The sequence below is a fragment of the Odocoileus virginianus genome, chromosome 3, assembly GCF_023699985.2.
Source record: "Odocoileus virginianus isolate 20LAN1187 ecotype Illinois chromosome 3, Ovbor_1.2, whole genome shotgun sequence".
NCBI lineage: Eukaryota > Metazoa > Chordata > Mammalia > Artiodactyla > Cervidae > Odocoileus > Odocoileus virginianus.
This window is the reverse complement of record NC_069676.1, coordinates 8,986,138-9,129,323: the sequence shown is the minus strand read 5'-3', so window position 1 is coordinate 9,129,323 and position 143,186 is coordinate 8,986,138. Positions and strand designations below refer to the sequence as shown.

Here is a 143,186-nt window from a genome sequence, read left to right as displayed (position 1 = left end):
TTTGCATGTTCTTGACTATTAAAGACAAAGAAAAAAGGAACTGAGAAAAGCCCCAGACACCTGAGCTGGGGACACAAGGAGTGGAAGCCGGCAGGCTCTGCCCACCCCTCCTCAGGCTCCTGGAGTTAACTGCACCCATGTGCGCCCTGTATACCAACACTGGGTGCCGGGACCTGCCGGGTACTGCCCTGGCCAGGCGTGGGCTGGGGGCCAGGGGTGGTCGGGACCCAGGTTGCCGTGTTCCCACCTTGGGGCTGGAGACCAGGGTGTGAGGGACAGAGGAGAGGGTGGGCTGGGCGCTCACTTGCCTTCCCTCTAGAAGGGTCCAGGGAAGAGGATGATGATGACGACTATGAGAACATGACGCCACCCTACAAGGACCTTCCTCCCAAGCCAGGTAAGAGGACCTCTCTGAGGCCAGGTGAAGAGATGTGCAGCCTGAGGGATGAAGGCTGGGGAGCAGGTTCTCCAGGGGGGATTAGCTGGGCCTAGCAGACACACACGGTCAGCCTGCTCATGCTGGGCACCAGAATGGTGGGAGCGCCCATGCCTCCCTCTTGAGGGTCTCTCAGTCTGATGGGGGAGGCAGTTCTGTGCACAGCGGCTTCCCTGGTGGCTCAGAGGGTAAAGAATCTCCCTGCAATGTGGGAGACCTGGGTTCTATCCCTGGGCCAGGAAGATCCCCTGAAGAAGGGAATGGCAGCCCACTCCAGTATTCTTGCCTGGAGAATTCCATGGACAGAGGAGACTGGTGGTCTACAGTCCATGGGGTCGCTGAGAGTCAGACATGCCTGAGCAACCTACACACACACACACACACACTCAGTTCTGTGTAGTCTTGGGTGAGCAAGTCAGAGAGGGGAGGGAGTAGGAAATGGGGGAAATTCTGAGGGTAATTGAGGGCTCTGCCTGCGTTAGTGGGAGAATTGGGGGTGAGACGAGGGTCATTGGAGTGAGACTTGAGGAGTGAATAGGAGTTTGTTAAGGAAAGGAGCTCCCAAAAGAACTGGTGGATGCAAAGTCCTGAGACATGAGTGCCAGGCTTTTAGAAGCTGTTCAGGGACCAGTATTTCCTCAATCTCTTTGCATTCACACCCAGGACCCAAATTAGACTTGAATGATCCACGCCTGGCTGGGGACTCAATAAGAGTCTGATAAGTGTATATAAACGTGGAGGCTTTAGGAATTCCCTGGTGGTCTGGTGGTTAGGACTTGGTGCTTTCACTGCCACGGCCTGGATTCAGTTCCTGGTTGAGAAACTAAGATCCTGAAAGCTATGTGTATGTGTGGTCAGTCATGTCTGACTCTGTAACCCCACAGTCTGTAGCCTGCCAGGCTCCTCTGTCCATGTATTTTCCCAGGCACGAATACTGAAGAGGGTTGCCATTTCCTTCTCTAAGGTATCTTCCCAACTTAGGGATTGAACCTGCATCTCCTGCATTGGCAGTTGGATTCTTTACCACTGAACCACCAGGAAAGCCCTGAAGGCTATGTGATGCAGCCAAAAAAAAAAAAAAAGTGGAGGCTTTGAGGTTTCCCTGAACCAACTCCCACCAGGGCCCCTGAATGTCCTTGGACAGGGTCGGGGCGGGGCTGGCATTCCAGGTGGATCTACATCCCCCACTTGTGAGTCTAGAGTGGAGTCAGCCTGGGAGGCCCCAGAGCACCATGGGGCTCAGTGGGAGCTAGGAGGTGCCCTGGGCTTGGCTCTTTTACTGTCCATCTTCAACTGCAACCTGGTCCCAACACGATCCCCAAGCCCAACTCCATGCTCCCCACCCCATCCCTGTCTTTTTTTTTTAAATAAAAAAAAATCACATTTATTTGTTTTGGCTGTGCCATGTGGCATAGGAGGTCTTAGTTCCCTGACCAGGGATCGAACCCTCACCCCCTGCAGTGGAAGTGCAGAATCTCAGTCAATGGACTGCCAGGGAAGTCCCTCATCCCTGTCTTCAAGGTCACCTCTTTCCCAGATTTAGACCCCATCATCTCCAAATTCAGGCCTGGCTCCATCCCATCTCTATGTCCAGATCCAAAGCCATCACCAAGCCCCACACAACTACAAACCAGCCTCAGCTTCTCCCCCGTCCCCAAATGCAGCTACAACCACATTCTTCCCCCCGACCGCATCCTGAATCATCACCCCCCCAACCACATCCTGAATCATCACCCCCCTAACCACATCCTGAATCATCACCTTACTCCCATGATCCTTCTTTCAGCCCCATCCTCACTGCAGTCCAAACACTTATATCAACCCTAACCTTTTTTAAAAAAATTAATTTATTTGGCCAAGTCGGGTCTTAGTTGAGGCACGGGGGTCTCTTCCTTGTGGGTCTCGGGCTGTAGAGTTTGTTGGCTTAGCTGCCCCATGTGTGATCTCAGTTCCCCGACCAGGAATCTAACCTGTATCCCCTGCATTGGAAGGGGGATTCTCAACCACTGGACCTCCAGGGAAGTCCCCTAACCTTAAAAAAAATTATTTATTTATTTGGCTGCAACAGACCTTAGTTTTAGCACATGGAATCTTAACAGTTTCATTTAGCTGTGGCCTGAAGAATCTAGTTCCCAGACCAGGGATTGAACCTAGACCCCCTGCAATGGGCACATGGAGTCTTAGCTGTTGGACCACTAAGGAAGTCCCCCAACCTTAACCTCACTCTATTCCCATATTCAACCTCGCTTGTGTCTTTAACTTAGAGTAGGCAACCGTCCCAGTTTATCCAGGGATGAAAGATTTCCTGGAATCTGGAGCTTCCAGCTTTAAAATTGGGAAAGTCCTGGTAATTCAGGAGGCTGGTCTTTGTTTATTTTTCTCTTTTTTTGGCTGCACCAGGTCTCAATGGTGGCACAGGGGATCTTTCTTTAATTTCAGCAAGCCGAATCTTTGTGGGCTTCCCTGGTGCCTCAGACAGAAAAGAATTCGCCCTCAAAATGTAGGAGACTCGAGTTCAATCCCTTGGTCGGGAAGATCCCCTGGAGAAGGGAATGGCTACCCACTCCGGTATTCCTGCCTGGAGAATTCCATGGACAGAGGAGCCTGGCGGGCTAGCGTCCATGGGGTCTCAGAGTCGGACACGACTGATCTACTAACACTTTCACTTTTTTCTTTCTTTTATGGGATCTAGTTCCCTGACCAGGAATTGAACCCGGGCCCCCTGCATTGGGAGGACCACTAGGACCACTGGTCACTGGATCTTAACCCTGTCCCCACCCCTAAGTCCAGTTCCATTCTCATGCACAACCCCATCCCTAAGCCTCCCCTGCAATCTCAACCCTGTTTCCGTCACTGGCTTCCACCCCAGTCCCACCCTTGGACCAGCCCTGACTCTGAGCTTCTCTTCCCCAGGTTGGATGGCTCCACCAAGACCTCCCAGGGCAGGTGAGCTGGGGCTGGGGGTATCAGAGACCCAGCGCTGGCTTGGTCCTGCTCTGAGCCTGAGCAACCGTTCCTCCCTCCTCAGGAAAGAAATCGGAGAGGCCCCCACTTCCCTGTAAGCTCCCGAAGAACACGGGTGAGGATCCAGGGCCGGGAGCATCCTGTTCCCTTGGCTGAGGTCCTGCTGTGCCTGACTTCTCTCTTTCTGATCCCTTCCAGGCCTGAATGTCACTCCGGTCACTAGCTTGACGCCTCAGATGGGTGAGCCGTAGGGATACCCATTACGACATCCTAGAGGGGCACTTGGAAGTCCTTATTCCAGTCCCCAATTCTGACCAGAGAATAGATCAGAGGGCTTGGGGGGAGGCTGTTGATCCTGGAAGACAAAGTCTTTCAGTGACTTCTGAATAAACTTCTCTTGCCTTTCTCCCAGGCACTGATCTGACGCATCTTCCATCCCAGTCACCTGTAGCCAGTAAGTCCTTTGGGTGTGCTTCTGTCTCCCTTCCCACGGTGACCAGTGTGTGTAAGCTCTGGAGTTAGACCCTGGGAAAGAAACACTTCCTTTCCAAGCTCCTCCTTTTTGAGTCTAGACCAGACCCCTAGGGACCCAGGATGTCTACTCCTCAAGCCCTACCTCCTGTTTGCATATAAGTTAGGGGATGCAAGTGTCCATAGTTTGGGTCCCTGGGGAGCAACTTGGGTGGGGGGCTGCTGAAGCATAAAAGATGATACATCCTAAATGTTAAAGAGAAGAGCTGGGTACTATTTATGATAGCCAGGGCATGGAAGCAACCTAAATATCCATTGACAGGTGAATGGATAATGCAAGTGTGGTACATATATATCATGGAATATTACTCAGACATAAAAAGGAATGAAATTGGATCATCTGTAGTGATGTGGATGGAGCTAGGGTCTGTCATACAGAGTGAAAGAAGTCAGAAAGAGAAGAACAAATACTGCATATTAATACATATACATGGAATCTAGAAAAATGGTACAGATATTTGCAGGGCAGGAATAAAGACGCAGGCATAGAAAATGGACATGTGGACACAGTGGAGGAAGGAGAGGGTGGGATGAATTAAGAGAATGGCATTGGCATATATACACTACCCTGTGTAAAAATAGATAGCTAGTGGGAAGCGGCTATATAGCAGAGGAAGCTCAGCCCTCTGAGGGGTGGGGATGGGGGGTGAGGGGGAGGCTCAAGAGAGGGGATATATATATACTCTCTCTGTATAGTATATATACGTATACACTGTATATATACTGATATATGTATATAGCTCATTTACTTCATTGTACAGCAAAAACTAACACAATATTGTAAAACATACCCAATTAAAAAAAAAAAGGATAAAAAAGAGAAGAACTGGGTCCAGGTCAGGCGTAAACCTCTCTACGCCTGCAGTTTACTTATTTGCAAAATGGGAACAATTAAACCTATGTCATAAGGGTGAGGATTCAAGAAGATAATAAGGGTGTGACAGGATGCTGGGCACATAGGATGTATTCCACAAACGTTCTGGGCTTCTTCAGGGTTTGCTCTGTTTGGCATTCTCTTGCTGACCCCACCTGATGATCCAGTCACGACCTTAATCCTTTGCGCCCCTCCACTCCATCCCCACTCTTGGAGAAAAGCTCAAGAGTCCTTTCCTCCCTGTCTGAAGCACCAGTGTCAGCGTCTCTGTCCCCATCTCCACCCCCCAGCAACTCCAGTGCCCTGGGTCAGTCAGAAGTTCGGAGGTCTTATATGTTACCAGGAGAGACTGTTGGTGTACCTGTGTCTGCTGGTGGTGGTGTCACTGCTCATGGGCTGCACCGGTCTGGTTGTGACTCTGATCAAGTGTGAGTAAAGGGAGAAAGGGGCATGCAGACAAATTGGGCAAGGGGAATGGGAGGCCTTGGGGGCCACAGTCCATGGGGTCGCAGAAGAGTCGGACACGACTTTGTGATTAAACAAGAGCAACAACAACAAATGGGAGGGCTTGGGCTCACGTTGGACTCTTTCTCATAGACCAGGAGGTGGTGGAAGAACTGAGGATGTTGACCTTCCAGCAGATGGCATGGCGAGCGAATGGTGAGTGGTGTCAATCATCCCTTCCAGTCATATTGAGCACCAACATGATTGGCAAATCCAGCTTCATCACCAACCCCAACCCCAACCGTGTTTGCCAGGCACTGTGCTAGGTGCCAGGGTGGGGGCTGGGTGCTTAGGAGGGTGAGCACAACAGAGTCCCTGTCCCTATGGAGTGTGTGTGCGTGCACGCATACATGCGTGTATCTAGCCCTCCACCGTTTTCCAATATGGTGGCCAAGAGTCACTGTGGTTGTCGAACGCTGGAAATGTGGTCGTTTTTCTGGGGGGTGATTGTGAAGAAACATGGCTTTTATTTCCTCCCAGCGTTGTCACTTATTGTCCCAGCAAATCTACAAGGCAGGAATTCAGAACAGCTCAGCATGGTACATCCACTCTTTGTGGGGTGAGCTGGGGTCATTGGGTAGCTGGGCTGGGCTGGAAGGTTCCAGAAAGCTTCACTCACGTGGCTGGTGCCTGGGTGCTCCTCTCTCCACATGCATAACTTGAGCTTCCTCACAGCATGGTGGTGTTAGGGCTCAGCTTCAGAAATTACACAGCCACAAGTCCACGGCACTCTGTTGGTCAAAACTAGTCACAGGACCAGCCTAGATTCAGAAGGAGGGTAGGTAATCCTGCCATTCCTTGGGGGAAGGACAAAGAATTTGCAGCCCTCTTTAACTTACCATAGAGAGGGCAGCCTTTCCACGCCTCCAGTTGAGGCTCAGACCCTGTTACGGTCTCTCCTTGCCTCTTGAATTTCTGTTTCATGACACTTATCATAAGTTAGTTATGTGATGAACTGTCTGCTTCATCAGGAACCTTATGGCCAATGAGGGCAGGGAATGCAGTGAATATGTTAGACTCAGGAAATGTGGAATTAACTAGGTAAGGAGTTGAGAATCTCAGGCATGTGCAGAGGCCCTGAGGTAGGAGGCAACATTTAAGTACAAGGGAGGAGGATGGGTAGTTGAGAGAGGATGGTTGCTTCACTGAGGGTTGTGGCTCTGGGGTTGAAGAGAAGTAGGTAGAGTAGAAAGGTTTAGGAGGTAAAATTGACTGACCCTGGGGATGGGTGAGTGGGAATGGTGATGGGTGAGAGGAAAGAGTGTCAAGGATAACATATATGTTATCTGTCTATCTATCTACTATTACCTATTTGTCAATCATCTATCATCTAACTATCTAGTTATCTATCTTCAATTATCTGTTTCTTCATCAATAATCTATTATCTATTTATCAATCATCTATATATCATCTATCTACCTACTTATCTATTGAGTTATTTATCTAATATTTCTATTTTGTCTAATTGAAGTGTCATCTGTTGATGACCCTGGGGAGTATTGGAAAGTGAAAGTGAAGTCGCTCAGTCTTGTCCAACACTTTGCAACCCCATGGACTGTAGCCTACCACACTCCTCTGTTCATGGGATTTTCCAGGCAAGAGTGCTGGAGTGGGTTGCCGTTTCCTTCTCCAGAGGATCTTCCTGACCCAGGGATTAAACCCAGGTCTCCTGCATTGTAGGCAGATGCTTTTCCATCTGAGCCACCCAAGAGGGCAGATTTGTGTGAGAGTAGTGGGAACACATTAGTTGTAGAAGAGGCCTTCACTATGATTGGTGATATCTGAATATTGCCCCATTCCACACTCCCTCTCCCCACACTTCAGACCAACCCACTCTTACACTCAAAAACCATCAGCTTCTCACTGCCCAGAGTCCAATACAAAACTTTTGGCTTGGCATTCAAGGACCCAAACGCCAGACCTCATCCCACTTGGAGCTCAAGCTCCTGTGAGATTCTCCTTGACTTTTACTGCACTAGCCTTTCCCAACATGCTTGCCTCTGGATCTTTGCTTCCAAGGTGGCCCCTGACTATTGAGCCTCCTCACTAATACAGAACCACCATTTCCCTTTAAAACCTGCCTCCTCCAGGAAGCTCACCATCTCTACTCTCCCTCAAGCCTCAGGGATTAATCTCTCCTCTGAGTAACTCTAGGACTCCTCTTGGGCCCTGACCATGTTGCTTTCTGAGTTTCAGTATCACCCACTAGAACATGGTATGGTGGGGAACACAGCTCCTGCCTCTGCCTGGTGTGTCTGCAGTCAGTGATTGGTAGGTGGGTACATGGGGGTTTGGGTCTCTAACTGTTCAGCCCATTCCTGCTGACAGTGACTGGCATGGTGGGGTTAGCTGGCCTGAAGAAGGACATTGAGCGCATAAGAGCTGACACCAACCAGTCCCTGCTGGAACTTCGGGGCTTATTAGGTAAGTGGGACTTGGGAAACTACCCTGACCTGGGGGGGCATGGTGGAGCCAGTACAGAGCACAAATCCTTGGGAGTGATTCTCAGTGCAATCTATGTGATTGGTTCCCTCCCAACCCCCGCTAGAGTTGAGCAGTGCACAGCCTGAACACCTGTACATGGCATACCATGTACATTACTCTGGTTCTGGGGCCACTCTGACAGAATCCTATCCTGTCCCCAGACTGTACCAGGGTCACCTGCCCTGAAGGCTGGCTCCCTTTTCAGGGTAAGTGTTACTACTTCTCTCCAAGCACCAAGACATGGGATGAAGCCCGGACGTTCTGCCAGGAGAATTACTCTCACTTGGTCATCATCAGTAACTCTGATGAACAGGTGAGCTGTCCCTTCCACACCCTTGAGAACCAGCAGGGCCAGCCTGCCTCTCTCCTAGGATTTACACATCCTTCCCTGGCCTGAATGTAGAGAAACTGGAATTGTTTTTGAGTCACTAGAACTTTTAATATTGAGGTTACTGCTTGAGTTCAAATCCTGATTGTGTTGACTTATTCAATCTGAGTCTCAGTTTCCTAACATGGAGGTATAATAATGGCTATCTCTTTGGTAGCACTTTCCATTCTCTAGGCTGTATTCCAGATATCTTATGCATTAATGTAATTTTGACAACAGCCCTATAAATTAGGTGAGAGTCAGGAGAGGTTATGTTATGTTAAAATAACAGCCAGTCCCTGTAGCTCAATGGTGGAAGTGTTTGAGGCAAAATTTCTACCTGCATGCACTCACAAAGAAATCACATGGGCACTGTTATGTTTTAAGGTGATAGAAAAAGACAGTTTCATCTGTGTGTATGTACTAGGAGAATTGAAATGAGTGTAGGTTACTTTAATGACTTAATACTACCAAAGCTAGGTGAAAAGACCATTTGGACACAGTGCATATCATTACATATCGGCACTTTACAGAGGACAAAGCTGAGGCTTATTTCACTCAAGCAGCTTGCTTGTTACAACTGGTGAACGTCAGAGCTGGGGTTTGAGCCCAGGAAGCTAGTTTTGTTCTTAACCATAAAACTCATAGCACTATTTGATTATTATTGTTTGCCGGGTTTATTTTTCCCCATGCTTTTAATTTGAACCTATGTCATTATTTTAAGATTTCTTGTTGACAGCATATAGTGGGTCTTATTTTTTTTAATTCAATCTGAGAATCTCTGGCTTTTAATTGGTATTATAAGATCATTTACAGATTTAAAAAATTTGTTAATTAGAAGATAATTACAATGTTGTGTTGGTTCTGTAGGGATCGAACCCAGGTCTCCTGCATTGCAGGTGTATTCTTTACCAACTGAGCTATCAGGGAAGCCCAATCAGTCATAGCTATATGTATATATCCCTCCCTTTTGAGCCTCGCTCCCCGTTTGCATCCTACCCCTCTTGGTTGTCACAGAGCTCTAGATTGGGCTCCCTGTGTTACACAACAACTTCTAACTATCTTACATGTGATAGTGTATATATGTCAATGCTACTTTCTCAATCTGTCCTACCCTTTGCTTCCCCAACTGTGTCCACAGTCCCTTCTCTACATTTAAGTCTCCATTCCTTCCTTGCAGATATGTTCATCAGTACCATTTTTCTAGAGTCCATATATATGCCTTAATATATGATATTTGTTTTTCTCTTTCTGACTTACTTCACTCTTCATCCAGCTCACTGCAACTGATTCAAATTCATTCTTTTATGGCTGAGTAATATTCTATTGTACACATGTACCAGATCGTCTTTATCCACTTATCTACAATGTTGATGCGAGTGTAAGCTGATACAACCACTATGGAGAATAGCATGGCAATTCCTAGGTGGCTCGGTGGTTAAAAAAAAAAATCCGCCTGCCAATGCAGGAGGCATAGGAGACGTGGGTTTGATCCCTGGGTCAGGAAGATCCTCTGGAGTAGGAAATGGCAACCTGCTCCAATATTCTTGCCTGGGAAATCCCACGGACAGAGGAGCCTGGCAGGCTACAGTCCATGGGGTCGCAAAGAGTCAGACACGCCTGAGCATTCACACACACGTGGCAATTCCTTAAAACACTAGGAATAAAACTATCATATGGGAACTTCTACCCACTGCAGTATTCTTGGGCTTCCCTGGTGGGTCAGTGGTAAAGAATCTGACTGCAATGAGGGAGACCTGGGTTCGATCCCTGGGTTGGGAAGATCCCCTGCAGAAGGGAAAGGCTACCCACTCCAGTATTCTGGCCTGGAGAATTCCACGGACTGTATAGTCCATGGACTATACAAAGAGTCAGACATGACTGAGCGACTTTCACTTTCCTGGTGGTACAGTGGCCAAGACTGCATGCTATCAATGCAGCAGGCCTGGGTTCAAGCCCTGGTCCGGGAACTGAATCCTGCATGCTGCAACTGGAGATTCCCACATGCCACAACTGTGATCCGGCACAGCGAAATAAATAAATAAAAATAGCAAATATTGAAAAAAAAGAGAAAAAAAGGAAAAACTGCCATATGACCCAGCAAAAGATCATTTACATTTAATGTAATTATTGATTTGGTTGGATTTAGGCTACCATCTTATTTTTTCCCTCTGTATCTTCTCTGTTTTAAAAAAGTCCTTCTGTTTCATAGCATCATTTGTATTGAGTAGTTAATACAGGGTGTTTTTTTTTTGAGATCAGATTAGATGATGTGAATGGGTCAGGTGTAAGTCATATTCCAACTAAACAACAACTAAACTCAGGTAATTAAGAAATATAACTTTGCTTTAAATAACTCATTTCCTTCCTCTTTTGAGCTCCTGTTATACCAAGGTGGTGGAGATTTCATCTCAATCAGTTGGGATCATCTGTTTTTCTTATGAGTAGGGATGGCTTGGAGGGGAGTGCATATCTGGTCCTCAATATCTTTGTTCCAAGCTGGTATCCACTGGGACATCCACTGGGTGAATGATCCTGGACAAATTACCTAACTGCTCTGTGCCTCAAGTTTCCCATCTATAAAATGGGGTTAATAATCCTTGCTTCAGTGAGTCATCATGAAGATCAAATGAGATAACCAGTGCAAAGTGTGTAGCTCACTTTTCTAGTCATTAAGTCCTGTCCGACTCTTTTGTGACCCCATGGATTGTAGCCCACCAGGTTCCTTTGTCTGTGAGATTTTCCAGACAAGAATACTAGAGAGAGTTGCCATTTCCTTTACCAGGGGATCTTCTTGACCTAGGGATTGAATCCATGTTTCCTGCATTTGCAGGTGGATTCTTTACTGCTGAGCCACCTGGGAAGCCTGTGTAGCTCACTTATTATTTCAATCAACATTTCTTGAACACCTACTGTGTGCTAGTTGTTGTTGTTATCCAGTCACTAAGTCATGTCCGACTCTTTGTGACCTCATGGACTGCAGCACGCCAGGCTCCTCTGTCCTCCACTATCTCCCGGAGTTTACTCAGACTCATGTCCATTGAGTTAGTGATGCCATCCAACCATCTCATCCTCTGCCGTCCCCTTCTCCCCCTGCCCTCAGTCCTTCCCAGCATCAGGGGCTTTTTCAACGAGCTGGCTCTTCACATCAGGTGGTCAAAGTATTGGAGTTTCAGCTTCAGGGCACTATGCTAATTTGATGGGCTGAGCAGCACTTTGCTCTTTCTGATTTCCTGATACTTCTCTGGGGTTTTACCCAAGAAACAAGGTCCAGAGTCCCTCTACTTTTTAGAGTTTTCATATCCATCTGGGGTCTTGGCCATCAATTCAGGCTCTACCAGAGAACGAAATGCAGAGGCCTCTTCCCGGCACCCACCGCGTCTGCATCTCCGTGGCGTCTTTCCCATTGCCGTCTCTCATCTTTACCTTTTAAGGAATCTTGGTCTTGAATAAGATTGAGTGAGTGAGATATGATTTGCGAAGAGTAAAATGCACAGATCTTAACTGCACATTCACTGAGTTTTGGCATATGTAGGCATCTGTGTAACTGTCAACCCAGTCAAGATTTAGAATGTTTCCACAGCCCAGGGAGTTCTCTCATGCCGTCTTTCCAGTCACCCCCACCCACCCCAGGAAACTACGTCTGGTTTCCTTTCCATAGATCAGTTTGCCTGGAGAGGAGTTGCTTTATTTTTAAATTTTTACGTATTTATTTTTGGCTATGCTGGTTTTCTTCAAAAAAAATTTATTGATTTATTTCAAACTTTAAAGTTTTTATTTTGTATTGGGGTATAACCGATTAGCAATGTCATGGTAGTTTCAGGTGAAAGGAACAGTGAAAGGACTCAGCCATACATATACATGTATCCATTCTCCCCCAAACCCCTCTTCCATCCAGGCTGGCACATGACATTGAATAGAGTTCCATGTGCTATACAGTAGGTCCTTGTTGATTATCCATTTTAAATATAGCAGTGTGTGCATGACCTTCCCAAACTCCTGAACTATCACTTCCCTTTGGCAAGCATGTTTGTTTTGTAAGTCTGTGAGTCTCTTGTCTTGTAAGTTCATTTGTATCATTTCTTTCTAGAGTCCATGTATAAGAGATATCATATGATATTTCTCCTTTGCTGTCTGACTTCACTCAGTATGACACTCTCTCGGCCCATCCATGGTGCTACAAATGGCAGCATGTGGGGTTTCTCTGGTTTAATTGAGCAGGGGCCACTCTTCATTGTGATGTTTGGGCTTCGCATTGCAGTAGCTTCTCTTGTTGTGGAGCACGGGTTCTAGGTGCGTGGTTTTCTGCAGTTGCAGCATGCAGACTCTGTAGTTGTGGCACATGGACTTTAGCTGCTCTGCGGCAAGTGGGATCTTCCTGGACCAGGGACTGAACTGTGTCCTTTATGTTGGCAGGCAGGTTCTTACCCACTGTACCATTAGGGAACTCCAGTAGTTGCTTCAAATCATGATACTTTCTTCTCATCTTTGATCCAAGTCCTTTCTTTCCTCCCAAAGGCCTGGGCGTTGGAAATACAAAAGCTGGGAATCTCCTATTTCTCCCCTCCCCCGCGTTCTTTTTCTGAAGCAATGAATTCCTTTTTTGCCTGGATGTTGCTTAGGACTGCAGGGGTTGGGAGTGTGAAAGTACCAGGAAATCCAAGGTATCAGTTGTTATTATTAGAATGTTCCTTAAATTATCCGTTAAATGTTAAGATGTTGCAGTACTGTATGGAATACAGAAAAATAGTAGTGACAAACCTATTTGCAGGGCAAGAATAGAGATGCAGATATAGAGAATGGACATGGGGAGAGTGGTCCTGGGGTGGGGAGGAGAGGGTGCACTGAATTGAGAAAGTAGCACTGACATATACACACCGCCATGTGTAAAATAGATGACTGGTGGGAAACTGCTGTATAGTGCAGGGGACTCAGCTCATTGCTCTGTGATGACCTAGAGGGGTGGGATGGAGGTGGTGGGAGGGAGGCTCCAGAGGGAAGAGATTTTTTTTTTTAATTAACTTATTTATTTTAATTGGAGGCTAATTAAGAGGAAAGGGATATATGCACAGACGTAGTTGATTCACTTTGTTGTATAGGAGAAACTAACACAACGTTGGAAATCTCAGTTCAGTTCAGTTCAGTCACTCAGTCGTGTCTGACTCTTTGCGACCCCATGAACTGCAGCACCTCCCTGTCCATCACCAACTCCCGGGTTTACTCAAACTCATCTCCATTGAGTTGGTGATGCCATCCAACCATCCCATCCTCTGTCGTCCCCTTTTCCTCCTGCCCCCATCCCTCTGAGCATCAGGGTCTGTTCCAATGAGTCAACTCTTTGCATGAGGCGGCCAAAGGATTGGAGTTTTAGCTTCAGCATCAGTCCTTCCAATGAACACCCAGGACTGATTTCCTTTAGGATGGACTGGTTGGATTTCCTTGCAGTCTATGGGACTCTCAAGAGTCTTCTCCAACATCACAGTTCAAAAGCATCAATTCTTCAGCGCTTAGCTTTCTTTACAGTCCAACTCTCACATCCATATATGACCACTGGAAAAACCATAGCCTTGACTAGATGGACCTTTGTCGGCAAAGTAATGTCTCTGCTTTTTAATATGCTGTCTAGGTTGGTCATAACTTTCCTTCCAAGGAGTAAGCGTCTTTTAATTTCATGGCTGCAATCACCATCTGCAGTGATTTTGGAGCCCAGAAAAATAAAGTCAGCCACTGTTTGCCCATCTATTTGTCATGAAGTGATGGGACCAGATGCCATGATCTTAGTTTTCTGAATGTTGAGCTTTAAGCCAACTTTTTCACTGTCTTTCACTTTTATCAAGAGGCTTTTTAGTTCTTCTTCACTTTCTGCCATAAGGGTGGTGTCATCTGCATATCTGAGGTTATTGATATTTCTCCCAGCAATCTTGATTCCAGCTTGTGCTTCATCCAGCCCAGTGTTTCTCATGGAGCCAAAGCAAAAACAATACCCAGTTGTGGATGTGACTGGTGATGGAAGCAAGGTCTGATGCTATAAAGAGCAATAGTGCATAGGAACCTGGAATAGAAGGAGTGCTCGGGAAGTTGGGGGCAGTCCAGACAAGGGGAAGGTTGCTGGGGGACTCTGGCGGGTGGGGAAGAGATGTAAATAAAGAGAGTTTGGACAAAAAGAAAAAAAAGGAACCTGGAATGTTAGGTCCATGAATCAAGGCAAATTGGAAATCTACTATACTCCCATAAAATAAGATGTCACAGTACTTGCAGCATGTCAGACACTGTTTTGAATTCTTTATGCATATTAATTCATTCGATCCTCTCAATAACTCTATGAGGAGGTAGTTACAATTATCCCATTTTACAGAGGTGGAAACTGAGGCACAGAGTAGTTCATAGGTTTTTCGAGAAAGCAGCATGACTATTCCCGCTGCATGTGCTCAAGTGGGAGGAAGGTTTTGATCTTGTTCTGTATGCCATGGGGATTTGGGATGGGTACTGGGGTGGCGTTCACAAGCCCTGAATATATGTGAGACAAGCAGGGTGTGTGTAGAAGAACTGATGGCTGAATGAAGTTTGTACTTGCAGGACTTTGTGGCCAAAGCTCATGGATCTCCACGGGTGTACTGGCTGGGGCTGAATGACATAAATATTGAAGGGGACTGGAGGTGGCTGGATGGGTCACCCGTCACTTTGAGGCAAGTATCCAGGGCTTATTGGGTCTCTCCTCCTCGTAGGTCTTTGTGAAGTCCAAACAAGCAGATTCTTTAGAATCCCAGGTTGAATAAAAAGGAACGAAATTGGGTCATTTGTAGAGATGTGGATGGACCTAGTGACTGTCATACAGAGTGAAGTAAGCCAGAGAGGGAAAAACAAATACCATATGTTAATGCATTTAAGTGGAATCTGAAAAAATTAATATGGACGATCTTATTTACAGAGCAGAAATAGAGACACAAATATAGAGAACAAATGTACAGATACCAAGGGGGAAAGGGGTTGTGGGATGAACTGGGAGATTGGGACTGACATACATATACTGTTGATATTATGTATAACATAGATAACTAATTAGAACCTCCTGCCTAGTACAGGGAACTCAGTGCTCTGGGGTGACCTAAATGGGAAAGAAATCAGAAAAAGGAGGATATATGTATATGTACAGCTGATTCACTTTGAAGACTGTGGTACATATACACAATGGAATATTACTCAGCCATGAAAAAGAACACCTCTGAGTCAGTCCTAAGGAGGTGGATGAACCCAGGGTCTGTTATACCGAGTGAAGTAAGTCAGAAAGAGGAAACCAAACATCATGTACTAATGCATATATATGGAACCTAGAGAGATGGAACTGATGAACCTATTTGCAGGGCAGCAGTGGAGATGCAGACATAGGGAACAGACTTGAGGACACAGTGGGGGATGGAGAGGGTGGGATGAATTGAGAGAGTAGCTTGGAAACATATACATTACCGTATGTAAAATGGATAGCCAGTGGGAGTTTGCTGTATCACGCAGGGAACTCAGACCTGGTGCCCTGTGACAGCCTAGAGGGGTGGGATGGGGCGGGAGGTGGGAGGGAGGTTCAAGAGGGAAGGGCCATATGTATGCCTGTGGCTTACTCATGCTGATGTATGGCAGAGACCAACACAATATTGTAAAGCAATTATCCTCCAATTAAAAAATAAATTAAACATTAAAACAATAAACAAAACATATCAACCAATCACACACACACATACACAAAAAACCCCAGGCAGAGCTGGACAAGGGAAGCACAAGGGTACTTTTTTTCTGATAGGGTTTCTGGTGCCTGCACTTTTTTTTCCCCCTCCTTACAACATCTCAGCCTTTTAGCACAACTGCTCAAACATATCAAGTCCTCAGACCAATGGTTGAGGGGAAAAAAAGAGAGAAAAGATGCCATGGCTATTGGGTAAGAGGACGAGGAAGATTTTTTTTTTAAGATGCATGCTTTTTAAAGATCTTTTATTTATTTATTTTTGTGCCACATGGCATTTGGAGTCTTAGTTCCCTGACCAGGGACCAAACCTGTGCTCCCTGCAGTGGAAGCTCAGAGTCTTAACCACTGGAGAAGTCCCAAGAGGATGATTTTGATTTGCCAAAAGAATGAGCAGGATCTCATTTGGGGAGGCATTCTTTGTATCAACTCATTTATTTAATTTTCCTAGTAGTTCTGTAAGGAAAGTAGTGTTATCCTCTCCATTTAAAGACATGGAAAGAGAGGCACAGACGGGTTAAGCGATCGTCCAAGGTCAGGCAGTTGGCAGGTGGTAGGGCCACGCACCCTGGCTTCCAAGTCCATGCTGCCAGCCATCATGCTCTATCTTCTTAAGGAGAATGTGTATTTGTACTTAATTTTATTTATTAAAATAATTTAACCAATTAGCAAATTAATTTTTGGCTGTGCTGGGTCTTTGTTGCTGCCTGCGGGGTTTCTCTAGTTGTGGCAAGTGGGGGCTATTCTCTAGTTGCAGTCTGCCGGCTTCTTACTGTGCTGGCTTCTTTTGTTTGGGAGCACAGGCTGTAGGGGGTGAGGGCTTCAGTAGTTGTGGGTCCTGGGCTCTGGAACACAGGCTCAGCTGTCGCTGCACGGGCTTAGCTGCTCCCCAACATGTGGGCTCTTCCTAGACCAGGGATCGAACCCATGTGTCCTTCCCTGGCAGGCAGATTATTTACCACTGAGCCACCAGGGAAAATTTGTATTTATTTATATTGTATGTATTAAATTTGTATTTATTTAAAATATAAATATAGCCATGTCTGTATTTGTATTTTGAGTAAATATTAACAAATTGTCCCTCATATGATTATACCAATTTATTCTCTCACCAGCTTGACTTACATTTGTTTTTTTTTTTCCCCACACACTCATCAAACTTTTGGAATTTTGTTGTTTTAATTGTAGGTGAAAAATGGAATACTAATATAGTATTTTTTAAAATTAATTTTTATTGGAGTATAGTTGATTTACAATATTGTGTTATTTCTGCTGTACAGTGAAGTGAATCAGTTATACATTTACATATATCCACTCTTTTTAAGATTCTTTTCCCACATAGGTCATTACAGGGCAATGAGAGGCCAATGTAGTATTAATCTGCATTTCTGTTATGCTTGAGGTTGAGTGTCTTTTTGTATATTTGATAGCCATATGTATTAACTTCTCTGTGAATTATCTAGTCATATCTTCTGTGTATTTTTAAGAAATATTTATTTATTTGTCTGTGTTGAGTCTTAGTTGTGGCGCATGAGATCTTTCCTTGTGGCACATGGAAAGATTTTTGTGTGTTTTTTATATTGGAGTTTTGGTGTTTTTCTTATTGACTTCTAGGAACTCTTTATATATTAGAGATATTAGTGTTTTTTCTGGGGATTTTATTTTTTTATTAAAGATTCCTGGAGGGAGGTAGAATTCTGTAAATAGAGATGGCATGGGATGATGTGTCCCTGCAGGTCCTCAGCTCAGATCCCTTTTGGGGGCTGGTGCAGGCACCCCCCAGCAGGGGGCATTGACTGCTAAAGGCTCACAGTTATGCTTTTTCAGAGAGGTGACCTCAGCTGAATAGAAGCCTGTTCAGCTAGGAGGTTACACCACTCCCATTGAAGTCATGCCACAGACAATGACAGGTTAAGAACTGCCTGGACCCCTTGTTTCAAGTTGGAAAAACTCTGTTGCGCTATTCAAATTCCAGAGCTCCCTGTGGTGAACCCACAGGCTGAGTCTAGACCAGGCTAAACTCACATCCTTGCTCAATTCTATCCCCTGCCTCATCCTTCTTCTCTCAGTCCCCCTCTCCTGAGAACACCCTTTAATAAATCCCATGCACCTGAATTGCCAGATTTGGCTCTGTGGACACGGTGGTGGTTGAGGTGGGGGTGGAAAAAATTGTGAGATAAAAGCAGAACAAAATGAATAAACCAAACAAATGACATGTATACACTACCATGTGTGAAACAGATAGCTAGTGGGAACTTGCTATAACGCACAGGAAGCTCTATGCTCTGTGATGACCTGAGTGAGTGGGATGGGGGGTGGGGTGGGAGGAAGCTCCAAGAGGGAGGGGATATATGTATACTTATAACCGACTGACTTCATTGTACAGCAGAAACAACACAACATGGCAAAGCAATTATACTTCGATTAAAAAAAAAAGGAACATGACCTAAAACACTACGTTACTTGGAAGGTTGAGGGGGATGTGGTTTAACAAAAATGTTCTTTGGAAGAGAACAGAAACTGACCAGATGCAGGAAGCTGATTCAGGAACCTGCAGAATTTCTGCTGAACAGGGTGATGGCGCTGAGTTAGCACAGACAAGCTGCTGGGGTGGCAGGGACAACATGACATTTTCATGTAAGTCTGAAAGGCTGTAGGAATGATTTGGGTGGAAAAAAGAGCCCTGAACCATGAAGGCTTTTCTTGTTCTTTTTTCTAGTATTCTTTTTTTTTTAAATTAATAGACTTTATTTTTCCTTTTATCACTATTTTTAAGTGGAAGTATAGTTGATAAACAGTATTATATGTCACAGGTGTACAGCATAGTGATTTGCAATGATTAAAGTTATAAAATATTGGATATATTCCCTATGTTTTACAATATATCCTTATAGCTTATTTTAAAATTTTATTATTTTAAAAATTGTTTACCTTTAAAAAGTAATTTTTATTTAATTTTAAAGATTTTTTTGGTATGGATCATTTTTAAAGTCTTTATTGAACTTGTTACAATATTGCCTCTGTTTTGTGTTTTGGCCTCTGAGGTATGTGGATTCTTAGCTTCCTGACCAGGGATCAAACCCACACTCCCTGAATTGGAAGGTGAAATCTTACCCACTGGACTGCCAGGGAAGTCCCCAATAGCTTTTATTTTATATCAGAGTACAGTTGCTTTACATTTGCTTTCCAGGTGTATCACAAAGTGATTCAGTTACACATATATGTATACCTATTATTTTTCAAATTCTTTTCTCATTTAGATTATTACAGACTATTGAGGAGAGGTCCCTGTGCTACCAACAAAGACCTTGCTTTTATACCTAACACTTTGCACCACTTTCTCCCCTAACCCTATATCCCCCTCTCTCCTCTCCTCTCCCCACTGCTAACCTCTAGTTTGTTCTCTACCTCTGTGAGTCTGCTTCTTTGTTGTTGTATTCACTATTTTGTTGTATTTTTCAGATTCCACATGTAAGTGATATCGTATAGTATTTGTCTTTCTCTGACTTACTTCACTTAGCGTAATATCCTCCAAGTCTATCCATGTTGTTGCAAATGGCAAAATTTCATTCTTTGTGTGGCTGAGTAGTATGTTATTTTTTAGAAAAATTGAGCAGAAGGTACGGAGCACTGTTTCCCACATCCCTTCTGTCCTGCACACATTTTCCCCCAGTATTAACATCTTGCATTAGTATAGTGCGTGTGTTACGATCGATGAACCAATATAGACATATTACTATGAACTAAGTCCACAGGTCAGATTAAGGTTCACTCTTAGTGCTGTAAAAATCTATGCTTGCTTAGTAGTGTCCGACTCTTTTGGATCCCTTTGGACTGAAGCCCATCAGTCTCCTCTGTCCATGGCATTTTTCAGGCAAGGAGTGGGTTGCCCATTCCTCTTCTAGGGGATTTTCCTGACCCAAGGATCGAACCCACATCTCCTGCAGCTCCTGGATTCTTTACTTGCTGAGCCATTGGAACTTCCCAAAATTCTATGGGTCTTGACAAACTCATGATGTCATGCATCTACCATCACAGTATTGTATAGAATTGCAGTTTCACTGCCTTGAAAAATCGGCTGTGCTCCATTTATTCACCTCACCCTATATCCACTTTCTCCTTTATCCAGCTTTTGGGACCCACAGGAACCCAACAACCTCTATAATAATGAGAACTGTGCCAGCATGAACAAAGGTGGCACCTGGAATGACCTCTCCTGTGACAAAACTACGTATTGGATTTGTGAGCGGAAATGTTCCTGTTGAACCCCAGAGTTGAGGCTGGGTGGAGGTCCATCTGTACCCCATGCCCCTTGGCTCTTGGAGGTGAAAACCTCCTGCCCTTCTGGAACTGACATGAACAGAGGGAACTGGCAGCACCCAGGATGGAACCTGCAGCCCGGACGTAGCAAGTTCCCTGGGGTGCAAGTCAGATCACTTCTGGGGTGAGGACTTGGGGCTTGTTCTGTTGCATGGTGTGTTAGTCTGTTCAGGCTACTGTTACCAAATATTGTACCCTGGATGGCTTATACATAACAGACATTTTTTTTTCCTCAAAGTCTTGGAAGCTGAGAAGCTCAGGATCAGGGCTCAAAGAGATATAGTGTTTAGTGATGACCTGCTTCCTGGTTCATGGATGTCATCTTCTCACTGTGTCCTCACATTCTGGGAGGAATGAGAACTCTCTGGGGTCCATTTTTATTTTTTAAAGACTTTTTATTTTGTATTGGGGTATAGCCAACTAACAATGTTGTGATAGTTTCAGGTGAGCAGCGAAGGGACTCAGCCATACATACACATGTATCCATTCTTCCCCAAACTCCCCCCATCCAGGCTGCCACATAACACTGAGCAGAATTCCCTGTGCTCTACAGTAGGTCCCTGTTGGTTATCCATTTTAGACATAGCAGAGTGTACATGTCCATCCCCAACTCCCTAACTATCCCTTCCCTGCATCCTTCCCCTGGGCAGCCTCAAGTTCATTCTCTTAAGTCAGTGAGTCTCTTCCTGTTCTGTAAGTAAGTTCATTTGCATCATTTCTTCTTAGATTCCACATACAAGGGCTATCATATTATATTGGGGTCCCTTTTATAAAGACACTAATCCCTTTCATGAAGGCTCCACCCCAAGACCTAATCACCACTAAGGCCCTGCCTCCTAAGAGCATCACATTGGGGTTTGGGATTTTTTTTTTTTTAACTCTTTTTTTAAAAAAAATTTTTATTTTATTTTATTTTATTTTTTTTGGAGGCTAATTACATGAAAGTTTTTTTGGGGTGCGGGGTTGGTGGGACACAACTCAGTCCAAAGTAGATGAGCGGGAGGGATATCAGGTTTAGTAATGGTCTCCCAGTTCTGGGTCTGGAGGGAACTCACCAGGTCCCTGATCATGGCTCTTAGGAAACCATAAGGACTCCAGGAGCTCCAAGTCTGACATTAGTTGAGCTGGAACTGAAAATCCTATGGCTCCTTTGGACCATGATCATGATGTGATGGGACTTGGACACTTTACTGCCTACCTGATGTGAACCAACTTCTGGGAAGCCGTGCCATGCTCACTGCTCAGTCGTGTCTGACTCTGCGACCCCGTGGACTGTAGTCCACCCGAATCCCCTGTCCATGGGATTCTCCAGGCAAGAGTACTGGACTGGTTTACCATTTCCTTCTGGGAAGCAGGTGGGGCAATAATTCCTGACATGCAGCTGTTTCCATGTCTTGGGTGAGGTTTGCTCAACCTAGGTGGTGGAATCAGACCTCTGCCAAGACTTGAGCTGTGGAACTTCTAGAAAGGGAGACCAGCTGAAAGTCAAAATTCCTCACCTAGGCCAGGCCATGACTTTGTGAGATCCTCAGGACAATAATGGAGACATCTTCCTACCTGCTTGTGCCTTTAGGTGGCTTGTGAAGCTCTTTGATGAAGTAATTCATTTTACTATGGATGGATTTTCTTGGACTATTAGCTCTTTTTTTAAAAAAAATTATTTATTTTTAATTGAAGGATAATTGCTGTACAATATTGTGTTGGTTTCTGCCGTACATCAACATGCATCAGTCATAAGTATATATATGTCCCCTCCCTCATGGCCCTCCCTCCCACCTCCTACCTCATCCCACCCCTCTGTCGTCGCGGAGTACTGGGTTTGCGTTTCCAGCATCATACAGCAAATTCCCGCTGGTGTATTTTACGTACAGTAATATATATGTTTCCATGCTACTCTCTTCATTAGCTCTTGCAATGTTGTTGTTGTTTAGTTGCTGAGTCATCTCTGACTCTTTGTGACCCCATGGACTGTAGCCTGCCAGGCTCCTCTGCCCATGGGATTCTCCAGGCAAGAATACTGGAGTGGGTTGCCATTTCCTTCTCCAGGGGATCTTCCCAATCCAGGGATTGAACCCAAGACTTCTGCATTGGCAGGTGGATTCTTTCCCACTGAGTCACCAGGGAAGCTCTCTTGCAACATTAGATCTTTTCAAAATAGTCAGTTCACTGTGTGGTCCTTGCCTACTGTGTCAGTTTGCTGAGACTGTCATAATAAAGTGTCATAAACTGACTTAAACAACAGAAATGTATTTTTATTTTTAAAAATCTTTGGCTGCACTAGGCCTTCGTTGCTGAAAGTGGGTATCTCTCCTGTTGCAATGTACCAGCTCTAGAGTGTGCAGGCTCAGTAGTTGCAGTCAGACTTAGTAACCCAGAAGCATGTGGGATCTTGGTTCCCTGACCAGGGATTGAACCCGAGTCTCCTGCATTGGAAGGTGGATTCTTAACCACTGGACCACCAGGGAGGTTCCACAGTTCCGGAGGCTGGAAGTCTGAGATCAAGGTGTCGGCATGGTTGATTTCTGGTGAGCCCTCTCTCCATGGCTGGACTGTGGCTGTCTTCTGTGTCTTCAGGAGGTTTTCCCTTTATAATTTCTCTTCTCCTTTTAACGACCCCAGTCATACTGGATTAGAACACATCCTGATGACTTCTTTTAATTTGATTATCTCTTTGAACACTATCTCCAATGTCTTAACATTCTGAGATGTCAGTGGGACTTTAACAAGTGAATTTGGGGTGACCCAGTTCAGCCTGTGACGCCCGTTAAATTCCAGAGGTGCGCCTCCTAGTCACTGTGCCAATCAACCCCCCTCCCCCAGAGAGCTGGTACTACCCCAAGCTGGGCACAGCTCAATACATCAGTCTCTTCAGATAGTCCCTGCAACAGGGTGGGTCTAAGCTAATCAGGTTATTGATCAACAAGTGCCCTGAGTTATTAGCACAGTCATTCCTGTTATGACTCAGAGCAAGTGATTAAGGCAAGCAGAATCTCAGCAGGGCAAGTAGTGGGAGGAGGGGATTGGCATTCACTTCACTTCCTGTTTCCTCTGTACTTGTCTCCTCCCATTTCCACACCTGCCCCTAGCTCATCCGTATCGAAATTAACCCTCTATACAGCCCTTAGAGTTGGACCATTAAAAAGCTGAGCGCCAAAGAATTGATACTTTCCAACTGTGGTGCTGGAGAAGACTCTTGAGAGTCCCTTGGACTGCAAGGGGATCAAACCAGTCAATCCTAAAGGAAATTAACCCTGAATATTCATTGGAAGGACTGATGCTGAAGTTGAAGCTCCAATACTTTGGCCATCTGACATGAAAAGTGACTGATTGGAAAAGACCCCAATGTGGGGAAAGACTGAAGATGAAAGAAGAGGGCGGCAAAGGATGACATGGTTAGCTAGCATCACCGACTCAGTGGATGTGAATTTGAACTCCAGGAGATAGTGGAGGACAGGGAAGCCTGGTGTGCTTCAGTCCATGGGTTATAAAGAGTCGGACACACCTTAGTGACTGAACAGCAACAGCAACAGCCCATAGACTTCAGATTGGGTGGGCATCCTGTTCTAAGCTCTCCACCTAGGGGACCATTGGCCCAAGCAACTGTTTATCTGGGGTCAGGGGAAGTTCGCCCATCTCAGAAGAGGAAGCTCCGGTTTCTTCCAATACGTGTGCTGAGAAATGGGGAAGCAAGGGAGCTGTGGTCACATTTCTGAGTTACACTGTAGGGGAGTGGTCCACAGTGGAACTATCTCCCTTCTGCATCTCTCACCATTGTCCAATTTCCGGTAGTGAGGAAAACATGAAGGAGGTCTTCTTTAACACTTTGGGTCCAGGGGACCAAGGGTTGGGTGTTCTTGGTTAAAAAAAAGCCACAATTAAAAAAATTATTATTGAAGGATAATTGCTTTACAGAATTTTGTTGTTTTCTGTCAAACATCAACATGAATAAGTCATAGGTTTTAATTGGAGGAAAATTGCTTCATAGTACAAGTGTTGGTTTCTGCCACACAAAAATGCAAACCAGCCATAAAAAAGCTATGATCTAGCAAGCATATATTGTGCACTAGATAGATGGAGTAGCTTTCATTTAATCTTCATGATGATCTTTGAGTTTGGAATAATTACCAACCCTATTTTGTAGCTGGGAAAACCGAGGCTCAGAGGGGGCTCATGGCTTGTCACTTGTCATCTAGCAGATAAGGGGCGGAGCTGGTGTTTGGACTCCGTGTTTCTTGCTGTTGTTCAGTCACTCAATCATGTCTGACTCTTTACAACCCCATATACTGCAGCATGCAAAGCTTCCTGTCCTTCAACTACCTCCAAGAGTTTGATCAAATTCATGTCCATTGAGTCTGTGATGCCATCTAACCATCTCATCCTCTGTTGTCCTCTTCTCCTCCTGCCTTCCAGTCTTTCCCAGCATCAGGGTCTTTTCCAATGAGTCAGATCTTCACATCAGGTGGCCAAAGTATTGGAGTTTCAGCTTCAGCATCAGCCCTTCCAATGAATATCCAGGGTTGACTTCTTTTAGGATTGACTGATTTGATCTCTGTGTAGTCAAAGAGACTCTCAAGAGTCTTCTCCAGCACCGTAGTTCAAAAGCATCGATTTTTCAGCACTCAGCTTCCTTTATGGTCCAACTCTCACACCCATACATGACTACTGGAAACACCATAGCTTTGACTATATGGACCTTTGTTGGCAAAGCAATGTGCCTTGCATGGTTGATTTTTTTCTATAGCACCTGCTGCCTTTCAAGGGGCTATCTACAAACCTGAATTTTACCTGAAAACTCTAACCTTGTAGTTCTTGCCTCAGACTGCAGTTCTAGGAAAGGAGCAATGTGATGTGGTAGAACAGACATCCTGGGTTGAGGTGGGAGAGCAGGAGCTGGGCTCTGGCTCTGCTGATGGTCCTCTGTGGCTCTCCTGGGGCTGTTACAATAATGTGGGTGAGGGATGATGGGGACCTGGGAGCTAATGGCAAAGTCAGAAAGAATTCTACATCTGAAGATACAGCTAGTGGGACTGGCTGATGAACTGGATGCTTGGTGTGAGAGAAGAGCAGGCTGAAGAATGACTCCAAGGTTTTCAGCTCAAATCATGGGAAAGAAGGAATTATTGTTGCTAGAGATGGGGAAGAAAAAATGCTCATGCAAACAACACATTTGCATTTAGGTGGTTCATGAACTCCTGTCAGATTCTAGGAACTTCTCTTGGGTCAAGGGTAGAATCTTTACAAAATTTTTTAATTTGGATATTTATTTATTTGGCTGTGCTGGGTTGTTGTTGCTGTGAGTGTTCTTCTCTAGTTGCAGAGAGCGGGGGTTACTCTCTAACTGTTGTCTGCTTTTCTCGTGTTGGTTTTTCTTGTGGAGCATGGACTTTAGGGGGCTCAGGCTTCAGTAGTTGTGACACATGGGCTCATGAGTTTCGGCTCCCTGGATCTAGAGCTTGTGGGATCTTCAAGGACCAGGGATGGAGCCTGCATCTCCTGCATTGGTGGGCGGATTCTTTACCACTGAGCCACCAGGGAAACAAACCCCAAGGATAGAATCCTGTGTGTAGCAGATGTGGTCATGCCCAGCTTGGTCCTTGGTCCTCACATTTTCAGTGACTTCCAATGGCCAGCAGCTGCCCCTGGAGTCCTCCTTATCTGGCAGATGGCAGGTGAGAAGTGTCAGGGGGAAAATGCTTCCTAGAACAACCCTCAACCAAAACCTTGAACTTGGTGTACACAGCTCCCTTACCTCTCAGGTGAGATGACTCTGAGATGCTTGTCCTAGTTATTGCCCAGTGGCCCCTGTTGGGATTAAGCTCCCACCTTGTACCAGCTGTCTTTTCCTCCCTGATTCACTTATTTGCACCCCTGCTGGCATTTACCAGGATCACCTTCAAAATAAACTGCTGCTGCTGCTAAGTCGCTTCAGTCGTGTCCAACTCTGTGCGACCCCATAGACAGCAGCCCACTAGGCTCCCCCGTCCCTGGGATTCTCCAGGCAAGAACACTGGAGTTGGTTGCCATTTCCTTCTCCAATGCGTGAAAGTGAAAAGTGAAAGTGAAGTCACTCAGTCGTGTCCAACTCCTAGCGACCTCATGGACTGCAGCCTACCAGGCTCCTCCATCCATGGGATTTTCCAGGCAAGTGTACTGGAGTGGGTTGCCATTGCCTTCTCCCCAAAATAAACTACTTGCACTCAAATCCTTGTCTCAGAGTTTTCTCTTGGGGGAGCCCAAACTAAGACACCATGGGAAAGGAGAAAGGTGAGTTTACAACATGATTCTGGTTTTCCTGGAACTGAGTGCTTCCTGGGATGCAGGACTTTCTGTGCCAGATGTGGGAAAGTCCTGGACAAGCTTGGACAGGTTGACCACCATTATAGGAAGATAGTGTCATGTCCAGGAAGCCCAGAAAAGAGAGTGCTTCAAGGAGGAAAGGGGGGACTTCCCTGGTGGTCCAGTGGTCGGGAATCTGCCTGCCAATGCAGGGGACATGGGTTTGATTCCTGGTCTGAAAACTAGGATCCCACAAGCAGGGGCAACTAAATTGGTGTGTCACAACTACAGAGCCCAAGCTCTAGAGCCCAAGAGGCACAGTTACTGAAGCCCGTGCACCTACAGCCTCTGCTCTGCAACAAGAGAAGCCACTGAAATGAGAAGCCCATGCACCGCAATGAGAGAGTAGCCCACACTTGTCACAACTAGAGAAAGCCTATGGGCAGCAATGACGATCCGGCACAGCCAAAAACAAAGCAAAAACAAAAAAAAAGAAGGAAAGAGGATATGCATATATAGATAAATCATCATATTGTACATCTTAAACACATACAAATTTTATTTGTTAATTAAATCTCAATAAAGCTGGGGAAAAAAACCCCCCAAATATTTGATTGTCAAAAAAAAAAAAAAAAAAAAGAAGAAGAAATGAGGGTCAACAGAGTGAAATGTGACCCAAAGGTCAAGTTAGAAAAAATTGAGAAGCAGTCAGTGGACCCAGTGCTGAGGGAACGTTTGGGACACTGAGTCGCTCTTGGATGTGCTGGAAACAGAAGTCTGACTGCAGTGGGCTGAGCAGTGAGAGGGTAGGAGGAAGTGGGGACAGCAGTGTATAAACAGTTTTTCTAGAATTTTGGCTACGAAGAGAACTAGAATGGTTATTGAGGCAGGGAGAACTTCTGGGATAGAAGAGACCTGAACATGGGTGCCCCATACTCTTCCAACTCCTACTCCCAATTATTCCCATGGCAGATCTCCTGGGTCTTCAAGGCTGATTTTTTCCCTTCATGATTTTCATCTTTTGGTGTTTTGCTCTGTTTTTTTTTTTGAGATGCTTCTTTCACATGGTCTTTTAACTCATTAATTTGTCCCTTAACAGGGATCATCTTCTTTAATTCATCCAGTAAAATTACTCTTTTTATTTAGTTCCATAGAACATTTGGTGCTGAACTTGAATCTCCTTGCATTCTTCTTTTTCATCATTCTTTTTTAAAAGAAAATAATTTTATTTGTTTACATATTTTATTTTTCGCCTGTGCTGGTTCTTTGTCGCTGCTCAGACTTTTCTCTAGTTGTGGGGAGCGGGGGCTGCTCTCTAGTTGTGGTGCACGGGCTTCTCATTGCAGAGGCGTCTCCTGCTGTGGAGTATGGGCCTGGGCTCTAGGCCACAGACTCAGGAGTTGTGGTGCTCGGGCCTCGTTGCTCTGCGGGATGTGGGCCTCCTGGGTCAGGGATCAAACCTGTGTCTCCCTAATTGGCAGGCAGATTCTTTACCACTGAACTACCAGGGAAGCCCTATCATTCTTTTTTAAAGTTGTTGTCTGTCTACTCCAGCAGCTCAGCTTTGCTGGGTGACAATTATGTTGACCATACTCTTTTCACCTGTTGAATCTTTTCAAGGGCTATCATTTTTCTTAGGGACTCAGATTTGGGAATTGAGAACTCTGAGTGGTGACAGTTTCCCAAGTGATGAAAGAAGATGGATTCTTCACCCATGGGGGTCCATGTGTGTACTAGGCAGGTGTGTAGAGGTGCCTCCATGCTCCCCAATCTCCTTGCTTTCTTCTAGATTCAGGAGCAAAGCTCCTCTTGAAGTTCTTGGGATCCAGATGGATCAAAGATGCACACACATGGAATGATCACACACACACACACACACAAACACGAATGATGCTGACCTTATCCAGGAGGTTCATGGACCCTGAGGAGTCAAACTCTTCATAGGATGAACTGTGTCTAATTTTCACCCAGAGTTCTCTTCAGTTTCCACCTGGTGGAAACTTTCCACCTGGTGCATGGGGGAGACATTTGAACCTCAGATTTCCCTTTGGGGCTTCCCCTCAGAGATATCTCTCTCATGCCCACCCATCTGCTATGGGTACCAGCAGATTTTGGGTTCAAAGAGGCAGATATATTAAGGTAGAGAGTGAAGGGGAACTGAGACAAGTGCAGGTGGCCATTTTCCTACAATTTGCCATCTTTCTTTCTTTATCATGGGGTCCAGCAAGCTATAGCCTGGGAAAGTGTGAAAGTGAAAACATAAGTCACTCAACCATATCTGATTCTTTGTGACCCCCTCAACTGTAGCCTCTGTCCATGGGATTCTCCAGGCAAGAATACTGGAGTTGGTTGCCATTCTCTTCTCTAGGGATCCTTCCGACTCTGGGATTGAACCCAGGTCTCCTGCATTTCAGGGAGATTCTTTACCATCTGAGCCACCAGGGGAGCCCATAGCTTGGGATGGGGCTTTCAAATCCTTCCTGCAACCTGTCTTTATATGGCTAGTGAGCTAGAGGAAGTTTTTGCATCTCTAAAGTGATATACACATATAGCACTTTATACATATACCACACAAATGTATTTATGTCCGTCTGTTCTATCATCTGGGCTTCCCCAGTGGCTCAGTGGTAAAGAATCCACCTGCAATGCAGGAGACGCAAGAGACACAGGTCTCTTCCTTGGGTCGAGAAGATAACCTGGAGGAGGGCATGGCAACCCACTCCGGTATTCTTGCCTAGAAAATCCCATGGACAGAGGAGCCTGGCGGGCTTCAGTCCATTGGGTTGCAAAGAGTCAGACATGACTGAAGCAACAGAGTGCAAGCATGATTCTGTCATCTATCTGTCACTGTATCTAGCCTGAAAAATCTAGAAAAAGTTTGCTCATCCATCTTTAGCATGAGCAAAGAGCATCTTTCCTCACCTTAGGAAGGTGAGGATGTGAGAAAGGTGAAAGACGCAGGAGAGAGGGGAGATAATTGGTGGAGAAAGGTCCCCAAAGAGGCATGAGGGGGACAAGGTCCAAAGCACAGAGGGGGAGGTTAGTTTTAAACAAGAAGAGGGACTCCTCTGCCATTGTGGAAGAGGAGAGGAGGCGATGAGCATCAATGGGGGAAGGAATCAAAGATGAGTATGGATGTAGGTATATCTGTAAGAGGTGTCAGAAGGCTGAGGGAGTTTCCATCAGCTGGTGCTTATTTTCTCTGAGAAGTAGGGAACGAGGTGTTCTACCTTATATAGAGAAAGGGGATGCAGATTGAAGAAAGAACTGAAAAACTGGAACTCCGCACATGGGGAAGTTGACTAGGGATAGGAGGACTGAGTTCCAGGTAGCCTGGGAGGTCTTGTTTAGACCAGAAAGCACACATTTGTAATGGCTCCTAGATGAATGATTCTGGGATCTCACTGCTTTGATGGAGAGTGGAGAAGAAACATGGTTGGTTCATAAGGAAAAATGCTTTAGGCTACAAGTAACAGATAACCTGACCCCAAGTGACTTAACAAAAGGAGTTCATTTGTCTTATGTATGGAAAATTTCAAGGGTTGGTTACAGTCATAAGCTGACAACATCATAAAGCCCAGCTTAATTCTGACTTTTCACTCTTCCATCCTTAGTATTTCCATGCTACCTCCTTTGTAAGCATCATATTATTATATGATAGCAGCTAAAACTAAGGAGTAATTGGCAAGCTCTTCTTGAATTTGTCTTTGTTTTTTATCGAGGAGAAAAAGTATGTTCCAGTAGGTGTCTCTTACATTTCAGTGGCTAGAACTGGTCCAAATGTCTATCCTAAACCAATTTCTAGCAAATAGGAAGGAAATCACTATGGCTAGTTTATACCAGGGTTTCTCAACCTCATCACTACTGATATTTAGGGATGGATAACTCTGCTGTGTATGTTAGGGCTGTCTAGCAGCTGTTTAGCAGCATCCTTGACATCTACTGCTTAGATGCCAGTAGCATCCCCTTGCCCAAGTTACTGCAATCAAGAATGTCTCCAGACATTGCCATATGTTGCTAATGGTGGGGATAAATCATCTCCAGTTGAGAATCACTGGGCTGAGATCAATCTCTACTGACCCCTGGGACCAGGTATGTTGCTGTCCTAAATATTAAAACAATCAAGGTTATATTAAAAGGAACATGTAATGGTGGCAATGACTGCTGAGTAGACAATCCACAGTGCCTCCTATGATTGGATCAGTCCTGGATGCAGATGACACCATCGTTATGGCAGAAAGTGAAGAGAAAATAGTCTCTTAATGACAGTGAAAGAGGAGAGTGAAAAAGATGACTTGAAACTCAACATTTAAAAAATGAAGATCATAGCATCTGGTCCTATTACTTCATGGCAAATAGAAGGGGAAAAAGTGGCAGTAGTGATAGATTTTATTTTCTTAGACTCCAAAATCATTGCAGATGGTGACTGCACCCATGAAATTAAAAGATGCTTACTCCTTGGAAGGAAAGCTATGACAAAACTAGTTGTTGTTTAGTTGCCAAGTCATATCCAACTCTGTGACCCCATGGACTGCAGTACACCAGGCCTCCCTGTCCCTCACTATCTCCCAGAGTTTGCCCAAGTTCGTGTCCACTGAATCGGTGATACCATCCAACCATCTCATCCTCTGTTGCTCTCTTCACCTTCTGCATTCCATCTTTCCCAGCACCAGGGTCTTTTACAACAAGTTGACTGCTTACATCAGGTGGCCAAAATATTGGAGCTTCAGCTTCAGCAACAGTACTTCCAACAAGTATTCAGGGTTGATTTCCTTTTAGATTGATAGGTTTGATCTTGCTGTCCAAGGAACTCTCAATAGCTTTCTCCAGCAACACAGTTTGAAAATCTCAATTCTTCAGTTCTCTGCCTTCTTTATGGTCCAACTCTCACATCTGTACATGACTACTGGAAAGACCATAACCTTGACTATGTGGACCTTTGTCAGTAAAGTGAAGTCTTTGCTCTTTAGCACAGTTTAGGTTTGTCATAGCTTTCCTTCCAAGAAGCAATTGTCTTCTAATTTCATGGCTGCAGTCATTATCTGCAGTGATTTTAGAGCCCCAAAAGAGGAAATCTGTCACTGCTTCCACATTTTCCCCTTCTATTTGCCATGAAGTGATGGGACAGGATGCCATGATCTAAGTTTTTAATATTGAGTTTTAAGTTGGCTTTCTCACTCTCCTTTTTCATCCTCATCAAGAGGCTCTTCAGTTCCTCTTTGCTTTCTGCCATTAGTGTGGTATCATCTGCATATCTAAGGTTGTTGATATTTCTCCTGGCAATCTTTATTCCAGCTTGTAGCTCATCCAGCCCAGCATTTTGCATGATGTGTTCCTTATATAAGTTTAAATAAATAAGATGACAGTGTACAGCTTTATCATACTCCTTTCTCAATTTTGAACCAGTCAGTTGTCCCATATAAGATTCTAACTGTTGCTTCTTGACCAGCGTACAGGTTTCTCAGGAGACAGGTAAGATGGTCTGGTATTCCCATCTCTTTAAGAGTTTTCCACAGTTTCTTATGATCCACACAGTCAAAGGCTTTTGTGTAGCCAAGGACACAGAGGTAGATGTTTTTCTGGAGTTCCCTTGCTTTCTCTATGATCCAGTAAATGTTGGTAATTTGGTTACTCTGCCTTTTCTAAACCCAGCTTGTATATCTGGAAGTTCTTGGTTCATCTACTGCTGAGGCCTAGCTTGAAGGATTTTGACCATAACTTTACTGTCATGGGAAGTGAGTGCAATTGTCTGGTAGTTTGAACATTCTTTAGACAGTGTGTTAAAGAGCAGAGACATCACTTTACCGACAAAGGTCCATATAGTCAAAGCTATGGTTTTTCCAGTAGTCATGTATGGATGTGAGTGTTGGACAATAAGGAAAGCTGAGCTCTGAAAAATTGATGCTTTCAAACTATGGTGCTAGAGCCCCAAAGAGCCCTTGAGAGTCTCTTCAACTACATGGAGATCAAACCAGTCAATCCTAAAAGAAATCAACCCTGGATATTCATTAGAAGGACTGATGCTGAAGCTCCAATACTTTGGCCACTTGATGTGAAGAGCTGACCCATTGGAAAAGACCCTGGTGCTGGGAAAGATTGAAGGCAGATGGAGAAGGGGGTGACAGAGAATGAGATGGTTCAATAGCATCACCAACTCAATGGACATGAATTTGAGCAAATTCCAGGAGACAGTGGAGGACAGAGGAGCCTGGACTGCTGCAGTCATGGGGTTGCAAAGAGTCAGACACGACTTGGGGAACTGAACAACAAAACTAAGTATGGAATCAGAATGAGGAAGCAAAGGTGTTGAAAGTATGAGGGAGAATCATTTGACTCGGGTGATCATGAGATTTAGCCTGGATAAGGAAGGAGGTAAAAGTGATGGTTTGGAAGAAGCTGATGGTTTGAGTTTAAAAAGCATGTTTAGGATGAGAGAAAAAACTTGAGAAAAAGGCCTTGACAAGGGCTCCCTCACTCACAAAAAGTCTGTGGAATATTTGCAATGGTCATGATTTGGGTATCCAGGAATAAGCATTGATTGAAAACGTAATAGTGAAGAGAAATCCAATTGAATGCACATTTATTCAGATCCCATTATGCAGAACAAACACTTCAGGAAGTGAAGGTTAAACTTTTCCTCTCCAGGAATGATGTGTATAATGATTCTCCTTGTCTGCACCTTCATTCTTCATGATGCCAACCAACAGATCCACATGCATGACATGAAGAGCTGAATGTTCTAGTTTTAGTATTTTCTTTTCACTTGACCTAGAAAACATCCCACCCCAAAGATGTTTAGATTAAAGCTAGATGTCAGGATAAAAAAAAAACCAAAGAAATGAGCAACAAAACAGACAGGAAGAGTTGGAGTGAGTTAAAGCCAGAAAGCTCCATTCAGCAGGTAAGGATGGCTTGAAATCCTAGCATTTTGGGCTTCTTTAGATTATAGTGGGAGGACTTTAGCTTATAGAGGGAGGACTTCTCAAAAATCCAGGATGAAGAATTCTTTTTTTAAATCTTTTACCCAGATTCACTTACTGTTTTTTTTTTTTATTTTAACTTTTCATCTTGTATTGGGGTATAGCCGATGTTGTGATAGTTTCCAGAGAACAGTGAAGAGACTCAGCCACACCTATGCATGTATCCATTCTCCCCCAAATTCCCCTTCTACAGGATGAAGAATTCTTTTTTGGAAAAAAGTGTGGATATAGTATCCTACTCTAGAATTTCAGCCCCTGGGATGTTGGTTTTTTGGTTCATAAAGAAAGGCTAAACTCTAAGTTCCTTGAAGGCAGCTACAGTGTTGGTATTGTTGCATTTTGTATGTTCCCTGCTTACCATAATGTTGTACGTATTATAGAACTCAATAAGCATTCTCTTTGTCCCCTACAAGTTGTAGCTTGGTTTAGAAGCTTCAGGCTCCACAGGGGAGCAAATATCTCCCTACAGCTGCCCACGAGGATAGGAGTTCCTGACTCAGTTATTACAGGAAGTCCAAAGCTATGCCTTCCCTCCTGGTATTTATTGTTCATTTGAAGAATTTCTTGTCCTCAAGCAGGACTTTTCCCATAAGCAGCATTCCTTGGTTATACAACCGACCTTCCAATGTTATCAAGTTTGTGGGGAGCAGAACTAGAACGTTTAACCCAAGATCGAGTTTGTCCATAAAGGACAAAGGGTTTTATTAGCTTTTAACTCATACTCTGTGCATAAAAAAAGGAAAAACTTCAAAAATTCTTCTACTTAAAGCAATTGTATTTCTTAAATGTAGCTACATATAAAATATATCATACATATATAATATATAAATATATCATGTATTCTTTCCTTTATAAAGATACACTCATTTAATTTCCATAGTGTTAAGCAAGCATCATCATCATCATCATCATCATCATCATAATAATAATAACATTTCCTTATTCATTGTGGGAAACTAGTAGTCGGAGTGCTGGCAGCTTTGGGAATTCTTTTGGGTTATCTGGGAAACATTTCAAAGGTCACAGCCAGTGGTTAGCACCTATAACAATTTTACTCTTATTGAGAATATTAAGCTTAATATTTTTTCTTATGACTTGATTGGCTCTATTCTCTGTAAGCTTAATATTTATACAAAATTTTTCCAAAAAGAAATTTTCTGATCAGTTGACAAGCATGCCCTAACACTTTTTCCTGGTTCCATTTTCTTCTTGGTCCTTTGGAAAGATTTAGAATGAATTCCCCTTCCCTTCCTCCAAGAAGGAACTTGGAGATCACTGTTTTCTTCAGTGACCTTGATATTTCCACTGCTAAAGAAAATTCCACATTTTCTCAAGAAATGTAGAAAGAGTGTTTCAGAAAGTTCTCAATTTTGTTTAGCTTAAAAGTAACATATTCTAAGGCTTTTTGGTTAGCAGATGTGGTAGGCATGTACATGGAAGACATAAAGCCAAATGAGATCGGGAGAATTTTTATGGATTAGACTCTTTGGAGCCCGTCTAGTGACATACCTTCTTACAAGTATGTCCTCTCATTTCTATAAAAGATCAATTAGGGGACAACTGTGGAGAGAAGTCTCAGGTAGTACTGGGAGTGCATTTCTTGATGCCATCAATCCTGAGTTAGCTCAGTGGAAGAACAGACAAAACCAACAACCAAGTTCTAGAGAGGTTCTCTTTCTAACAGGACCATTTCCTCTCCCAGAAGTTCCCATTATTACATGCACTCCTCCTCCGTAATTATGTAGAACATCTGGGGTGGGCTTTCTCTTCTGGATCCCTTTCTGTAGTATCCACTACCTCCATGGGGGCTCAAGTCCACCTCCTTCTGAAACAGCCATATTTTGGGGGACAATGACCACTCTGCTATGTCTGTGATTGTAAGTCTCCCCCTAAAGGATTCTACTTTAGATGGTAGTGGTGCTGGTGATATGTTCTACCTGTACTTAAAAAAAATTAATTTTTATTGGACTATAGTTCATTTACAATGTTGTGTTTATTTCTCCTAGTCAGCAAAATGCATCAGTTATACATATATCCACTTAAAAAAAAATTTGGCCATGCCATGCGTCATGCAGGGTCTTAGTTGTCTGACCAGGGATTGAATCTGTGGCCCCTGCATTGGAAACACAGAGTCTTAACCACTGGACTGCCAGGGCAGTCCCTGTAACCACTGTTTTAGATTCTATTCCCATAAATCATCACAGAGTATTGAGTAGAGTTCCTTGTGCTATACAGCAGGTTCCTATTAGTTATCTATTTTATTTATTTTTAAAAAAGCTTTTAATTTTATATTGGGGCTTCCCAGGTAGCTCAGTGGTAAAGAATTCACTTGCCAAGCAGGGGATGTGGGTTCAGTCCTTGGGTTGCGAAGATCACCTGGAGAAGGAAAGGGCAACCCACTCCAGTATCCTTGCCTGGGAAATCCCATGGACAGGAGAGCCTGGCAGGCTAGAGTTCAAGGGGTCACAAAGAGTCGGACAAGACTGAACCACCACCACTCCCGTAGTTGATTGGCAATGCTGTGTTAGTTTCAGGCGTACAGCAAAGTGATTCAGTTATATATATGAATGTATCTATTCTTTTCCATATCATTTTCCCATTTAGGTTATTACATAACATCCATCAGAGTTCCCTGTGGTATAATAAGTAGATCCTTATTAGTTATCCGTTTTACATAGAGCCGTGTGTACATGTCAATCTGAAATTCCCTAACTATCCCATACTTCGAATGATAAGAGTATATATTAATACAAGAGCCAGTTTACTGAGCAAGAAGGGAACAGTGAGAAACAGTATGATGGGAATGAGGAATGCAAACCAAGTCATCAGGAAAAGAACTCCTCCCCACACTCAGCATGAAAGGGAGCTTGTTGGGTGGAGAGGGAGGTGGGAGGGGGGATCGGGATGGGGAATACTTGTAAATCCATGGCTGATTCATGTCAATGTATGACAAAAACCAATACAATATTGTAAAGTAATTAGCCTCCAACTAATAAAAATAAATGAAAAAAAAAAAAAGACAAGGAGAGGAAGTTTGGGGTGTCAAGGCGTAACACATTAGAATAAGTCACAAGTCTTACCTCACTGGGTTTTGAGTCAGGACCAAACCTGCTGGAAAGTGTGTAAATCTCAGACTCAGATTTAGATTTGATGATCTCGCCAAACCACTTTTGGACCTGGAACATCAAAGAAAATACCAGGATTATTTTTGTTAATGTTGGAGAAGAGAAAAGTCAGTGAGTAGGAAGAGGGAGGGAATATTACGAAAAACCTTTTCTTACAAAATGTGGTATATGCATACAATGGAATGTAATTTAGCCTTAAAAAGGAATAAAGTTCTGAGACAGGCTACAACATGGATAAGCCTTGGAGACATTACACTGAGTGAAATATATGTGTTAAAAAAAACTGTTAGTCACTCAGTTGTGTCTGACTCTTTGAGACCCCATGGACTGTAGCTCTCCAGTCTCCTCTGTCCATGGGATTTTCCAGGCAAGAATACTGGAATAGGTAGCCATTTCCTTCTCCAGGGGATCTTCCCAACTCACGGGTTGAACCCGGGTCTTCTGCACTGAAGGCAGATTCTTTACCATTTGAGCCACCAGGAAATATATAAGCCAGACACCAAAGAACAGCTATTGTATGATTCCACATGTTGAGAACCTGTAATAGTCAAATTAACTGGGACAGAAAGTAGAGTAGTGGTTACCAGGAGCTTGGCAGGGGGGAATACAGCATTATTGTTTAAGGGATATGGGGTTTCAGTTTGGGATGATCAAAAAATTCTAGAATGGATGGTGGTGAAGGTTTCATGACAATGTGAATGTACCTAATGCTACTGATCTGTACAACTAACAAGGTTAAAATGACAAATTTTGTCATGTATAATTTACCACAACAATTTTTTTCATATTACAGAATACACATTTGTCATAGAAAATTAACAAAATACGCATAGGCAAAGGAATAAGATAGAAGAAAACTGAGGAAGAAAATTCCTCAATCTAGCTCTCAGGGCTTCCCAGGTGGCGCTAGTGGTAAAAAATCTACCTACCGATGCAGGAGACACAAGAGTCACGGGTTTGATTCCTGGATTGGGAAGATCCCCTGGAGTAGGAAGTGGCAACCTGCTCTAGTATTCTTGCCCAGAAAATCCTATGGACAGAAGAGCCTAGTAGGCTACAGTCCATAGGTTCCCAAAGAGTCAGACACAACTGAACAACTGAACATGAACACGAACACGAACATGAACACCCAGAGGAGCTTCCCAAGTGGCTAAGTGGTAAAGAATCCAACTGTCAATGCAGGTTTGATACCTGGGTTGGGAGATCTGCTGGAGGAGTAAATAGCAACCCACTCCAGTATTCTTGCTGGGATAATCCGATGGACAGAGGAACTTGGTAGGCTACTGTCCATGGGGTTGCAAAGACTCAGACACAACTGAACAGCTGAGCACACAGGTACGCCCAAGAAACACCAGTAGATCCTTGCAAAAGTGAGACAGGGAAAGAAAGCTAGCTAATAAAAGAGGTATAATCCTTCATTCTGTGTTTCCACTGTGGACGGGTGGGGTTCAGTGTCACTGGGGGGTCTGGAGAGAGCATAGGACATATTTCAGGGTTATTCACCTCAGAGACAAGGCAGCTGGGGCATCCGTCTGCTAGCACCCATCAGTCATTGGTTGAGGCTGCTTTCAAGGGTCACTATTCTCTGAAAATACCAGCTTGCCCTGTGCATGAACCAGGCAAGTCTTGTGGGCAGTAAGAAGCCCACTGGCACAGAGTCACAGGTGTTTATAATAAACAACCATGGGCAGGTAGAATAGAATGCCAAAGGGCTATGAGAGGGCCATCAGCAGCATCTGCTGGACTTCCCTGGTGGTACAGTGGATGGGAATCCACCTGCCAATACAGGGGACATGAGTTCAATCGCTGGTTTGGGAAGATTCCACATGCCACGGACCGACTGAGCCCATGTGCTGCAACTACTGAAGACCGAGCACCCTGGATCGGGTGCTCCACAACAAGGGAAGCCTCCGTGGGGAGAAACTCCTCCAATGTGGAGTAGGCCCAGCTCTCTGCAACTAGAGAAAGCCCGCGCACACACAGATGCAAAGCGGTGAAGACCCAGTGCAGCCAAAAATAAACAAACTTAAGAAAATGAATAGACAGAACTAATTTATATACATAAAAAGAAAGAGGCCACTGTTTACCTGCTGGCTGAGGAGGCAGTACACCAGGAAGATGAAGAAACCCTGCAGGCTGTTGATGATGGTGAAGAGGTAGGCCATGACGCGGGCAGCCGGTCCCACCTGCAGGATTCCCAGACACCACGTGCATCCCAAGATGAAGAACTGAGCGGTGGCTTTGACTGTCAGCATCCTGGGTAGTAATAATTGATACTGTAAAGAAACCTGATAATGATCGTGACCATTCCTATAGCACAGTTGTTAATGGTGAGTACTCTGGAGCTAGAATGCCTGTGTTTTAAATCCAAGCCAGCACTAACTAACTTGGTGACCTTGGGCAAGTTACTTTCTGGCTTTCTTTCCACCCCTTCCACCTTTTTTTGGCCATATCATGCAGCTTGGGAGATCTTAGTTCCCTGACCAGAGGTCAAAGCTGGGCCATAGCAGTGAAAGTGATGAGTCCTAACCCCTGCACTGCCAGGGAATTTTCCTCCTTTCCTGCAACTCAGTTCCCTAATAATTGTAATAGTCCTATTTCATAGGGTTGCTGCAAATATTGAGACTTAACATATGGGAAATATTTAAGACAGTATGTGGAACAAAATTGTGCATTCAAAGTTGCTTCAGTCATGTCCAACTCTTTGTGACCCCATGGATTGTAGCCCATCAGGCTCTTCTGTCCATGGGATTCTCTAGGCAAGAATACTGGAGTGGGTTACCATTTCCTATTCCAGGGGATCTTCCTAACACAGGGATCAAATCCCTATTACCTGTGTCTCCTGCATTGGCAGGTGGGTTCTTTACCAATAGCGCCACCTGAGAAGCCCAAAATTAGTACTATACATATGTAGAACATTCTAAAACTATAAAGTTCTTTGTTTCATTCTGTCTATATCACTTACAGATGGGGGAGGTCTTATAATTTGTTATTCAAGCAGGAAGGCTTTTGAGATCAAAAGGGGTGCAATTCAGGGGAACTATATTCATTATCTTGTAATAATCTATAACAGAAAAGAATCTGAAAAAGAGTATATATATATGTGTGTGTGTGTGTAACCAAACCACTTTGTGGTACACATAAAAATAACAGAACATTTTAAATTAACTATGCTTCATTAAAAAAGGGATGATATTAATAAACATAATGCATCAGCAAAACATAAACTGGGACCATCCCAGGAAAACTGAGATGTAAGGTCACCTTATTTATATATCTATATATCTCTAATTTTAAAATATAATATGTAACTGAGAAAAGCTAGTTGAGGAACAGTTTGTGTAGTGTGATGCTATTGTATGTATGCCTGCCTGTTCTATAGAAAATGCACAGAAAAAGACCTGGGAAAATATCAGACACATCATATCATACAGTTTCTTACCTCTGGATTTCCTGGTTAGTAAAGTAGTAGGAATATTGGAAGCAAGCGGCTGTCACTTTTAAATTTATATGTTTTGAAAACTTTTGACAAATAATAAAAAAGTAACAAATGTGCTATTTTTGTAATTACAATGAGAACCTTAGCAAACTACAATTAAGACGGATGGTGCACACTATTTACAATAGCCAGGACGTGGAAGCAACCTAGATGTCTGTTGACAGATGAATAGATAAAGAATTTGTGGAACATGCATAACAAAGGTACAATGAAATATTACTCAGCAAGAAAAAGGAACAAATGAGAGTCAGCTGAACTGAAGTGGATGAACCTAGAGCCTGTTATACAGAGTGAAGTAAGTCAGAAAGAGTAAAACAAATATCGTATATTAGTGCATATATATGCAATCTAGAAAAATGGTGCTGATGAAACTATTTGCTGGGCAGGGATAGAGACACAGATGTAGAGAACAGATTTGTGGACACAGCAGGGGAAGGAGAGGGTGGGACAAATGGGAGAGTAGCATTGAAACATATACATTACCATGTGTAAGATAGTTAATGGGAAGTTGTTGTATAGCACAGGGAGAGCAGCTCAATGTGATGACCTAGAGGGGTGGGATGAGGGGGACTGAGGGAGGTTCAAGAGGGAGGGCATACATGTACACTCATGGTTGATTCACACTGTTGTATAGCAGAAAGCAACACAACACTATAGAGCAAGTGTCTCCACTTAAAAACAAATTTAAGAAAAGATGGATGCTGCAAAATAAAAAAAATACTCCCAGTTTTTTGAAACAGTATTATACAAAATATATTTTAACCTAAATCCTTCCTGAACTATTGCCTCTTGTATTTTGCAGCAGGGAAGTCCCTCCTCTTCCTTTTAGTGTTAGATCTCTTTCCTTTCTGAGATTCTTCAAGGACACATGCCTGCCCAGTTAGAAACTACATTTCCCAGCCTCCTTTGCAGCTAGGTGTCACCACATGACCAAAGTCTAACCAATGAGATATGAGTAAATATGGAACTTGCAAATTCCATGTCACTTTCTTCCCATGGATGGGATACAACATCCTAGGGGCTAGTGGGGCAACAAAACAGAAAGAGCTTGAGTTCTGGATCACTCTGTGGAGCTCTGTTCTGTGGCATGAGAATGAAATAAACTATCTCACTTTCTTTTTTTGAGTCCCAGCAATTGAATATAGCTTCTCATTGTGGCAGTGGAAGATAGCAGTGACCTTGCTAGTTCCTAGAGGCTGACTGTACATATATGTCTCTGTGGATATGTAGGAGGGACCAGTAAGAAGTGAGTAGAAGAAAAGGGGGTTAGAAAATACCATTTTATTTAGAAAATACCATAACTTACTTTATGTTCCGGATGGTTGACACTTCACTGTTGAGCGAGGAAAGTTTTCTTTTCAAAATCCAAAAAACCATGAGAAAAAATACGAAATTCACCTGCAAGAGTGACACAGACCATGGAGAATACAAGTTAAAATGTACCGTGTCTATTCAATTTATGGTAACATACTGTAGAGCACAACATGGTCTTCTAACTGGGAGGGAAACCCAAAATGGAAGGGATATATATATATATATATATATATATATATATATGTATGGCTGATTCATTTTGCTATGCAGTAGAAGTTAACAAAACATTGTAAAGCAACTATACTGAAAAAAAATTGAAAAGCCATTAAACAAAATGTACCATGTCTGCTGTAAATTGCATACAACCCCTACCTCCCTGCACATGGATTTGAATTGGTAGCAGATGGAAAAATCAAACCATATAACTGAGAAAATGTGTGTCCCTTGTGCTATCCTGCAGCCAGCATGTCTGGCGCTTCTGCTTAGGTCAGGAACACTGGAGCCACGTATTCACTCACACAGAAAATGGCACACACAGGTCCAAGGAAAGCCCAGATGAAATTCTGGTCCAGGTGGAGCCAGCATCTGGGAACAATGGGAAAAGGGACATGAAGGGAGATCAAAGAAAGCACATGAAATGGACATGAAATGACATCTTTTTCTAACAGAAAACTTTTCCAGTGTTTCTTGAAAATGTCAGCTGGTGACAATGCAGGCTTTGATCATTTGCTTCCATGTATTACTGCTACATGAAACAGTTTACAAGCACAGACCTGTTGAATTTTCATACCAGTATTTCGAGGGTGGGAACCATGGAGATGACTATTATCTCCATTTTACTAACGAGGGTATTGAGACTTGAGGGGGCTTTCCAGGTGGCCCAGTGATAAAGAATCCACCTGCAATGCAGGGTATGCAGCAAGAGCCATGGGTTTGATCCCTGGGTCAGGAAGATCCCCTGAAGGAGGAAATGCCGACCCACTCCAGTATTGTTGCTTGGGAAATCCCGTGGACAGAGCAGCCTGGCAGGCTACAGTTCATGGGATCACAGAGTTGGACCTGACTTAGCAACTGAGCGTGAGACTTGAGGACTTGAGGTCACAAATTATGGGAAGGATAAAGCTGGGACCTAACTGCAAAATTTCCTCCTTCCAGAACTTTCCATATCATCTTTCCCTGCCTCACTGGGAAAGAAGTTAGAGCCCTTACACTCAAAGGGAAAATAGAGTGCATCTGTTGTGTTTATCTGAATCATTGCCATTAACACTGCCCTCAAATCTGTCCATGGCACAGGGTGAGACTTACCGATCAGGTGTTCCATAAAGATGAGGCCTGGAGGCTGCAGAAATGGCCACGATCACAGCCGGGACTCCATAGCCCACTGGGAACATAAGCCACTTCATGAACTTGTTGATACTGGAGTAGTTGACCACCGTCAGGTTGCGTGCAGTGAGGAAGAGGTGCAGGCCCTCCAGCAGCATCCAGGTGAAGGAGGCCAGGTAGAGATAGTGTAAGGCACCTGCGATTATGGCACACAGCACCTGGGGGAGGAGGAAGGTGTCACCATGAGGGTCTGTTAGGGTGGAGCATGGCCCCAGGACCTCTCCTTTATACTGGCATTGAGTTCAGAAGCCCTGCTATTAGATCACGGTCGTTGAAAGTAAAGGTGGTTGATAATGCCAGCACTGCTCACCTCACCACGCATCCTCCCTCTAGGACCCAAGGCTATTTTATTGAGGGGTCCGAGGCAGCATGGCCCCATGAATTCAGCATCCCCTGAGGTAGGCACATTCTGGGACAGTGTAAGTACCTTGTTCTCAGTTCTGTCGATGGCTGTGAGGAAGAGCAGGTGGGCCAGGAAGAGGCAGAGCGAGAGCTGCAGGTGGAGCGAGGTGCTGGTGTTCTGGATGGCTTTGCACAGCAGGAAGGTGAGGGCCGCCAGGAGGAGGCACAGCAGAGAGAAGCTCAGCCCCACGTAGGTGATCACAGTCAGTGCGGGATCCTCCTCCTGGGACCCAGCAGAGAGGAGACCACAGTCACGCTTTCCTGTCCTGGGATTATATTCTCCCACCCCTTGGAATGTGGCATCCCAAAATAGGCAGACCACCTGTATCTCTGCAATGAGGGGATGGGTGCAGACTTCCTGTGTGCTGTCACCCAGCCTATGTCATCAATAAGTCCTCTGAACCCACCTTTAGGATATGTGTCAAGTCTGATCTTTTCCCACCAACTCTGCAGCTGCCATCCAAATCCTGACCACCACCATCATCTCTCTGCCGGGCTACTTCTGCTGCACCACTGACCATTCTTGACTCAGGGGCCAGAGATACTTTCTAATAACATAAATCTGTAGCATCCCTGATGCAAATCCTCTACTGTCTCTCCATTGCAATTAGAATGAAATCTAAACTCCTGACTATGGCATGTGTGGTCTGACACTGTTCCCCTGCTCTCCTCTCTCCAAACCTGACTTTTCCCACTTCCCTGTCATCCATTCTATTCTTTCTAGAACACACTGGGTTTGTTTACTCTGTCTCATGGATTTGCCTATTGTTAATATTTATTGTTTAATTTTATTTTATATTTGACTGTGCTGGGTCTTCATTGCTGCTTGTGGGCTTTCTCTAGTTGTGGCTGGTGAGGGCGACTCTCTTGTTGCTGTGTGAGGGCTTCTTATTGGGCTGGCTTCCCTTGTTGCAGAGCACAGGCTCTAGGGCGAGTCGGCTTTAGTACTTGTGGCACGTGGGTTCAGTAGTTGTGACTCGTAGGCTCCAGAGCACAAGCTCATTTGTTGTGGTGCACAAGTTCAGTGGCTCCTCAGCATGTGGGATCCTCCCAGACCAGGGATCAAACCCATGTACCTTGTATAAGCCAGATCCTTAACCACTGACCACCAGAGAAGGCCAGATTTTCATATCCTAGACATTTCATATAAGTGGAATCCTACAGTATATAGTCCTTTGTGTCTAACTTCTTTCATTCAGTGTGATATTTTTGAGATTCATCCACATTGTAACACTGCTGACTTAATATTCAGATTTCAGCTTGAGTAGCTCATTCTCCTCCGATTACTCTATCCAAAGCAGTACACTTCTCCTATCACTCCAGACTTGGTCTGTTAAACTTTTTTTTATAGCAGTTATGGCCACCTAGTAGTGTAGTAGTGTTAGTTGCTCAGTTGTGTCTAACTCTTTGCGATCCCGTGGACTGTAGCCTGCCAGGCTCCTCTGTCCATAGGATTTTCCAGGCAAGAATTGGAGTGGGTTGTCATTTCCTCCTCTAGGGGATCTTCCCAACCCAGGGATTGAGCCCACATCTGTTATATCTCCTGCATTGGCAGGCAGGTTCTTTACTACTAGGGCCACCTAGCAGGGCCTCAAAAGGGGTTAGCTGGAGGAATTCAACAGTTACGTCCTACCTGGTCATGGAAGGCCATGAGAACAGCGAAACTGGACAGGTGAGTGGAACTGCATATCGTGTGAGTCGTGTTCGCTTGTATCAGAGCACAGCCATCCTTGGACCAGCGTTCACCCTCATTTGTGCTTTTCCAGTAGACGCAGAAGATCTTGTTGTTCCTGGGATTCACCTGAAAATAGAACAGGCTCATCATGTTGTTCCTTGGGAGGGACAACTCTGAGTGTCAGCCTTGGCTGGTGACACCATGGGTTAAGAAGGATCAGGTGATTTCTATTTTAAGTGAAGAGGATGACCACCAGTATACCTGCCCCCAGAGTCCCAGTTCTACTGGGATTCCACCTAACAGAAAACAATCTCATCTCTCTCTCTGGGAGTCAGAATTTTACAAGATGTTACAGGTTTCAGGACTTTGTCCTCCACCATGGGAGTCAAATAGAAAAAGAGTATAAGACCCACCTGAAGTTTTCTTCCAAGTACTCTCTAATCAAATTTCCCTGATTTCTACATCAATTCTGCCCTAACCTCTTACAATACAATATTGCTCATGCGATGACAGGGCTAGTGTAGGGAAGAAGCATCACCAGGAGAGAGAAAGTCAGCCTTCAATTTCTCTGTCCCCCCCCGCCTTTTTTTTTTGGTCTCAAGGATGTCCACAGCATCATTTGATTGGGCCAAGGAGATAAGTTGGATGCTCTCCTGTTTGGGTGCTATATCTCCTTTGATAACCCACTGGACCTTCCCTAGATATCTCACTCCACTCCTGCTGTCCCATGTCCTACATCAAAAATTTCATACCTAGATTTCATACATCAGATGGAGAAAATCTAGGTTTCTTCATCTTCCCTCACTTCCTTCTTGCTTTCTTAAAATTTAAAAAATATTAATTTTTCTAGTTTGATTGAGATTTGGGATATAGCATTGTGTATGTTTAAGGTATACAGTGTAATGATTGACATATGTATTTATTGCAAAATGATTACTGCAACAAGGTTAGTTGATATCCATCACTTCACATAATTACAATTTGCATTTTGTGGTGAGAACATTTAAAAGCTATTCTGTCAGCAACTTTCAAATATACAATACAGTATTGTTAAACTAGAGTCATTATTCTCTCCATTACATCTCCGGAACTCATTCATCCTATAACTGGAAGCTTGCAGCCTTTGATCACGACTACCTGTTGCCCCCGCCTTCCATCCCTGGCAACCACCAATCTGTCCTTTGTTTCTCTGAGCTTGGTTTTCTCAGATTCCACGTATAGATGAGATCATTCGGTATTTGTCTTTCTCTGTCTGACTTCACTTAGCCATAATGCCCTCAAGGTTCATCTATGCTGTGAAACAATAGCAGGATTTCTTTCAACTCTTACTTTCTAAACAGAGTTGGCTATGTCTGGCTATTAACCCTCCTGCCTTTAAGAGTTTGGGCAGAGAATGCGAGAAGGCAATGGATTGTATAAAAATTTTCCTTCTAATTGAATTATGTAGTCTTAGTAATTAATTCCACATGTCTCTGCAAGAATGAATACTATGTCTCAATTCAGATTTCACAGATGTAGGAGGTACCTGCAACTAAAATAATTCCATGTACTAGAATGACACTGCCCGAGAGAAATATCATGTAAATCACTTATGTATTAATAAGTTGAAATTTTCTACTACCACATTAAAAAAGGAAAAGGAACAGATCAAACCAATTTTAGGAACCTATTTTATTTAGCCCACTGTTTTTAAAATAGGGCTTCCCAGGTGTCACTAGTGGTAAAGAACCTGACTGCCAATGCAGGAGACAAAAGAGACGCAGGTTCGATCCATGGGTTGGGAAGATCCCCTGAAGGAGGGCATGGCAACCCACTCCAGAATTCTTGACTGGAGAACCCCATTGACAGAGGAGCCTGGCGGGCTATAGTTCATAATGTCACAGTCAGACATGACTGAAGTGACTTAGCATGCATGTATGCATATTCAAAATAATATCATTTAATGAACTAAAGAGCCTCTTGATGAAAGTGAAAGAGGAGAGTGAAAAAGTTGGCTTAAAGCTCAACATTCAGAAAACTAAGATCATGGCATCTGGTCCCATCACTTCATGGCAAATAGATGGGGAAACAGTGGAAACAGTGGCTGACTTTTATTTTTCTGGGCTCCAAAATCACTGCAGATGGTGATTGTAGCCATGAAATTAAAAGACGCTTACTCCTTGGAAGGAAAGTTATGACCAACCTAGACAGCATATTAAAAAGCAGAGACATTGCTTTGTCAACAAAGGTCCATCTAGTCAAGCTTATGGTTTTTCCAGTGGTCATGTATGGATGTGAGAGTTGGACTGTAAAGAAAGCTGAGCACCAAAGAATTGATGCTTTTGAACTGTGGTGTTGGAGAAGACTCTTGAGAGTCCCTTGGACTGCGAGGAGATCCAACCAGTCCATCCTAAAGGAGATCAGTCCTGGGTGTTCATTGGAAGGACTGATGCTGAAGATGAAACTCCAATACTTTGGCTACCTGATGTGAAGAGCTGACTCATTGGAAAAGACCCTGTACATGGGAGGGATAGGGGCAGGAAGAGAAGGGGACGTCAGAGGATGAGATGGCTGGATGGCATCACCGACTCAATGGACATGGGTTTGGGTGGACTCCAAGAGTTGGTGATGGACAGGGAGGCCTGGCGTGCTGCGGTTCATGGAGTCGCAAAGAGTCGGACATGACTGAGCAACTGAACTGAACTGAACTGAATGTGTCAATATAAATCAATATATGTAATCACTATAAAATTATTGAGAAGCTTAACACATTGTTTTTCTTACAAAATCTTCAAAGTCTGGAAATACTAATTCTAAATCTGGAAATGCTAACCCTTCAAAAATCTCAATTCAGACTCACATACTTCAAATGCTCAATAACTCTAGTTTGCTCCTGGTTATGACACTGGACAGTGCAGGTCCAGAACCACTGACAGGGAGTATATGCAAATTATTTGGTCTAACATCCATGAAACCCAAGCAAGTACAAATTGCAGCTTTGACCCACCTTCATGTGCTGAAAACTTAGAATCACAGGCTGGGAGAGAGATGTGTTCTTTTTGGGTCCAATAGCAGCACTTACTACATGAGAGTTCAGGTAAACTTTCTCAGTCATTTCTTCAAAAGAAGTTGCATTTATGATCTTTCTGAGGGAAGAGTATGAAACAAAGGCAACTGCACTAGAACCTGAGGAAACAGAATAATGGAGATTGGGATTGACATATATATACTCGTGGTGCAGGCTCAGTCACTCATTTGTGTCTGACTCTGTGTGACCCCATGGACTGTAGCCCATCAGGCTCCTCTGTCCATGGGATTTCTCAGGCAAGGATACTGGAGTGGGTTGCCATTTCCTTCTCCAGGGGATCTTCCTGACCCAGGGATTGAACCTGTGTCTCGTGCCTTATAGGTGGGTTTTTACCACTGAGCCACCAGGGAAGCCCTTAGTCATATTAATACATATATATTTAGTTTGTTGAATTCAATTAATGTGATGTTGAGCATCACATTATATGCTATGCTGAAGAGGAAAAAAGTTAAAATTTTACATAACTTCCTCCTCCTTCTGCTTCTGTAACTCAGCTTTCCTCTTGCAAAGTCTAGGTCATGCAGGTCACGTAGTCTCAGAGTGTGGGGACTGGCGATACTAGGAACTAGAGTTTATCTCACTCACCCTTGTCCTGCTTTTTGCAATCGCCCAGCCCCTGCAAACCTGCTTAATCATGCCTGTCCAGGTCAGGCATAACCCTGCCCATCGTGACCACTGATCCTGAGCACACGAAACCCCTTGGTTTAAGTCAGCCTATTAGCAGCTAGTGTTGCCCACTACAGTCTGTCTATAAAAACTCTGTAACCCCTTTGTTAGGGGCTCAGAGCTTGGAGTGTTAACTCCTCTGGACCTGCTGGCGTAGTAAGCCTGAGCTGTCCAACTCTCCGAGTGTGGTGCTTGGTTTCTCGAATCCTGGTTTCTGCAGCAGTGCCACAGTTTATTTCTTGTAAACATAAATGATGCAATTTTGATGAGAAAAGGACAAAAAAGAAAGTGAAATTTTTATAAAAATACACACCTAGAGATAACTGCTGTTTAAGTTCTGGATTTTTTTTCTAGGTGTATATATATCTGTATCCAGATACACCTCGTGTCCAAGATTTGTTAATGGACAAAAGATAACATTGCAAGGAAGAGCCAATTCTGACTCCAGGTTGGATCTGTTACTTTAACCTTTGCTTCCTGCTGCTTTTGTTTCCTGCTTGGACATAATGGCCTGCCTCAGGGAATTCTGCCTACTGCCTGAATATTAAACTAATGTGTCTTTGTTCAAGACCCTGTCCACCTGCAGATGGCTACAGGAAGGAAGAAATTAACACATCCTCCAGGAGATATTTGCGAGATTAATAGACTTTTTAGGGCTTCCCTGATGGCTCAGTGGTAAAAGACTCTGCCTGCAATGCAGGAGACGTTGCTTCGATCCCTGGGTTGGGAAGATCCCCTGAAAGAGGAAATGGCAACCCACTCTGGTATTCTTACCTGGGAAATCCCATGGACAGAGGAGCCTGGACTGAGCACACACACGCGCAGTGGGCTTTTTACTTTGCTTCCTTAGCCCCCGCCCCACATCTCTATTCTATAAAAGAGCCTGGCATCTAGACCCTGATAAGATAGTTATTTTTGAGACATTAGTATACCATTTTCTCAATAAACCAGCTTTCAAATAAAGTCATTTTCCTTGCCTCAACACCTCATCTCTCAAATTTATTGGCTGGTTGTGTGGTAAGCAGAGCCAGCCTGGACTCAGTAACAATGTGACCGAGTTTCCTTCTATGGACAGCTGAGTATCAAGGATTATCTGATTCTAAGGGGCATTGTGATTCACCTTTTATGGACTTTCTATTGCCAAGCAATTTCACAACTCTGTAGGCATGGAAGATAACATGTAGAGACTTGATAGCAGTGGAAATGGTTCTTTCCCTAGACAAATATGCATTTTGTCTGGTAGATATGTAGTTTTCTGTTATAGAAAATATAATTCTGAACATTGCATTGTAGTATTGCCTATAGAATATTAACCAGCTTTTGCATCAGTTAGCATATCATTTCAGAATTTGTGACTGATTTATATAGGAATATGTTTGTGTACATATGTATCTGCTCTTTGAATTGCCTCTGAGCATGTTTTAACATTTCATAGATTCCCTCATCAATTAATGAGCTGATGTAATCTTTTTCATGACTTTGAAAAAGGCTTTATTGAATTTGTTACAATATTGCTTCTGTTTTTTATGTTTTGGTCTTTTGGCCATCCCAGGGCACGTGGGATCTCAGCTCCCAGACCAAGGATCGAATCTCCATCCCCTGCATTGGAAGGCGAAGTCTTAACTGCTGGAGCACCAGGGACGTCCCATGAGTTCATATGATTTTTGATGTTCCTTCATTTATATTTGAGAATGGTATTTACCTTTTCATTATTTATCTCTTTGAAAAAGGTATATAGGTGTATACACATACACACACAAAAACACAAACATATATACACGCACATAGGCACACTTACTCACATATATGAGGGTCAAAATAAAAGATATTCAGTGTCTCTTCTCATATTCTGAGGCATACTTTGTATTTCTGGCCCTGAATCCTTTGTTGTATTGAATAAGGTAAAACTGGAGGGACAAGAGAAACTGGAAAAACTAAGAGAGGCTAAGGTGATTTACATAAGAAAGGACACGAATCTACCCTTAGGAGAAAAAGATATAAAAGTTGGGTTGTCAATGGCTGATTCCTGTTGATATTTGGTAGAAACCAATGCAATACTGTAAAGCAATTATACTTCAATTAAAAAAAAAGTTGTGTCATTGTTGTTTTTCAGCGGCTAAGTGCTGTCTGACTCTTTGCTACCCCATGGACTGCAGCACTCCAAGCTCCTCTGTCCTCCATTATCTCCACTATCTGGAGGAGGAAATGGCAATCCACTCCAGTATTCTTGTCCCATGAACTCCATGAACTGTATAAAATTTGGGAGGAGGGGGCGAGAAGAGGCAGGTGGAATTTTGAAGGAGGAAGAGAGGAAAGAGACTGGGTCAGCAATAAAGAGGAAAAAGAAAGTAAAGTTAACCCTCTATATCTGCAGGTTCTGTATCCGCAGATTCTATGAACCATGAAATGAAAATATTTTAAAAAATCCCACGGACTTCCTTGGTGGTTCAGTAGCTAAGACTCTGCTCCCAAGGCAGGGGGCCCAGGTTCAATCCCTGGTCAGGGAACTAGATCCCACTAGATGCCGCATCTAAGACCTGGTGCAGCCAGATAAATAAATAAATCTTAAAAAATTCAAGAAAGTCTCAGAAAACAAAACTTGAATTTGCTTTGCATCCACAACTATTTTCTTAGCTTTTGCATTGTATTAGGTATTATAAATAATCTAGAGATGATTTAAAGTATAAGGGAGCATGTGCATAAGGTTATATGCACGTCTATATCACATACTATTGATACACTATTTTATATATGGACTTGAGCGTTCATGGATTTTCATTTCTGAAGGGTCCAGGAACCAATCCCTCTTGGAGACTAAAGGACAGCTATAAAAGGAAATTGGGTAAGTCTAGTGTGATATCATTCCACTTCCTCTGCTGTCTCTTGAAGACTTCAGTAATGACTAACTTGTTTTGCAAGACCTTTAGAACTGGTTTTGTGTTTCTTTTGCATGGAACAAAATGTTGAGGCTGGACCCAAGGAAATCCATTTGTAGTTGGTACAAGTATTTCTATCTCTTTAGATATAAATCTAATTATTTCTTTTCCATATATATTATATATATATAATAAAGTTATAGGAGGAGAAGGGGATGAGAGAGGATGAGATGGTTGGATGGCATCACTGACTCAATGGACATGAATCTGAGCAAGCTCTGGGAGTTAGTGATGGACGGGGAAGTCTGGCGTGCTCTGCAGTCCATGGGGTTTCACAGTCAGACACGACTGAGCGACTGAACTGAACTGGTATATATTATATAGTATAAACCAGATATAGATAACATATATGGAAATCATTACCTCTGTGCTTACTCGCTCTGTTGTGTCCGAGTCTTTGTGACCCTATGGACTGTAACCTGCCAGGCTGCTCTGTTCATGGGATTTCCCAGGCAAGAATATTGGAGTGAGCTCCCATTTCCTCCTCCAGGGGCTCTTCCCCACCCTGGGATTGAACCTGCATCTCCTGCATTGCAGGCAGATTCTTTACCTGCTGAGCCATCGGGGAAGCCCTCTATTTATCTATCTATCTACCTATCCACCTACTGTGTCCAGACATTATTCTGGGAATACAGTGGGGGACAAAAATAGCCTGAATTTCTCCTCTTATGGATCTTACTTTCTGGTGCAGGAAATAAACATAAACAAGCAAATAAAGCTGTTAGATAATCACCGACTGAAGCCCCCCACCTTGGCCAGGCATGATGATAACCACTTGGGTGAGTTGTCTCACAACAGGAGGTCCCAATGAGGAACTTGGTACTGCCACCCGAAAACTAACCAGGAGAATTTGGGAGGGGCCAAGAGAGGGAGGAGACAACCATCCTCCCAGAATCCTTTGCACTGGAATCCATCTTGGCTGAGAGTTGCTTGGGCCACCAGGAAGGACCCTGACTCAGACTATGGTCCAAGGATGATGACTGACCAGAGACAACCTAGAAACTAATCGCATTACCATAAAACCTGAGACTGAGCCAAGTGGCAAAGCAACAGTTTTCCTGCTGCTCTCCACCTGGGGACCACTTTCCAATAGAGTCTCTTGCTGTCCAAGCACAGGTCTCCTTGGACATTCATTTCCAAGTGTTGGGAGCCCACTCAACAAAGGTATATATCAGAGACACCTTGCTCTGATATAGGATTGGTGCTCAATTCTATGGAGAAAATTAAGTGAAGTAGGGGACAGTGGGGCTTCCCAGGTGGCCCTAATGGTAAAGAAGCTGCCTGCCAGTGCAGGATACGTGGGTTTGATCCCTGGGTCAGGAAGATCCCCTGGAGGAGGGCATGGCAATCCACTCCATTATTCTTGCCTGGAAAATCCCATGGATAGAGGAGCCTGGTGGGCTACAGTCTATGGGGTTGCAAAGAGTCAGACAGGATTGAAACGACTTTAGCAGTCATGTCAGGGGACAGCGAGAGGTGGAGGATGCTATTTTAGAGTTTTCAGACAGTAGGGTGGAAGGAAGGAGGGTATCTGAGAGGAAAGTGCTTTAGGAGGAGAAAATAGCAGAGGGAAACCCTCAGAGACATGACTGTGCCCACCTGCTCAGGAATCAGCAAGGAGGCCTGTACGGCTGAAGCAGAGTGAGTGAGGGGGACAGTGGGAGGAAGTGAAGGGCATGGTGGGGGTTGATCTTGTAGGGCCTTGGGGAGAATTTTTCTTTTATTTTAAGCCAGTGGGAGAACTTTTGGAGGAGAAGGAAATGGCAACCCACTCCAGTACTCCTGCCTGGAGAATCCCATGGAGGGAGGAGCCTGGTAGGCTACAGCCCATGGGGTCACAAAGAGTTGGACATGACTGAGCGACTTCACTCACTCACTCACTCACAAGCAAGGGAATGGCGTAATTTAACATAGTTTGATAGGCTAAAAATATATATGCACATGATATCCTTATATTACACATTTATAATTTTATTACATATTAAGGCATGCACGTGACTTACAGTAAGTCCCCTACATATAAATGAGTTCTGTTCTGAGAGCATGTTTGCAAGTCCGATTTGTTCCTAAGTCCAACAAGATTAGCCTAGGTACCCAACTAACATGATCAGCTGCATCGTACTGTAATAAGTTTCTAATACTTTTCACATGAGTAAAACATAAAAAACAAACACAGAAAATAAAGGAAACATTTTAAATCTTACAGTATAGTACCTCAAAAAGTAGCATAGCACAGTACAATAGCTGACACACAGTGGCTGGCATCGGGGGAACAGGCAAGAAGAGTTACTGACTGGAGGAGGGAGAGGAAGTGAGATGTTGCAGCTGAAGGAGCGTCAGCAATAGGAGTCGGAGGGCAAGCTGCAGTTTCCCTCGTGCCTGATGTTGATGGAATGCAGGTTCCCACCTTGAAGATTTATATGTAGTGGACATATTTTATATCAATAGTATAATGGGCTGAGTTGTGTTCTTCCCCAAAATTCATATGTTGAAGTCTTAATGGTACTTCCCAATGTGACTGTATTCGAAGATAGGGCTTTCAAAGAGGTGATGAAGTTAAAACGAGACTGTTAGGGTGGGCCTTATCCAGTCTGCCTGGTGTCATTATAAGGGGAAATTTGGACATGTGAAGAGAGACTAGGGACATTCGCACACAGAGGAAAGGCCGTTTGAGGACACAGTGTGAAGATGGCCATGTTCAAGCCAAGGACAGGGGCCTCCAGAGAAACAAGTCTTGCCAGCATCTTCATCTTGTATCTCCAGCCTCTACAACTGTGGGAAAATAAATTTCTCTTGTTTAAGTCACCAGTCTGATATTTTATGACAGCCTAGCATATAACATGGGCTTCTCTGGTAGCTTAGCTGGTAAAGAATCCACCTGCAATGTAGGAGACCTAGGTTTGATCCCTGGGTTGGGAAGATCCCCTGGAGGAGGGCATGGCAACCTACTCCAGTATTCTTGCCTGGAGAATTCCCATGGACAGAAGAGTCTGGAGGGCTACAGCCCATGGGGGTGCAGAGTCAGACACGACTGAGCAATTAAGCACACAGCACAACATATAATGTATATACACACATAAGATATATAATGTATATACACACATATACTATATATCAATTGTATGTATGTATATGTATATGCAGATATGCGATAAGATGTTAACAAACTTGTCAATATTCCCATGTCAGTAAGAATTCACTATTGGAGCTGCTGAGAAGTACACACGACAAACAGGTCATGTATAATGAGTGGTTAAGGACCTAGAGACAAGAATCGTGTTTCTGGATTCAAACTCCATCTTTGCCACATACTAGCTGTGAGGTTCCCAGGTGGCTCAGAGGCAAAGAATTCACCTGCCAATGCAGGAGACGTGGGTTCGATCCCTGGTCCAGGAAGATCTTCTGGAGGAGGAGATATCAACCCACTCCAGTATACGTGCCTGGAAAATCCCATGGACAGAGGAGCCTGGCAGGCTACAGTCCATGGGGGTTCACAAAGGGCGCAACTTAGCGACTTGAACAACGATAAGAAACAAGTTGTGTGATTCATCCTACTGGAAGAAATCCCTGAGCAGGTGTCTCTGACCAGGTTTTTCTGGCTTCTCTCGAGGGATGAGAAGTAAGAGATTCACTTCTGCTTCTGAGTTGATGGCAGTTTCTGTTCATCAGAAAGAAACAGCGGTGGGTGGTTGGAAGGCATCAGCAGGTGATCAGGCTCCCTGATCTGATGCTTGGAAATTGCTTATTTTTGAGCTGAAATATTCTGGTGTAAGAGCAAATGACAAGTAGAAAAGAAAAGAATGGCTATTGAGGTTTCCAAGGTTGACCTCTGTGGCCAGGGTTTGTTCTCTGAGATAGTTTATAGGGAGAGGAATCATGTGATTGTACGTCTTGGGTTACCTGTGACAGTCCCAGTTTATACCTGGTGTCATGGTGTAACTTAATAGGATCCATTCTGGTATTAAAATTATCCACCTTTTGGAGATAAATTACAAGGTTGCTTTAGACTGGAGGTTCTCAGCTGCAGGCTATCCTGCCCTCTCACCTCAGCTGACACTGGGTGGCGTCTGGAGGAATTTTTGGTGGGCACAACTGGGGAACTGCTATAGGCATCTAGTGGATAAAGGCCAGGGATGTTGTTCAACATCCTACAGGGCACAGGATGACTCCCTGCAATGAAGAATGATCCAGTCCATGACAGAACCTGAGGGACAGAAAAATGTCCCTTTATGAGTTCGTCATGAACCCATCAATGCGTTCTTTTCTCTCTTTAGGAATGTTCAGTCCTCAACCTAGATGTGGATTTAATTTGATGAACATTTCTGTTATCTGATTCTATGCTGGTAAAGGACTGCACAGGGAAAGAATTTCTGGTTTTTACCCTGAAGGTATGGTGGTGGGGGGTGGGGCGGGGGAGGGGACATGTTGATGAACAGATGTTAACACATTAGATGCCGGGATAAGGTAGGTTCAAAGTGCTGCGGCAGCACAGGAGAGGGAAAGCCTGACTCTAGTGCTGTGATGGAAATAGGCAGTCCCGGGAGGCTTCATGGAGGAGGAAAAAGTTGAGCTGTGTCTAAAGAATAAAAGTCCACCCTGTGGAATGTTGGTTAACATTACTGGCAGAGGGACAGTCAGTGCAATGCTCAGAGATGAGACCACAAGGGTCATTAGGGAAAGATAAATAGCCTGCTGCTGGGCATGCCTATGGTTCTTCCCTGGTGGCTCAGTGGTAAAGAATCTGCCTGCCAATGCAGGAGACGCAGATTTTAACCCTGGCCCAGGAAGAACCCCTGGAGGAGGAAATGGCAACCCACTCCAGTATCCTTGCCTAGGAAATTTCATGGACAGAGGAGACTTGTGGGCTACAGTCTATGGGGTCACAAAGAGTCAGACACCACTGAGCATGCGCGAATGCACGGGCATGTCTATGCCAGGTGCTCCCCAAGGCACACGCATTCACATTATGAGGTCTGCAGTTCATGTAAACAATTCAGCCTAGACAGTTGTTATGGACTGAGTTCCGTTCTCCTCAAATTCGTATGTTCAATTATGGTTTTCTCAGTGTCTATGTCCAGTCGTGGAATTGCTGGGTCAGTTGACACTTCTATGTTTAGTTTTTTTTAAGGAACCTCTGTACTGTTCTCCAGAGTGTCTGTACCAATTTACATTACCACCAACAGTGTAAGAGTGTTCCCTTTGCTCCACACCCTCTCCAGCACCTGATGTTTGTAGATTTTTTTGATTATGGCCATTCTGGCCCGTGTGAGGTGATATCTCTTTGTAGATGAAACTAGAGCTTGTCATACAGAGTGAGGTACGTCAGAAAGAGAAAAACAAATATTGCATATTAAAGCATATATATGAAGTCTAGAAAAACGGAGCAGATGAACCATTTTGCAGGGCAGGAGTAGAGGCACAGACACAGAGAATAGACTTGTGAACACATGAAGGAGAGGAGTGACAAGCTGAGAGAATAGCATTGAAACGTACACATCACCACGTGGATAACTAGTGCGAAGCTGCTGTATAACACAGGAAGCTCAGCTCAAGGCTCTATGATGATCGAGGCGGGTGGGATGAGGGGTGGTGGGAGGGAGGCTCCGGAGGGAGCGGATATATGTATGCAGCTGGTTCATGAGGTACACAACCTTTTAAAACAATTATATTCTGATTAAAAAAAATTGCTGACATCCTAACCCCTAGTACCTCAGAATGTGACCAAGGAACAAACTGGATGGCAGATATGTTTGGTTTGACCTGCGCCGTGAAGCTTTCAGGCTCTCTCTCCACAACTTGAGTAATGGGGGAGCCTGGTGAGTGTGCAAGCGTGAAATCACATGGATGGAATTTGGCTCCCATCCTCCTCCTGGCCCGTCCTCCAATGAAGGCAGATTCAAGTTCTTATCTTCTTGGGGGAGGAGAGGAAGTGAGAAACTAATTGCCACATGAGACTTTCTCAGTTCAGCATGTGCTTCGTTGTCTAAGTTTTATCATCTTTACTTTGGAACTTTGGGCGATATCACAGACCAGCTGTCTGTACAGGCCCCACATTCATGTAATTGGATTTTAAGACCGTCATTTATTGTGCTACAGCAATTGTAACATATGGCAGTTATAACAGAAGTCTTCCTGCCAAATTAAAAAAATATTGGAGGTGTTCATGCAGACAACCCAAATTTTGGTTTCTCTTGAAAAATCAGACAGTCTGGCAATGCTGGGACAGTTAATAGTAACAATTTCTTTCTTTCTACACAGGCTGTAGCAGATGCTATAGGCACCCTAGCTTTATCCCTTTGGCACTTCTGTTTTTTTTTTTTTTAACATGCTGATGGATTCTACTGCAAGCAGCTGCGACTCTGTCTGGGAGCTTTCCCTGGAGTGAACATGTTTGATCTGTACACAGAGCAGGCTAGAAGAGCCTAGAAATTCACTTCTGCCTGCAACCCCCAGAAGGGCTCTTAACCAGTGATGGATCAGAGCAGGTGGATAAAGAGCTCAGCTCAGCTCCCTCTCCCTAACTGTTATTATTATTTTAGTTTTGGAATACAGGATCTTCATTGCAGCATGTGAGATCTAGTTCCCTGACTAGGTATTGAAGCCAGGTCACCTGCATTAGGAGTGCAGAGTCTTAGCCACTGGGCCACACGGGAAGTCCCTTTTATTATTAAAAAAATTTTTTTTTGACCATGTCGAGAGTCATGTGGGATCTTAGTTTCCTGACCAGGAACTGAACCCCTGCCCCCTGCATTAGAAGTGCAGAATCTTAACCACTGGACCACCAGGGAAGTCCTCTAGCTGCCTCTTTTTGAAAGGGGAAACTCAGTGGGATTGAACCCAAGTCACCACCAGCAGTAACCTGTTCGCTAACGTAATAATCCCTGTATGGGCTGCCCTCTCTTCCTTGTTTTACAGCCTGTTTTCCCTGTTGGGATGATTAATTTTATGTGTCAACTTGGATAGGCCTTAGGACTCAGATATTTGGTCAAAGACTAGTCTGGATATTGCTGTGAGGGTATTTTTAGATGAGATTAACATTTAAATCAATAGATTTTGAATAAAGCAGATTACAGTTCCTATTGTTGGTGGGCCTCATCTAATCAGTGGAAGGTGTTAAGAAAAAGACTGACTTCCCCCTGAGGAAGAGACTGCTTTTGGACTCAGGCAGCAACAACTTTTCCCTGGGTCTTTCAGCCTGTTGGCTAGATTTTAGATTTGCTGCCCTCCACAATCACGTGAGCTAAATTCTTCTTTAATCTTTCTCTGTCCCTGCCCATCTCTCTCTATCTCCGTTTCTCTTTCTCTACATATACATATCCTATTGGTTCTGTTTCTCTGAAGAATCCGGGTTAATACACTTACCAATTCTTTCTGGGATCACCTCCCATATAAAATCATCACACTTGTTCACCTTACACTTGTCCAGGCATTGCTTCTAAGGGAACCCAAACTAAGAACTAGATAGAACAGCCACTAAATTACAAAGAAGTCTCTCTTTCATGGTGAAGAACGAAAAACCTCCATTTTAGGTAGGAAGATGTCTTTTTGTAATTTAAAAAAATTTTTTTTAAGGAAAGACTCAAATGGCACAGTCTTAGTGAAACGGAGCAGAACCCTACAGTCCTTGATCCCCAAGTCCTCAGCCCACCTTTTGTCTGTGGAAAAACTTGAGCCAAAAATTAGTTTAATCAGAGAAGTGAGAACATAAAGGAACAAAGGAGAATAGTCAAAGGAGATCAAATGATAATAGTTTAGTCAGTAAGCAAAGTCAAGGACCTTTAGTTCCTTCTCAAGGGCTATAGGTAATATTCTGAGCCATATCCTTTGAGCTGTCTTATAGAGATCTCCACAAGATGGAGAAATTAGCTACACGATGACCAGACTGTAGACATGACATAAGCTGTCGCAGTTCCAAGAATTGGCCTCAAGTAAATTGGAACAAATCAACCCTGGAACCAAGACTAACTGCTTAGGACTGACCACCAGTGGCCAATTTCAAGATGACCGTCTGAGCTACCGTGCTGCTTCTGCATGTAGCCCTGTCTCTCTGTCTATAAAAGCTCTAGCACCCTGGTTTTTGGGGTGGGACCTGTTGGCCTTTGGACAGGTTTGGATGCTGTGACCCTCCTCCCCGGTCACTAGCATCCAAAATAAAGCAAACTTTCCTTTCCACTGACCTAGCCTCTTTAATGACTTTTGAGCAGCGAGGAGCCGGACCCGGGCTCAGTAACATCAGGGTAACAGACCTAGTAGAGAGCAGCCCACTGGGGACATTTTCCTCACTATCACACAGCGACGTTGCCCTGCATGTCTTAGGGATTCTGAATGCAGCCATCCCACGTACCTTGTATGTCTCCCTGGATGACATCTTTGCAATGGATTTTCATGGAGTTCACTTGGGCGTTCAAGCTAAAGGTGACTTCCTTGGAGCAGTTGTCTGTGGCAACTCGAGTTTCAACAGCTGGTAAGAAAAACAAAGGGAAAACTTACTCTTAAAAATGTGCATAGTTACACTAATAGCTTAACTTTACTGAGTGTCTAGAATGTGCCAGGCACTGGGCTAAGAGCCTTACATTGATACATTGCCATCTTACAGCAGCCTCATGTAACACAGTGAAGGACCTTTCAGAGGAGCAAACTGAAATTCAGAATTTAAGTAGGACTCTAACTCCTGTATACTTGCTGAGAAAATCTCATGACAGAGAAGCCTGGCAGGCTCTGTGGGGTGCAAAGAGTAAGAACTGACTGAGTCTTATGTTCTCTTTTTAAAGATTTCTTTTTTACTGTGGACCATTTCTAAAGTCTTTATTGAACTTGTTACAATATTGATTCTGTTTTTTATGTTTTTGTTTTTTGGCTGAGAGGCATGTGGTGTCTTACTTTCCTGACCAGGGATTGAACTCACACTGCCTGCCTTGGAAGGTGAAGTCTTAACCACTGGACTGCCAGGAAAGTCCCCTGAAACCATATTCTTAACAGTCTTTAGCACATTGTGTTTGAAGCAACTATTCTGTTTCTAGGAATTTATTCTTGGAAAACAATAATGACTAAGAGGGCAGAATTAGCTACGAGAAAGTCCATGGCAGTAAAGATGATAAAGGTGAAAATGAGAAATGACCTAAAGTTTAAGAAGGAATTGGTTAAATAACTTATGGTTTATCTCTATAATGGGGAACCATGCTCCCAATAAAAATGAAGTCACAGAATAACAAACAATAAGATCATGAAAATATTTATCTTAAAAATCAGAAGGTATGAGACTGGTCATGAGTTGGAAATTATTGAAGCTGGTGAGGGGTGCAATAGTCTTATTATGTCTCCTTTTGAGTGTGTTAAAAAAGTTAAAAAAGCAATTATAAAGAGCAGAAAGTTATGGCAATTACCAGCCTTGGTTCTAAGTGCGTTGAATGCAGCATTACTATCTCATTTTACGGGTGAGGTGATGAAAGCTCACTGAGGTAAGGGTACTTTATATCATCGATTAAACAATGAGGGGGACTTCCCTAATAGTCCAGTGGTTAAGACTGTGCCCTTTCAATGCAGGGGCTGCAGGTTTGATCCCTGGTCAGGGAACTAACATCCCACATGACTCATGGCTTGGCCAAAAACAAAACAAAACCAAAACCTCAATTAGGAACTGACCAAATCAGAAAATATAAGAATTACTTGTAATGTGGCTTAATTTTAAATAAAAGTGTCCAGATTCTGGTTTCCTGAGAAGTGTAGGCACTGGATTAGAATGATTATTTTTATGAAGTATTTTATCATGAAAGTTGGTAAAACAAAATGATTAGTTAGGCATACACAAATACATTAGCATCTCTGAGCTGAATATTAATAAAAAGCACAGTAAACAGCATTTTTGGAGGCCAATATAGTGATATGTATCAAAAGTTCATAGAATGCTTTCTTCCTTTTGATCTAACAATTCCTCTTCTATGAATTTATCCTAAGAAAACATTTAACGAATAGATACATATAAAACTTTTATGGTCTTTGTCACAGGGTTGTTTTGTAACAACCCACATTTCTCAGAATAGGGAAATAAATTATAGTGTAAATAAATTATATGTACAATGCAACTATATAAACTATTGAAGACAATAACATAGGTAATGATGTATATGATGTGCATGGAAAGATGTTAGTCATGTAATGAGTGAGAAAGCAAGTTTGGCAAGCGTATGTAAGTGTAACATACACAACAAATACGTGTCTCTTCATCAGACATGTACCTACATGGGTATTGGATTGGAGCACTGAATTGTGGGCAGATTTGGCTGGCCTCAGTTTAGTTTTGTGTATGTGTTTTTTCCTAATTAAAAATTTAATACTTGGCTTTGCCATGGTATTTCATTTTTTATTTTCATAAACAAAAATTATATATATTTAAGGTGTACAACATGAAGATTTGACACATGTGTGCATGTGTGTGTGTGTGCTCAGGTGCTCAGCTGTGTCTGACACATATATATAGTTAAATGATTACTGCAGTCAAGCTAACTGACATATCTGCAGCACATGGATATATAATGAATATGTATGACAGGTATAATGAAAGTTTTTTTGGGGGGTGGCTATGCCACGTGGCTTGTGGGATTTAGTTCCCCAACCAAAAATTGAACCCTGGCCCAAGGCAGTGAAAGTGTTGAGCATTAACGACTGGACAGCCAGGGGATTCCTTAATAAAAGTATTTCTATTTTAGAAAGAATTCAGCACGTTTATTTCACTGTTGCCAGAGTTCTGCTAGCAAAAGTGAAAGTCACTTAGTCATGTCCAACTTTTTGCGACCCCATGGCCTATAGTTCTCCAGGGTCCTCTGTCCATGGAATTCTCCAGGCAAGAATGCTGGAATGGGTTGCCATTCCCTTCTCCACGGGGTCTTTCGATCTAGGAATTGAACCTGAGTCTCCGGCAGATTCTTTACTATCTGAGTCACCAGAGAGTTGAGCAGCAAATTGAGGCCGTGAGTCCAAATGACCATGACCCGAAGAGGTCTTTAAATAAAAGTTTGCTTTCAGTTCCTTAAAAAAATGTATTTTTATTTTAAAATTATGTAGTAAGATGTTCCTTCTGGGGTGGTTTAAGTCACATCACCGTGACATGTGCTGTTAGGTTCCGTGAGCACTGAATCATTAAAAAAAAAACTACCTTTAAGCCAGAGTCCCAGACTCAGGATTAGAAACCAGTGACAATTTTTGTTTATTCATGTATTTATTTGGGCTTTCCAGGTGGCACTAGTGGTAAAGAACCCACCTGCCATGATAGACGTGGATTCAATCCCTGGGTTGGGAAATTCCCCTGGAGGAGGGCATGGCAGCCCACTCCAGTATTCTTGCCTGGAGAGTCCCATGGACAGAGGAGCCTGGCGGGCTACAGTCCATGGCGTGACAAAGAGTTGGACAGGACTGAAGTGACTTAGCATGCAGGTATTTATTTAATTCTAAATATTATCACAACAAACTGTGGAAAATTCTCCAAGAGATGGGAATACCAGACCACCTGACCTGCCTCCTGAGAAACCTGTGTGCAGGTCAAGAAGCAACGGTTAGAACTGGACATGGAACAACAGACTGGTTCCAAATTGGAAAAGGAGTATGTCAAGGCTCTATATTGTCACTCTGCTTATTTAACTTATATGCAGAGTACATCATGAGAAACGCTGGGCTGGAGGAAGCACAAGCTGGAATCATGATTGCTGGGAGAAATATCAATAACCTCAGATATGCAGATGACACCACCCTTATGGCAGAAAGTGAAGAGGAACTAAAGAGCCTCTTGATGAAAGTGAAAGAGGAGAGTGAAAACACTGGCATAAAACTCAGCATTCAGAAAACGAAGATCATGGCATCCAGTCCCATCAGTTCAGTTGAGTTGCTCAACTGAGTCTGACTCTTTGCGACCCCATGGATTGCAGCATGCCAGTTCCATCCCTTCAAGGCAAATAGATGGGGAAACAACAGAAACAGTGATAGACTTAATTTTCTTGGGCTCCAGAATCACTGCAGATGGTGACTGCACCTATGAAATTGGAAGACGCTTGCTCCTTGGAAGAAAAGCCATGACAAATCTAGACAACATATTAAAAAGCAGAGATGCCGGGGTCCAGCCCCAGCAGGATCCAGGGGAACCCTCAGGATGAACGGCATCGGCGAGAGAGAGACACGTAGGACCGGCCTTGATAGGGCCAAGTCTGAGAGAGAGAGAGAGAGAGAGAGAGAGAGAGAGAGAGAGAGAGAGAGAGACCAGACCAGGAATGTGCAGCAGAGTCTGGCAGTTGCTTTATTTTTGACCGTAGCCTTTATACCCTAAGTCAGTACATTTCTAAGGGGCAGATAAGCACACAGACTTGGTTTAACATGACATCAGCTTGTCCTTCACGAAACCAGGTGTGCTCTGTATATTTTTGTTTGTGAGAGTCTTTTCCCATAGATATTTTGTACATGATCTTCTGGCCTTGAGCTTCACAGAAAACAGAAAAGTGGCAGTCTCATGGTACAGCAGGTTGCAACATAATAGAAATACAATCCTGTTAACATAAAAGTCAGTCTTTTTGGAGAAGTTCTCAGCTAAATTTATCTAAAAAGTTTAACACACAAAGACTCTGCGGCTCTGGTGAGGCAGCCCCTGTTTAGCACTCCTGATTAAAATTAACAACATCTTATTGTTTTTACACTAGGGCTAAACTCTTATTTTTCTAGATCTCCAACTATATTAACAATAGTTTCCACTGCACAACCTCAGCACATTAACATCAATCAAACGTTGATCCAATAACCACTTTTAAAACAATATGTTTTGTATTTTTTAATAGGGCTTCCTTACCCCCCAAAGGGCTCTGTGCCTATTAGGGCCTTTTTTATGGTTAATCTCTATGTATAATATCTTTTGGCTTTCAGGCCTGTTGACAATTTATGACTTGCACCTGGTGCTACTTTAAGCAACTTCAGTAGCCGACCCTGTCTTTTTTGTGGTTAATCTATTTTCTTTCATTAGGTGTCATCTCCAAGGGAACTAGATAGGATTACATTTTCACAGAACAGAAATGCAAAGGATTGCAAAAACAGCAGATATGACACAAAACAGGCTATTAGTCCAAAAGTTAATTACCTGCAAGAAGTCACCAGCTAATCTCTATCTAAACTATTTTCTATTAGGCGTATATGTGGCTATAATATTTGTGGGGCTTTTCTCACCCCGCGGAGGGACCTATGCTTAATAGTTTCTTTTGTTAGCATACTGTGCTTAGGATGTTTAGAACAATCATGAGCATTTTCTGCAATAAGAGCACACATTTATCAAACAAGCCAGAATGCCAGCAAAAGGGTTTGAATTGAAGCATTTCCTTCATCCCTGGCCCCTTCATAGGGTACCAGCGTCCAGGAGATTTATTAATTAGCATTTTAAGTTGGTCCTCATTCAGTGAAAGAGGAGCAGGAGAGCTCTCGGCAGGCAACACAAGAATCCGCAGCAGGGCGAACAAGACCAACAGCAGAAAAAGGGGGAGGATACAGGGTGGGGTGGAGGCCGAGGCCAATCTGGAGGGTCCCTTATCCTAGACGGCCTTGCCTGTCAGGTTTTTTCCTCGTGACCTCGTCATGGATGGGGTCGCAGACGGTCTTGCCTGCCTGTTATTTTCTTCATGAGCTCGTCACAGGCGGGACCTCCCATAACGGCTCCCGGCACAGAGACATTATTTTGCCAACAAAGGTCCATCTAGTCAAAGCTATGGCTTTTCCGGTAGTCATGTACAGATGTGAGCGTGGACCTTAAAGAAAGTTGAGCGCCTTAAAGAAAGTTGAACTGTGGTGTTGGAGAAGACTCTTGAGAGTCCCTTGGACTGCAAGGAGATCAAACCTATCAGTCCTAAAGGAAATCAATCCTGAATGTTCATTGGAAGGACTGTTGCTGAAGCTGAAGCTCAAATATTTTGGTCACCTGATTGGAAGAGCTGACTCATAAGAAAAGACCCAGAGTAGGAAAGATTTGAAGGCAGGAGGAGAAGGGGATGAGATGGTTCAGTGGATTTCATTACCGACTCAATGGACATGAGTTTGAGCAAGCTCTGGGAGATGGTCAAGGGCAGGGAAGCCTGGCATGCTGCTGTCCATGGGGTTGCAAAGAGTGGGACATGATTGAGTGACTGAGCAACAGCAAAACATTGTTTTTATTTAAAAAAATTTTTGGTCACACCACGAGGCTTGTGGAATATTAGTTCCCGGACCTGCTCAGGCCTCAGCAGTGAAATTGCCAAGTCCTAACCACTGGACCACCAGGGAAATCCCCCATTGGCAATTTTTAAAAACAGCTCTATGCAGGTGTAGTTGACGTACAGCAAATCTCACATATTAAAGTGTACAGCTGGATGGATTTCACTGAGTGTGTACCTCTGTAAAACCACCATCACAGTCAAGGCAGACAACATTTCTGTCACTGCCAACAATTTCTCCAAATTTCCTCACATCCCTTTTCCATCCCTTCACTGACTTTGCCCTCTGTGTCACTAGAGATTAGTTTGCATTTTCTAGAATTTTATGTAAATGGATGTGCTCATGTGTGTTCAGTCATTTCAGTCATGTCCGACTCTTGGTGACCCTAAGGACTGTAGCCCCCCAGGCTCCTCTATCCGTGGGGATTCTCCAGGCAAGAATATTGGAGTGGGTTGCCATATCCCCCTCCAGGGGATCTTCTCGACTCAGGGATCGAATCCATGTCTCTTATGTCTGCTGCGCTGGCAGGCGGGTTCTTTACCACTAGTGCCACCCAGGAAGCCCCATAAATGGACGAATGCAGTCCTTATTTACTTCTCTCATCGCTTAACGCGGACCCCAGTTAGTAACCAACCCCCCATGAGTCTCAGATCTTACTGTCTTCTTACCCACAGTGCTCTTTTGGACTTTCTGGGTTTCCTGGTCTGGGGCATCCAAGGCAGCGTTTAGAACTTTTGATTCCACTTCCTGGAAAAAGTCTGTGACCGTTATGATGTTTCCCGTATTTTTCAATACAATCTTACTGGTGAGAAGAGACTCAATATTCTCAATAAACTGTTGCATCTTTGAAGAGAGAAAGAATTTTAAAAAATCCAATCGATAGGTCCCACATCCCAAGGGTCAGAAGAAAACACAAGAAAGAAGGCGGTGTGGTCAGACGACTGGTTCAAAAGCTGACTCCACCTCTCACTGGCTGTGCAACCTTGGGAAAGTCACTCAGTCACTCTGTGCTTCAGGTTCTCCATTTAGGATGAGGATGGCACTAAGACCCCATAAAGTTTGGGGGAAGATTAAATGAATGAAGAGACATTTTATTTTTAGAACAGTGTTAGCCTGGTAAACATCATAGAAGCATTAGTCACTCAGTTGTGTCTGACTCTTTGTGACCCATGAACTGTAGCCCACAAGGCTCCTCTGTCCATGGGATTCTCCAAGCAAGAATACTGGAGTGGGTTGTCATTTCCTTCTCCAGGGGATCTTCCTGACCCAGAGATTAGACCTGGGTCTCTTGCATTGCAGGCAGATTCTTTACCACTGAGACACCAGGGAAGTTCAAACATCATTTAAGTGTTAGTTATTATAAGCATCTTTTACCAACAAGGAAGTGGTAGGATTTCTAGAAATAGACCAGTGGTTCTCAACTGGGGGCGATTTTGATTCCCCGGGTGGGAAGACATTTGGATTGTCACTGCTGCGGAGTGCTGGTTCTACTGATAATTAGGCCAGAGATGTTACTCAACATCCTATAATGCATGTGACAACCTCACAGCAGAGAATGACCCAGTCTCAAATGTGAATAGGGCCAAAGTTGAGAAAACATTTAGTAGTATCATAGCTCAGAAGGAACTCTAACTGGCCTTTTTATATCAAGAAATGTATTGTTTTTTAAAAGCTATATTAAACTCATTTTATCCATCTATCCATCTTACTGATTTAGTGAAGTATAGTTGATTTACAATATTATATTAGTTTCAGCCATACAATATAGTGGTTCTATGAAGAACAGCAAAAGAGATGGGCCAGTGGCTGAAGAAGACTGAAGGGTCAAGGTGAAATTTTAAAACTGTTGTTATAGAAAACAAATTTATGGTTACCATAGAGAAAAAGGGCAGGGAGGAATTAATTAGGGATTTGGGGTTAACAGATACACATTATTATATAGAAAATAGATAAACAACAGAGACCTATGATATAGCACAGGAATCTATATTCCCATATCTTGTAATAACTTACAATGGAAAAAATCTGAAAAAGATTATACGTAACGGAATCACTTTGCCCTATACCTGAAACAGTAAAACAACTGTACGTCAAACTGGGAGAGTATCCCTGACACGCATGACCTACCCCGTATAAAGTAGCTGGCTAGTGGGAAGGTGCTGGGTAGCACAGGGGGTCAGCTTGGTGCCCTGTGATGACCTAGAGGGGTGGGATGGGGGTGGCACGAGGTAAGCTCAAGAGGGAGGGGATGTACGTGCACTTAGAGCTGATTCACACTGTTGTACAACAGAACGAACACAACATTGTAAAGCGGTTACACTCCAATTAAAAAAAAAACTCTACTTCAATAAAAAGTGTAGCATATGTGACTTGAAAAATTATTCTTATGTTGATCTCTACATGCTTTTACTTAAAGTATAGGCCTTGGACAAGCAGTATCAGCATCACATGGGAGCTTATTAGGAATTCAGACTCTTAGGTCCCAGTCCACACATTCTGAATCCAAACCTGTACTTTAACAAGCTTCTAAGGGATTTGCGGTATGTTAAAGTACTAGAGGGCTTTCTTGGTAGCTCAGCTGGTAAAGACTCTGCCGGCAATGCAGGAGACCCCAGTTTGATTCCTGGGTGGGGAAGATCCCCTTGAGAAGGGATTGACTACCCTCTCCTGTATTCATAGGCTTCCCTAGTGGTTCAGATGGTAAAGAATCCGCCTGTAATGTGGGAGACCTGGGTTTGATCCCTGGGTCGGGAAGACCTCCTGGAGGAGGGCATGGCAACCCATTTCAGTAGTCTTGCCTGGAGAATCCCCAGGGACTGAGGAGCCTGGTGGGTGACAGTCCATGGGGATGCAAAGAGTCAGACACGACTGAGCGACTAAACATAGCACACAAAGTACCGACAGTAAGTCCCATTGGGATAGGAATTTTGTCTTCACGGCTATTTCCTAGTACATAGAACGGTCCCTGATGAATAGTGCTATGTGGCTTCAGTCGTTTCTGACTCTTTGCGACCCTAAGGACTATAGCCCACCAGGCTCCGCTGTCCATGGGATTCTCCAGGCAAGAATACTACAGTGGGTTGCCATGCCTTCCTCCAGGGGATTTTCCTGACCCAGGGATTGAACCAGCATCTCCCGTCTCTCCTGCATTGCAGGTGGATTCTTTACCACTGTCCACCTTGGGAAGCCCCTTTGGTGAATAGCAGGGCCTCAGTAAGTGTTCATGGGTTAAATGGATGTTTTTAATAGGAAAATATCATGCCAAAGAGTTATAAGCAGAGTAATATGTAAAGAAGGATTGGAGGGACTTTCAGAATCAGGTTCAAATAAGCCTTTTAGTGGTTTATTCTTTCAGTCTAACCAGTGTTGGTGGAAATTCTGAGCTGAGTTTTCTAGTGAAAGGGCAGCCCCCCTCCTCAGCCATACCTGATGTAAAACACCTCTCTCTTTTCTAAATGGCAGCAGAAGTCTTCTTGGTTTAAACTCATTTGTACAGAGTAGGTGCCAGAGTATTGGGTCATCAGAATTGCTGTTTTAGTGTCTGATCTAACGTGATGACTTTGTACCTGTCTTTCTTTAGCAATGCATTTTGTTTTTATGAAGTGAAATTCACATAACATAAAATACATTCTTTTTTTAAAGTAGTTTTTTTTTTTTTGGCCACATGGCATGTGGGATCTCAGTTCTCCAACCAGGGATCAAACCCACACCCCCTGCAGTTGGAAGCATGGAGTCCTAACCACTGGACCGCCATGGAAGTATACAAGCCAGTAATAATTTAGAATGTCCATGATGTTGTATAACCCTCATCTCTATGTAGTTCTAAAACATTTCCATCATTTCCAAATAAAACCCATTAAACAGTTGCTCCCCATTCTCCCCTCCCCCAGCCTCTAGAAAGCACAAATCTGCTTTCTGTTTCCCTGGATTTGCCTATTTTGGACATTTTATGTAAGTGGAATCATATACCGTGTAATCTTTTGTGTCTGACTTCTTTCACTGAGCATAATGTTTTTGAGGTTCATCCATATTGTACTGGGAATCAGAACTTCATTTTTATGGCTGAATAATATTCCACTGTATAGATATAACACATTTTATTCATCCTGTCATCAATTAGTGGACATTTGGGCTGTTTCTGTCTTTTGGCTGTTGTGAATAGGACTGCCAAGAGCATAGTTGTGCAAGTATATATTTGGGTCCCTGCTCTCTCTTTTTTTTAAAAATTTATTTTATTGAAGTAGAGTTGATTTATTGTTGTATTAATTTCTGCTGTACAGCAAAGTGATTCAGTTTTATATACACATCTTCATATTTTTTTCATCATCATTTACCACAGGATATTGACTATAGCTCCCTGTGCTATAAGTAGGACCTTGTTGTTTATCTATTCTATATATAATAATCCACATCTGCTAATCCCAACCTCCCAATCCAATCCTCCCTTACCCCCTCCCTCCTTGGCGATTACAAATCTGTTCTCTATGTCTGTGAGCCTGTTTCTGTTTTGTAACTAAGTTCACCTGTGTCATGTTTTAGATTTCACATACACAACATCATATGGTATTTGTCTTTCACTTTCTGACTTACTTCACTTAGTATGATAATCTCGAGGTTTATCCATGTTGCTACAAATGACATTATTTCAACCTTTTTTATGCCTGAATAATATCCCACTGGGCTTCCCAGGTGGTGCTAGTGGTAAAGAACCTGCTTATCAATGCAGGAGACATAAAGGCGTGGGTTCAGTCCCTGGGTTGGAAGATCCCCTGGAGGAAGGCATGGCAACCCACTCCAGCATTCTTGCCTGGGGAATCCCATGGACAGAGGAGCCTGGCTGGCTACGGTCCACTGAGTCACACAGAGTTGGGCACGACTAAAGTGACTTAGTGATATTCCATTATATACATGAACCACGTCTTCTTTATCTGTTCATCTGTCAATGGACGTTTAGGTTGTTACCATGTCGACTATTGTGAACAGTTCTGCTACGAATATAGGCATGTGTGTATCTTTTTGAATTCTACTTTTGTCCAGGTTCATGTTTGGGTCCCTGCTTTCAATTCTCTTGGGTATATTCCTATAAGTAGGATTGTAGAAAGTGAAAGAAAGTGAGGTCACTCAGTCATGTCTGACTCTACGCGACCCCATGGACTGTAGCCTACCAGGCTCCTCAGTCCAGGGATATTCCAGGTAAGACTACTGGAGTGGGCTGCTGTTTTCTTCTCCAGGGGATCTTCCCGACCCAGGGATTGAACCCGGGTCTCCTGCATTGTAGACAAGACGCTTTACTGTCTGAGTCACCACGGAAGCTCAGATAATTGTAGAGTCACCTGATAATTTTATGTTTAACTTTTTGAGAAAGCTGACAATGACTTTTATAATGAAATGCTCCTTTTGATAACACGATTATTTGTTCATTACTGCAATGAACAGATGTTGAACTCCCAAGGCTGACTTGGTCTGATTCCCCTCCTCAAGAAGCTCACTGTCTAGTGAGTGATAGCACACCACTTAAAAGTCATCAGTCTGGAGGAGATGACAGATAACATGGATGGAATGTGTACTCTGGACCTGGCACTGTTCTGAATACTATACATGTATTATCTCATTTAACCTGCTCTTTATCCAAGGGTGCCATCACCACCCTCATCTTAAAGATGAGTAAATTCTTCTTAAAAAGTGTGATGGTTAATTTTATGTGTCAGCTAGACTGAGTCATGGGTTACCTAGATGTTTGGCCAAGCGTCATTCTGGGTCTGACATGAAATGAACATCTGAATGGATGAAAGAAGTAAAGCTGATTGCCCTTCCTGATGTGGTTGGGGCTCATCCAGTCAGTTGGGGGTCTGATTAGCTGAGGAGGAGATGCCAGGGGATGGTGGAGCAGCAATATGGAAAGAACGTGGGTACCTGAATGACCTCATGGAGCAGAATTCCTTCACCAGCCTGGACTGCTCACCTCTGGACTAATAACTCAGAAAGTAATAAAGATCCATGTTTTTAAAGCCATTGGATATTTGGGTCTCTTGGTTGCAGCAGCTCATCGAATCCTAATACAGTCTTACTTAGTCTCTTTCTTGGTCTGGGATAGATCCTGTCTTCAGGGGGTAGTACACACACACATATACTCACACACACACCCACACTCATACACACACACCCATATATACATATATAATGTATTGATCTATCATTTATCTCTATAGTGAGATAATATAGTGATAAACATAGTGATATATATATGTATATATCACAGTTATACAATACATATTGTATATCAAAATATAATAGGTTAATAAACATATGTCACAATTAGCATATATTACAATTTTGTCATAATCATATCAGGTATTTTATATTATCATGCATATAATATATGACATATAGCACACATATATAGTATTCACCTCCATTTCCTAACTTTGAGATTTGTAAATATTTGTTATCTGTCTAGGTTCCAGGACTCATCTTCCACTTACCTCTTTTGTGCCGTTGGTTGTCTTGGGGGTGATTTCTGAAAAAGACATCAAGAGAAATTACTGTTGGAACCGAGAGTGAAAGTGTGGAGAAGTCGGCAGGTAAGGTGGGTAACTTTGCATCTAGGAGGTCTGAAATCATACACTTCAAGTTCTCTGATGAGTTCATTTTCTGTTTAGTGGGATCAGAGTCCAAATTCCTTGTTGTCGTGGAAAGCAGTTTTTTCAACTTCAGGTGATTTTGCCTCCTGGGGACATTGGCAATGGCTAGACACATTTCTGGAGGTCATTCATGAGCTTGAGTGGGGATGCTACTGGGATCTAGTGGGTGGATGCTGCTCAATGCCTTTTAATGCAGAGGACAGCTTCTGACCACAAATAATTTTGGGACCCCAAGTGTCAATATTGCTGTGGTAGAGATACCATGGCATAGAGGAAGCAGAAAATTGTAAGCTCCAAGCTCTTTCATTCAGATCTGGCTCTGGCTGACCATTATAAATGAAATGGCTGAGCAAACAGAAGACTAGATGCTTTAGGTTTTTTTTTTTTTTTTCTTTAGGTTTTAAAAGTCAGCCTGGCTGGGAATTATAACTGAGACAGGAATGCCAGTTTATAACCATCAGCTGTTTTTGAAAATAAGTATTTATTTATTTATTTGGCTGCACTAGGTCTTAGTTGTGGCATGCAGGATCTTTGAAATTCCTTGCAGCATGTGGGATCTTTTTAGTTGCAGCATTAGAACTTGTGGTTGTTGTGTGTGGGATCTTAGTTCTCCAACCAGGGATTGAACCCATGTCCCCTGCATTGGCAGGAAGATTCTTTTTTTTTTTTTTTGGCAGGAAGATTCTTAACCACTGGACTACCATGAAAGTCCACCTGGAAAGTATTCTTAACCATTCTGCTCTATTATCTCTTGAAGATGTGGATGCATCTGGCAGAAAAATGCACCATGCACAAAAATCAGAGTTACCACTTGCTGAATGCCTCTTCACAGGCATTATTTCATTTAATCCTTGAAATAATTCCATGAGTCAGGTTCTGTTATTTAAGCAGATGAGGAAATAGGCACAAGTTGTTAAGGAAATATCTGTAGTCATGCCGGGGTAAGCAGTAGAGCCCAGACTTAAATCCATTCTTGTCTAAGTGCAAAGCTCATTGTGGTGGTTGTTTTTAGTTGCTAAATTGTGTCAGACTCTTTGTGACCCCATGGACTATAGTCCGCAGACAGGTTCCTCTGTCCATGGAATTCTCCAGGCAAGAATCTGGAGTGGGTTGCCATTTCCTTCTCCAGGGGATCTTCTCGACCCAGGGATCAAATCCGCGTTTCTTTCATTGCAGGCGGATTCTTTACTGCTGAGGCACGGGGGAAGCAAAGCTTGTACCACTTTACATGTGCAGAGACTGTACACACAAGAATCAGAAGGAGGTGTAAGCAAGTTCAGTCATTCACTGGCATCCTTGATGAAGGCTGCCTGTGGCCCCTTCGCTACCTAAGAACCCTGATGCGGAATAGCCGATTCTCTGTAATTTAGTGCGGGTCTCTGGAAAAGGCATCTCTGTACCTGTGGGGGCCTTTGTACAACCGTTCCTTTCCAGTTTGATCTTGAAATCCTGTTTTAAGCTTTTTAAAGGGAGTTTGGTTCTTAGGTCCCTGAATAGTCCTGCTTTTTAAATAATTTTTTAAAAATTATTTATTTATTAGTGTTTGTCTGCACTGGATCTTTGTTGTTGCATGGGGACTTTCTCTAGTTACGGCAGTGCACAGACTTTTTGTGGTGCTTCTCTTGTTGCGGAACACAGGCTCTAGATCGAGTGGGCATCAGTAGTTGTGGCTCGCTCCCTTTGGCATAATTGTTCCTCTTTGTTCTGAGACTCAGTTTCTGGAAGGATCGTGGAGTCCTGGACCCTCCCATTGGAAGGAATCTCAGAATTGACCTGATATGAATCCTAATGGTATGAAGATGGCCTGATAATTGTGATATGAGATTTCCTGATATCAAGGCTTGTGCTGCTCATGACCCTGAGCTCCTTAGGGGATCTTGTGGGGCGAGTGGGATACAATGACCCTTGTTAGTCTTCCTCTAAGCTCTTTCTGCTGTGGAGTCTCCAACCTCATGGCTTTGATGCTGGATGGGCAGGAGCACAAGTTACTTAAATCTTGGGTGCTTCGGTTTCTTTATCTGTAATGATGCTTACCTCATGCAATTGTTGTAAATGAAATAAAGAATGTAAAGAACTCAGTGCAGTACCTGGTACATGTGTGTCAGTTGTGTCTGACCCTTTGTGACCCCATGGGCTGTAGCCCGTCAGGTTCCTCTGTTCTGGCACATAGTACAGTTGAAATAAATATTGTCTATCAGTATTATTGCTTGGTGGCTCAGTGGTAAAGAATCTGCCTGCAATGCAGGAGGCACAGGAGAGGAGGGTCCGATCCCTGGGTCAGAAAGATCCCCGGAGTAGGAAATGGCAACCCACTCCAGTATTATCGGCTAGAAAATTCCATGTACAGAGGAGCATGGTGGGCTATAGTCTACGGGGTTGCAAAGAGTCAGACACGCCTGAGCACCCATGTATGAGTGTGTGTATATATATATATATATATATATATATATATATATACATGTCAATCAACATTATTGTTTCTCCATGAAACATTCAGATTTAGAGACTCTTATGACTTCAACTGTAGCTAGTACCTCATGGGTAGTCTGCCAAGTCCTGTATTTCTTATGTATAGACTTTCTCTGCCTATATGATTTCTGTGACAATTACCATGCTTATCCAAGATCACAGATCCAAGGGTGGGCATATGATTCAAACTGTGTCAATTTTTACATTTCCAAAGAATATGCAATTATATTCAAGAGAGAGAATCAGTTACCATTCTTTTGGTGGTTGGATCAATAGCAATGGTAAGGTTTTGAGCTGTTGGTGGCCTTATTTCCTATCCTGTGGAATGGGAAGCAGAGAAACCAGTTTGCGAGGGGAATAGAAGAAGCGGATTCAGAGTATGAGAGACTGGGGTGCCGTGACAGTGTTGGGTCCCCAACTTCAGTTCATTCCAGTACCCAGCAGTATTTTTACCCAAGACATATCCATGCATCTCATCACACGTGTGTGTGCGTGCTCAGTGGTCTGTCACATCTGACTTTTTGTGACTCCCCATGGACTGTAGTCTGCCAGGCTCCTCTGTCCATGGAATTCTGTGGGCAAGAATACTGGAGTGGGTTGCCATTTCCTCCTCCAGGGGATCTTCCCAACCCAAGGATTGAACCTGTGTCTCCTGCATTGGCAGATGGATTCTCTACCACTGAGCCACCAGGAAAGCCCCTGAATCTTATCATAAACTCATATTTTTCCTTAAGTTAACTTGAGTGGATTTTTCTACTTTGCAATTCAAAGAATCCTGTCTCAACCATCATCCTGTGACCTGTGACACCATCTCCAAAGTTCACTTGCATTCTTAATCCCATCATTTATCTAAATTTCCTTCTTTCCTTTTCACTTCCTCTTTGTATCACCCATTTCCTTCCAGAAAATAGATATTCACTGGCCCCACCACAAATATATATTTTCTGACTTCCCAAGTGGTACAGTGGTAAAAAAAAAAAAATCTGGCTGCCAATGCAGGAGATGCAAAAGACCAGGGTTCGATCCCTGGGTTGGGAAGATCCCCTGGAGGAGGAAATGGCAACTCACTCCTCCAGGATTCTTGCCTGGGAAATTCCATAGACAGAGGAGCCTGGTGGGCTATAAAGATAGAGGAGCCAGGGGGTCACAAAAAATTGGAAATGACTGAGCACACACATGCTGGTGTTAGACTCACTTAAAAATTAGGAGGGGAGATAAGAAAACAAAAATTTTTCTTACTCTTACAGGTGTTCTCATTGGAATCCTTGAATTGTGGTTTCCCAGAGAGAAGTTTATATCCAGCAATACAGTGACAGTAGAAACTTCCTTCGATATTCTGACACTCAGCATTCACTCCACAATATATACTAATGGGTGGTTTACATTCATCAATATCTGGAGCACATAGGAGAAAGTTGGTCATTTGTTTGACAAAGATCTATTGAGCATCTAATATGTGTCAGAAGCTGTATCCTTCCCGCCAGTCTATCCTGGCTTTTCAAAACAACTTGGTTAAGGTAATGGTTGTCTTTGTTGTTTCCTTTCTTTGCAGATTTTGGTTGGGTTTTCCAAGAAGTGGACTTTGAGACAAGGATTCTAGTGCAAGTATTTTATTTAGGAAATGATCCCAGAAAGCACTGGAAGGGAAATGGTGAAATGAAACAGGGAGGGGAAGGCAGAAAATAAAGGGGGTGGGTATTATCTAGCAATGGAGAAGGAAATGGCAACCCACTGCAGGATTCTTGCCTGGAGAATCCCGTGGACAGAGGGGCCTGGTGGGCTGCTGTCCATGGGGTTGCACAAAGTTGGACACGACTAAAGTGACTTAGCATGCATTATGTAGCAAATTTCTACTGTGGACAACTGAGGCTCAATTCCTCTGGGAACCTCTGGGAGGCAGTGTAGAGCAGGCACTTCAAGTGACACTCTCTGAGAGATGAGGGAACTGCGGTATTTATCCACTAAATCTTAGCACTTATTGGTGGAGGAATGTTTACAGGTGATATAAACTCCCCGTTACTTCTATTTGTCCTGAGTGTGGACTGAATGGTCTCCAGGAGCCAGAGAAATCCTCAGACTTCGTGTACAAAGGAATGGAAAATGCCAAGGTCATTAAATGGGATACTGACTGTGTTTGCACCACCCACCAACCTGCCCCCGCCAGTTCATATGTTGAAGCCCTAACTCCAATCGTGGCTGTATTTGGAGATGGGGCCTCTTGTGAGGACATGGAAACACAGAGGGATGGATTAAAAAAATGTGGTACATACATACAATGGAATATTAGTCATAAGAAAGAACAAAATAATGCCACTAGCAGAAACATGGATGGACCTAGAAATTGTCATACTGAGTTGAAGTAAATCAGACGCAGAAAGACAAATACCATATGATATTGCTTATATGTGGAATCTAAAAAATGGTATTTAAAATCTAAAAAAAGAGGTATTCTTATCTACAAAACAGAAGTAGAGTCATGAATGTAGAATACAAGCTTATGGTTACCAGAGGATAGGGAGGGGAAGGGTAAATTGGGAGATTGGGATTGACATATATGCATTACTAGATATAAAATAGATAACTAATAAAAACTTGCTGTGTAGCACAGGGAAATCTACTCAGTACTCTGTAATGACCTATATGGGAAAAGAATATAAAAAAGAGTGGCTATATGTATATGCGTGACTGATTCATTTTTCTGTACAACAGAAAATAACACAACGTTGTATCTTTTTGTGACACAGCATTGTAAATCAATAAAAATAAAAATTTAAAAATTAAGAATATATAATTAAAACATGTACGAAAAGTCTTAACTGTTTGGAAATTAGGAAGCACCCTCCCATATAATTCTTGGAGTGACAAAACATCAAAAGGAAATTACAAACCATTCACGGATTAATAAAAATAATATTTCTTCCTGTAGAGTATATCTGAACCTGTACCACAGGAAAAGTTATGGCCTTAAATGTCCTTATTTTGAAGAAAGATGAAAAATAAAGCACCTGAGTATTTAAGAACTTGGAAAAAAGAAATTAGGGAGATATTAGAACTGAAATAAAAAAATAGTAAACGAGGGCTTTCCTGATGGCTCAGCAGTAGAAAAGCTAGGGTGCAGGTTTGATCTCTGGTTGGGGAACTAATATCCCACATGCTGTGCTGTGCAGCCAAAAAAATGTTTTTAAAATTGCACAAAATTGCATTGTGCTTTGTAATTCATGAAGTAGGGTCACATTAAGTACCTTATTCAATTCCTGTTCCACCCTCATGAGGTCAGCATTATTATCCCCACAATATGGAGGAGAAAAGTGAGACCTAGTTAAGTTCTGGAAGGGGGCTTCTCTGGTGGCTCAGCAGTAAAGAACCCGCCTGCAATGCAGGAGCTACAGGAGAGGCAGGTTTGATCCCTGGGTCGAGAATATCCCCTGGAGGAAGAAATGGCAACTCACTCCAGTATTCTTGCTGGAAAATCCCATGGACAGAGGAGCCTGGCAGGCTATAGTCCTTGGGGTCACAAAGAGTTGGACACATGCAAGTTCTGGAAAAGCCCACTTTTCTGACACCACGAAAGCATTTTCGTGGTGAAGGTTGAGTTGGCAGAGTTTTCAGCATTGCATATTATGTTTACTTCCTCACAGCCTTTATGCTGCCTTCCTTCCACATCCACCTCTGGGTGATTTGAAAATTACCCCTGGGATTCCCTGGTAGTTCAGTGACTAAGACTCTGAGCTCCCAATGCAGGAGGCCTGGGTTCGACCCCTAGTCAGGGAACTAAGAGTTTGCATTCTGCAACTAAAAGGTCCTGCCTGTTGCAACTAAGGCCCAGCACAGGCAAAAAAAAAAAAAAAAAAAGAAAAAAGAAAAGAAAATTAACCCCTTACCTTCACATCTCTCGAAGCGGAATCTGAAGTATTTCTTCCCAGATTCAGAATTGTATCCACTGTTGCAGGTACAGTGAGTAGCATTGACACAGAAAGCATTTTGGGGGCAATGGGTACAGGTCCCTGCAGGAAGAAGGGAGTTAGGTCAGATGTCATTCGAGTCAAATCTGATGCTGGGAAAGATTGAAGGCAGGAGGAGAAGGGGACAACAGAGGATGAGATGGTTGGATGGCATCACCAACTTGATGGACATGAGTTTGAGCAACCTCTGGGAGTTGGTGATGGACAGGGAGGCCTGGAGTGGTACAGTCCCTGGGGTCGCAAAAGAGTTAGACACGACTGAGTGACTGAACTACATTTGAGTCAAAAACTCTCCTGTTATTATTTGGTTTTGTCTTTGAGCCAGGGCCTCTCAAGCCTAAGGAAGTGGCACCCTTTTCCTTTTATGAAATGCTAGTACATTAAAGAATGAAAGACACCAAACCCAAGCTATGCACATGTGATCCTTGTGCATGATAAAGGCCTGGGGTTGGCATTAAACCAGTTAATTTTTAACACAAACATTTCGGTGCAATATAACTATGCTATTCTCAAAATCATTGCAGAATATAGAAAAGGGGATGAGTTGGTTAAGAGCCTGGACAATGGAATTGATTCTGGCTCCACCTCTTCCCACCTGTGTGTTTTTGCACAAGTGTCCTAACTGCTTTGTACCTCAATTTCCTCATCTGTAAAATGCATTATTGTGAGGGGTAAGTGGATTAATTTACATAAAATGCTTTGGGCAGTGCCTGGCACATAACCAATATCAGCTGTGATTACAAAAATTTGAATTTGTAGGGTACCACAGAAGGTATATTCTGATAAGGGTGCATGTTACCTTTGTAACCCTATGTATAACTTCATTTAGATGGAGATCACCAAGGATCTTATTTGTGGCCCATTGAAAATGAGTGGAGGGGGCTTTCCTAGTGGCTCAGTGGTAAAGAATCCACTTGCCAATGCGGGAGATATGGGTTCAATCCCTGGTCTGGGAAGATCCCATATGCTGAGGAGCGATTAAGCCCTGTGCCACAGCTACTGAGCCTGGGCCCTAAAGCCTGTGAGCCACAACTACTGAGGGACTTAGAGCCCATGCTCTGTAACAGGAGAAGCCACTGCAATGAGAAGCCCGCGCCCATACAACTAGACAGTAGTCCCCACTGGCTGTACCTAGAGAAAAGCGTGTGCAGTAACAAAGACCCAGCACAGACAAAAATAAACACAATAATTATTTTTAAAAAAGAAAAAGATCTTAAAAAAAGAAAATGAATGGGAATAATGGAGCTGAGGAAGTATCTCAAGCTTTAGGTCTAGTGGAGAAATCTGGGAGCTTGCCAGGGCTCATGGGGAGTGGAGGCTGGGAATACAATGGAGGACAACATGCAGAGCCCTTACTCAGAATGCATCCTCTGGCTTTTGGCTAGAAATGCAGAATCTCAGGCCGCACCCTAGACTTGGTGACTCAGAATCTAGTGAGTTGGCCTAGGGATTAAAATTAACCTGAAATGACCTTGCTCATTTTTACACTTCATGAGACTTGGTGTGTTTGATTCACTGTTCTACTTCTACCTTGGGCACATAAAACAGAAAAGATAACTGAGGACTTCCCAGGTGGTTTAGTGGTTAAGAATCCACTTGTCAACACAGGGTACATGGGTTTGATCCCTGGTCTGGGAAGATTCCACATGCTACAGAGCAACTAAGCCCATGCACTACAACTACTGAGCCTGTGCTAGAGCCCAGGAACCACATCTGCTGAAGCTCATGCTCTGCAATAAGAGAAGGCACTGCAATGAGAAGCCCACACATCACAACTAGAGAGCAGCTCCTGCTCACCACAACTTGAGAAAGTTCTCGGGCAGCAATGAAGACCCAGTGCAGCCAAAAAAAGATACCTAAATTTGATGAAATGTTGAATTAAAAAGAGTTACAGGAGTGAGGCTGCCCCAGTTCTGTTCCCAGAAGCAGCCTCCTTTCTCTATCCTGTTGGAAGATGTGAGTGGCCTCATGTGCATTGTTGGTCTACATACTCACTGGTCTCTGGCTATGGAAAAGTAAGGCTTCAAGTACTCACCTTTGGTTTGCTGAGCCACGACTCCTGAAAGGCTTAGCAGAAAGCAGAGTCCTGGAACAGTGAAACATAAGGGAGACACATGAAATGGTTGAAGAAAGAGTCCAGGATATTCCCCAAGGGCTGAGTATCAGTTATTGATTGACAAATAATGATAAATATTGCTTTAATAAACAACATTCCCATCATCAAAAAACTATGAACATTAAATGATGGAGAGGATGTGGAGAAAGGGAACACTTTTGCACTATAGGTGGGAATGTAAGTGGATATAGTCAGTATGGAGAACAGTAGGGAGATTTCTTAAAAAATTAGGAATAAATCTACTGTATGACCCAGAAATCCCACCCTAAGAAAAACCATAATTCAAAAAGACACATATACACCAATGTTCATTGTAGTACTGTTTACAAAAGCCAGGGCATGGAGGTAACCTAGATGTCCATCAACAAATGAATGGACAAAGAAGTCGTGGTACATATATACAATGGAATATTACTCATCCATAAAAAGGAATGAAATTGGGTCTTTTGTAATGATGTGGATGAACCTAGAGTCTGAGACACAGAGTGAAGTAAGACAAAAAGAGAAAAATATTGTATATTAACACATGTATATGGAATCTTAAAAGATGGTACTGATGAACCTTTTTGCAGGGCAGGAATAGAGGTGCTGACATACAGAACAGACTTGTGGACACAGCAGTGGAAAGAGAAGGCAGGATAAACTCAGAAAGTAGCATTGATATATATACACTACCATGTGTAAAATAGATAGCTTGCGGGAAGATGCTGTGTAGCATAGGGAGCTCAGCTGGTGCTCTGTGATGACCTAGAGGGGTCAAATGCAGGAAGTGACAGGGAGGCTCAAGAGCAAAGGGATATATGTATACATATAGCTGATTCAGGACTTCCCCAATGGCTTAGTGGTAAAGAATCTGCCTGCAATGCAGGAGCCATGGGTTCCATTGCTGGGTCAGGAAGATCCCCTGGAGGAGGGCATTGCAATCCCCTCCAGTATTCTTGCCTGGAGATCTCATGGACATAGGAATCTGGCGGGCTACAGTCCATAGGGTCGCAGAGTCGGACATGCCTGAAGCAACTTAGCATGCTTGCATAGCTGATTCACATTATTGCATGGCAGAAACTAACACAATATTGTAAAGCAACTGTCCTCCAATTAAAAAAATAACCTATGGTAAACCATAATGGCAAAGAATATTAAGCAAATATTAAGCAAAGAATGTAAAAAGCAACATTTATTCCATTATCTCTCATACTTTCTGTCATTTGGGAATCTGGAAAAGACTCAGCTGAGCGTTTGTGGCTTGAGGTTTCTTAGGCAGTTACTGCTAGACTGTGAATGGGCTGAAGTGGCTGGGAACTGGCAGAGCATTGCTGTCCCTTCATGTAACGTCAGGGCCTGGGATAGTTGGGCTTCCTCCCATCATAGCAGTGTTGGTCGGGCAGCTCCCATGGTGCTTCAGAGCTCTAAGCATGAGTTTTCAGGTCAACCAGGCTATATCTTCTCTCAAGATCCAGTCCAGAAAGTCATGCAGCTCCATTCCACCATATTCTCTTGGTTACAAGGAAGCCATATGTCCACCCAGATTCAAGTGGACCAGAAACAGAGTCTTCCTCTTGATGGAGGATTGGCAAGATTCCAGAAACATATCTTGGAAGGGAAGTGTTGTTTCTGCCTGTTTGGAAAATAAAGGCTGCCTCTATGTGAAGTCTGCTTCTACTGTGGCTGCTAAAGTGTAGTTTTTTCTTCCCCAAACCTTTCCAACATCTGGTGGTGTCATCAGCCATGTTCCTGCTTCTGCAAACACCTGAAGGTACTGGATAGATAGGTGGGTATTTTCTTCCTTTCTTAATAAATCTTACACCATTCTCATTGTTAGTTCTCTCCTTATCTCCTTTTCATTCTCTTATCATATACTAATGTCTAGAATAATTTTCTGTTGGCAAGTACAATATATTTAACAACTGGTATGACTGGAAAGGTAAGCTTTCATTCCAATACCAAATAAAGGCAATGCCAAAGAATGTTCAAACTACTGTTCTATTGCTCTCATTTCATATGCTAGCAAAGCAATACTCAAAATCCTTCAAGCTAGGCTTCAGCAGTATGTGAACCAAGAACTTCCAGATGTTCAAGCTGGATAGAGAAAAGGTAGAGGTACCAGAGATCAAATTGTCAGCATTTGTTAGATCATAGGAAAAGCAAGGGAATTCCAGAAAAGCATCTACTTCTGCTTCATTGACTATGAAAAACCCTGGACTATGTGGATCACAAAGAACTGTGGAAAATTCCTAAAGAGATGGGAATACCTGACCACCTTACCTGTCTCCTGAGAAACCTGTGTGCAGGTCAAGAAGCAACAGTTAGAAATGGACATGGAAAAACTTACTGGTTCAAAACTGGGAAGGGAATACATCAAGGCTTTATATTGTCACCCTGCTTATTTAACTCATATGCAGAGTACATCATGCAAAATGTCAGGCTGGATGAATCACAAGTTGGAATCAAGATTTCCAGGAGAAATTTCAACAATCTCAGATATGCAGATGATACCACTCTAATGGCAGAAATTAAAGAAGAACTAAAAATCCTCCTGATGAAGGTAAAAGAAGAGAGCGAAAAAACTGGCTTAAAACTCAACATTCAAAAAACTAAGATCATGGCACCCAGTCCCATCATTTCATGGCAGATAGAAGGGGGAAAAGTGGAAACAGTGACAGATTTTATTTTCTTAGTCTCCAAAATCACTGTGGACAGTGACTGCAGCCATGAAATTAAATGATGCTTGCTCCTTGGAAGAAAAGTTGTGGCAAACCTAGACAGCATATTAAAAAGCAGAGACATCACTTTGCTGACAAAGGTCCATCTAGTCAAAGCTATGATTTTCCCCATGGTCATATATAGATGTGAGAATTGGGCCATAAAGAAGGCTGAGCACTGAAGAATTGGTGCTTTTGAATTGTGGTGTTGGAGAAGAGTCTTGAGAGTCCCTTGAACTGCAAGGAGATCAAACCAGTCAGTCCTAAAAGAAATCAACCCTGAATTGGAAGGACCAATGCTCAAGCTGAAGCTCTCATAGTTTGGCTACCTGATGGGAAGAGGTAACTCATTGGAAAAGACCCTGATGTTGGGAAAGATTGAGGGCAGGAGGAGAAGGGGATGACAGAGGATGAGATGGCTGGATGTTATCACTGGCACAATGGACATGAGTTTGAGCAAACTCTGGGAGATAGTGATGGACAGGGAAGCCTGATGTGCTGCAGTCCATGGGATCGCAAAGACTTAGTGACTAAACAAAAACAACAATGGTTCAGAAACCAACCAAGTAGAATGGACATTGGAGACTCTCTCTGAGACAGCAAGTGTCAGTCTTTCAGCTGCTGAACTATGAGGCATTTGATGGGTTCCCAGGGCATGTTCTGGGCTGATAAGAGGGTCCTGGGAGTTGGTCTGGGGACATGATTATTTATAAATGATGTGGAGACATTTCAATATGAACAACCAGTGTGGCTCTTCTAGTGTACACTTGTTGAAATTCAAGTCCCAGGACTTCCCTGGTGGTCTAATAGTTAAGACTTCACCTTCCGATGCAGGAGGTGTAGGTTTGATCCGTGGTTGTGGAGCTAGGATCCCATACACCTTGTGACCAAGAAAACAAAAAAATAAACCAGCAGCAATATAGTAACAAATTCAATAAAGACTTTAAAAATGGTTCACTTAAAAAATATTAAATAATAATAATAAAAAAATTCAGGCCCAGTGACTAGTAACTTGATTGGCAACTTTGGTTATCCCCTAAGAAAGTGGGCCCTGCAGATTAATGGATAAAAGACATGGTACATATATAAATATACACAGAGACACACACAGACATACAGACACACACACACATATATACATATGCATGATATGCACACACTGAAATGTTATTCAACTTTAAAAATAAGGCAATCCTGCCATTTGCAGCAACATAGATGAACCTAGAGGATATCATGCTAAAGGAAATTAAGCCAAATACATAGTGTGTGATTTCACTTATATGAAGTATCTGAAGTAGTCAAATTCACAGAAGCAGAGAATATAAAGGTGGTTATCAGGGAATTGTTTTTCTACAGGTATACTGCTTTTGCTGTACAAGATAAATATGTTCTAGAGATACAGTGTAAAACATAACATTCCCAGGTTTGTATACTTTAAAATTCGGTGTTGTACACTGAATAACATATTTAAAATATGCTAAAAAGATAGACCTCATGTTAATCATTCTTAAAAAAAAGAAGGAAGAAAAGAAAAACGTTTCCACCAAAGAACATAATGAACGTTTTAGGACTTCCCTGGTGGTTCGGTGGTTAAGAATCCGCCTGCCAATGCTGGGGACACAGGGTTCGATCCCTGGTCTGGGAAGATCCCACATGCTGCGGAGCGACAAAGCCCATACACAACTAGGAACTCATGCTCTGGAGCCTGTGAGCCGCAGCTACTGAAGCCCGTGTGCCTAGAGCCTGTGCACTGTGACTAGAGAGGAGCTCCCATTCACCACAACTAGAACAATAACAACAGCAACACTAACATCACATCTGCCCCAGTGGCGACTACAGCTTGCAGAGGCAGCTAGTCAAACACATGGCTGGACAGTATTTCCTGGTTCCTAAAATGCAGGCAGTCTGGGCACCATCAACTTTCCTCAAGGCTAGTCTTCAAAGGTCTCCTTTCAGCCCAGCCAGCAATCCTGTGCTCAATAATATGCACACGAGACTTAACCTAGAGTTCTCAAAGAGTCATTAGCATGTCAGAATCCCAGAATTCTAGGAAACTTTAGAAATCTTCAGCTGACTCTTTCTGTTCATGAAGAAACAGGTCCCCTAGGGGTCAAGTGCTTCTGACACCAGTTGTGCAAATTTGAGCAAGTTGTTTAACTTCTTTAAGATTCTATATATGGAACAGGGTGACAGTGTTGCCTATCTCCTGGGTTTGGGGTGATGAAATAAGTGTGTAAAGCACAATGTTTGGCTGAAATCACTCCATAAAGGCTAGCTTCCTCTATTATCATTTTATTTGCAATAGATTTCTATTTCTTAACTTATTATTTTATATAGGAGCACAGTTGATTAACAACATTGTGACAGTTTCAGGTGGACAGGAAAGGGACTCAGCCAAACATATACATGTATACATTCTTTCCCAAACTCCCCTCCCATCCCCGCTGCCACATACCACTGAACAGAGTTCCCTGAGCTATACAGTAGGACCCTGTTGGTTGTCTATTTTAAACATAACAGTGTGTACATGTCCATTCCAAACTCCCTAACTATCCAATTCCCCCCATCCTTCCCCCTGGTAACCATAAGTGTAGAATTCTATTTTAATTCTTCACTTGCTGCTCATTCTATTTCCCTGCCTGTTCCATCTAGGGATGAGGACAGAGAGTTCATGGATAACTGACATTCACAAATGATCCATCTCAGGAGTTTCCAGAACTCTGCCTGCAGTTGCCCCAAAGCAGGAAACACCTTGTTTGAACTTCTCTCATTACCATAATTTAAAAACTTTTCTAGGCATAATTGATGGGCTTACCAAGGTGGTGCTAGTGGTAAAGGATCCTTCTGAAATGCAAGAGCCTTAGGAGACTCGCGTTTGATACGTGGATCGGGATGAGCCCCTGGAGGAGGAAATGGCAACCCACTCTAGTATTCTTGTCTGAAGAATGCCAAGAACAGAGGAGACTCACGGGCTACAGTCCATGGGGTCGCCAAGAGTCGGACATGACTGAAACAACTTAGGAAACATGCATGCAGGCATAATTGATATATAAAAAATTGCACACTCTTTCACTTAAATTTGACTCCACAAATATATACCAGATACCTCTTACATGGAGATGTTGCAGAAGGGGCTGCAAGGATAAGGGGACCTGGCATTTTCATTCAAGTAGCTTATATTAATATTATACTATTTTGATAGACTTTATGGTCTGTTACCTGCCTCTGCAACTAAATAACTGTGATATTTTGTGCAACCTCTCTGTGGTGCCATTTTGTATCTGTAATATGGAGGTACTGTGTGATAATGAATATAGAACAATCTTAGCCTGATGCCAGCCTAAAGTAGGTGCTCAAATATATGTTAGTTTGGGCTGATATTGCAGCTATTGATATTGTTATTTGATCTGGAGCCAGAGAATGGAAGGGATTTCAAAGTTGGGGAAACTTCTGCAGAGGTGAAATCAAGGAGTCTTGAGATACCTCTAGAGAGAAACAGTAGAAAAAAAGAAAAAAAAAAAAAACCAACCAAAAGCATATTAACAAAAATCTGGAGTGAGGTGGCTTGGGTTCAAATCCTAGTTCTGCCACTTACAGGCTCTGTGACCTTGGACGATTACCATAATCTCTCTGTGCTCCAGCTTTCTTATCCACAAGATGGAAATAATATTAGTCTTCACCTAATGAGCCCATTAGTGGGGTTAATGGTTTAGTATACAAGGTGCATAGTGAGTACTTGAAAATGTTGGTTATCGTTGCTAATACTCAGGAAAAGGGAAAAAGAGGAGGGAAAAATAATACCAGAAGAGGCAGAGGAAGAGTGGGGCAGGGCTGGGTCACAGAAATTATCAGGGAGGTGGTGGTGGTTGTTGTTTAGTTGCTAAGTCATGTCTGACTCTTTTGCAACCCCATGGACTATAGCCTGCCAGGCTCCTCTGTCCATGGGATTTCCCAGACAAGAATACTGGAGTGGGTTGTCATTTCCTGCTCCAGGGGATCTTCCTGACCCAGGGATTGAACTTGGGTCTCCTGCATTGGCAGGAGGATTCTTTCCAATGAACCACCTGGAATGCCCTATCAAGAGGCTATTGTTGTTCAGTTGCTCAGTTGTGTCCGACACTTTGCGACCCCATGGACTGCAGCATGCCAGGCTTCCTTGTCCTTCATCATCTTCCAGAGTTCTCCAAAAGCAGGAAGTCAAGAGATACCTAGAGTAACAGGCAAGCTTGAGCTTGGAGTACAAAATAAAGCAGGGCAAAGGCTAGTAGAGTTTTGCCAAGAGAATGCACTGGCATAGCAAACACCATTTTCCAACAACACAACAGACAACTCTACACATGAACACCACCAGATGCTCAGTACCGAAATCAGATTGATTATGTTCTTTGCAGCTGAACATGGAGAAGCACTACACAGTCAGCAAAAAAAAAAGACTGAGAGCTGACTGTAGCTCAGATCATGAACTTCTTGTTGCCAAATTGAGACTTAAATTGAAGAAAGTAGGGAAAACCACCAAGCCTTTCAGATATGACCTAAATCAAATCCCTTATGATTATACAGTGCAAGTGACAAATAGATTCAAGGGATTAGATCTGATAGAGTGCCTGATGAACTGTGGATGGAGGTTCATGACATTGTATGGTGGGTGGTGAACAAAACCATCCCCAAGAAAAAGATGCAAAAGGGCAAAATGGGTGTCTGAGGAGGCATTACAAATAGCTGAGAAAAGAAGAGAAGCAAAAGGCAAAGGAGAAAAGGAAAGATATATCCATTTGAATGCAGGGTTCCAAAGAATAGCAGGGAGAAATAAGAAAGCCTTCCTCAGTGATCAGTGCAAAGAAATAGAGGAAAACAATAGAATGGGAAAGACTAGAGATCTCTTCAAGAAAATTAGAGATACCAAGGGAACATTTCATGCAAAGATGGGCACAATAAAGGACAGAAAACGTAGGGACCTAACAGAAGCAGAAGATAATAAGAAGAGGTGGCAAGAATACACAGAAGAACTATACACAAAAAATTCTAAATGACCAGGATAGCCACAATGGTATGATCACTCACCTAGAGCCAGACATCCTAGAGTGTGAAGTCAAGTGGACCTTAGAATGCATCACTAGGAACAAAGCTAGTGGAGGTGATGGAATTCCAGTTGAGCTATCTCAAATCCTAAAAGATGATGCTGTTAAAGTGCTGCACTCAACATGCCAGCAAATTTGGAAAACTCAACAGTGGCCACAGAACTGGATAAGGTCAGTTTTCTTTCAATCCCAAAGAATGTTCAAACTATTGCACAATTGCACTCATTTCACATGATAGTAAGGTCATGTTCAAAATCCTTCAAACTAGATTTCAATAGTATGGGAACAGAGAACTTCCAGATGAACAAGGTGGATTTAGAAAAAGCAGAGGAATCAAGGATCAAATTGCCAACATTCACTGGATCATAGAGAAAGCAAGAGAATTCCAGAAAAGCATCTACTTCTGCTTCATTGACTATAATAAAGCCTTTGACTGTGTGGATCACAACAAACTGTGGAAAATTCTTCAAGAGATGGGAATATCAGACTACCTGACCTGCCTCCTGAGAAGCCTCTATGTAGGTCAAGAAGCAACAGTTAGAACTGGACATGGAACAAGGGACTGGTTCCAAATTGGGAAAGCAGTACGTCAAGTCTGTATATTGTCACCCTGTTTATTTAGCTTATCAAGGAGGAGAGGAAATCAGTTAGAAAATAAGACCCGTGAAGAGGAAGATGAGCAATTCATTGGATTGGACCATAAGGAAAATTGTAGGGATATTTGAGAGTACAGTTTGAATAGTGTGGTGAAGAAGAAAACCGTAATCTAAGGGGGAAAGAAGAGTGTTCAAGCATGTATATTATCTATAGTGAAACAGATCACCAGCCCAGGTGGGATGCATGAGACAAGTGCTCGGGCATGGTGCACTGGGAAGACCCAGAGGAATCGGGTGGAGAAGGAGGTGGAAGGGGGGATCGGGATGGGGAATACATGTAACTCCATGGCTGATTCATGTCAATGTATGACAAAACCCACTGCAATGTTATGAAGTAATTAGCCCCCAACTAATAAAAATAAATGAAAAAAAAAAAAAGAGTGTTCAAAGAAAGAGAACAGGAGATAAAGGAGATGGAAAAGACAACTAATTATTCAGTTAAGTAGCCCCTGATATGGGGCAGGTTAAGGTACAGTCATTGTCAAGGTTGCACATACCTGGAAGAAGCGGTAACCCGCGCATTCTTGTGCAGGTAACCCTCACCATGGCTCTCAAGGCTCACTATTGGGCTTTTGACACTTTTCCTATTTCAAGGAAGTTTCACGAGTCTTGACACATATCTTATGTCAGCTGACTTAGAAAACCACTATCAGAAAAGTGAACTTCTGTCTTTCACCATCAGACTCATGGTTCTGCTTTTCATCTGTTTATTTTATATACCTTTTCTTCACCTTTATATACATTTTCATATGCTCACTGTGTAGTAGATTTTCCTAGCTATTATTAATTGTCTTTGGGATTACAGAATCAACTGACCCTAGGAAAGGAATGCCCTTTAGTTACAGAGCATCACCTGAGGAGCAGGAAGTGACTTTGGTGTCAAAATAAACTTTAAATAACCCTGTGGTTTTAAGCTGGATAAACCAGAATTTAGAGTGTCTCTGTTGTTACCTAAAGTTTCTGAAAGAGTCATTTTTTCCCTAGCTTAATGCAGCTAAAGTGTATTTCTTTCTAAAAAAATTTAAGTTGGAGGATAATTGCTTTACAATGCTCTCTTGGTTTCTGCTGTATAAGAATGTGAATCAGTCATACGTATACATATATCTCCTCCCTCTTGAACTTCCCAGCCCCCCATCCCACCCCTCTAGGTCATCACAAAGCATCCCACTGGCTATCTGTTTCACATATGGTAGTATGTATGTTTGCATGCTACTCTCTCAGTTTGTCCCACCTTCTTCCCCCATTGTGTCCACAACTCTGTTCTCTCTCTGTATCTTTATTCCTGCCCTGCAAATAGGTTCATCAGTACCATTTTTCTAGATTTCATATATATATATATATATGTATATGCATTCTTGTACCATATTTGTTGTTCTATTTCTGACTTACTTCGTTCTGTGTAATAGGCTCTAGGTTCATCTACTGACTCAGATTTGTTCCTTTTATGGTTGAGTAATATTTCATTGTATATATGTATCACAAATTCTTTGTCCATTCATCTGTTGATGGACAACTAGCTTGCCTCCAGGTCCTGGCTGTTATAAGTAGTGCTGTGATGAACATTAGGGTACATGTGTCTTTTTGAATTATGGTTAACTCAGGGTATATGCCCAATAGTGGGATTCCTGGGTCATATGGTATTTTTATTCCTAGATTTTTAAGGAATCTCCGTACTGTTCTTGATTGTGGCTGTATCAATATACCATCCCACCAATAGTGTGAGAGGGTTCTCTTTTTTTCTACATCCTCTCCAGCACTTATTGTTTGCAGATTTTTCCATATATTTACTTTTTATTGAATTTGTTAATGACAGGGAGTATTTGCACTGCCAAACCATGCCTAAAAATTCAAAGAAATAGTACAATGGACAGCCTCATCCACCCATCATACAGCACATTGAAACTTGATTCTTACGCATTTTGATAATTCTACAGTCTTTAAAAAAGTTATAACAAGGGGCGGCGCTGTGGCCCGTCGGGCGGCCCCACGGAGCCGCCATAGCCGCCCGCCTCCCACGACCCAACGTCTCCGCCGCCGGCTCCGCGCCGCCGCTATGGCCGACGTGGAAGACGGTGAGGAACCCTGCGCCCTGTCGTCTCACTCGGGGAGCTCAGGATCCAAGTCGGGCGGCGACAAAATGTTCTCTCTCAAGAAGTGGAACGCTGTGGCCATGTGGAGCTGGGACGTGGAGTGCGATACGTGCGCCATCTGCAGGGTCCAGGTGATGGATGCCTGTCTTAGATGTCAAGCTGAAAACAAACAAGAGGATTGTGTTGTTGTCTGGGGAGAATGTAATCATTCCTTCCACAACTGCTGCATGTCCTTGTGGGTGAAACAGAACAATCGCTGCCCTCTCTGCCAGCAGGACTGGGTGGTCCAGAGAATCGGGAAGTGAGAGCAAACGAAGGTGTTCTTCATGCAGTCAGTTGTTCGGAGCCTTGGTATATCTTGTTATCAATTGCTCTACAGAGGCTAGAACTCTCCAGGGGACTAATTCTTCGAATAGGAGATGGATCTGTGGTCTTTTGGGACTCATCAAAGGCATGGTTTAGCCTTTTTCAGTTTTATTTTCAGAAATTCTCTACAATTAAGATAATTTATTAAGGATGGTCTTTCCTACCTCTGGTATGTGTCTCACACACTGCTTAGAAGTGCTATAAAGGAGAGGACTATACATTAAACAACCTTCATAATTTACTTACCGATATCCAAGGAGTTATTGAAGCGGTTCCGTTCAGAAGAGAATTTGCATGCTTATGGTTGATCAGTTTTTTTAAAAAGACAATGTTATAGTAACAAATAAAGTACAGTTTAAAACCCAGTTCTTATCCTTAATGTGTTCCTAATATTTATTTTGGCAGGGGGGAGGATAATTAATTAAATTTTTATTTGATATAATTTTAAGTTTGGACCAGCGAATAGGGTAAATAAAATTTAACCTTTGGTTGTATGGGATTTCAGGTGTCTTTATAATCCTCTCTCTGACTCATCAAGAAAACCTAGATCTGCACTCACCTAGTGAGTGATAAAGGACAGAAGTTTTTTCAGCTTCTGGTTGTATTGTGTTATAATTTAACTGTGTTTTAGGTGGAATGTTAACAAGGGGAAAATGTTTACCATTGTCACATTGGGTCACAAAGTTAATTTTACCACATGATGTTTTAATAAATGGTTTATTATGTTTAAAAAAAAAAAAAAAAAAAAAAAAAAAAAAGTTATAACAAGGGTGGGAATTTTTAAATCTCCTGCAGGTCTTCAGATTTTTATGCCATTAAATAACATATTCATCTCAGTTCCTTAATGAAATAATCCCTGACAAAATTTTGCTGGAAAAAAAAATGCACTTTTCAGGGGAAATATGTGGCTCAAGGTCCAAGAGATTATTTGTTAAAAGATTTCTGGTTCCCAAATGAAGTCTTTAGATTAACCAAGAGTCCTGTGTTTCTCAATCATCCAACCTCTCCTTGGCTTGACGGGCTCTACTCACCCAAGCACATCACAATGTAGACATCTGCCTGCCACCTCAGATAACCCCAACATTGTTGCCCAGATACAGTTTGTAGGTCCCATCAGGTGATTCCGTAAGCCTCCCAGGAGTAGGATTCCTGCATTGACACTTTCATCAAGACTCAACTCCTAGAGAGAAATACTCCCACATCAGGACAGTTTTACTCACCCATCTGCTTCATGCTTGCCAGGAGCCAGTTGGCAAATCCTACATTTGGCAAAGGGATTTTATTACAGAGAAACCCAGACTCTGCATCAAGTGGTCACATGCCACTTTGAAATATTTCTACTGAACTGAAGATAAAAAACTAGGAAATTACCAGACTATACAAAACTAGGAAATTACCAGATGGAAAGACTTTTCAGCAATCCTGGGCAGCGTCCTGGTGTCCCTTTTCAGGACTAAAAATTACTGGATAATTGAAGCTGTAATTATTAAAGACAGAAGTGCTACATCACCCGTCTTTCACCCCTGAGTCTCCAAATGAACTATGTAAAGACACCCCAGAAGGTTGATAACAAAGTTAGGCTGGGACAACCACTGCATCTACAGAGTACCTAATACCTTAAATGTTTGGGTGTAAATGCATCCGGAATTCTTGTTAAAGATCACTCAAGATCTGTGAAACTTTAGTGTGTCTTTTTTTTTTTTTTTGCCAGTAAACAACTTAGTCTTTTATTTGCCCAAGGCCAGCTGTTGCAGGCACTGAGGCCCCAAGACTTCCAGAAGGGATGGGGGGGGGGGAGTCACCCTGCCTCCCAGGTGCTGCCTGCCCCATCCTGCTTCCTGCAGGAGATAGGAGAGTAGATAAAGTGTGCCCTTGCACCATCAAGTATCTCAATTTTGTATGTGTGTCAGTCACTCAGTGGTATCCGACTCTTTCGACCCCATGGACTGTAGCCCACCAGGCTCCTCTGTCCAAGGGATTCTCCAGGCAAGAATACTGGAGAGGGCTGCCATTTCCTTCTCCAGGGGATCTTCCCAACCCAGGGATCGAACCCACATTTCCTGCATTGCAGGTGGATTCTTTACTGTCTGAGCACCAGGGAAGTCCCCTCAGTTTTCAGATATAAAAAGTCCACTGTCGTTGGGGAGGAAACTGAGGCACATAGACCACCCCCCCAGGCCTCTATTTGCCAGTCCAAGGCCTAGCGTACACCCTCCCGCTCTCCACCCCCAGCGGAATGAGCTGCACACAAGGCAGCCTTTTGCCTTGGGGGTGGGGAGGGTCTCAGGAGCCCATCTGGTGGCCTGTGTGGGGGGAGGCTGACCAGGGTCAAGGGCTGTGGGTGGGGGAGCAGGAGGAGGGGTGTGGTTGGAGGAGCAGCTGCTGTGTGTGTGTGTTGGGGGGGGGGTGGTCGGTGCTGAATAGGGGACCCCAGCTGGGGTTCCATAATGATATCAATGGGGGACAGGCAGAGCCCTCTGCTGTCCAGATGGGGAAACTGAGGCGGAGGCTCCTCCCTGCTTTGAGAGGGGAGGGGCCTGCCGTCAGCTAGTGAGGTTCATTCCTCTTCCCCAGGAAGGCACCGCAGCCCAGGAGTGGCAGTGCCTCGTCAGCAGTCACTCAGGGAGACACAAGGAGGGACAGCAGCTGGTCACCTGGCCGCACAGAGTGGCACCGGCCACGCGGAGGGGCACCCTCCCCCATCTCAGCTGCTGGGAGGAGGAGTGCCGGCTCGGGCACCTGCCTTCCCCTGCTCACGTGCCCGAGAAAGGCTCATTTTTAGCACCTGGCCTCTTTTCCCTGCCTGGAGGGAGCTCAAGGGACAAAGTAGGGAAGAAAGCAGCCAAGGGGGACAGGAAGATCTGGAAGTAGGGCCCCAGGGGACTGTCTGATTCTTCTGCTCTCCCCACCCCAAGGGGGTAGTGTGTCTTAAGTTGAGGTTCTACTCTCACTGCTTTGAATTTGAACACAGGTCAGTGACTCCTTTGGCCTGAGCAGAAGCTATACAAACTCTTTCCACCAGTTTACTATGCAGTTTTGACCTGATTAGGGGAGGCTTTAGCAGCACCTGAACTAGAGCCCCCTTCATTTACTGTCCTTTACGTTAAAGCCATTTGGTTTCTCTCTAGGGATCTGCAAATTCATGAGGCATTCGTAATTCCAACGTGTACTTCAGGTTATTTAGCCAAGCAATATGCTCTGTCAAAGAACTATTCTAAGTGATAGCCAAAAAAAAAAAAAAACCCAATAACAACCAAAAAAACCACTTTAATATAGAACACAGAAAAAGCACTACCCAAATAAAAAATTACTAAAAGAAATAAGATTATTCCTTGCTACCCGTTTTGCCACTTGGTGACCCAAGTTTGGTTGAATTCAATTTGTGGTTATCTCAGGGTACAACTCAAGTTTAAATTATAAATCAGAACCCTCCACAGATTATCCAAACACATCAGTTCTTTTGAGAGTGGAATGTTCCAGGAAGTCTAATCCAGCCACAACCTACTACAGAGAATTCCTTATGGATGGGGCACAGGACCGGTTAATTAAGGTCACTTAAATCTTCATCTTTTATAGCAGATCAGAACCCAGATGGCCTACTTTCTGCAAGATTTCTGATAGGAATCCAGTAGAGCTGATTTCTAGTTTCACATTGTCACTTAATATCTGCAATCTTTTTATCTAGAAGTTGTGATCCACATGAAACCCACAACGAGTGCAGCAACTCTTACGAAGTCTCAGTATTTCCTGCTTTCTACTTGCTTGGCAGTGGGCTGCAGGGATGGGAACGCTGATTCACTGTAGATTTCTGGTGGTCACTGTGCTGCTTTCCTTGCTGTGGTCAACCTGGCCCAGGAGGCCTAGACATACCACTAGTCATTGTCGGTTCCGTTTGCAAATTTTTTGATGGTGGCTCTTCTCACTGATGTGTCATGTTACTTCATTGTAGTTTTAATTTGCATTTCTCTAACAATTAGTGATGTTTAGCATCTTCTCTTATGTTTATTAGCCACCTGTATGTTTTCTTTGGAGAAATGTCTGTTTAGGTGTTTTGCCCATTTTTTGATTGGGTTGTTTGTTTTTCTGATATTAAGCTGCATGAACTACTTGTATATTTTGGAGATGAATCCTTTGTCATTTACTTAATTTGCAGTTATTTTCTTCCAGTCTGAGGGCTGTCTTTTCATCTTCTTATAGTTCCCTTTTGCAGTGTGAAAGCTTTTAAGCTTAATTAGGTCCCATTTGTCTATTTTTGTTTTTACTTCCATTAAAACGAACAACCCAGGAAGTAGGTCAAAGAGGATCTTGCTGTGATTTATGTTCAAGAATGTTCTACCTATGTTTTCCTCTAAGAATTTTATAGTTTCTGGTCTTATATTTAGGTCTTCAATCCATTTGAACTTATCTTTATACATGATGTTAAGAAGTGTTCTAATTTCATTCTTTTACATGTAGCTGTCCAGATTTCCCAGCACCACTTATTGAAGAAGCTGTCTTTTCTCCATTGTATATTCTTTTCTCCTTTGTCAAAGATAAGGTACCCAAAGGTGTGTGGGTTTATCTCTGTGCTTTCTATCTTGCTCTGTTGATCTATATTTCTATTTTTGTGCCAGTACTGCACTGTCTTGATTACTGTAGCTTTGCAGTATAGTCTTAAGAAGGTTGATTCTTCCAGCTACATTCTTCTTTCTCAAGATTACTTTAGCTATTTTGGCATCTTTTGGGTTTCAATACAAATTGTAAAATTTTTTGTTCTAGTTCTGTGAAAAATGTCTTTGGTAATTTTATAGAAATTGCATTGAATCTGTAGATTGGGTAGGATAGTCATTTTCATAATACTGATTTGGAAGAGTCATTTTTTATTTTTTAATTATTTAAAAAACCTTTGTACTGGAGTATAGCTGATTAACAATGTTGTGATACTTTCATGCAGACAGCAAATGGACTCAGCAATTCATATACATGTATCCATTTTCCCCCAGACTCCCCTCCCACCCAGGCTGCTGCATAACGCTGAACAGATGAACAGAGTAGAACAATATTTTTAAATGATGAAAGAAGAGACTATCAACTCAGAATTTTATATCTGGTGAAAATATCATTGAGGAATGAAGGTTAAACAAAGATGTATCCTTATAAAGAAAAACTAAGAAAATTAATTGATTACAGAGACCCACGAAAAAAAATTAAAGAAGGAAGTTTCTTAGACAGAAGTGAAATTGTGCCAGAGGGAAATCTGGTGGAAGAGTCTTTTTTTTTTTTTTTTGTTACAAATCTGGGGATTCCCCTTCTCCCTCAGAAGACAGCACTCATCAGATCTGGCTGGAGTCTCAAAGTATAGTAGAAGGTGATGAATTATTTGGTCTTTTGGGGCTGTCTAGACTAGTGTAGGATTTGGGAATCATTCCCTCTCTCAGCAAATGTTTATTAAGATGAAAATTTTAATTCTTATTTTGTATTTGTTTGTCTGTGCTGGGTCTTGGATCCTTAGTTGGGGTGTGGAGAATCTAGTTCTCTGATGAAGCATTGAACCCTGGCTCCCTGGAGGGGGAGAGTGGAGTCTTAGCCACTGGACCACCAAGAAAATGCCTAAGATGAATATATTGAATGACAGAATCTGTGCTACTTTCTAGGGATATAGCAGTGAGCAAAATTCGCACAATATTTTCTATATAGAACTATAGAGAAAGGATACACTTGAGGAAAAGCAGATTGGGGGGAGAGGTAGAATTGAGTTTTGGATCAGTTGATTTTGAGGTGTTGTGATTTCAATATACATAGTATGTGTAATCTAATCACAAAATGGAGGGTTTTCCCCTTCCACTCCTGGCCAATAGATGGCAATTATAACCATGAAAGTGAAAGTGTTAGTCGATCAGTTGTGTTGGACTCTTCGCCACCTCAAGGACTGTAGCCCTCCAGGCTCCTCCGTCCACTGATTCTCCAGGCAAGAATATTGGAGTGGTTTGCCAGGCTCTCCTCCAGGGGATCTTCCCAACCCAGGGATTGAACCCAGGTCTCCTGCATTGTAGGCAGATTCTTTATCTACTGAGCCACCAGGGAAGCCCAACTATAGCCATGACAATAGATTAAATCATTGAGAGAGCAACTGTAGACTGAGAATAATAGAGTCCTGAGTAAGCATTTTAAAAATCAAGGAGGGAAGGGACTTTCCAGGTGGTCCAGTGGTTAAGAATCTGCCTGCCAAAGCAGGGACCCAGGTTCAATCTCTAGTCGGGGAGGATCCCACATGCTGTGGATCGACTGTGGAATGTGTTTTAAGTACTGAAGCCCTTGTGCTCTGGAGCCTGTGCTCCATAACAAGAAGAGACGCTGCAGTGAGAGTGCTGGGTGCTGAAATGAAGAATAGCCACTGCTCTCTGCAGCTAGGGAAGTCTGCAAGCAGCAATGAAGATCCAGATCAGTCACAGCCCCCCACCCCCCAAAAAATCAAGGAGTGGAGGAGCTGCTAACAGAGAAAACAGGGCAAGAATGGCCAGATAGATGGGGAGACATGAATAGAGTACAGTTTCATGCAGGACCACAGAAAGAGACCAAAGTGAATTGATTGAAAGCATTCACAGGACAGAGCAATAAGAAGGCTGTTCTACTTTTGGGAAGAGCAGCTCCAGTGGTGAGGATGACAGTGGTGACGAGGATACTGGTGGAGAAGGATAGTACAGGTGATGGTGGAGGTGATGGTGGCAGCGGGGACAACCGTATTGGTGGTGCTGGTGGTGATAATGTTACTGAAAGGAGTGTGTAGGTCGGGCTGCTCAAAAGCCAGTAAACAGGCCAGGTTGGTGGAAAGGAACGTTTGCTTTATTTCAGATGCTGGCCACTGGGGCAGGGGGGAGGGTGGCCGACATCTCTCCAAAGGCCTGTCCCACCGGTGCCGAGAAGCAGGGAGTGAGAGCATTTTAGCGTCTGGGGGTGGGGGGGGCGGCGGCGGCGGGGGCTCCATGCAGAAACAGCATCGTCATCTCTAACAGTCATCTTTAAAGTGGTCCTAAGTTGGTCTGACCAGCATCATCTGGGTTGTTTTAGATACAGTTATCTTCAGTTCCAGGGTACACGTGTTCCCATTTCTTTGCAGTCAGTTCTCAAAATTGTGGCAGCTCAAGTCCTGGGTACAGTCTGGTCATCACGCAGTTGACTTCTCCATGTGGTGTTTCACTATCTATAAGACAGCTCACAGGATATCGCTCAGAATATTATCTACAGCTCTTGAGAAAGAACAAAAGGTCATTGACTGTCCTTAATGACAACATTATTATTATTTTAGTCTCCTTTGACCGTTTTCCTTTGTTTCCACATTTCTCGCTTCTCTGATTAAACTTCTTCTTTGACTAAAGTTTATCACAGACAAAAGGCAGGGAGAGGCCATGTTGAGGGCAGCAAGGACCATGGGGTCCTGCTTCATTTCAATAAAGGTGGTGGTTGTGATGGTGATGGTACTGAAAACAGTGGAGGTTGGTGGCAGAGATCATGGTGGTGGGGGTGGTATGGTGATGGTGGAGGCCTGAATGGAGTAGACTGAGGGAAAAATGGAAGGTGAAGAGGTGGAGACACCAAAGACAGCCAACATTAAGTCTAGAGAGAGCAGGAGACTAGTGTGTGAATGAGAGAAGATGAAGAGAGGCTTCCTTGGGTGGTTGGAGCATGGTGGAATTAGCCAGCTCTTGGGGTTGACGTCCCTGGTCGCTCAGATAATAAAGAATCTGCCTGCAATTCAGGAGACCTGGGTTCAATCCCTGGGTCAGGAAGATCCCCTGGAAAAGGGAAGGTCTACTGACTCCAGTATTCATGCCTGAAGAATCCCATGGATGGAGGAGCCGGGCTGGTGGCAGTCCCTGGGTGATAAAGAGTCAGACACGACTGAGTGACAAACACTTTCAGTTTTTCACTTGGGGTCGACAAGGCCGTGAATCTTGCACAGTAAGACTCTTGGGTTCTCAACATCCCGCTGGCCCCGCAGCCATGAGGTGGGCCTTCTTGTTCTTTCTCCCTAGTGGCCCTCTGGAGGTGGAGTGAGAGTCAGAGGTGAGAGTTGATCAAGAAGGACAGACAGTGCCACCTAATGGTCAGGCCAGCGTTGTTGCAGAGGGCTGGCTCTAGAGCCAGGCTGTCTGGTTTCAAATCTTGGCTTGGCTAGCTGTGTGACTTCGGGAAAATTATTCCACTTTTCTGCCCCTCAGACATCTCTGACCTGGAATAACTTAGTAGTCTTCAGAACGGTTGTTCTTTCATCCCATTCTTTGTCCTGCAGCTGAGAGAGCTTTCAGAAACATGAATCTGAACCCATCACAGCCCTGCCTCACAGCCCCACAGATACTCTGCAGCCTAAATGTGCATCATAGACATATAAGTCCCACTCAGTCTGGCCCCAGTTTACCTTTCCAGCCTCATTTCCCACTCTCCTTCCTCAGGCTGCCCACCTTTCCTGAGCAGCTCTGCTTAGGCACCCCTGCACACACTTTTGTGGTCCAGCCTCCGTGTGGTCATGTCCACCTGCAATTTCCCTTTTTCCTCCACTGCTCTGCCCTTGGCCACAACTTTCATGTGTGCATTTTTTTTAAGACATCCTCCCTTGACTCCCAAAGTAGATCCCCCAGAGCTCTACTCTTCCATCTTCCTTACTCTAAGGTAGACTAAATATTTCCCCTCCCTATGCATTCTATATGTAAGCAAACCCAAAGCGTTATCAACTTTAAGGGGCACCATTATTTTGTTGTTTGGTCACTAAGTCATGACAGACTCTTTGTGACCCCATGGACTGTAGCCCACCAGGCTCCTCTGTTCACAGAACTCTCCAGGCAAGAATACTGGAGTGGGTTGCCATTCCCTTCTCCAGGGGATCTTCCTGACCCAGGGATTGAACCCAGGTTTCTAGCATTGCAGGTGTGTTCTTTACCATCTGAACCACCAGGGAAGCCACCATTATTTTACGTACCACCAAACGTAATATTTAAACTGTGACATGATGCCTCTCTATTTTTTATAGTTTTCATTTTATTCTTATTGAACAAGTTATTACAGATTTATTTGGAAATATGGTTTTATAATATATTGCTTTTGCATATATGGAAAGGAACCCAAGTCTCCCAATTTACAGGTGGATTCTTTACCAGCTGAGCCACAAGGAAAGCCCAACAATACTGGAGTGATTAGCCTATCCCTTCTCCAGCGGATCTTCCTGACCCAGGAATCGAACCAGGATCTTCTGCATTGCAGGCGGATTCTTTACTGACTGAGCTTTCAGGGAAGCCTAATATACAGACCAATCTGCTTATTTACTTTATTTATTTATGAGTGAATCAGTAAATATTTATTTGTTTGGCTGTGCCAGGTCTTAAGCTGTGGCACGTGGGATCTTTAGTTGCGACATGCAAACTCTTAATTGCTGCAAGTGGGATATAGTTCCCTGACCAGGGATCAAACCTGGGCTCCCTTCACTGGGAATGCAGAGTCTTAGCCACTGGACCACCAGGGAAATTTCTTCTTGATTTATTTTGTTTATTCTCTCTCTCCATGACTGGAATGCCAATTCCACAGTTTGAGGGTTTTTGTTTAGCTTATGCATTGCTATAATCTTTGCCCTTCCCATGGGGTCTAACACACAGTAGGTGTTCAACAAATACTTATTTAAATGAATACAAGAACATAAAGGTTTGCAGAAAGTAGTTATCAGCTGCTTCAGAGAAGTCTAGCTCCTGAGAGGTCTGCTGGTGATAGGGGCCAGTAACTCCCAACAGTGGGGATCTCTGGACATCTACATACCATAGAGTCTAGGCTCAACCTCCAGCCTCACCCTAGAGGACACTGTCCATTCTCGGGTCCAAGGGATAAAACTGAGCAGACGAAAGTCCCCTTTCTAGTGGAGTCTTTTTGCACATGCTATTCCCACTATCTGAAATTCTCTTTCTCTCTCTTCCAACTCCCCTTCCAACTCTCAGACCCAGGAAAGATATTTCCTCTCAGGAAGCCTTCACAGTAGCTCCCAAAGTAGCCTCTGGTAATTGACAGAAATCCTTTCATAAGGTGGTCATCTTAGGCCAGTTGCCTTTCAGCACATCTTGATACAGGAATTAAGATGCCCATGCTTTGCTGTGGGAGGGAGGTTAAGAGCTCGGATGTACATCATTTGTCAGAGGTGCTAGGGTTGTGATCATTTAACTTGTTGGGGTAGTAAGAGTTAGGACGACATCATTTGTTGGATGGTTAAGTGTTGGCATACAAATGATTTTTTTTTTTGAGTGAGGATTAGAATGCACATGCTATGTTGAGGGGAGTAATGGTTAACATGCAAATAATTTGTTTAGGGTATGTTGGGATGTATATGGTTTGTTGGGGGGAGGAGGGGTTGGGATGTACATTTTTTTTAGGGAGGCTAGGAGTCACCCCAGCTAATTCTGTGGGGTAGCTCTGGAGTATGTACTGAATATCATGGAGATGATCTGTCTTGAGGTGAGGCCTTTTTATCCCCCTGTGTCAGTCACTGACCATGGGCTGCCCCTGGGGTGGGGTGGGGACATAACCTGACAGGCAAAGTAATGGATGGGGTCTGGGCAGAGCATGAGGGGTGTCTACTACTCTAATCAAACCTTTGTCTGGTTATGTTTGCCCACTGCCTCAAAAGTTGCTACACAGAATATGAGTGTCATTTCCTCTTTCATTATATTTAAATATATTTAAAAAGTTGGTCTATTTATTCATTTACTTATTTTTAGCTGTGCTCAGTCTCCATTGCTGTGCATGGCTTTCTCTACTTGTGGCTTGCAGGCTTCTCACTGCAGTGACTTCTTTTATTGCAGAGCAGAGGCTCGGTTGTTGTGGGTGCTCTGGCTTAGTTGCTCCACAGCATGCATCTTCCAAGAAGAGGGATCAAATCTGTGTCTCCTGCATTGGCAGGCGGATTCTTTATCACCAAGCCACCAGGGAGGCCACAAGGTGATTTTGACTCTGGCTGAACCTACATCTTTGTTCAATTCCTTCATCCTGTTTTCCTCCTCTCTCTTTCCTGGTAGCATTCCCAGCAAGTCCCAACCACTCAGCCCCCCACTATAGGAATCTCACCTAACACAGTCTCTCCCTTATTTGGTTATGTCATCAAAGCAGGAAAAAAGAATTCAAAGTTTCCAGCTGTTTCTGGTTTTATTCTGAAACAAGATTTAGAAATACTGTACAGTGAGACTGCCTCCCTGGTGGAAGCCCAGTGGAGACAGTGAGAACCAGCCTCCAGCCAGGAAGGACGCATGGATGTGGATCAAAGAACCTGCATGCCACTGCAGGAGACATAAGAGATCTGGGTTCGCTCCCTAGTTAGGAAGATCTCCTGGAGAAGGGCATGGCAACCCACTCCAGCATTCATGCTTGGAGAATCTCATGGACAAAGGAAACTGGTGGGCTATGATTCATAGGGTCACAAAGAGTTAGAAATGACTTAAGCGACTTGGCACGCATGCACAAGGTCATCGAACCTGGTTTGGGGCTGCTACTGCTACTGAGGGCGGCGTGAGGGCTTCAAGGAGGGGCACCCATCTCGCGGGCTCTGGGGACCCGTGGGGTTCGGTGCTGCACCGATGGCCTTTGCCTCCCACCCTCCTCTTCCTTCTCCTGACCACAGCTTTCAGGTGCCAGGAGGAGGCTACGGACTGGAGGGCTACCAGGCAGACTAACCAGAAGGGCATTCACAAGACAGACAAATGCCTGAACACCATCTTGAACTTCCTGGGAGGTGAGGACTAGCTTTGCAAGCATGAATGAGGGGATGGATCTAAGCCTTTCCCATGTTATGATGGTAAATCCTCCCTGCCAAATGGGTGTGGCTCTTCACTGTTTGGTGTCCATCTGAATATTAGCTTTCCTTCCCTGACAAAGTGCTGCAGCCAATGTGGCAGGTGCTATGGGATTTGTGGCAAAATTAAAAAGGACTGTGATGAGGAGTACCAGTATTGTTCCTTTAAGATCTGTTGAGACATGCAGACACCACTGGGACCAACTCAGCATGTTCATGAAACCACAGTTGACCTCTTCACTGTCGGTGTTATACATTTAGGCTGCAAAGCATACTTGGATAGCCAACGAGCTGCCATGTAGCTCTCCATATGAAAGAAAAAAAGATCTTTAAAGAAGATGCTGGGGACTTTCCTGGTGGTTCAGTGGCTAAGACTCCTCGCTCCCAGTGCTGGGGGCCTGGGTTTGATCCCTGGTGGGGGAACTAGATCCCACATGCTGCAACTAAGAGTTCACATGTGGGAAAAATAAAAAAATAAAAAAACAAAAAACCCCCCAAACCCTATGTGCTGCAACTTTTGACCAGTGTGGTCAAATAAATAAATAAATACATAAAAATTAAAGATGATGCTGACAGGTGGTGACAGCAGAACATACATGAAAACAGATGAACATAACCTTTGACAAAGAACTAGTGTTTTTACAGCATAAAGCTGCCTTATTTTTGTGAAAGGGTTATCTTTTTTTTTTCATTTATTTTTATTAGTTGGAGGCTAATTACTTCACAACATTTCAGTGGGTTTTGTCATACATTGACATGAATCAGCCATGGAGTTACATGTATTCCCCATCCCGATTCCCCTCTCCCACCTCCCTCTCCACCCGATTCCTCTGGGTCTTCCCAGTGCACCAGGCCCGAGCATTTGTCTCATGCATCCCACCTGGGCTGGTGATCTGTTTCACTATAGATAATATACATGCTGTTCTTTCGAAACATCCCACCCTTGCCTTCTCCCACAGAGTACAAAAGTCTGTTTTGTACATCTTTGTTTCTTTTTCTGTTTGGCATATAGGGTTATCATTACCACCTTTCTAAATTCCATATATATGTGTTAGCATGCTGTAATGTTCTTTATCTTTGTGGCTTACTTCACTCTGTATAATGGGCTCCAGTTTCATCCATCTCATTAGAACTGATTCAAATGAATGTGAAAGGGTTATCTTAAGACTTTATTTTGACATTAAAATTTCAAACTCAAGAAAAAAAAAAAGGTTATCTTTCTGAATATTGCTGTCGTAGTGTGTCTTAACTGTCTTGACAAGTTTCAGAAAAGATGCATGTTAAGGGAGGAATTTTTTTTTTTTTGAAAAGACTGTAACTCAGTTTTCACAACCGTCATTACAAAAAAATAGAGTCAAATGTGAAATTCATTACAAGGTATGTTCAACATTATCTCATTTTGGAAGTATGGGGGAACCTTCACTTAGAAGTATGTGACTTCACTTAGAAGTCACATATGACTTCACTTAGAAGTCCCACTAGGGGACTTCCCTGGTGGACCAGTGGTTGAGACTCCATGCTTCCAATGCAGGGGGTGCAAGTTCGAGCCTCGGTTGGGGAACTGAGATCCCACATGCCATGTAGCATGGCCAAAAAAAAAAAAAAAAAAGAAAGAAAAAAAAAACATCAAATATAATAAAAGAGAATTGAGTGAAAGTCATTCAGTTGTGTCCCACTCTTTGTGACCCCATGGATTATACAATCCATGGAATTCTCCAGGCCAGAGTACTGGAGCGGGAAGCCTTTCCCTTCTCCAGGGGACCTTCCCAACCCAGGGATTGAACCCAGGTATCCCGAATTGCAGGCGGATTCTTTACCAGCTGAGCCACAAGGGAAGCCCAAGAATACTGGAGTGGGTAGCCTATCCCTTTGCCAGGGGATCTTCCCGACCCAGGAATCGAACTGGGGTCTCCTGCATTGCAGGCAGATTCTTTACCAACTGAGCTATCAGGGAAACCCCAAAATAGAGTTTAACTGCCTTCCAAAAAAGGAAGTCAGTTTATTTACTGTAAAAATTTTAATATACATTTATGCCAGGAAAAAAGAAATACTGTACTTGGATTACGGCAGGGTACAAATAAGATCCCTTGTTATCTGCATATGTACTCAGTCGCTAAGTCATATCAGACTCTTTGCCACCACCATGGACTCCAGCCTGCCAGGCTCCTCTGTCCGTGGGATTTTCCAGGCAAGAATACTGAAGTGGGTTGCCATTTCCTCCTCTAAGAGATCTTCCCAACCCAGGGGTTGAACCCACGTCTCTTGCACTGGCAGACAGATTATTTACTACTGAGCCACTTGGGAAACCCCTCCCTTGTTATCAATATTATTTCATTGATAATAATGATGGTTGAATCCTATTTGTACATTAATACTTAAGATTTATCGTCTGGGCCACCAGAGAAGCCCATTTAGTCTTTACACTCTACTGCCATCTTCTGGGGAAACTAAGGAATAAGAAATTCAAAGCAGCTGGGTTTATGAAGCAGGATTGAGGTATGGAAGAAGGTCTAATTCTTGGGGTATAAGGAACTGAAGAAAATCCTACAGATATATTAACTAGTTCCTTTGGGTTTCCCTGGTAGCTCAGATGGTAAAGAATCCTTCTGCAATGAGGGAGACCTGAGTTCAATCCTTGGGTTGGGAAGATACCTTGGAGAAGGAAATGGCTGCCAACTCCAGTATTCTGGTCTGGAGAATCCCAAGGACAGAGGAGCTTGGTGGGCTACAGTCCTTGGGGTCGTAGAGTCAGACACGACTGAGCAACTTTCACATCATTTAAAATCTGCTAATATATTCTTATTGCCCTTGAAAATTCAGGTGTAAGGATACTCATTAATAAGCTAATTTTTGTAACAAGTGCATTAAAGTGGGATTTACAAACTTGGTCATCACATTAATTTATCCCTCTACCTATCCACCATCATCCATCCATCCATCCATCCATTCATTTATCCATGCATCATCCACCCATCCATAACCCACTCACCTCTGTCCATGCATTATTTACCCATCCACTCATCCATTTACCCATCATCTTCTCATCCATCCAACAAATGTTTAAGAAATACCTTCTCTGTGCTCAGTGATTTTATGTCAAGGTGATTGATTTCATTCACTCTCAATTTTATCACATTTGAAGTGAGGTTAATCTTGTCAAATCACTTACTCTTTAGGGGAAAGAATACATTTATGGCACTAACAAAATTTGATTTTCTTTTATTTTTTAAAAAATATTTTTATTCATGCAAATAATATTAGGCAATAAAATCAGATAGTGCAAATTAAATTTGGGAATAGATAAATGCCAGGGGATTAAAATAAAGATGTTGTTGTGTAGTTAACTCATAATACTGACATATTTTGAGTAGCTATTGTAAACTATATACCACTTAAACTTTAATGACTTCACCACATTGCACTGTATGGAATTATTTATTTGACGTGCAATAACTTGAACAAAGATTACAAACATGATGTTGAGCCAAAGAAATCAAAGAAAAAAGAATTCATACAGTGTGAGCTTATTTATATAAAATATTAAAACAGACAAAACCAACCTATGATCGTAGAAATCAGGATAGTGATTTTCCTTTGGGGAAGAAGACAGTAAATGAAACAGACATGAGGGAACTTTCTGAGTGTGTTCACTTTGTGAAAATTCTTCGAGCTATGTCGATTTCTGTATATTCCTATATGTTTCTGTATGTACACTGCAAAGCAATTTTCTATATGTATGTTACAGATCAATAAAAAGACTAAAAAAAACCTAAAAGAATTGAAGAAAAACAGTAAATGATTTTTGCTAGTAAGCCAAAATTGCTTTGGAAGAAATGATACAATTCAACACAGGTATTAAGTGATTATAATGCATAGTTTGGGTTTTTCTTCACAAGTTTTTTCAGTTAGTCTGTTTTTCTTTTGTAATATGGAGAAAAAAAAATATATGTTTCATTTAGACAACAAGTTTTAGTGATGAGACTCAATAAAACTTGCTTGACTAAAAAACAAATATGTGTCTGTGCTTCTGCATCAAAGGAACATTTGCTTCATTGATTGATAACCTTGGAGGAAATAATGAGACGTATACACATAACGTTAACTATGAGTTACACACAATAGATGACTTCAAAATACTTGTTCTGTATATCTTATTTTGAATATGGTGTTAAGTTTCTTATGATTTGTCATACTGGTTAATGTGAAAGCATATCATTATAAAGTTCACTTTGCCTTTGAGACATATTAAGAAATGTTTTTGATTTTTCAGGCTAATGTTGCAACTGACTAGTTTGTAAAATAAATCATTCCTGTGTATAAAGCAGCGAAAAAGGTCGGCTCTCCCTTCTTACATCCTCTCCCGCTCTAAAAAAAACCCATTCTCTTCTAAAAAAACCAAAAATAAAACAACAAAAAGCCCCCAAACTCCCAAACAAAACCAAAAACAAAGGAGAAAGGCAGGGCGGGGCAGGCGGGGGGCGGAAGGAAGGGGGAGAGGAAAGTCAAACATTGAGCATCCCAAAGTGCCAGCGAAGCACCGCCGCACCCACCAAGCCTAGATCCCACCTCAATCCCCACTCCACCGGCTTAAACTCATCCCTGAATAGTCACTGGAAGGACTGTTGCTGAAGCTTCAATACTCTGGCCACCGGATGCGAAGAGCCGACTCACTGGAAAAAGACCCCGATGCCGGAAAAGACCGAGGGCAAAAGGAGGAGGGCCGGCAGAGGATGAGACGGTTAGACAGCATCACTGATTCAATGGACATGGATTTGTGCAAACTCTGGAAGACAGTGAATGACAGGGAAGCCTGGAGCGCTGCAGTCCATGGGGTCACAGAGTCGGACACAACTTAGCAACTCAACAAACAATAACAACTAGCCCGGACCATGTGGCATACGCCCCGCCCCTAACTCCACCCTCTAGGTCCGGTCAGACCCCACCCCAGAGCTTAACCTTACCCCCAGCCGGGGGAAAGAAACTAGAATTTCTTCTCCGAGGTCATATAAAGAGGAGTTAAGCTTTCCGCCACACTCCAAAGCTCCTATGGCCCTGAGAGCCAGTGCCTCGGCCACTTCCGCTGCTGACAGCCCTGACACCGGAAGCGGAAGTGCGCCGCGGCCGCAGACGGAGGTGGCTGTGCTGGACCGCGCGGCGCCTTGCGGTGGGAGTGTCTCCGGCCAGTCTGCAGGTGCGGCCCATCCCCTCGGGAATGCTAGGAGGGAGCGGGGAGGGGTGTGAGGGCCTAGAACGGACGAGCTGGCCGAGGGACTTCCTCCCCGCGGTCCGCCCGGGGCTGGGGGCGGCTACCGCATAGCTTAGGTGTGCAGCTGAGCTCCCCTTGTCCAGTCTGTCGCGCTCAGGTACTCCTTGTTTGGGCAGACGGGACTGTCATCCACTTATTGCGCGGGAAATCACGAAGTATAGACCAGGTGCCGCAGCGAAGGAGTGGTGCACCAGCTGGCCCCAGCATTCACTTGTCCTTCCGGATTTGTAGGCCTACCGTATCTCTTTTATGCGGGATAATTTTTTATTAATAAATCACGTTTTGTTGCATATTGAGTTTCAGATTATCCAGGTCTGCCCTAGGAAATTTAGGGCTGAGTCTACGCGTGCAAATTCGTTTGAGTGACTTGGCATGTGGATTTGAAAAATGGAATGTATTTTCTGTCGAGGGATGAATTAGATGATTTTTTTTTTTTTTTTTTTTTTTTATGACTGACAATTTGCAGTTCCTTAGCTTAGGACCTGTTAGTTTTCCTTTTCCTTTGCTTTTTTTTCTCCTTCCTTCTTTCATTCCTTCAAAAGCGCTTTAAATTTGTGACTTACTTTGTATCAATTTTACTTACTGCAAGGGAAGCAAGTCTTTTTTTTTTTTGGGAAGCAAGTCTTAATAAAAGCTATTTTTCATTTATGTCACAAGTCTTAAACTAACATCAAAGAAAAGTAAGGTTATTTAGTTCTTTTCAAGGTGGCTCCAGTCTGTAAATCAACAGAAGGCTTCAAAATTTGTGACTCCAGGAAAAAGAACATAAGGTTTGTTAGTACTGGGAACTGATATTGAGTTGGCAGTATTGAATGTCTTTTTAAAATAATAGGGTTAAGACTCACTTCTTGTTTTTTTTAATTAATTTATTTTAGTTGGAGGCTAATTACTTTACAATATTGTGGTGGTTTTTGCCATACATTGCTATGAATCAGCCACAGGTGTACATGTGTCCCCCATCCCAACCCCTCCCCCCCCACCTCCCTCCCCATCCCATCCCTCTGGGTCATCCCAGTGCACCAGTTTTGAGTGCCCTGTCTCATGCATTGAACTTGGACTGGTCATCTGTTTCACATATGGTAATATACTCATTTCAGTGCCATTCTCTCAAATCATCCCACCCTTGTCTTCTCCCACTGAGTCCTAAAGTCTGTTCTTATATCTGTGTCTCTTTTGCTCTCTTGCACATAGGGTTATCGTTACCATCTTTCTAAATAAAGTCTGTTCTTATATCTGTGTCTCTTTTGCTCTCTTGCACATAGGGTTATCGTTACCATCTTTCTAAATTCCATATATATGCGTTAATATACTGTATTGGTGGTTTTCTTTCTGACTTACTTCACTGTGTATAATAGGCTCCAGTTTCATCCACCTCATGCATTCTTTTTAATGGCTAATCCATTGTGTATATGTACCACAATTTTCTTATCCATTTGTCTGCTGATGGACATCTAGGTTGCTTCCGTGTCCTAGCTATTGTAAACAGTGCTGTAATGAACCTTGAGGTACACATGTCTCTTTCAGTTCTGGTTTCCTCGGTGTATATGCCCAGCACTGAGATTGCTGGGTCATATGGAAGTTCTATTTTCAGTTTTTTAAGGAATCTCCACACTGTTCTCCATAGTGGTTGTACTAGTTTGCATTCCCACCAGCAGTGTAAGAGGGTTCCCTTTTCTCCACACCCTCTCCAGCATTTATTGTTTGTAGACTTTTGTTTGTAGATGGCAGCCGTTCTTACCTTGGTGAGATGGTACCTCATTGTGGTTTTGGTTTGTGTTTAAGACTCACTTCTAATAAGAAATGAGGAAGAAATTAATTCTGGAGGAAAATTAAATGTCAGATTTTGATTTCATGAATGAGGTATTTCTTTTTAGAGAATTCATGTCCCACTGTCTTTTTAGAAGGAATCAATTCTTAAAGATACCTGAAATCTGGTGTTGTGATTTTATATCAGGCATTTAAAATTATTTTTATTTTTGACTTTGGTGGTGGTGGTGGTGGTGTGTATGCAGGCACGTGCCTTTTTAATCTGGCTATACTGATGTATTCTTGAGTTGATTTTTTGGGCACATTTTCATTGGTGGGGGGCGATATTTAACAGACTGGGCCCTGAACAGGGGAAACAATGTGACCAAAATAGATTCAGCACTTGCCCCTGTGGAGGTTTTAGTCTAGCTGGGAAGACAGATTTTAAATTGACAATAAGGGTGATGTATGTGGCGACTTAAAAATATTGCACAGTGTGAAAAATTGCACAACTTGAGAGATGTGTGTTGTTTTATCTGGAGCAAAATGAGGACTGCAGCCCAGGAGACAGCACCTCAGATAGTTCTGAGAAACTGCTCCCAAGAGGTAGGGGCAGGAAGGTCAATATATAAGATTTTGGTGAAGGGGGAGTTCAGTGTAACCAGCTGCTTACTTTGCAGAAGATTTTCTGCTCGTCATGAGGAGCTGATGTCATCGTGAAGGCAGTTCGCGCTTTTCTAGATATGAGGAGATGAAAAGATTGGGTTCATAAAACCAGTTCCTAAAAATATCTATCTGAAGACCTGTTCCACCAGTTTTCCTGAGGCAATGTGCCTCATTCAAACTCTCCGCCCTGAACTCCCTTCAGGGCATGTCAGAGGTCAGTAGCAGTGGCAGAATCATCACAGGATACAGTCCCAGGAGAGGCAGGTGGCTGATGCCCTTGACAAGTGCCAGTTGTAGTTGACACATTCGTAAGATGTTACACAAAATTCCACTTGAACTTTTTGGCTAAACCAATAGAAAACACAGAACAGGAGAACTTAAGAAAGTCAGGAAAAGTATCTTAAAAGGGACAAACGTTTGAACCTGAAAGATGCGTTGTATATAGCTAGACAAAGAGTCAGGCTGTGGAATTGGAGTAGGGAAAAGATTTGAAAGAACCATAGAGGCATAATCTCTCAAGTAGTACAAAGCCTGGTGTGTTCTAGGAGCTGAGAAAAGATGGAGAAAGTTAAAACCGGAAGCCAAGTGTGGAGTGAAAGTGTTGGGTGGAGAGGAAGGAGGGCCTGGAAGATCATGGTAAGCTTTGGACCTTGTTCTAAGGCCATTTGGAAGCCATTGAATCAGAGTTTTAAGTAGGGAGTAATATGATTTTGTTGATGATTTAAACAAAACAGTAGCTTCTGGATTTAGCATGGAGTTTAGGATGGATAAGAATGAATGCAGAGTCCACACGTATAGAAGCCTGGGTAAGTTCAGAACTCAGATGATCTTGGAGCTGAAAAAGTTGGGGTTTGGTAATAATGGTGAAATTGGAAAAGCTTGAATGTTTAAGATGTGTAGGAGGTAGAATTAGAGAATTTTGTGTTTGTTGTATTCTCTCTACCACATGATATACAGTAAGTGTATAAGTTAGTTGCTCAGTTGTGTCTGACTCTTTGTGACCCCATGGACTGGGGTCTGCTAGGCTCCTCTGTCCATGGAATTCTCCAGGCAAGAATACTGGAGTGGGTTGCCATTTCCTTCTCCAGAGGGTCTTCCCAACTCAGGGTTTGAACCTGGGTCTCCCACATTGCAGGCAGATTATTTACCATCTGAGACACCAGGGAAGCCCATGATATAGAGTACAGGTTCGCAAACTGTGGCCTGTGGGCCAAAACTACTCCAGTGCTAGTTTGTATTAATAAAGTTTTATTTGAACACGATGAAACACAAATATTCTTGCCTGGAGAATTCCATGGACAGAGGAGCCTGGCAGGCTACAGTCCATGGGGTCACAATGAGTTGGACACGACTGAGTGACTCACTCATTCACTCATTGGAGCACATGTGTTTGCATGCTCCCTATGGCTGTTTCTGTGCTACAGTCACAATTAAATAGTTGCCATACATGTGGCTCACAGACTTTTTCCCCCTTAATTCCTGATTGCATCATTTATTTATTATTTTTGACTGTGCTGGGTCTTTGTTGCTGCACGGACTTTTCTCTAGTTGTGGCAAGTGGGGGCTACTCTCCAGTTGCGGTGCACGGGCTTCTCATTGTGGTGGCTTCTTTTGTTGTGGAGCATGGGCTGTAGGCATGTGAGCTTCAGAGTTGTAGCACGTGGGCTGAGTAGTTGCAGTTCCCAGGCTCTGGAGCATAGGCTCAGTAGTTGTGCACAGGCTTAGTTGCTCTGAGCCAAGTGGGATCTTCCCTGATGAGGGATCGAACCTGTGTCTCCTGCATTGGCAGGCGTATTCTTTACCAGAGCCACCAGGGAAGCCCACCATGTGAACTCTTAGTTGCGGCATGTGGGATATAGTTCCCTGACCAGGGATCAAACCTGGGCCCCCTGCATTGGGAGTGCGGAGTCTTAGCTATGGACCACCAGGGAGGTGCTGTGGCCCACACATCCTAAGCTATTTACTATCTAGCCATCTATAGAAAAAGTTTGCCAACCTCTAATACATAAAGTACGCATCAAGTGCCGTGCCGGTGGCAGGGTTTGGAGTCCTGAAGAAAGTGGTTGTTGTTCAGTCAGTAAGTCATGACCGACTCTTTGTGACCCCATGGACTGCAGCACCCCAGGCTTCTGTGTCCTTCAGCATATCCTGGAGTTTGTTCAAACTCATGTCCATTGAGTCAGTGATGCCATTCAATCATCTCATTCTCTGTTGCCCCCTTCTCCTCCTGCCCTCAGTCTTTCCTAGCATCAGGGTCTTTTCCAGTGAGTCAGCTCTTCGCATCAGGTGGCCAGAATATTAGAGCGTCAGCTTTAGCATCAGTCCTTCCAATGATTATTCAGAGTTGATTTCTTTTAGGATTGACTGGTTTGATCTCTTTGCTGTCCAAGGGACTCTCAAGAGTCTTCTACAACAGCTCGAAAGCATCAATTCTTCAGTGCTCAGCCTTCTTTACGGTCCAGCTCTCACATCCGTACATGACCACTGGAAAAACCATAGCTTTGACTGCACGGGCCTTTGTCAGCAGAGTGATGTCTCTGCTTTTTAGGTCACTGTCTAGGTTTGTAACAGCTTTTCTTTCAAGAAGCAAGCATCTTTTAATTTTAGGGACACAGTTCTGTACTTGGAGGGTTTACGTCGTGGTTGGAGAGAGAGAGGCAAACTGACCTAAACACATCATGTAAAAATCCCAACTTGATAAGGGTAGTGGAGAAAAAGTAGAAAGTGTTAGTAGAAAGTGTTTTTTTGTTTATAAAAAATTTTTTTTCGTTGTTATTGATGTGGACTTTTTATAATTAAATTTTCATTTAATCTGTTGGAATGATGTTTCTTTTTTGTTTTGGTTCCTTGGCCATGAGGCATGTGGGATCTTAGCTGTCTGACCAGGGATAGAACTCGAACTCCCTGCATTGAAAGGTGAAGTCTTAATTACCAGACTGCTAGGGAAGTCCCTTGAGGTGTTTTAAGGGAGCTTCCTAGGTGGCTCAGTGGTGAAGAATCCGCCTGCTGATGCAGGACACTCAAGTTCCATCCCTGGTCCAGGAAGATCCCCTGGAGAAGGAAATGGTAACCCACTCCAGTGTTCTTGCCTGGGAACTCCCATGGACAAGAGGAGCCTGGTGGGCTACAGTCCATGGTGTTGCAAAGAGTCAGACATGACTTAGTGACCACACAACAACAACAAAGAGGAGAAGTGGTCCTTTTATTACGTGAGAGGAGTCAGTAGGAATGGTCAGGGCCTGTGATGTGAAAGATGACGAGGGGCCCAATATGTTGCGTATTGAAGTAAATTTCCGAGTGAGGCTGTTTGGCTTGGCCGCCCTGCTCATGGTCCACAGAAATGGAATTAATTACCCGGGCCAGACTGCTGCTTGATGTTCTGCTTCCAGTCTCATTTCTCCTTTTACCTCCATCTTTCTTATTGCAGGAAGGACACACACTGAAACTTTAAACCCTGGCGCTGGTATCATGGTGAGGGGGAAGATTGAGCCTGGATGGTTGTGGGGGTGGGAAAATCTTGTACTTGGGGCCCTGTCTGCTCTCTCGGAAAGGGGAGGGAAGTGTGGAACATCTTTAGCCCCGTCCCCGGGACTTTTTAGCCTCTTTCAGTGCATGACCTGCAGTTCTGGAGGGAACTGGTGAGGATGGAGGGTTCCCAAAGCAACCTTGGGGTTTGGTACCCAGTTCCACAGTCTAATGGCAGTGAGGGGGCTCAGACTGAGCCGGCAGCCGCAGAACTCCTCCACGGCCATCTTTACCATCGCTTGTGAGACCTACTGAAAACACATGTGGCTCTAAAAATTAAGGTTAATTAAAATCCAACAAAATTTAAACCTCAGCTTCTCAGTTACCAGACCATATTTCTCAAGTGCTCAGGAGCCACACGTGCTGGTGGCTGCCTTTTTTTGGAAAGTGCAGGCATAGAACATTCCATTCATGACAGAGAGCTTTACCAGTCAGTGCTGTTCCAGAGGATTTCGAGATTAAAAGGCCATCACGTTTCTCAGATGCAACGGAAGTTCAGTTTTAACAGGCATAAAACAATGACTCATCCTAGGGACTTCATGAAAATGAAAAGAGCAAGTTCAGACTTCTCATGCCTTGAATAAGGAGTTCAGGAAATACTCAGTACATCTGAGAAGGACAGGCTTTGTCATCACTGGATAGTGGAGCAGCAGAGAGCCAAAGCTTATACTTTCAGATTTGTCCAAATGTTAAAAGAAAATAATTATTTTTGGTTGGGTACGCCATATGAGCTCTGTCCCAGCAGCTCTTCAGTTCTGCCCTAGTAGCACAATGACAGCCACAGAGATGAACAGATGGGTGTGGCCGTGTGCCAATAAAACTTTATTTAGACAAACAGGAGGCAGGCAAGGTTTGCTGAGCCCAGCTTTGCAGAGAATATTCTCTGAATATTCTCGTACTGGGTCTGCCTTCCCCAAGGGATAAACCCTCATTCTGCAGAATGGTGGGGGTGGTCCTTGCTGAGCCGCAATACATGCGCTGCCTTAGGAATCAGTCACCTTAGAGGATGTGGCGATGGAGCTCATCCAGGAGTGGACGTTGCTGGACGATGCCGGGAGGAACCTGTGCAGACGCGTACTGCAGGACAACTGCAGGACCCCGGCGCCCAGGGGTAAGGCTTTCGCTTCTCTCGTTCTTCCTGTATGCAGATGCTCTTTTTTTTAAAAAAAAAATTTGCTTATTTATTTATTTATGGCTGTGCTGGGTCTTTCTCTACTTGGGGCAAGCGGGATCTCCTCTCTGGTTGTGGTACGCGTATTTCTCACTGCAGCGACTTCTCCTATTGTGGAGTACAAGCTCTGGGATGCGCAGGCTTCAGTGGTTGCAGCTCCCTGGCTCTAGAGCACTGGCTCAGTAGTTGTGGTCCATGGGGTTAGTGGCCCCACAGCATGAGCGATCTTCCTGGACCAGAGATTGAAGCCACCACGTCTCCTGCATTGGTAGGCGGAGAAGCCCTGAAAATGCCCTTTAAGTGCCTGCCACTTGGCCACAGTGATGCGGTGTGGGTTCCATATGGTTTGTCATTCATGGGCTTTCATAGGATAACAGCTTTATGCATTGAGTGGACTTCAGTCTCTCTGTAGTCAGGGCTTCCCTGGTGGCTCAGATGGTAAAGAATCTACCTGCATTGTGGGAGACTCAGGGTCAGTCACTGGGTCAGGAAGATCCTCTGGAGGAGGGAATGGCTACCCACTCAAGTATTCTCGCCTGGAGAATTCCATGGATAGAGGAACCACAGAGGAGCCTAGCAGGCTATACAGTTCATGGGGGTTGCAAAGAGTTGGACACAACTAAGCAACTAATACTTCTCTATGGTCAGGACCTACATAGGTCTCCTCGAGTTTGGTCTTGGAACGTAGAGAACCTCAGTTCAGAAGGGTAGAGAGGAGAGTGTTTGTGGTTTGGACCCTTGTAAAGGAACCTCATTGAATTCATTAAAAAAAAAAAAAATTGAATGTGATTGCTTAGGTCCCCGCCTACTTGCTTGGCTTCAGGAGCTAAGGCCCAGGTGGAGAGTGGGCAGGCTGGGGAAGCATTTAGTTTCCCCTGCAAGCCCTCCCTCCCTCGGCCCATATGTCCTTCTCCAGCAGCAGGGACTCCACCATGCAAAGCCAGTCTCGTCTCCCAGGTGGAGCCAAGAGAAGAGCTGAAAGCAGCGGAGCACAGCGTTCTCTGTGCCACAGGTGTGGGTGAGTACCCGGGGGCATAGGATGTCGTGACCCACCCAGATTGGGCTTGAGAGGTGGGTGCTGCTGGGAAGTGCTAGTTTGAGAGTATTTGTAAAATTCTTTATTCTGAGGGGAAATAAGACTGTTTGGGGTGAGTTCCTTTAACTCTTCTTCTTTTCACTTTCTAACTCTCCTCTAAATGTTGGTTTCAGATTTATGTTGATGTATGGCAGAAACCAGCACCGCATTGTAAAGTGGTTATCCTCCAATTAAAAATAAATAAATTTAAAAAGTTAAAAGAAAAAATGTCTATTTCAATTTTTTTTAAAGGTTTTTTCTTTTTAAGTGTATTCTTTTTTAAAAATCAGAGGATAATTGCTTTACAGTGTTGTGTTGGCTTCTGCTATTCCACAACGTGAATCAGCCACAAGTATACACACATCCGCTGTCCCTTGAACCTCCTTCCCACCCCCACGACCCCATCCCACCACTCTAGAGCACTGGTTGAGCTCCCCGTGTTATACAGGCACTTCCTGCTAGCTATCTGATTTGCATATGGTAATGTATATGTTTCAGCGCTACTCTCTCAGTTTGTCCCACCCTCTCCTTCCCTCTCTGTGTCCACAAGTCTGTCCTCTATATCTGTGTCTCTATTCCTGCCCTGCAAATCAACTTGTCTTTTTTTTTTTAAATTGAGATATTCACACACTGTAAAATACACCCTTTTAAAGTGTACATTTCACAGGTTTTTAGTATATTCACAAAGTTGTGCAGCCATCACCACTGTCCAGCTCTGGAACACTTCCATCACCTCAAAAAGAAATCCTCTTCTGATTAGCGGTCACTTCCTATCCCTCCTCCCGCAGCCCCCAGCAACTGCTAATCCACCTTCTGTCTCTGTGGATTTGCCTGTCCTGGACATTTCATACAGATGGAATCATACATCCGTATCTGTCTTCTTTCACTCAGCATCGTGTTTTTGAGGCTCCTTCATGTCATAGCATGAAATGCATTGCTTTTTAAGGCCAAATGGCAGTCCTGCTTGTGGAAGGACCACATTCTGTTGATCCATTCTGTTGACCCATCAGGTGGTGGATGTGTGTTTTTACTTTTGGTGATTGTGAGTAGTGCTGCTCTGAACATTGGTGTGCAGGGAGTTTTGTGGATGTGTTTTCATTTCTCTTGAGTGTGAGAATTCCACTTAGGTGTGGAATTGCTGGGTCATTTTTTTTTTTTATTGAAGGATAATTGCTGTACAGAATTTTGTTGTTTTCTGTCAAACCTCAACATGAATCAGACGTAGGTATACATGTATCCCCTCCCTTTTGAACCTCCCTCCCATCTCCCTCCCCATCCCACCCCTCTAGGTTGATACAGGGCCCCTGTTTGAGTTTCCTGAGCCATACAGCAAATTCCCATTGGCTATCTATTTTACATGTGGTAATGAAAGTTTCCATGTTACTCTTCCCATACATCTTACCCTCTCCCCATGTCTATAAGTCTATTCTCTATGTCTGTTTCTCTATTGCTGCCTTGTAAATAAATTCTTCAGTACCATCTTTCTAGATTCCATATATGTGTGTGCAAATATGAACGATATTTATCTTTCTGTTTCTGACTCACTTCACTCTGTATGATAGGTTCTAGGTTCATCCACCTCATCAGAACGGACTCAATGAGTTCCTTTTTATGGCTGAGTAATATTCCATTGTGTATATGTCGTACAACTTCTTTATCCATTCATCTGTCAGTGGACATCTAGGTTGCTTCATGTTCTAGCTATTGTAAATAGTGCTGCAGTGAACAGTGGGATGCGTGTGTGTTTTTCGATCTTGGTTTCCTCAGGGTATATGCCTAAGAGTGGGATTGCTGGGTCATATGGTGGTTTTATTCCTAGTTTTTAAGGAATCTCCATACCATCTTCCATAGTGGCTGTATTGATTTACATTCCCACCAACAGTGCAAGAGCATTCCCTTTTCTCCACACCCTCTCCAGCATTTATTGTTTGTAGACTTTTTGATGGCCATTCTGACTGGTGTGAGGTGATATCTCATTGTGGTTTGGTTTGCATTTCTCTAATAATGAGCATTGTTGAGCATCTTTTCATGTGTTTGTTAGCCATCTGTATGTCTTCTTTGGAGAAATGTCTGTTTAGGTCATTTTCCCACTTTTTGATTGGATTGTTTGTTTTTTTGGCATTGAATTGTATGAGCTGCTTATATATTTCGGAAATTAATCCTTTGTCAGTTCTTCCATTTACTATTAGTTTCCCCATTCTGAGGGTTGTCTTTTCACCTTGCTTATACTTTCCTTTGCTGTGCAAAAGCTTTTAAGTTTAATCAAGTCCCGCTTGTTTACTCTTGTTTTTATTTCCGTTACTCTTGGAGGTGGGTCATAGAGATCTTGCTTTATGTCAGAGGGTGTTCTACCTATGTTTTCCTCTAAGAGTTTTATAATTTCTGATCTTACTTGGGTCTTTAATCCATTTTGAGTTTATCTTTGTGTATGGTGTTAGGAAGTGTTTAATTTCATTCATTTACATGTAGCTGTCTGGTTTTCCCAGCACCATTTATTGAAGAGGCTATCACTGCCCCATTGTATATTCTTGCCTCCTTTGTCAAAAATAAGGTACCAATAGGTGCATGGGTTTATTTCTGGGCTTTCTATCTTGTTCCATTGGTCTGTGTTTCTGTTTTGGTGCCAGTACCATACTGTCTTGATGACTGTAGCTTTGTAGTATAACCTGAAGTCAGGTAGCTTGATTCCTCCAGCTCCATTCTTCTTTCTCAAGACTGCTTTGGCTATTTGGGGTCTGTTGTGTTTCCATATGAACTGTGAAATTTTTTGTTCTAGTTCTGTGAAAAAAGCCATTGGTAGTTTGATAGGGATCCCATTGAATCTGTAGATTGCATTTGGTCGTATACTCATTTTCACAATATTGATTCTTTCTACCCAGGAACATAGAATATCTCTCCATCTGTTTATGTTGTCTTTGATTTCTTTCATCAGTGTCTTATAATTTTCTGTGTACAGTTCTTTTGTTTCCTTAGGTAAGTTTATTCCTAGATTTTTAATTCTTTTTGTTGCAATGGTGAATGGGATTGATTCCTTAATTTCTCTTTCTTATTTTTCATTTTTAGTATATAGAAATGCAAGTGATTTCTGTACATTGATTTTGTATCCTCCAACTTTGCTAAATTCACTGATTAGCTCTAGTAATTTTCTGATACTCTCTTTAGGGTTTTCTATGTACAGTATCATGTCATCTGCAAACAGTGAGAGCTTTACTTCTTCTTTTCTGATCTGGATTCATCTTATTTCTCTTTCTTTTCTGATTCCTGTAGCTAGGACTTCCAGAACTATGTTGCATAATAGTGGTGAAAGTGGACATCCTTGTTTTGTTCCTGATCTTAGGGTGAATGCTTTCAGTTTTTCACCATTGAGAGTAATGTTTGCTGTAGGTTTATCATACATGGCCTTTACTATGTTGAGGTAGATTCCTTCTGTGCCCATTTTTTGAAGAGTTTTAATCATAAATCGGTGCTGAATTTTGTCAAAGGCTTTTTCTGCCTCTATTGAGATGATCATATGGTTTTATCTTTCAATTTGTTAATATGGTGTATCACATTGATAGATTTGTATATATTGAAGAATCCTTGCATTCCTGGAATAAACCCAACTTGATCAGGGAAGTCACAAGTTTGTCTTTTTGATGTGTTGCTGAATTCCATTTGCTAAAATTTTGTTGAGGATTTTTACATCTATGTTCATCAGTGACACTGGCCTGTAGTTTTCTTTTTTTGTGTTGTCTTTGTCTGGTTTTGGTATCAGGGTGATGGTGGCCTTGTAGAATGAGTTTGGAAATGTTCATTCCTCTGCAGTTTTTTGAAAGAGTTTTAGAAGAACAGGCATTATCTCTTCTCTAAATGTTTGATAGAATTCTCCTGTGAAGCCATCGGGCCACGGGCTTTTGTTTTTTGGGAGGTTTTTGATCACAGCTTCAATTTCAGTCAAACTGCATTTGAGATTTGTTGTTGTTCTTGGTCAGTTGCCAAGTCATGTCCAACTCTTTGTGACCCCATGGACTGTAGCACGCCAGGCTTCCCTGTCACTCACGATATCCCTGAGTTTGCCCAACAGGCTTCCCTGTCCTTCACTATCTCCCGGAGTTTGCCCAAGTCCACGTCTGTTGTTTTGGTGGTGCCATCCAACAGTCTGATCCTCTGTTGACCTCTTTTGAGATTAAGGACACTAGTTTACCTTTCCCCCAGTGGTTGGTGAGGATTCTGATTTCTCGATATCATACACACAGTTTTTGTTTAGTTTTTTTTAAATTTGAAATATTTATTTATTTATTTGGTTGTGGCAGGACTTAGTTGCAGCACAAAGGGTCTTTACTTGCAGTGGCCTGTGGGATCTTAGTTCCCTGACCCGGGATTAGACCCAGGTCCCTTGCATTGGGAGTGTGGACCCTTAACCACTGGACCACCAGGGAAGTCATGTTTGTCTTCTTTTTTTTTTTTTTAAATTTGTTTTCTTCTTCAAACTTTTTATTTTGTATTGCGGTATAACTGCGTTCATTTTTATATTGAACATTTCTATATATATTTCTTGTTTGATTGCTCCTGTTTCCCTGATAACACACTTTCTGGCAATATCAGTCTAAATCTCCATGGAGGGGGCTTCCTTGGTAGTCCATTGGTTAAGAATCCACTTTCCAGTGCATGGGATGCAGGCTCCATACATGGTCAGGGAACTGAGATCCCACATACCAAGGGGCAACTAAGCCCCAGCGCCAGAGCTAGAGACCCCTTGAGCTGCAACTACAGGGCCCATGTGCCTGTGGACCACAACTAGAGATAAGCGCACGCACTGCAGTGAAGATCCCACGGGCCTCAGTGAAGACCCAGCACAGCCAAAAATAACTAAATATTAAAAAAAGCCTCCATGAATTCTTTTACCAGGACAAGCCTCTGGTTTCCACCTCATCCCATCACTGCCTGACTCTACACACAGCCCTACTCTTTAGAACCTCCCTTTGCTCACTGCAGTGGTAAAGAATCTTCCTGCCAATGCAGGAGACACAAGAGACTCTCCCCAGGATCGGAGAGAGGAAATGGCAACCCACTCCAGTATTCTTGCCTGAAGAATCCCATGGACAGAGGAGCCTGGCGGGCTACAGTCCATGGGGTCACAAAGAGTTGGACATGATTGAGCACACGGCAGAATGCAAGCTTGCTCATTGATACCTTCTACCTTTCAGTATTGTCCCAAGTTTAGGGTCAATATTAAAAAAAAAAATGTGTGTGTCAGTTTCATACCATGACTTCTTTCTGAAATAAAGTAATTTTTTCCCCCCCATTCATTTTAGACTGGGAATCTCAATTTACACCCAAAGAGCCTACTCCTCTGCAGGATATTTCAATGGAAAACTCATCCTATGATTTGCAAATGGTAAGATTGATGGGGCATGATTCTTCATTCCCTTTCATCGGAGAAGGTGAGGAGTAGCTGAGTTGGATGCACACACCAGGGCCAGGCAGACACTTGAGCCAAGGTGTTTCCTCCAGGACATGAAGTGGGTGATTTAGGGTGGGAGGAATATTGGCTTGGTGTGTGAGAATTCCATAAAGGAGGCGGTTCAGAGTGTGGGCTGTGGGTCACGGGAGATGTGGATAACTAACTGTGGCCCTGTGGTTGACAGATGCCAGATAGGCAGATACAGAACCTGGGAAAACACAGAAGAGTGTTTATATTCAGAACTAAGTGCTCCCAGTTTTTCTGTAAAAACCTTTTTAGGGACTCCCTGGCAGTCTAGTGGTTAGGACTCTGCAGTTTCACTGCCGGGGTCTCGAGTTTAATCCCTGGTCAGCAAACTAAGATTTCACAAGCTGTGCAGTGCTGCCTGGAACAGAGCAAAAACCTTTCTAGTGAAATATCTCTCAGTGCCTCTGAGGGTTGGTGGTCTACCCTCCAGCCATGGGCTCCCCAGAACCAGAAAAGGACCAGCTATGTGTGTCCAAGTCTCTGGTGCAGTCGGTTCTCAGAGACCCTCAGTGGCTGGTGCCCACAGTGAAGCAGGGAGAGTTGCCAGGCCTGAAACTGCCAGACCCACGTTGCCCAAATTCTTTTCTTAATTAATTAATTTGTCTGGGTCTTAGTTGTGACATGGGCTTCCCTGGTCACTCAGACAGTAAAAAGAATCTGCCTGCAATGTGGGAGACCCAGGTTTGATCCCTGGGTCAGGAAGATCCCCATGGAGAAGAGAATGACAACGCACTCCAGTATTCTTGCCTAGAGAATCATGGGTAGAGGAACCTGGCGGACTAGAGTCCATGGGGTCGCAAAGAGTCAGACTGAGCAATTAACACTTTAGTTGTGACAAGTGGGATCTAGTTCCCTGACCAGGGATAGAACCCAGGCCTGCTGCATTGGGAGTGCAGAGTCTTAGCCACTGGACCACCAGGGAAGTCCCACAAACCCCAAATTCTGATGGCACTACTCCCAAACTTTGGGTCTCTTAGGGTGAGGACAGCCTCCATACCACCTCTTCCTGCTTAGCACCCTCCACTCCTTTTCCCAGGGGCCAGAGCTGGACCTGAAGATAGAGATCAAGTCTGAGATGGAAGAGGAGGTGATGCCTCCGGCTCCAGAGGACTGGTCAGCTCTCCAGCAGTCTTCTGAATATGCAGTTAGCCTGGGAGGTGGTCTGCCAGGGGGGCCCCAGCCTCTGTCAAGAAGGCCCAAGGTTCAGGATATGTCTGTAAGTGGGGAGGTAGGAGGGAGGGAGGAATGGAAGGCCAACTAGATTGGAAATTGGGAACATGCTGGAGGCCCAGGCTTAGCTCCTGGTGAGAACTACTGAACAGGCCTTGGTGTTTCTGCATTGAGTGTAAATATCTCCAGCCTGATGTCAGGCCCTGGGCAGTCCTAGGGGAGGGGGTGGCACCCAGGGTCCAGGTCTTGCCTCTCTGGGTTCAGATTTTCTTCTTCAGTCCTTCCACCCTTTCCATGGCCAGGAAACCTGCAGGAATGAGCAGGTCCTGTGACCCAAGGGCTGTGTGGAGAGTGTCTAAGCCAGTCACCATGCTCTTGGCTCGGGGCCTTATGTTCTGGTTCTGAGGTGGAGAGAGTTACACAGAAGGACACTTTAAGGTGTGCTTGGAGCCCTGCCCTGAGGAGAAGGGGCCTATTCTCCCCTGTCTCCCACCCATCACCTGCCCTGAGGACCAGCCACATTTGCTTCCCATCCTCCACCAAGTCCTGCCATCTTTTCCTCCAAAATATGAACCTGCCTCTGACTGCTGCTCCTGGCCCTGGTGCCACCACCTTGCCCAGAGCCACTGTTAGTTCTCCTGGACCCAGCCTCCTGCTGGACATGGAGGCCAGAGACATCCTCTAGAAGTCAGGGGCTTTCCTGGTGGTCCAGTGGTTTAAGAATCCACCTGCTAATGCAGGGCACATGAGTTCGATCCCTCATCCAGGAAATTCCATGTGCCACGGGGCAACTAAGACCGTGCACCACAACTATTGAGCCCGAGCTCTAGAGCCTAAGAGCCACAACTGTTGAACCTGTTTTCTGCAAAAAGAGAAGCCACTGTAGTGAGAATCCCCTCACCGCAACTAGAGCGTAGCTCCTGCCCACCACAATGAGAGAAAGCCCAGGCGCAGCAACAAAGTCCCAGTAGAGCCAAATGTAAATTAAAAAAACAAAACAAAACAAGTTGGTTCAGACACCTTTCCCGAGGGAGTGGCCGTTGGTGTAGGAGGGTTCCCGTCCTTTCTTCCACAGCAGGGATTTTCCCCTTGGGAATAGTTTACTAACACCCCCTCATTTGCAGGGTTCCACCCATGCCTCCTCCCTCACCCCTCAGTCTCCTGGCCATCCACTGCTCCTCCGTGCCCCAGGATGTCCCCTGCTCCAAGAGGCTGCTTAGATGAGGCCTTCCCTACCCGGGTTACCTCTCTCTGTCCCATCTTGGGCTTGAAATTCCATGACACTGACTAGCTTTGTGTTGAGGAGTTGTCAACCTGGATGTGGGGAACGAGGCTTGTCCCTACTCTTAGCATGTTTCCCAAATCAGGGCCAGTTACACCAGTTCAGTCCGGGTAAGCAGGTGTGAGCGGATCCCACCCATGTTGTGAGTCTATAATCTGTTCCTGTCACTCTGTCCAGGGGCTGAAGGTGGCTGTGCAGATGCAGAGGGTGGCCACGCCGGAGCCTGCGCTGGGCCTCCCCAGACTGTGGAGGGCTGGGGGTGCTGGTGAGTGAGCACCTGGTGGAATTACAGCCAGAGGACCCTGCTGTGTTGTGTTCTGTTGTGTCTGGGAACTTGGATCCACCTTCCTTTCTTCTGACTGCAGTCGTTGTCTTAGGGAGAGAATATATAAAGTCATCTCATCATTTATGGGCTCCCCAGGTGGCACTCGTGGTAAAGAACCTGCCTGCCAATGCAGGAGACAAAAGAGATGTGGGTTTGATCCCTGGATCGGGAAGATCCCCTGGAGGAGGGCATGACAACCCACTCTAGTATTCTTGCCTAGCGAATCCCATGGACAGGGGAGCCTGGCATGCCACAGGCTATGGAGTCGCAAAAGTTGGACACAACTGAAAATATAGCACATACAATATTCCATTGTATATATATACCATGTCTTCTTTATCTGTTTCTCTCTCAATGAACATTTAGGTTGGTTCAATATCCTGGCTATTGTAAATCGTGCTGCAGTGAACACTGGAGTGCACGTATCTTTTTGAATTATGATTTTCTCCAGGTATATGTCCAGGAGAGGGGTTGCTGAGTCACATGGTAGTACTATTTTTAGTTTCTTAAGGAGCCTCCATACTGTTCTCCATAGTGACTGTATCAATTTACATTCCCACCAACAGTGAAGGAGGGTTCCCTTTTCTCCACATCCTCTGCAGCATTTATTGTTTGTAGATTTTTTGATCATGGCCATCCTGACAGGTGTGAGGTGATACTTGACTGTAGTTTTGATTTGCATGTCTTTGATGACTAGCGATGTTGTGTATCTTTTTATGTGGCTTTTGGCCGTCTGTGCTATAAAGTACTCATGGAGTACTTGGAGTACTCTTTGCTCTTAAAGTACTCTGGAAGTGCTCTAGACTGTCATCCCGTGGTGAGAAGGGCACTGGGAAACAATTGCAGACAAACCCCTGACGCCCTCCCCCAGGGAGCTCTCAGTCTGACTGGGGAGTGAGTATGGAGTAGGCGTGTCATGGGTCCCTAAGGCCATGCCCCAAACTCAGCTCACTGTTGTACTCATGGCTCTGATTTATTCCACTGAAGGAATGCAAAGTAAAATCAGCAAAGGGAAAAGGCTTTTGGGGTGACACCTGCAGGAACCCAGGCACAAGCTTTTGGAGTCCTCTCCTAGTGGAACCACACAGGACATGCTGAATTCCTTCAGCAGCAAGCTGTGACAGCATGTGCGCAGTGAAATTTACAGGGAGGTTCATTATAGACTCAGAGCCCAGGGTTTTCCCTGGGGGCTGGTCTGTAGGCACCATCTGCCCAGCACATACCTAAACTCCAGGCTTCTGGAAAGAAAGAAGGCATCCAACATGGACCTCATTTTTGTACAGACAGTTTAAGCAGAGTGAGCCCCTCTTACCAGTTAGGGTTGGGGGAACTGTATTGAAATCCAAGTTCTGGGACTTCCCTGGTGGTCCAGTGGTTAAGACCCCATGCTTCCAATGCAGGGGGCATGGGTTCAATCCCTGGTCGGGGTACTAAGATCCCACATACTGTGCGGTGCAGCCAAAAAAAAAAAAAAAAAAAGGAATTAAAATAGAAGTCTTAAAAGGAAAAGCAAAAAGAAATCCAAGTTCCCAGAGGCCAACTAAGGGCCAGCCTTGCCAGCTGGCCTTGCTAAGGAGAGCAGTCAGGAGGGCTATGTTAACTTTCGTCTGCACAGTAGGGAAGCCTGCTGCTGCTGCTGCTAAGTCGCTTCAGTTGTGTCCGACTCTGTGTGACCCCATAGATGGCAGCCTATCAGGCTCCCCCGTCCCTGGGATTCTCCAGGTAAGAACACTGGAGTCGGTTGCCATTTCCTTCTCCAGTGAATGAAAGTGAAAAGTGAAAGTGATGTCGCTCAGTGGTGCCCGACTCTTCGCGACCCCATGGACCACAGCCTACCAGGCTCCTCCGTCCATGGGATTTTCCAGGCAAGAGTACTAGAGTGGGCTGCTATTGCCTTCTCCGAGGGAAGCATGGAACTATGTAAGATGTATTCAGGAGGTCAAGTTGAGATAGTTTGGTGGGTCATGTATACATTCATTTACCAGACAACTGGGGGCACTTATGGGAGGGGGACTGGGGGCTCAGCAGTAAAGAACCCACCTGCCAATGCAGGAGAAGCATGCTGGCGTCCTGATGGGACACCAGCAAGTGACGGGGCAGGAACTTGTGCAGGAGTGGAGGAGGCTGGGGGTTTGGGTGCCGAAGCCCAGCAAAGTGGAAATGTGTAGTCGCTCTTTCATGTCCGACTCTTTGTGACCCCATATACTGTAGCCTACCAGGCTCTTCTGTCCATGGTGTTTTCCAGGCAAGAATACTGGAGTGGGTTGCCATTCTCTTCTCCAGGGGGATCTTCCTGACCCAGGTCTCCCGCATTGCAGACAGATTCTTTACCAACTGAGCCACCAGGGAAGCCCTCTGAAGCCCAGGCGGGGTGGGCTTTAACATAGGGGGATTGGATGACTGAACATTTCTACTAGATCCTCCCTGGAGATGGAGGTCACAGGGGACTCTAGTGAGGTGCTGGTTGTTGAATGGTGGTGTTTTGGAACTGAATCCGAGTTGAGGGAATGAGTACAGGAGTTTGCCCATGATGGGGAACAGAGAGAGAAAACAGTAGCCAGAGGGAGAGGTGGGGTATTATAGCTGTATTGTACCCCCCCTCCCCCCCCCCCGCCCCGCCGCCCCACCGCCCCACCGCCCCACCAGACTCTATTGAAGTTCTCACCCTTGGTACCTGTGAATGTGACCTTGTTTGGAAATAGAGTCTTTGCAGATGACATCAGGTTAAAGTGAGGTCATGGCAGTGGACCCTAATCCCATATGAATGGTGCCATTTTAAGAAGGGGAAGATGCCTTGTGAAGACAGGGACACGTGGGGGAGAAGGTCACATGACAACAGAGGCAGCAATTTGAGGGACGCAGTTACAAGCCCAGGATTGACCTTCATCACCAGAGGCCAAGGTTTTTCCAGTAGTCATGTATGGATGTGAGAGTTGGACCATAAAGAAGGCTGAGTGCTAAAGAATTGATGCGTTTGAATTGTGGTGCTGGAGGAGACTCCTGAGAGTCCCTTCGGCTGCATGGAGATCAAACCAGTCAACCCGAAAGGAAATCAGTCCTGAATATTCATTGGAAGGACTGATGCTGAAGCTGATGCTCCAGTAGTTTGGCCATGTGATGCAAAGACCTGACTCACTGGAAAAGACCCTGATGCTGGGAAAGATTGAAGGCAGGAGGAGAAGGAGGCGACAGAGAATGAGTTGGTTAGATGGCATCTCTGACTCAATGGACATGAATCTGAGCAAACTCTGGGAGGTAGTGAAGGACAGGGGAACTTGGTGTGCTGCAGTCTTTGGGGTCGCAAAGAGTCGGATATGACTTAAGGACTGAATAACAACAACCACCATAAGTCAAGAAAAGGCAAGGAATGACTCAGCCGGAGTCTGAGAGGGAGTGTGGCCCCTGCCAATGGCTTGATCCTGGACTTCTGGCTGCTGGAACTCTGAGAGATACAATTCTGTTGTTTTAAGCCACCCAATTGTGGTTTTTTTTTTTTTTTTTTTTTTTTTAAATAGCTGCCCTGGGAAACTAATACCATGGGATCAGGGATTGGACGTGGTTCAGATTTAATGACCAAGGGAAAAGTCCCACTGAGAGGGGAATTGGGGGTATCGGGAGAGTGGGATTGTGGGGCATCACTTCTCTGTAACAGGCCAGAGTGAGGAGCCTGGTGTAGGAGAGGAATGTTACCGATTTGAAGACGGGAAAGGAAGGACGCTTCCTTCTCAGGCAGGCTCCCAGGGAAGTGGTGGTTTCTCTGCTCTGCTTGTGGTAAGTCCTGGGCGGTACCAACCCTGCAGAACTGGGGCAGAGGAAGGGGCCCTGCAGTCAGGGAGGAACAGACTCAGGGCCGAGTCAAGGGGGAGAAAGGGGCACTGTAGAAACCTCACCGTCTGTTGGTGAGTCGAGACTGTGGCTCCAGAGATTTGGAATGGAGGAAATATGTGTGTGTTTCTTTTTTTAAAGCACTTGTTAACATTAAAAATAAAAACATTTTAGTTTTTATTGGGGTATAGCCAGTTAGTGATGTTGTGATAGTTTCAGGCGAACAGTGAAGCTGAGTCATATATATAGGACTCAGCCATATGTATACATGTATCCGTTGTCCCCCAAACTCCCCTCCCATCCGGGCTGCCACATAACATTGAACAGAGTTCCATGCAGAAGCACTTGACATTTAATGAATTTCCCACCATGTGGCTTCAGGCTGGTGTGGTGGTGTTCAGTTGCTAAGTTGTGTCCAACCCCTTTTGACCTCATGGACTGTAACCCGCCAGGCTCCTCTGTCCTTGGGATTTCCCAGGCAAGAATACTGAAGTGGGTTGCCATTTCCTTCTCTGCAAGCCCCTCCCACGCCCTTAGTTTTCTTCTCAGCTCTTCTGCTGTAGAATTTGGCCTTCATGATGACAGGCTGCTTTGGGAGCTTTTTGTTCCCCAGATCTTTCTGATCACATCAGTGATAGGACAGCTTCAGTCTTATTCTCAACAGCACTTATCTGGATCTTCTCACTGACCAAGGTCAACAGTTTATCAAGGTTGACAGTTGGACAGAAGCTCTGGTTCCCCTTTAAGTGGTAATGCCTTGTACCAACTTTCCCAACGTCTCCTGGGTGATATTCGTTCAAGTTGATCCTGTGGTGAAGCAGGCCACCAGTGTTAGCTCAGCTTCCTGGGTGTTTCCCATGATGCAGCCGTGGCTCATGTGCCCTCTAAGTTTTCAGGTCTTCCTTAGTTTGGTTGGCATATTGGCGGCTGAGATGAAAGAGCTGTGTGTGTTTCTGTATATTTCTGTGGATGTGTGTGTGTGCTTGTGTATGTGTGGTGCTGGGCCTCTTAGCGGTGTCTGTGTGTGTGTGTCTCTGCACATAGTGTATGCATGTGTGGGTACCGGTGTGGGTGAGTGTGCCCACGTGCCCAAGTAGCTGTGGGTGTGTGCAAGCATATGTGCATGCACATCTCAGTGTACAGTACGTGTGTGTGTGTTTGTCCAAGGGAGTGTGTGCACCTGTGGTCACGCACAGTCACGGTGGGCAGCCTCAGCCCTGCCGCTGAGACCCTCTCACGGCTCTCGTTTTCTCCTGCAGCTCTGTCTGCTCAGGGCCCTGCCTGGCTCCAGAAGGAGAGCACAGAAGAAGCAGCCATGACTCCTGGGGGACTGGCCACCTGTCCACAGGTAAGCTGGAAGTCCTTGCTCTTCTTCCGGCTTTGCCTCCTTGTCCCCTCCCCTTGTCTGGGAGCTTCTCAACCCCACAGGGCTGGTCTCTAGGCTTCCAGGCACTGGGCCTCTAGTGGTGGGCGAGCGGTGACCTCACCTGCTGGACCCTGGGATTAGGGGTGAGGATTTCCAGGCTAGTTGTTGTTTTATTTTAAATCATTTATTTACTTTTGGCTGCACTGGGTCTTTGTAGCTGCACTCAGGCTTTCTCTCGTTGCAGCGAGCAAGGGCCACTCTTCGTTGCAGTGCATGGGCTTCTCATTGCAGTGGCTGTTCTTCTTGTGGTGCATGGGCTCTGGGCACACAGGCTTCAGTAGTTGTGACGTGTGGGCTTAGTCGCCCCGTGGCATGTGGAATCTTCCTGGACCAGGAATTGAATCTGTGTCCCCTGCATTGGCAGGCAGATTCTTACCCACTATGCCACCAGGGAAGTCCTGGCTACTTGTCAGTAGTTAAGTCTTGTCATGAAGTTGAGGTCCTTGGCTGCCACACTTCAGGACGCTCTCATTTTTGGAGGGAAGAATAGATGGAGAAAAGTTGCAGTTCTGAGGCCCGAGCTGAGGGACCTTAGAACTATATCTGAACATCCTGTGCACGGGAGTCTCCCTTCCCCAGGCCTGCAAGCCCCTCACTGTCCTCTTAAGTCCTGGAGGGGCTGGCCTCTGGCTGAGCTCCTGGATGTGCATTTTAGGAGCCAGTCACCTTCGCGGATGTGGCCGTGCTGTTCACACCGGAAGAATGGCTGTTTCTAGACTCTGCCCAGAAAAGCCTGTACAGAGACGTGATGCTGGAGAACTACAGGAACCTGGCCTCTGTGGGTAAGGCCGGCCTTGCTGCTTCGTGCACACATTCATGCAGCTACTGTGGGTTCCCAGAACTGTGCTGGTCTGGGGAATCCAGAGGTGAAGAGACAGACAGGTCCTGCCCTCATGGTGCTTATTATAGTCTTGTGGCTTCCTCATGGAAATGAAGGCCTGTCTGCTCTTCCTGGGCTTCTTAAGTGCCTTCTTGAGCCAGGCCCTGGGTTGTGGGGATTAGAGAGTCCTACTGTTCTTTGGGACCCATTGAGGGAGCTTGTACCTTAGTTCCTTTGTGCAGGAAGCCTACATCAGAATGTAGGTGTGCCCTTTTTGCTGTTTCCATCTCCAGTGACCCTGAAGGCTTCAGAGTATCAGCCCCTGTTGCATGGCAGGCACAGTTTGCTCACACCCTGCATCTTTTCCCATAAGCAGGTGATCAACTCTGCAAAACCAGGATGTCTTCCCATATGGAGCAAAGAGAAGAGCTGTGTGTCACCGAGAGAGGGGTCTTCTCAGGAGCCCAGTTAGGTGAGCACTAGGCAGGCGAGGGTAGCACCAGCTCCGGGCGCTAAGATGAGTGTGTAAGATTTAGAAACACTTTCAGTATCCTTGATGGGGAAGGCAGTTGGGCTGAGCTTCCTCAGTAAGTTTCACTTTCTTTACTCTTTCCCTTGCCTTTTTACCTCTAACACTTTACTCTGGCTTCATAGAGCATAGAGTAAATTATCCTACCTCCTTTCTACGTTTAGCACTTTCATGTGTATATTTCATCCAGTTCTTCCCCACTGTGTTTTTAACTAATACTTTCTCTCAACATCAGGCTCAGTCTTCATGGAAAGAAGAAAGAATTTTCTTTTCTTAGAAAATTATCTACTATCTCCATTCCTTGTTCCTGTGATTACTTAACTCTTCACATAGCCAAACAGCTTAAATATTTTTTTGATCCTTAATATGTTCCTTTTTTTTTTAAAAAAATTATTTTTTGGCTACATCACGTGGCCTGTGAGATCTTAGTTCCCCAACCAGAGATAGAACCTGGACCCCCTGCATTGGATGTGTGGTGTCTCAACCACTGGACCAGGGAAGTCCTGATATGTTCCTCTTATTCAGTTTCTTCACATATTTAGGATCAGTATTAAAAAAAATCTGCATGTATCTAGCTTACTGGTCCTTTTGATCCCAGAGTTTCCTTCCCTGTGCACTTGATATTGCCTCCCCCTTAATTCATTCCAGGTCCTCACCTTCAACGCCAAGACTCAATTCCTAATCAAGATATTTTGGCAGCGATTCCATCCATTGGCATGAAAAGGGTAAGGCATAAGGGATTATTCTTGGTCCTCTACAGTAGGAATTGCTGTAGGCTAGAAATTCAAGAAGCTCAGAGAGAGATTCAAGGCAAGTGGTACTCACCTAGGAGAAGGCAGTTTGTTGGGAGAGAGTCTGTGAATATCATGAATTGGGGGAAAAAACTCTAAATGTAGATCAAGATGTATCTCACAGAGTTCCCAAAGCTAATCGTTTTTAAAACCTTTTTATTTTGTATTAGGGTATAGCTGATTAAAAATGTTGTGTTTCAGGTGAATGTTCAGTTTCAGGAGAACAGTGAAGGGATTCAGTCATACATATGCATGTCTCCATTCTCTCCCAAACTCCCCTCCAATCTAGGATGCCACATAACATTGAGCAAAGTTTCCTGTGCTCTACAATAGGTCCTTGTTGGTTATCCATTTTAGATACAGCAGTGTGTACATGTCCATCCCAACCCAAGCTCCCTAACTGTCCCTTCCTATCCACCCCCCCAACCCCCACCCCCTTCCAGCTAGCAGCCATAAGTTTGTACTGTTAAGTCTGTGAGTCTGTTTGTGTTTTGCAAGTGAGGTCATTAATATCATTTATTTTTAGATTCCGTGTATAAGGCATGTCATACAATAGTTCTCCTTCTCTGACTTACTTCACTCTATGTGATAGTCTCTGTGTCCATCCATATTGCTGCAGATGGCATTATTTCATTCTTTTAATGGCTGAGTAGTATTCCATTACTTTATCTTCTTTATCCATTCCTCTGTCGATGGACATTTAGGTTGCTTCCATGTCATGGCCATTGTAAACAGTGCAAAGTTTACCATTTTTGTAAATCTGACAGAGAGGTAGAGCATTCAAGACTTAATTTAGCCTTTAACAATTAAAAAAAAAAATCTACTTCTAAGAAGTGCCATGAAGGTAATGAAAATGATAGCTCTTTGTGGCAGAGTATCCTCTTGAAGGAACTCAGGGTAGAAATGGCAGAGATACACTAGGACGGTATAAGTTTGAACTATAGGACTGCCTCTCTCCTACACACAATTTGCTTCTGGGAGAATACCTTTGACTGCGGTAAAGCCTCTGGTCTTCCCATTTTCCTCAATTGACAGGAGCCACCTCAGGTCGGAGAAAACCTCTATAAATATGATGAGCTTGGGAAGCCGTTTGACAGCATCAAACCGCTTTTTCAGTACCCGCGATTTCCTACTGAAGGAAACCCCTTTGAAGGCCGAGAGAGCCGAAAATCCTTCCTCCGGACCACCCGCCTCATCGTGCCCGAGAAAGTCCCCAGCGGGGATAAAACCTACACGTGCGAGAAATGTGCAAGATCCTTCCGGTACAGCTCCGAGCTCATCCGGCACGAGAAGACGCACACCGCGGAGAAATGCTTCGAGTGTCAGGAGTGCCGGCAGGCCTTCAAGTACTTCTCCAACCTGCGGCGCCACCTGAAGACCCACGGCGGCGAGAAGCCCTTCGAGTGCAGCCAGTGCGGGAAGACCTTCACGAGGAACTTCAACCTGATCCTGCACCAGAGGAACCACATGGGCGAGAAGCCCTACTCGTGCAAGGACTGTGGGAAGGCTTTCACGCAGCCATCCTCCCTGAGGAGCCACATGAGGACCCACACCGGAGAGAAGCCCTTCGAATGCTGCCACTGTGGGAAGACCTTCCGGGAGCACTCGTCGCTGAAGACACACGTGCGGACCCACACCCGAGAGAAGCCCTACCAGTGCAACCACTGCGGGAAGCCCTTCCGTACGAGCACCAACCTGAACGTGCACAAGAGGATCCACACCGGCGAGAAGCTCTACGAGTGCGCCACCTGCGGGCAGGTCCTGAGTCGGCTCTCCACCCTCAAGAGTCACATGCGGATCCACACCGGAGAGAAGCCCTACCCGTGCCCGGAGTGTGGGCGCGCCTTCGGGGAGCCCTCATCCCTCAGGAAGCATGCGAGGACCCACACCGGCAAGAAGCCCTACGTGTGCCCGCAGTGCGGGCGAGCCTTCGGCCAGTCCTCGCACCTCATCGTCCACGTGAGAACGCACACCACGGGGCGACCCTACGAATGCACTCAGTGTGACAAAGCCTTCCGGCACAGCTCTTCACTCAGTGTGCACAAGAGGATTCACGCCAGGGGAGAAAACGTCAGGACCGGCGACCTGCCTCTATCTGTGTCTCTGCCCATGGAAGGGCCCCTTGCTGATTAACCTCCTGTTTCTACAGACTAAGCATCCGGGGCAGTAATCATCTCTCCTAGTACTCCTTTAGCTACATCCTCTATGGTGGCTCAGTGATGAAGAATCGCCTGCCAATGCAGGAGAGGAGGGTTCTATCCCTGGGTTGGGAAGATCCCCTGGAGAAGGAAATGGCAACCCACTCCAGTATTCTTGCCTGGGAAATCCCATGGATCCTGGTGGGCTGCAGTCCCTGGGGTCACAAAGACTCAGACATGACTGAGCTCGTGTACACACATGTAACACACCACAGGCAGAGTGTGTGATCTTTATGTTGTTGAATGTTAAGTGTTTATGGAGATTTGTTTTTAGGTCTAGGGCTTCCCTGATGGCTCAGGCAGTAAAGCGTTTGCCTGCAATGCGGGAGACCTGGGTTCGATCCCTGGGTTGGGGAGATCCCCTAGAGAAGGAAATAGCAACCCACTCCAGTACTCTTGCCTGGAAAATGGCATGTCTTGGTAGTTGCTTGCCAAAACTGCCCCTTCTTACTTGCAAAAGCACCTAGGTATTTTTGTTCAGATTGGGACTATGCAATGTATATATATATATTTTGTGGCTTAAAGCAAGAGAATTTTATTCTGTCATACTTCTAGAGGGCAGAAGTTGAAATCAAGGTGTCTGCAGGGCCACGTTCCCTCTAAAGTCTCTAGGAGAGGAGGCTTCTTTGCCTCTTCCCACTTTGGGTGGCCCCAGGTGTGCCTTGCCTTATGGCAGCATCGCCCCCATCGCTGCCTCCATCTTCACATGGCCTTCTCCTCTGTGTGTCTGTGTCCTCTCCTGTGTCTTCTAAGTGTCTCTTATAAGGACACATCATTGGATTTAGGATATCTATCCAGGATGGCCTCATCTCAAGATCTTTAATCTAATGACATCTGCAAAGACCCTTTTCCAACTGAGTTCACAACCAGAGTTTCTAGGTGGACATATCTTTCGGTGATGGTGGTGGTGGGGGCCGCATTCATACCACTACACCATCAGGGAATGTGCATGATTAAAATACTTCCACCTCCCTGTCCTCCTTGCTGGCAGTGGAGGCCACATTCTCCAGTCCTGGCCAGCAAGAGACCTCTTTGAGTGTGAGTCCTGGGGAAGATGTCACAAAGGAATGGTTTCATCTAGCCAGATCCCTCTCCTTCTTCCCCGGTGGCTTGGACAGTGAAAAATCTGCCCACAATGCGGGATACCCAGCTTCAATCCCTGGGTCGGGAAGATCCTCTGGAGAAGGGAATGGCTACCTACTCCAGTATTCTTGCCTGGAGAATTCCATGAACAGAGGAGTCTGGCGGACTACAGTCCATGGGGTCACAAAGAGACTTCAGACACGACTGAGCGACTAACACTTTCACTTTCTCTCCTTCTTGCCTTTTGTACAAGCGGGCACCATATCTGGTGCTAGAGGAGGCATCCTGTGACCACAAGGGCGAAAGCAACAGTCTAAAGAGAGCATGGGGGACTTCCCTAGTGGTCCAGTGATTAGGACTTTGTGCTTCCAATACAGGGCTGAGGGTGTGATCCCTGGTCAGGGAACTAAGATCCCACAGCTGTATGGTGCTGCCAAATTAAACATATAAAAATAATAGATTAAAAAATAATAGATTGTGGCCAGAGCTACAACCATCTTGGTTCCCTGGTTGGTGTCCTTGTGTGGGTTTACCAGCCCTGGGTTGTTTGTTTCTGGACATCTTGTTTACACGAAAAAGATGCACTTCTTACTGGTACATGACATTGTCTTTTTTGCGGGGAGGGGAGTTTGGGGGAGGGCAGGGATGGATTTATTGTGGCTGAATGCAGTCTCTAACTGATGCACTTAATATATGGTTCATTTTTATAAATGCTTCTTGGATGGTGGAAGTCAATGTATGGTATCCTATAAATGTCCACTAGATGGAGCATGCTCTTTGTGTATAAAAGTCTTTTACACATTTTAAAATACTGGTTTCTGTCTTAGCTCGGGCTGCTATAACAAAAATTCTGGGTGGCTTACAAAGAACAGAAATTTATTTCTCACAGTTCTAGAGGTGGGAAGTCCAAGATCACAGCTGGCAGATTTGATGTCTGGGGAGGCCCCGCTTCCTAGTTCATAAATGGCCATCTTTTTGCCATGTCTCACATGGCAGAAGGGGAGCAAGAGAGCTCCCTGGAGTCTCGTTTGTAAGGGCACTGATCCCATTCATGAGAGCTCCATCCCTATGACCTAATCACCTCCCAAGGGCCTCACCTCTTAACCATCTCCTTGGGAGTTAGACTTCAGCATGTCAACTCCAGGGAGCACCAACATTCAGTCCTTAGCTTTCCAGTCTATCATTTACTGAGAAAGTTACATTAAACTCTCCTACCATATGTATGAATTGCTGAATGAGTCTTTTAATTCAAATTTCATATATTTTGAAGCAATGGAATTAAAAGATTTTTGACATCTTGTAAGCTTTCGGTTAAATGTTCCTTTTATTCTTATAGTGGCCATCTTTCTCCCTAGCACGGAATATTCAGCCATTCATCATCATAATAGCAAATGATTATTTAGTGCTTATTATTGCTAGATAGTATTATAGCTACTACCCTAAACTTTGTATCTTTTAAGTTATTTAGTCCTTACAATGACACTTTGAGGAAGGTACTGTTACTATCCCCAATTCATAGATGAGGAAACTGAGGCCTGGTAAGTTAACTGAGGTCCTGCAGGTGGTAAGTGACAGTCTGGCTCTCGCTACAGAACTTCATTGCAGGGAGCTGTTGTCCATTTCCCCTGAACTCAGAGTTCTGTTTTTGTGTTTTAAAGTTTTGTTCTTTTTCCCCCCACACTGAAAGGCTTTGTGGGATCTCAGTTCCCTGACAAAGGATTGAACCCACACCCTTGGCAGTGAAAGTGCAGAGTTCTAACCACTGGATTGCCAGGGAATTCCCCTAAAGTTCTTTAATTGAGACACAACTTAACGTAAAAGTCCATAAGTCTTAGTGTTAACCTCAGTGAATTATATATATATAGCTATACTACTCTAGAGTAGGGAATGGCTACCCACTGCAGTATTCTTGCCTGGAGAAGTCCATGGACAGAGAGCCTGGTGGGCTACAGTTCATAGGGACACAAAGTTGGACATGACTGAGTGACACTTTCACACCACCCACATAAAAAAAAAATTCTATCTTCCCAGAAGGTTCTCTTGGGCCCGACCCAGGTCAGTAAGCCCCATCTCCAGAGTTAACCAGTATTCTGACTTCTGTCACCATAGATTTGTTTTTCCTGTTCAGAAAAATAGAACCACACAGTACGCCTTCTTGTGTCTGATGTTTTCACTTAATATAGTGCCTATGAACTTTATCATTGTCACATTGTCAGTAGATCTCTTTAAAAATTGCTGTGTAATATTCCATTGTCTAAATACACTACAGTTAAAAAATTTCACTCTGTTTATGGACATCTGGGTTCTTTCCCAATGCTGTTATGAATAAAGCTGCTATGAGTATTCTTGTGTACATCTTCTTGTGAACATATCTCCTTATTTCTCTTGGGTATAAAACCTAGACATGGTATTTCTGGGTCATTGCATAGGCATATTTTTAGCTTCGGTAGATATTGCTAATCAGTTTTCCAGAGTGGTTGAAACAGTTCATGCTTCCATCATCAATCGGGAATCCCTGGTGATTGGTAATGTGGTAAAGGAGGAGACCACCTGCGATGGAGGAGATGCAAGTTCAATTCCTGGGCTGGGGAGATCCCCTGGTGAAGGGAATGGCAACTCACTCCAGTGTTCTTGCCTGGGAAATCCCATGGACAGAGGAGTCTGGTGGGCTACAGTCCGTGGGGTTGAGAAAGTGTTGGACACGACTCAGCGACTAAACAACCAACCGCCACATCAGTAGATTAAAGTTTCATTTGCTTCATATCCTTGACAGCACATGCTACTGTCAATTTATTTATAGCTGTGTTAGTGGGTAAGTGATTTCTTATGTTTTACCTTGCTTTATTTTGTGTGTGTGAATAGTGATGTAGATTGCTGCACGGTGATTTCATCCATTCTCTTTTGTACACCTCTCTTCAGTGTGACTTTGATGCTTCTCTTATCAAGAGGTGGAGTTTATTTCTCTGTCCTTTGAAGATGAACTTGATCACATGACTTTCTTTGGCCAGTGAAACATTATCAAACATGATAGAAATAGAAGCTAGAAAAACACATTGGGGGACTTCCCTGGTGGTCCAATTGTTAAGAATCCACCTGCCAATGTAGGGGACACTGGTTTGATCCCTGGTCCAGGAAGATCCCACAGGCCACGGGGCAACTCAACTCTGTGAGCCACAGCTATTGAGTCTGTGCTCTAGAGCCCGGGAGCTGCAGTTAACTGAAAACTGCCCACCCTAGAGCCTGTGCTCTGCAACAAAGAGAACCCTCTGCAATGAGAAGCCTGTGCACTGCACTAGAGAGCCCCTCCTTACTGCAATGAGAGTAAGCAACAAAGACCCAGTGCAGCCAAAAGTAAATAATTAAAGAAGAAAAACACATTAGCCTTTGCCATCTTTTAGCTCAAGATTAGATTCTTGAGGACAGTGTGATGAAGCCTGGGCCAGCTTCCTCTAGGATTAGACACCGCATGGAGAGAGAGGATTTGCTGATGGTCAGCAACAATCCTCAGACAGGTGAGTGAGGCCTCCTTAGACCATCTGACTCCAGACAAGCCATCAGGTGACTTAAGTCTCATGAATGACCCTGGGTATCAGCACTGCCCAGGTGAGTTCGTCTCAAATGCCGACTCAAAGAATTGTGAGCATATAAGCTGGTCAGGCAGCAATACATAACTGACACAGACGTTTGTATCAGAAATAGGATGTGGCTGAAACAAAAGCTTCAAGTGTGGCATTGACTTTAGAACTTTGCAGCAAGAAAGCAGATGAGAAGTGTGAGGAAACTTAGTGGCTGGAAATATGGTGAGAAAACTGCCGCGAGAGGTTCAGAAAAGGCTTTGTGGTTATGTGGTAGGGAAGCCACTGGTGGTAATGTTGTCTGTAGTAGCTTAGGAGATAGAACATGTACTTAGTGATGTTGTGGATCTGGCTGAGGAGGGAGACTTTCTCCCCATCTCTGGCCCTCTCCATAATCTTCCTTACGAGTGCCTGGTGGTGCAAGAAGAATCTTGAGTGGGTTAGAACTTGCCTTGTGTGTGAGGCTTCCAGATTCTCTATCATACACGCATGTGGCATTTAACACCTGGTTACAAATTTTAGCAGGCACCTTACTCTCTTGTCTTCATCCTGTGCTATGGGTGAGCCAGTGGTCATATCCATATCTCTGTCTGTATCTCTTCCCCTAGATTTCAGGTTAGTTGGTTACACCTTCCAGGTTCAAGAAAGTAATGTGGGGTGTTTTTTTTTTGTGTGTGTTTCTTTTTATATTTTATTTAAACTTTTTATTTTGTATTTATTTTGTATTTTATTTTGTACTGGGGTATTGCCAATGAACAATGTTGTGATAGTCTCAGGTGAACAGGCAAGGGACTCAGCCATACATATACGTGTACCCATTCTCCTCCTAACTCCCCTCCCATCCAGGCTGTCACATAACATTGAGCAGAGTTCCCTGTGCTATACAGTAGGTCCTTGGTTATCCATTTTATTTTTTGTTTATTCTGAAATTTTTGTTTAATTTTGGCTGTGGCAGTTCTTTGTTGCTGCATGTGGGCTTTCTCTAACTGCGATGAGCAGGGGCACAGATGTCTCCTGTGGTGGCTTCTCCTGTTGCAGAACGCTGGTTTTAGAGAGCACAGGCTCAGTAGTTGTGGCTCACAGTCTTAGTTGCCCCGTGACCTGTGGACTCTTCCTGGACCAGGGATTGAACCCATGTCCTCTGCATTGGCAGGCAGATTCTTAACCCATGGACCACCAGGGAAGTCCTATCCATTTAAAATATAGCAATATGTACATGTTCATCCCTAACGATCCCTTCCCTCCAGGAAATTTATGTTTCTGCCAATTTTTCAGGCTTTTCTTGTTGCTGTGGTGACAGCAAAGTGTGCCAGTTTTCTATATCCACGATGGAAGCCAGAAACGGGATTCTTTACTTCCTAAGTCACACTGCTTTGGGGACTTGTTTACTGGACTTTATCTTCCTCTTTTCTGTAAGGTCCCTGAGATTAGAGACCACATGGAGCCTGCTCAGTGTTACTTCCTTTAAACCTAGCACTGTTCCTGACAGAAAATAAACTTTAAACGTACTCACTAAGTCTACGTGAATTCACATAGACAAATGCTCCTAAATGGAGGATGTACATGCAATGCCATGATTCCTTGGAAGGGGGCAAGTAGAGACTGGGTTTCTCCTACATCAACTTGCTGCTTGACAACTGTACCTAGTAACTGGAGAGATGCAAATGATGCACTCATGACCACCCCAGTGTTGGTAGCTTAACAAAGAAACCCCCTCTTTTTTGGCATTTGGGTGCCTGTTTGATTTCTGTGTAGGAATAGACTCTCCCAGGGAGTTTCCTAATTTAGGGTGAATGCCAGCTAGACTCTTGTACCTCATCCTAGAGCAGTCTGGTGCTTGTGCTGACTCCAACTTACTGCCCTCCCCACTGCTTCCCATAGATTCTGGACTTTCAAACATCTTTCCCCTAAGATTCTTTCATGCATCTCTATTGCTCTCAGAAAGAAGTTCACATTTCCTAGCCTAGACCTGAAGACTCGTAGTTCCATCATCCCAGTTACTTATCTGGAAAACAATCCACTTCTGAGATGCTCCATCCTGTTATCCCTCAGCCCACAGTGCCTACTGCCTATCTATCCCTCAGGCCTCATTTACAAATGATGCCATAAAGCTCACATGTGATGACCATCCTGTGCATTGCCAGGCACCAGGCTAGGTTCTATCCCAGCCATTTTCTTTTTCATTTTCTGTTTTTCTTTGTATCCACTCCAGTTATGTTATGTTAATTAGACAAGAGAGCAATTTAGTAGAAACAGCACAAGCTTTGCCATTAAACAAGCACAGAATCTGATTCTTGTCCCTGCCAATCACTAGTTTTGTGATATCAGACCCGTCTCCTCATTGAATGACCAGTAGATTGATGCCAGTTTTAGAGCTGAGGGAATCCTTTAGTGAGATATTCACAAAGCTTTCTTTTGCAGGTGAGCTGGGGGCAGTTGCATCCTTTGCTCCCTTATTAGTAGGAACTTGAACCACCACCAAGCAGGCAGGCTGTACTTTTACTGGTAATACCAGGAATACAGAGCAGAACTGTGGGTCTCATAATAACCTGTGAGGAAGGAAGCATGTATGTTAGATATTTCCTGTCAGTTCATCTACGGAACACATGCATATAAATTCTCATGTGATTTATTTGAATAAGAAGTATTTTTATCACTTAAAATCAAAAGCAGAAAGTTCTCCATAGCTGAGCTTGAGAGCCTGTGCACCCTAAGGAATGGCTATTTACTGTTTCTCCCAGGAAGGTTGGGCCTCCCTGGTAACTCAGCTGGTAAAGAATCCGTAGGATTATAATCACATGTATGGTCCTATTCAAACTACTTGGGAATGTTTAAGAAAAAATTTAAGGAAATGAAGGAAAGGGAAAAAATAATTTTTTAAGTGTTTAAGGAAAAAATAATCAGTGGTGACAGTGAAACAGTTTACCTCAGATTAGGACTTGAAACCGTGTGATGGGACTCAAACCAGGCCAAAACGCTGTTTGGGACTCTAACCCACATGGCTGGGATCCAAACCCAGCTAAAACCCATGGTCTCCCAACTGAGATCAAAGACCTAGTTTAAGTTCAGGTTCATTTTTTTTTTTTTTCTCCAATTTTGATTTTGATTTCTTTCTTAAAAAATTTTACTTATTTAATTGGAAGTTAATTACTTTACAACATTGTAGTGGTTTTTTGTCATACATTGACATGAATCAGCCATGGATTTACATGTGTTCCCCATCCTGATTCCCCCTCCCACCTCCCTCCCCATCCCATCCCTCTGGATCTTTCCAGTGCACCAGCCCTGAGCACTTGTCTCATGCATCCAACCTGGGCTGGCGATCTGTTTCACACTTGATAATATACATATTTCAATGCTATTCTCTCAGATCATCCCACCCTCGCCTTCTCCCACAGAGTCCAAAAGTCTGTTCTGTACATCTGTGTCTCTTTTTCTGTCCTGCATATAGGGTTATTGTTATCATCTTTATAGATTCCATATATATGTGTTAGCATACTGTATTGGTGTTTATCTTTCTGTTTACTTCACTCCGTATAATGGGCTTCAGTTTCATCCATCTCATTAGAACTGATGCAAATGTATTCTCTTTAATGCCTGAGTAATATTCCATTGTGTATAT

The 143,186-nt window shown here is 43.9% G+C and overlaps 4 protein-coding genes, 1 long non-coding RNA gene and 2 pseudogenes across 12 annotated transcripts; 4 read left to right on the top strand and 3 right to left on the bottom strand.

Moving 5' to 3' along the window:
- Nucleotides 1-32: 32 nt before the first annotated feature.
- CLEC17A (C-type lectin domain containing 17A) lies at nt 33-22,443 on the top strand. 5 transcript variants are annotated; one of them, XR_011486112.1, is made up of 13 exons: nt 33-180; nt 320-397; nt 3,350-3,382; nt 3,465-3,515; nt 3,599-3,640; nt 3,813-3,854; nt 5,096-5,233; nt 5,403-5,465; nt 7,639-7,734; nt 7,956-8,107; nt 12,680-12,825; nt 14,738-14,847; nt 20,023-20,111. XR_011486112.1 is itself a non-coding variant. In XM_070462912.1 (12 exons), the coding sequence occupies exons 1-12, from the start codon at nt 138-140 to the stop codon at nt 20,156-20,158; spliced, it is 963 nt and encodes a 320-aa protein (XP_070319013.1). In that variant the 5' UTR covers nt 33-137; the 3' UTR covers nt 20,159-22,443. The 5 variants fall into 5 exon arrangements, 3 of the variants coding, with proteins under 3 accessions (XP_070319013.1, XP_070319020.1, XP_020772296.2); XR_011486110.1 differs by lacking the exon at nt 12,680-12,825 and adding an exon at nt 21,293-22,443 and having other exon boundaries at nt 34-180; nt 20,023-20,337; XM_070462912.1 differs by lacking the exon at nt 12,680-12,825 and having other exon boundaries at nt 3,465-3,494; nt 20,023-22,443.
- Nucleotides 22,444-33,052: 10,609 nt separating this feature from the next.
- ADGRE3 (adhesion G protein-coupled receptor E3) lies at nt 33,053-89,943 on the bottom strand. The gene is made up of 16 exons (XM_070462897.1): nt 89,866-89,943; nt 80,855-80,905; nt 78,739-78,861; nt 76,097-76,252; nt 72,230-72,264; nt 66,416-66,590; nt 59,881-59,997; nt 47,854-48,032; nt 44,826-44,993; nt 43,218-43,415; nt 42,713-42,948; nt 41,926-41,992; nt 41,400-41,491; nt 38,682-38,850; nt 36,550-36,645; nt 33,053-33,257 (listed from the first exon to the last, which is right to left on the bottom strand). The coding sequence occupies exons 1-16, from the start codon at nt 89,912-89,914 to the stop codon at nt 33,249-33,251; spliced, it is 1,920 nt and encodes a 639-aa protein (XP_070318998.1). The 5' UTR covers nt 89,915-89,943; the 3' UTR covers nt 33,053-33,248.
- A 1,390-nt stretch (nt 89,944-91,333) lies between these two features.
- LOC139033555 (RING-box protein 2) lies at nt 91,334-92,323 on the top strand. Its single transcript, XM_070462895.1, has one exon. The coding sequence runs from the start codon at nt 91,422-91,424 to the stop codon at nt 91,761-91,763; it is 342 nt and encodes a 113-aa protein (XP_070318996.1). The 5' UTR covers nt 91,334-91,421; the 3' UTR covers nt 91,764-92,323.
- A 6,907-nt stretch (nt 92,324-99,230) lies between these two features.
- Nucleotides 99,231-103,954, top strand: LOC110152835 (group XIIA secretory phospholipase A2 pseudogene; annotated as a pseudogene).
- Nucleotides 103,955-107,037: 3,083 nt separating this feature from the next.
- On the bottom strand, nt 107,038-108,672 carry LOC139033554 (uncharacterized). Its single transcript, XR_011486104.1, has 2 exons — nt 108,583-108,672; nt 107,038-108,404 (listed from the first exon to the last, which is right to left on the bottom strand). It is a non-coding gene; the product is annotated as an uncharacterized lncRNA (long non-coding RNA).
- Nucleotides 108,559-138,342, top strand: ZNF333 (zinc finger protein 333). 4 transcript variants are annotated; one of them, XM_070462881.1, is made up of 12 exons: nt 108,559-108,812; nt 114,727-114,770; nt 115,812-115,935; nt 116,915-117,013; nt 122,365-122,447; nt 123,577-123,756; nt 125,170-125,257; nt 130,402-130,490; nt 131,224-131,350; nt 131,762-131,860; nt 132,566-132,642; nt 133,744-138,342. In XM_070462881.1, exons 1-12 carry the CDS (start codon nt 108,668-108,670, stop codon nt 134,839-134,841), a joined length of 2,253 nt encoding a protein of 750 aa, XP_070318982.1. In that variant the 5' UTR covers nt 108,559-108,667; the 3' UTR covers nt 134,842-138,342. The 4 variants fall into 4 exon arrangements, with proteins under 4 accessions (XP_070318982.1, XP_070318978.1, XP_070318988.1 ...); XM_070462877.1 differs by having other exon boundaries at nt 116,912-117,013; XM_020916629.2 differs by having other exon boundaries at nt 108,560-108,812; nt 116,912-117,013; nt 131,765-131,860.
- On the bottom strand, nt 129,540-130,061 carry LOC110152823 (large ribosomal subunit protein uL15-like; annotated as a pseudogene).
- Nucleotides 138,343-143,186: the final 4,844 nt, after the last annotated feature.

Excerpts from the sequence above, each read along its gene's own strand:
- CLEC17A (XM_020916637.2), top strand. The coding sequence starts at position 138 with ATGTGCGCCCTGTATACCAACACTGGGTGCCGGGACCTGCCGG. Across the intron at positions 3,516-3,598 it reads TAAGCTCCCGAAGAACACGG|GCCTGAATGTCACTCCGGTC; the intron begins GTGAGGATCCAG and ends GATCCCTTCCAG. Across the intron at positions 7,735-7,955 it reads GGAACTTCGGGGCTTATTAG|ACTGTACCAGGGTCACCTGC; the intron begins GTAAGTGGGACT and ends TCCTGTCCCCAG.
- ADGRE3 (XM_070462897.1), bottom strand. The coding sequence starts at position 89,914 with ATGGTGAGGGTTACCTGCACAAGAATGCGCGGGTTACCGCTTCTTCCA. Across the intron at positions 78,862-80,854 it reads CGTGGCTCAGCAAACCAAAG|GGACCTGTACCCATTGCCCC; the intron begins GTGAGTACTTGA and ends TTCTTCCTGCAG. Across the intron at positions 41,492-41,925 it reads CTGTGTGTGCCATTTTCTGT|GTGAATTTCGTATTTTTTCT; the intron begins GTGAGTGAATAC and ends TCACTCTTGCAG.
- LOC139033555 (XM_070462895.1), top strand. The coding sequence starts at position 91,422 with ATGGCCGACGTGGAAGACGGTGAGGAACCCTGCGCCCTGTCGTCTCAC.
- ZNF333 (XM_070462877.1), top strand. The coding sequence starts at position 108,668 with ATGGCCCTGAGAGCCAGTGCCTCGGCCACTTCCGCTGCTGACAGCCCT. Across the intron at positions 115,936-116,911 it reads CAGGACCCCGGCGCCCAGGG|CAGCAGGGACTCCACCATGC; the intron begins GTAAGGCTTTCG and ends GTCCTTCTCCAG. Across the intron at positions 122,448-123,576 it reads CATCCTATGATTTGCAAATG|GGGCCAGAGCTGGACCTGAA; the intron begins GTAAGATTGATG and ends TCCTTTTCCCAG.